This window comes from Bos mutus, chromosome 8, assembly GCF_027580195.1.
Source record: "Bos mutus isolate GX-2022 chromosome 8, NWIPB_WYAK_1.1, whole genome shotgun sequence".
NCBI lineage: Eukaryota > Metazoa > Chordata > Mammalia > Artiodactyla > Bovidae > Bos > Bos mutus.
In genome coordinates, this window is record NC_091624.1 from 23,041,058 (window position 1) to 23,185,236 (window position 144,179).

Below are 144,179 nucleotides of genomic sequence, written 5' to 3' on the forward strand. Positions count from 1 at the left end.
CTTCTTGGAGTTCCCAGGAAGGGAGCATCAGATAGGGAGGCAGATAACTTCCTTGGAGCTCCCAGGACAGGAGCAACAGTTAAGGAAAACTGGAGACTTGGAAGAAGGGAGGCATTGTGATAGCCTCTGAGTGATTGTGAGTGTGTGATTGCTGATTGAATGGAGTGAGAGAAATTTTTCTTTTGGAAACTGCAAAACCAATTCTTTTTGCATATGCAGTTAAAAACAACTAGCTTGTTAAAAGGCCTGCCTAGGGAAAAGCTTGATGTTAACCCTTTCCATGTCCTTGAAATACACAGCCCACTTTGCGTGAGACCTCAGCCTTGGGCAAATTAGAAGTTCAAGCAAGGAAAAAACAAGGGGGTCAAAGAGATATTTTAAATCTCAAACAGAAAACTATAAGATCTCTGTCTATCTGTCTGGATTTATGTATGTATGTCTCAGTGTATGTCTTTTTTTTCTGATAATATTGTTAAAGTTAAATGAGTTCTAATTTAATTGGCCTAACAATGTAAGCTGGAGAAGGCAATGGCTACCCATTCCAGTACTCTTGCCTGGAAAATCCCATGGATGGAGGAGCCTGGTGGGCTTCAGTCCATGGGGTCTCTGGAAGTCGGGCATGACGGAGCAACTTCACTTTCACTTTTCCCTTTCATGCATTGGAGAAGGAAATGGCAACCCACCCCAGTGTTCTTGCCTGGAGAATCCCATGGATGGAGGAGCCTGGTGGGCTGCCGTCTATGGGGTCGCACAGAGTCAGACACGACTGAAATGACTTAGCAGCAGCAGCAGCGGCAGCAATGTAAGCACTTACAAAGAAACAATTCTAAATACAAGAAAAGTTAACCTAAATGAATTTCAGATTTACGTGAACTGGGAAATATTCAATATTAAATATCTAGTATTAATGTTTGTTTGCTAATCTAATAAGGAAAATAGGATGTATGTTTTTAATAAAAAAGGTGTAAAAAATAAAATTACATTTTATGAAGGGAAAAGAAAGTAGGTCTGACTTACAGGTGGCTGTTACAAAAAGTGATTAGAAGGTTTGTGGAAAGTGAACCCTGAAAAAAAAGTTTTGTGTATGGTTAGGATTGACTAAGTTTAAAATATGTTTAATTAAGTTTACCTAAATGAGTTTAAAGTAAGCTGATGCAAAAACTTGAATTTGGCCTTTCTCTCTGTTAAGAGGACATATTTTCTTCAGATGCTGAACTGCTCTTAATAATAGATTTAAGTTTCTTTACCTCTTAATTGATCTGTTCTATATTTACCTTTGAAATCTTTGTTAACTTTGGCAAAGTGAATAACTCTTATTTCAAAGTAACTTATATGATCCTCCCTGCCTGAGTGTTATAAACCCTTTTGACATTTATTGACAAAACTTCCGAAATAACTTGACTTCTAGCTAACTTTGGGATGCTTCAGAGGGACCCTGAGACATTCCAAAGAGCTATTAAGCTACCTTGGTTCATTGGACATGTTAAATTACATGAGAAGTACTTTTAAAGGGGTGATAAATCTTTTCAGGTTATACTGTATGGTTGATATTACTAATATAGATATCCTAAAATTATGTAAAATTCATATAGATCTGATATGCCCTGATAGAATATGGTTAATTATAATTCTAGTTATCATATTAAAGTGTTACCTATCACAGTGACCAGGTTTCTTTGTCAATTGCAATAGAATCAGATTTTAAACATGGCTTCTATGGTTTTACTCTCATGCCTTTAGAAGAATACTGCTAAGAGAACTGCTAGAAGAACTGCTAGTCCTTCAAGATTTATGGAAAAGACTTTATAAGATTAAACAGATAAACAAATTTTGTTATTAACAGTAAGCTGGTGAGAGGGTAACAGGCAAGAAGGCCTGCTGCTGCTGCTACTGCTGCTAAGTCACTCCAGTCGTGTCCGACTCTATGCGACCCCATAGCTAGCAGCCCACCTGACTCCCCCATCCCTGGGATTCTCCAGGCAAGAACACTGGAGTGGGTTGCCATTTCCTTCTCCAATGCATGAAAGTGAAGTTGCTCAGTCGTGTCCGACTCTTAGCGACCCCATGAAGTGCAGCCTACCAGGCTCCTCTGTCCATGGGATTTTCCAGGCAAGAGTACTAGAGTGGGTTGCCATTGCCCTCTCTGGGCAGGAAGGCCAGGGGTCTCCAAATGGAGGAAATAGGCTGCAAGTGTCAGACATTTTCCCACTCCAGTACTCTTGCCTGGAAAATCCCATGGACGGAGGGGCCTGGTGGGCTGCAGTCCATGGGGTCGCTAAGAGTAGGACACAACTGAGCGACCTGACTTTCATTTTTCACTTTCATGCATTGGAGAAGGAAATGGCAACCCACTGCAGTGTTCTTGCCTGGAGAATCCCAGGGACGGGGGAGCCTGGTGGGCTGCCGTCTATGGGGTCGCACAGAGTCGGACACGACTGAAGCAACTTAGCAGCAGCAGCAGCAGTCAGACATTTTTCTCTCTCTTAAGCGGCAGGAGGAAACAAACTAGTGATTCTTCTTCCTTCTCTATACAAATTTAAAGGAGGTTTCTCTTAAAATACTGTGTTTCCATAATGACACCTGGTTTCACCTAAAGCTAACTATTCTCAAACCTTGAGTTAACCAATGCATTTTTCTTATGGAAATGTTTGTCTTAAGCTATGTTAATGTACTATGCATTTACCCCAAACTCTGTCTTTAAGTCAGTTCTGCCTAATGGCTCAGAACCTACTTGACAAACCAGTATGTTATACTCAGATATTGTTCCCTTAATCTATGTAAACGAAACTATTTGTATGGTAATCTGCCCTCCTACAAGATTCAGGTCAATCATTTTATGGCCCAGGATGAATCATCCGGTGCCAAGATTATCCCAAAACGCATCTTATGGATGAGGGGCCTGGTGCCATTCTGAGTTTTAAGACATTCCTTTCTTTCATTAACAGACTACTAGATCAGTCCTGGGTGTTCATTGGAAGGACTGATGCTAAAGCTGAAACTCCAATACTTTGGCCACCTCATGCAAAAAGTTGACTCATTGGAAAAGACCTTAATGCTGGGAGGGATTGTGGGCAGGAGGAGAAGGGGACGACGGAGGATGAGATGGCTGGATGGCATCACTGACTCGCTGGATATGAGTTTGAGTGAACTCCGGGAGTTGGTAATGGACAGGGGGGACTGGCGTGGTGCGATTCATGGGGTCGCAAAGAGTCAGACACGACTGAGTGAGTGAACTGAGCTGAACTGAGTGACTATATAACATCCAAATGAAGACTAGCAGGGGGGTACTCTTTCTGCCCCCTTCTGATGCCTATGTCAGAAGCTTTCTCTATCTCCTTTATACTTTAATAAAACTTTATTACACAAAAGCTCTGAGCAATCAAGCCTATCTCTGGCCCCAGATTGAATTCTTCTTCTCGGAGGCCAAGAATCCTGGTGTCTTTTCGTTCAGCAACAACCTTTTACTGGTACCAGACTGGAATTTGGTCTTCTCTCTGTTTAGAGACAAGAAGGCAATGGCACCCCACTCCAGTGCTCCTGTCTGGAAAATCCCATTGATGGGGGAGCCTGATGGGCTGCAGTCCATGGGGTCACTGGAAGTCGGGCACGACTGAGAGACTTCACTTTCACTTTTCCCTTTCATACATTGGAGAAGGAAATGGCAACCCACTCCAGTGTTCTTGCCTGGAGAATCCCAGGGACGGGGGAGCCTGGTGGGCTGCCGTCTATGGGGTCACACAGAGTCGGACACGACTGGAGTGATTTGGCAGCAGCTGTTTAGAGAACAAAGTCTTCTTAGAATGCAGCTTTCAATGACAGATTATGAATTTCTTTGCCGTTAAGTGATTTATATTTGTTTTTAAAATCTTTTTGTTACTTTGGTAAAGTAAATAAACATTATTTAAGATTATGGTACATGTAGATAAAGCTCATTCTGCTTCTACAAAAAATAGCCCCTCACAGTTAGACTGTTGCTATCCTGATGTCCTTTTAAAACATGGCAATAGTCTGCTTCTAAATCAGGAAATTAAAAATGGGTAAACAACAGCTAAAAATCAAAGAGCCAGGGCTATGGGAAATCCAAGACTGCTGCTTGGCTTTTCCTAGCTCCTGGACAGACCTCATTTTTATTTGATGGGTTAAAGCCTCCCCTGGCTATAGTGTTAATACCCTCACAGTGAGTTTTCCAAAAAAGAAAAAAAATATGTTTCATTGAATATTAAGTACTAGTTCTGTTCATTAAAGTCTGTGCTTACTAAGACTCACTTCTGAGATAGTTCCTTGTTATGTTATATTACTAAAAGATTTAATTAAGTTATTAAAAGGACACTCTAGGATTGTTTCTAAAGCTTATCTCAGTAACCGATCTTTGAATAAAGGTCAGATGCTCCATGATGTACAACCAGGAGATTAGCACTTGGCTATAATCATTTAACTGAGTCAGATGACCTGGGGTATACTAGGCTATATCCAATGAAAGTTCTTGACTTAAATTCTTGCTTGTGACCTTACTAATATCTGCTGCTGCTACTGCTGCTAAGTCACTTCAATCGTGTCCGATTCTATGCGACCCCATGGACGGCAGCCCACCAGGCTCCTCTGTCCCTGGGTTTCTCCAGGCAAGAACACTGGAGTGGATTGCCATTTCCTTCTCCAATGCATGAAAGTGAAAAGTGAAAGTGAAGTCGCTCAGTCGTGCCCGACTTCCAGCGACCCCATGGACTGCAGCCCACGAGGCTCCTCCGTCCACAGGACTTTCCAGGCAAGAGTATTGGTAGCTATATTCTTTTCTATGTAGGTTGCTTCAGAAGATTATTTCTTACGTTACCAAATGTGTGACAAAGCCTGTGGTAAAATGCTAATATGCAGTTCCTTATGAGATCAATAATTGTAATAATGTAACACTAGATATGAAAAGAAGGAATAAGAGGAAATATTTTCCTGGACCAACAGGCTAGTAAGACAGGTATGGTCCAGAGATGTTTGCTACTTGCAAGGCCTGGTCTAGTGACAACACATTGAGTGGCTTGTCAATGGAATCTTTGTTAGACCTGGGAAAGAGCCTTCCCAGCACCGTGGGACACAATGACCATGAAATGCCCCCAAAACATGGTCAAATATGTGGCTATGAAGGAGCCCTGCTGACTGGAATTTGGCCCTTGCCAGCTGCCTCTACAAAGATTAAGTTAAGACCACTACAAGATGCTGACTTTCAACATCCCCTTCAAAGGAGTTCAGGGTGGAGACAAAAAAGTAAGGCACTCTGTGCTCTAGGAAAAACCTGGAAAAACAGGCCTTCGGATAGTCAGAGGTTTTCAGGTAAAGATTTTTATAAGTCCAGATTCTTGCATCTTCTCATACTTAGAGAAACACTAATGTCATGAACCAATGTCTGGACCTGGTTTTCCTGGCTAGCCACACAGCAGCTTTCCTACTTCTATTAATCTTTGGGCCATATATCTTTAACTTTCTTGTTATGTTTGTTTCTCCAAGTAGCAGTACAAGAATATCCCCCAGCCAAGACCCAGACAATGCTGAAACAAACTGCCTTATCATTCTGTGGACTGTCATCTCCCTCTGTAAATGCATCCCGAGGTCCTCAGGCTATTCTCCCTTAGAGATCTTATAAGGGAGACCATTCCCAGTGATAGAAAAGCTCAAGAGAGACCACCAACATCCAGCTGACCTGGAAATGTCCCAACACCTCCAGGCCCTGGGAAAAGTCTTCTGTCATATTGCCCAATAAATCTCAGAAAGGACATCCATTCTTTTGGGAAATTGGGTTCATCCCTATCAGCCAGGAGATGTGGTATGGGTTAAAGATTAGGAGGGGAAAAAGAAAAAACTTCAGCCAGTTTGGACAGGTCCTCACACAGTTGTCCTGGTAATACCTACTACTATTAGAGTCATAGGTGTCATCTCTTGGATCCACCACTCCAGAGTCAAGAAGGCAGCAACTTCCTGTGATGAGGACACCTGGAAAACAATTTGGGACCCCCAAAACCTTCTCAAGATCCAGTTCCAAAGACAACAGCCCTCACCCACAAAGGATGCTGAGCCCTGCTCCAGTCACTCCAGAAGCTGACTAGTCAATGCATGGCAGAAGCTTGAGGATTCTTCAGCCTTACTCCAGCCACACTCTTGCAGCTGGCTGGTCAATGCACGGTGGAAGCTTGAGGATCTGGCTATCAAAATATTGATAGATTTTCATTGTCAACGCTGGCCTCTATCCTTAATTGGTATTATTGCTGTACTCTTCATTACAGGACCAGCTAGACTCCTGGCTGAGGTGGTTTTACAGAATAGGAGAGGGCTAGACCTACTGACAGCTGAAAAGGGAGGACTCTGCCTCTTCTTTAATGAAGAATGCTGCTTTTATGTAAACCAATCAGAAATAGTCAGGGACATAGCCCAACAGCTAAGGGAAAAAATCATAAAAAAGAGAGAGAAACTAGCTAATTCCTGGGGTAACTGGAACAATATCTGGAGCTGAGCATCATGGCTTCTCTCTTTAACCAGTCCTCTTTTCATGTTATTTGGGGCGCTCTTGTTTGGTCCTTGTATTCTTAATGCTATTATCCAGTTCATAACCTCTCAAATTGAATCCATAATATTACAAATGGTAACAGCTCCATATAGCCCCCTAAACAATGGGGAGCTCTGAATGTACCACCAAAACATGAGGTGATGCTTTCTACAATGAGTAATAGAAGCATCAAGATGGAGGAATGAAGAGGAAAAGTTAAAATTTTACACAACCTCCTGCTCTTTCTGCTTCTGTAACTCAGCTTTCTCCTTGCAAAGTCTGGATCATGTAGGTCACATAGTCTCAGAAAGTGGGGACTCACAATACTAGGAACTGGAGCTTATCTCCCTCACCCTTGTCCTGCTCTTTGCAATTGCCCAGCCCCTGCAAACCCACTTAAACATGACTGTTCGTGTATAAAAACTCTGCAACCCCTTTGTTCAGGGCTCAGAGCTTAGACTGTTAACTCCTCTGGGCCCACTGGCATAATAAACCTGAGTTCTCCAACTCTCCGAGTGTGGTGCTTGGTTTCTCGAGTACTGGTTTCTTCAACAGGAAAAGTGGACAACAGAGGATGAGATGGTTGGATGGCATCACCAACTCTTTGGTGATGGAAATGAGTTTTGGCAAACTCTGGGAGATGATGAAGGATAGGGAAGCCTGGCATGCTGCAGTCCATGGGGTCACAAAGAGTCAGACACAACTGAGCAGCTGAACAACAGGATGCCAATGTCCATTGTATGTGTTCCAGACTTTGCTCAGTCCTCTGAATCATCCTCACACCCAGAGGAGGTGCGGAGGGACCCAGCACTTACACCAAGGCTGAAGTTGGCAGAAGACTCAGTCCTGAAGGCAAATTGTGAAAACCACTCAGGGTCATTGTTCACAAGCATGGTGGCTTCACAGATTAAATCGCTTCCATTTTATGCTAATTTTTTTCTAATTTACAAAGCAGTGAGCTTTTATGCTCTTAAGGCAAATCTGGACAGGAGAAGAGGGGGTTGGGTTCTTTATTATAGCCTCCTAAGCAAGGACATCCTGTCCCATTACTTCATGGCAAATGGAGAAAACGTGGAAGTGGTGACAGATTTCCTATTCTTGATCTCTAAAATCACTGCGGATGGTGATGGCAACCATGAAATCAGATTTGTTTCTTGGGAGGAAAGCTGTGACAAACCTACACAGTGTGTTGAAAAGCAGAGACACTACTCTGCTGAAAAATGTCTGTATAGTCAAGGCTATGATCTTCCCAGTGGCCACGTATGGTTGTGAGAGCTGGATGGTAAAGAAGGGGAGCGCCAAAGAATTAATGCCTTCAAACTGTGGTGTTGGAGAAGACTCCTGAGAATCCCTTGCTGTCCTGAGCCAGCAAGGAGATCTAACCAGTCAGTCTTGAGGGAAATCAACTCTGAATACTCATTGGAAGGACCGATGCTGAAGCTGAAACTCCAGTATTTGGGTCATCTGATGCAAACAGTTGATCCATTGGAAAAGTCCCTGATGCTGGGAAAGATTGAGGGCGGAAGGAGAAGAGGGTGTCAGAGGATGAGAAGGCTGGATGGCATCACCAATGTAATGGACATGAACTTGGGCAAAATTTTGGGAGATGGTGAGGGCCAGAGAGGCCTGGCATGCTGCAGTCCATGGGATCTCAAAGAGTTAGACATGACTAAAGAGACTTATTGTGCATGCACACAAGCAAGGTGTACACCCTCAGAACAAGGAAAACCACATACAACACACACACAGCCAAAAGTGGACATTCATAAACACATATAGACCCAGAACAAGTGACCCCCAGGAAAGTGTCTTTGATTTCTAGAGAAGTCATCTGTGGATGATAGAATATTTAAACATGATAGAGAATGAAAGTGGAAGATTTTGACTATTTGACAAAGTCAGCCACATTAAAAACATAGAAAAATATTTAAAGACAAAATCAAATTTATCTTTTCCAGTGCTTAAAGTTATATCTATAATTTTTAGTTTTTAAAGAACAAAAAATGTTTCTGAACATGAAAGGAGAAAGAATGCACTGTTTCAGTATACGGAAGACCTTTCTAAACATGTGAAAATAAAGAAGCAATATAAGAAAAGAGTGACAAATTTGTTAACATAATTTTTTTTTTTTTGACTATGGCATGTGGGATATTTGCTCCTGGATTAGAAGTTCTAACTACTGAACTGCTAGGGAAGTCCTCTACATGACATTTTTAAACTGAAAAATTTCTTGACTGAAAAAATGTACAACCTAAAAGTTAACAATTGTATTGTATTTGGTGACTTCCTGAGGACTTATCCTGGGAAGCAGCCTCTCAGATAGGCAGTAGTGAGGATACACAGGAGTTTTTGCAACAAAAACCAGGTAGTAGAATTAAAGAAAACTAATTAAAGAAAACCAGACATCTCAAGGTAGCACTTTTCTGTGTTCGTGAAGATGCAAGAGTCTGGGCTCATTGAAAGTGTTCCTTTTATGCACACCTTAATTTCTAGTATCCTGCTTTTCTCCATCCATCCTGAATTTCTTAATGGTGAACAATCCTGGGCAGCTGCAGTGGCTGAGGACTTGATGGCTACAACATCCATTATTTGCTGGTATATTGTTCCTTCCCCTAATGAAGGGTTGTTCAGTCACTAAGTTGTGTCTGACTTTGCATCCCCATGGACTGCAGCATGCCAGGCTTCCCTGTCCTTTACTCAAAGTTTGCTCAAACGCATGTTCATTGAGTCGGTGATGCCGTCCAACCATTCCATCTTCTGTTGCCCCCTTCTCCTCTTGCCCTCAATCTTTCCCAGCATCAAGGGCTTTTCCTGTGAGTCAGCTCTTGGCATCAGGTGACCAAAGTATTGGAGTTTAGCTTCAGCATCAGTCCTTTCAATGAATCTTTAGGATTGATTCGTTTGATCTCCTTTCTGTCCAAGGGACTCTCGAGAGTCTTCTGCAGCACCACAGTTCAAAAGCATAAATTCTTCAGCGCTTTCTTTATGGTCCAACTCTCACATCCTTGCATAACTACTGGAAAAAACATATCTTTATTTATATGGACCTTTGTCAGCAAAGTGGTGTCTGCTTTTTAATTGAAGGGAAACCTCACTAAAATAGATTTGGGAGGGCAGAAAGGGGAGCTCTCATATATGTACCCCTTGAAGTCAATAAGATCCCACTGGATGAGCAGGAGGAAGACAGATTTTCTTTTTGCCTGGCCATAGCTCAGACAACGAGAGACTGTCACAATTTAGCATATGTGCTGCCTAAGCGAGCACTTTCACAATTTAGCCAATGAAAAGTTACTATACCTTGAACTCCCAGTTTCCTTTAGTGGACTTTTTATTTACAACAGCGCATCCCAACTTTTCCTTCTTCTCAACAAAAACTTTCCTTTCTTTGCTGGACTTGCATGTGTCATAGTTGTATGTCTCAAATTGCACTTGTTTTCTAGTCCCAAATAGATTTGCTTCATTGGTAAAATAACTGGCTGTTTTATTGCCTTGGGCTAACAAAGCGTTTGCAGGGGGGAAAAATACTACAAACAAAATAAAAACCCAAATTAAAAAAATTGGGTAAAATTAAAAAAAAAATTGGGTAAAATTTTTGCTACACCTATAACAAAAGAGTAGTATTCTTCAATGTGCAGAGTTCCTACAAATAAGAAGAAAAATATAACAAAAATCCAAATAGAAGAATTCACCAAGGATATAGACAATTCACAAGAAATAAATATCAAATTATCTTTTTTTTTCATTTTTGAACAGCTTTTCCTGAGATTAAATTCATTTACCAGATAATTTAACCATTTCAAGTGTAAAATTTCATGGTTTTAGTATATTCCCAAAGTTTTGATTCTATTATCATAATTACTTTTAGAACATTTTCATTACTCAAAAGAAACTCTGCACCCCTTAGTCATCATCCTCAATCTTCCTATTCCCCAGCTCCAGGCAATGACTAATCTACTTTCTGTCTTTACAGATTTGCCTCTTTGGGACATTTCATATGTAGCATTGCTGCTGGGCTGCTAATTGCTTTAGTCATGTCCAACTTTTTGTTACCGTATGTACTGTAACCCACCAGGCTCCTCTGTCAATGAGAAGCCTGCACATTCAACTAGAGAGTAGTCTCTGTTCACTGCTACTAGAAAAGGTTTGTACTGCTCACTGCTACTTACAACAATGAAGACCCAGTGCAGAGAGGAAAAAAAAAATTGAGAAGGGTGATTCCTCAAATTTTATTCTTCTTTTTCAGTATTGTTTTGGTTATTTTGGATCCCTTAAATTTGTACGCAAATTTTAGAAGCAGCTCTTCAAATTCTGCAAAACAGTCATCAGGATTTTGATAAGGGTTGCATTGAATCTGTATATCAGTTTGGAGAGTACTGCCATCTGTAAATACTCTTCCCATTTGTGAACACGAGATACTTGCAAACTTATCTAGTTCTTTATTTTGTGTGTGTGTGTGTAATAAAGTTTTATTAAAGTATAAAGGAGATAGAGAAAGCTTCTGATATAGGCATCAGAAGGGGGCAGAAAGAGTACCCACTTGCTAGTGTTAACAATGAAGTTATATAATCCAAAGAATGTCTGGAGGTTGTAAAAACCACACCAGACTTAAAATTTACATTTTAAGATAACAGAATTAGCCAGAAGATTTAATCCAGAGACTGTCCTCAGGCAGGATACATTATTGTTATATAATCCTAAGGAATGTAGAGAAGGAAAAAAAGTTTGTCCTTTCTTCCTCCTTGAGAATTCCAGACCCCTCTCTCCTTGGGGACCCCTAGACTCCTTATCAATCTGCCTAGGAAATGACTCTCTCATTCCCCCCCGCCCTTTTCTTTTAGGAGAATTATGTTGCCTAGGGAAAAGGGGCATCGTTCTCATTCCATAACTGCTTCCGAGTTGACAAGGGGCATTGTCCCTAAATTGGTGAGGCAACATATTCTCCTAATCCTCATACTGAGGATATCTGATCCAGGGGCCCCAAATAGTAGTTGGAGGAAGCTAGAGCAGTAGCAGGAGTTTGAGCAATCATTTGTAACTTAAAAGGTTTCATGCGGCTAGAAACAAATCTAGTTATACAGTTACAGATGCAGGCAACATAGTCATTAAAACAAAATCAAAATTAAAAGTCACATTATGTCGATAGTTAAAGTGCAACGAGTTGCACCAGTCCATTTTAGGGTTGGTAGATGTCATCAGATGAAGAAGAGGCATCGCATGTGATTGTTGTCGAAGGTATTCACAGCCTTGGAGAAAGTCTTTTCCTTGAAGTGGAGATGTCCACCTCCGGAAGCCTTCCACTGATGAAGAGGGGAGTGCTCCACAGACCCAGCAGTTAGACCGCCTTACTTGCTTCACACAGGGCCTGTCCATTCATTCACATAAGCACATGGTAGAGTTAGTAAAGCACAGCAGAAAACGTGTTCGCTAAGAGAACAAAGAACTAAAGCTCCAAGCATCCTTACCTTGTCCTGAAGGATCCTGGATGATCCCCCAAGATGAAAGGTTGTTGTTGAATCATGTGAAGACACTGGGATTCTTGGCCCCCGGAGGAGAAGAATTCAATCTGGGGCCAGAGACGAGGCTTGATCACTCAGAGCTTTTGTGTAATAAAGTTTTATTAAAGTATAAAGGAGATAGAGAAAGCTTCTGACATAGGCATCAGAAGGGGGCAGAAAGAGTACCCTTAGTTCTTTAATTTCTTTCATTGTTGTTTGGTAATTTTCAGAGTATAAATTTTGTACTTTTGTTAAATTCATTCCTAATTTATTCTTTTGAAATCTATAATAAAAGGAAATTGTTTTCTAAATTCCACTTTTGGTTTGCCCACTGCTACTGTATAGAAATGATTGATTTTTGTATATTGATTTTATATCCTACAACCTTGCTGAACTTGTTTATTACTTCCAATAGTTTTTAGTGGATTTCATAGGCTCAAATGACTTTTAAATATATGAAAAGCAAACAATCTCTCTTAAAATAAAATAAATGCAAACAAAAACTATCATGGGATATGGTTTTGTTCACCTACTGCACTGGTAAAGATCTAAAGTGTTCACATCATTATATGAATGTGGTACCTATTAATATTCATATTCTTCATTCAGCAATTTCTCTTCTAGGAGTATATCCAAGAGCAGCTATCTTCTGGTTCACATGCAGTTTCCCTCAGTTCAGTTCAGTCACTCAGTCGTGTCCGACTTTTTGTGACCCCATGAATCGCAGCACGCCAGGCCTCCCTGTCCATCACCAACTCCCGGAGTTCACTCAAATTCATGTCTATCGAGTTGGTGATGCCATCCAGCCATCTCACCTTCTGTTGTCCCCTTCTCCTCCTGCCCCCAATCCCTCCCAGCATCAGAATCTTTTCCAATGAGTCAACTCTTCGCATGAGGTGGCCAAAGTATTGGAGTTTCAGCTTTGGCATCATTCCTTCCAAAGAACACCCAGGGCTGATCTCCTTTAGAATGGACTGGTTGGATCTCCTGGCAGTCCAAGGGACTCTCAAGAGTCTTCTCCAACACCACAGTTCAAAAGCATCAATTCTTTGGTGCTTAGCTTTCTTCACAGTCCAACTCTCACATTTATACATGACTACTGGAAAAACCATAGCCTTGACTAGACGAACCTTTGTTGGCAAAGTAATGTCTCTGTTTTTGAATATGCTATCTAGATTGGTCATAACTTTCTTTCCAAGGAGTAAGCGTCTTTTAATTTCATGGCTGCAGTCACCATCTGCAGTGATTTTGGAGCCCCCAAAAATAAAGTCTGACACTGTTTCCCCATCTATTTCCCATGAAGTGATGGGACTGGATGCCATGATCTTCATTTTCTGAATGCTGAGCTTTAAGCTTTTTCACTCTCCACTTTCACTTTCATCAAGAGGCTTTTAGTTCCTCTTCACTTTCTGCCATAAGGGTGGTGTCATCTGCATATCTGAGATGATTGGTATTTCTCCCGGCAATCTTGATTCCAGCTTGTGCTTCTTCCAGCCCAGCATTTCTCATGATGTACTCTGCATAGAAGTTAAATAAGCAGGGTGACAACATACAGCCTTGACGTACTCCTTTTCCTATTTGGAACCAGTCTGTTGGTCCATGTCCAGTTCTAACTGTTGCTTCCTGACCTGCATATAGGTTTCTCAAGAGGCAGGTCAGGTGGTCTGGTATTCCCATCTCTTTCAGAATTCTCTACAGTTTATTGTGATCCACACAATCAAAGGGATGCATAAATAGTATTCAGGTGTCATGTGATATATAGTTATGTCACTATTTGATTCCATTTATATAAAGTTCAAAACCAGGCAAAACTAATCTGTTGAGAGAAATCAGCATGACAACATCATCATATCATTTAATTAAAACTTTTCAGGATATTTCTTTAAATCATAAGGAGTTCTTCCTTCTTAGACTAACCAAAATGCCACCATCATCCCCCTCTTCAATAATATAACTCCCCTCTATCATGGAGTTGGATGCTTGCTCTTTAAAAGTTATTATATTATCCTTTTCATAAGCACTGTATCCAGTTCAAATTCTGTCCCCCGAAATTATTACAGTAGCCTCCTACATGGTGTCCTTTATGTCATAATTCCCACTGTAAATTCTCTTCTAGATAGCACCTGATTGTTTTTAAAAACTCACCCCACAAACCTGACTGAACATCTTCAATTATTTCCCATGGGATGGAGAAACTCGCTCATGTGTGTATAGGTCTGTATAGAGTTTCTGTTGAACCTTGATATAACTCTGTGAGTAGGTAAGAGTTTAAATTCCCCAGTATCTTGGCACTTGGGGCTCTTCCTAAACCCTATGTTAACAAAGCCACATGATCCAGTATTCAGACAAGTCATCTATTCATTTATAATAAATAGTTGTTGAACCCTTGCAGTCCTCTGCAAGGTATAAAGGAAAACAGATATTGGCTCTGGCCTTTGGACTTTATAATGGGGTGGGTGGTGACTTAACAAGTCAGTTCAGTTTAGTTCAGTTGCTCAGTCGTGTTCGACTCTTTGCGACCCCATGAATCGCAGCATGCCAGGCCTCCCTGTCCATCACCAACTCCTGGAGTTAACTCAGACTCACGTCCATCGAGTCAGTGATGCCATCCAGCCATCTCATCCTCTGTCGTCCCCTTCTCCTCCTGCCCCCAATCCCTCCCAGCATCAGAGTCTTTTCCAATGAGTCAACTCTTCACATGAGGTGGCCAACAGTCACCTCATATGTAGGTAATTACAAGAGAATCAGTGCTACAAAGTAAAATAAACAAGGATGACAGTTAAAGAGAATAGAGGGCAGTCTACTTGTGCAGGTGGTCAGAAGAGGCTTTTCTGAGAAGGTATCATTTTGAAGCATATATTTGGCTGCTGTGTAGAGAATGACCTGGAGAAAGGTGTGAATGAGCCAGGGAGGAAGCTGTATAGTTGACCAGATGGCCGAACTCTCCTCCTGCTGTTTTTTCTTGGAGTCATCTATTCAGTAAATATTTTTTCAGTACCATGTGATGTTCCCTTCATGAAGTGTAAACATTCTTGTGTATGTAGACATAGTGTCCCCTCCAGAGGCAAATGCAGTGCCTGATAGGGTCCTGTTGATATACGTTGAGCCAGGTAGGGTGAAAGACTCTTCTGGTTCTCTTTTTCATCCAGCAGTGATAGTTTCAAACTGTTGGAAAGAAGCCTGGAAGGGGCATAGTACTCTAACTGATGATTTTCCTGTGGTTTCAGAAGCAAGTTAAGCCAAGAATGAGCATGGAAAGAGAGTACCTTTTGAAAAACAGGATTCTTGAGATGAAAGTGGTCCTCTTTGGTTCTTCAGGTCCCACTTCCAAAGAAAGAATATTCCAACAATCCGGCTCCCTCCCCACTAATAGGAAGACACTTTAGTGTGGGGTCTACTGAAGCTTCCTGGGAAGCAAGATGGCCAGACCTCTCTATTCAGAACGGGAAAGGAAGGGACTCACAGCCTTCTGGTTGAGGTTGTTGGGGCACCCAGTGGACTGCCTCCAAATGTGCTTCAGTGGAACATTAATTATTTTGTTGAAGTTACTTACAGGTTTCCCAGGTGGTATTAGTGGTAAAGAACACACCTGACAATGAAGGAGACATAAGAGACTGGGGTTCAATCCCTGGGTTGGGAAGATCCCTTGGAGGAGGGCACAGCAACCCACACCAGTATTCTTGGCTGGAGAATCCCATGGACAGAGGGGCCTAGTGGGCTTCAGTCCATAGGGTCGCAAAGAGTCAGACCTGACTGAAGTGACTTAGCATGCATGCACAGTTACGTAAGAAAGAGTCAATGCAAGAGGGACACTCTGACCTTCCCCTCTGTCTCCTTAAAAATAGGAAAAAATCTCCCATGTGAAAATTGCTGAAACCATGCAACTCAGATTGGGACTTGAACTCAGTTTTAACTGAGATCACACACATGGTCTCAGGACTTAATGAAACTCAGGTTCTTGATGTCTCATCACAGAAAGAATTCAGTGAGAGACAAAGTGATGGATAAGAAGTGGATCTACTTAGAAACATTCCACTGACTTGTCAATTTTTACAGGGGTGGGTAATTTCATAAGCTAATGAGTGGGAGGAGTATTTTAGTTCTTTTGGGGAAGGGGTGGGGATTTCCAGGAATTGGGAACGCCCTTTATGGTTCGCCCTTGAACTGTTACGGCGCCTGTGGGTATGTCATTTAGCTTGCTGATGTTACAGTGAGCATATATTGAAGCTCAAGGTCTAGTGGAAGTCAACTCATCTGCCATCTTGGACCTATTTGGTTGTGTCCTTGGGCTACCTCATTCTTTCAAAGGTTTCGGTACTTTTCTCAGGGTGGCTCAGCAGTAAAGAATTTGCCTCTGAAGGAAATGGCAACCCACTCCAGTATTCTTGCCTGGGACATCCCATGGACAGAGGAGTGTGGGGAGCAACAGTCCATGGAGGGTTGAAAAAGAGTCAGGCAGGACTGAGCGACTGAACAATAAATACCTTTCTTGTACCAGAAGGTACAGAGAGATCCTTATCACCAGAAACAAGGAAATCGGGCTGTAAAGCCTGTATAAACAAACCTTGTTAATTTAAAATTTACTATCCTAAGCCCAATTTCTGTTTAGATTTTTCACTAATTGTGCATCCCAACCCTATCTTGTCAACTCCTCACAAATTTATTTTTTGTCTAAAAAGTATAAAATCTGCCTGCTTTGGCCACCTCATAGATCCAATTTCTATGAGACCTATACGTGCATGCATTCAAATTTGTTTTTCTCCTGCTAATCTGTCTTGTGTCAATTTTGTCATTAGTCCACTGCATAAGAACTCAAGAGGGAAATTTCTCCCTTCCCACTACCGTCTGGGTTATAAACACTGAACATTGTGGAAAATTAATTTCCGACGCTTTCTCCTTGGTAAGTACAGTGACACACTTTTGTATATCTGTATCTAAATTGGTCCTCTAGTTGGCCTGTGAACTTGCAGTTCTTGCCAAGTGTGTCATCTGAGATGAGCACTTTGTTTCAACAGGCACGTATCACTCTTACTTGGAAGAAAAAGGTGCCAGCAAAATCCCACAGAGCAATGCTAAGCGACAATTGGGCTGCAGGTTACGGTGTAGAGAGCGCTTTCCAATAATACGACTGTCATTTGACCCGACAACATTCGGGCAGGCGGTTTATTACGAAGCTTTTCGCATTCTAGGAACCACGTCCGCCAAGTGACTCTCTGGACGCCCGGGTGGTGGTGGGGTTGGGGAAGGGACGGCACCGGGCCAGTGGGGGAGGGAACTGCTGGGCGAGAGTTGAGGGGGTATGAGGACGAGGGGAGAGGCGAGCGCCAGTCTTGGGACTGAAGCAGGTACAGCTCCAGGATGGGGTGCGGGGTAGGGGGATTCAGACTCCGGGTACAGCCTGTGGGTATTGCACTCCGAAGGAGTCAAAACTGTTCCGGACTCTTCCTTCCTCTCCCCCTCTTCCTGCAAACAACCAACCTGACACGCAAAGGGCGTCTTGGGTGAAACAGAAGGCAAACAAGTTAGCGAGTGACCGTGAGAATGCCTGGCTCCTGACTTCTGTGGAAGGCCGAGCGAGTTGGCCAGTTTGTGGAGGGGGCGGAATACGGACAAGGAGGGAGTGCGTCGTCAAGTGCTGCAAAGCTCGTCCTCCCCCGCCACGTAGGGCAGGTGAATGGGCGAGACCCGAATTTCGGCCGCGGTGGCGCAGTGCGGCGGTGGGGCCCGATTGGGAAGCCCTCAGCGCTGAGTGCTGCGTTTCCTCGGCCACCACAGCTCTGTCAGCGGATGGCCGTGTCACTGTATTCCGCTTCTTCCAAAGGGGCGGCGCGTGCAACGCAGGTCGACTTGCTGCTTAAATTCAAGGACAGGGAGGATCAGTCAGTCGGTGAAAACCCTCCCACCGCGCGAAAACGAAACTTCTAAGGATGCCAGACTTCCGGCGCAATTCGCGCCGTCCCCGGCCGCCGGGCCTTTGGGCCCTTAATGCCGCCTCTCGGAGCGCAGCTGGGACCCAGCCAGGCCCCGCCCCCAGGTGAGAGCCGCGCCTGGCCCCTCCCAGCTGCCAGGCCCCACCCCGGCGCCAGGCCCTAGTCCGCTGTGCTTGGCTACCAGGTGAGTGGTGCCAGGCCCCTCCCTGCAGCACCACCAGGCCCCGCCCCACCTCCAGGCCCTCCTTTATTCGGTCCCGCCCCGCCGCCAGGTGAGCAGCCTCCAGGCGAGTCCTGCCGCCAGGCCCCGCCCTCTGTCCTCTAGGCCCCTCCCTCCAGCTGGAGCGCCTGCGCAATACGGCCCGTCGGGCCGGGGCCGGGCGGTGCTGCCGGTGCAGTCGGCGGACGCAGTGCGCGTGCGCCGTGCGGTCGGGGGCGGGCGGCGGCGGCCGCGGAGCGGAGCGGGGGCGGGGCGGCGCCGTCTGGCTCGGTCGGGCCGGGGCGGGATCGCGGCGCGGGACGGCAGGGCCCAAGGGCTGCAGACGGCGGCCTAGGAGGCCAGCAGGTGAGGCCTGTGCAGCGCCGGGGAGCGGGCGCCGCAGCGGGGCCGCGGGCGGGGCGCGTTGAGGGGCGGTGGCGCCCAGGGAGCAGCGGGCCGCGGCGCATTGTCCGGGCGGCGGGCGGCGCCTGTACAGCGCCCCCTGCCGGCCGGGCTTCGGGCGGGGGCCTCGGGCTCGGGCCGCGCGCCTTTGTTCGCCGCCCCCGCCAACATGGCCGCCGCCCCCGGCCCGGCCGGCCAGCCCCGCGCGCTTTGTTTGGGAGGCCTCGGCACTCGAGCGGGCGGGGGGCGCGGGGTGGCTGGGCCCGGGGAGGGGGGGCAATGCGGCGGGCGCTGGCGGGGGGGCGGGGCGGGTGAGTGTTGCATAACCCGGCCTGGGCGGGGGAGGAAGGAATGAGACCCTCGGGGCCTGAGGGGGCGGTGTAGGAGTCCCCTGGGGCGGGGGTGGGGGCTGGACCCCCGGGTGGTGGGAGGGGATGTCAGGGGGGAGGGGAACGGCCCTCGGGGCGTGGGAGGGGCTGGGGCGGAGGGTGGAAGGAGGTGGGGGTGGGAAGGAGGACTGGTCTCCGTAGCTCGAGGGGCGCTGGAACCGGACCACTGAAAGGGGAGGGGGTTCTCCAAGATCGGGACCCTCCGGAGGCCTGGCGTTGCTCTCCTACCCAGGGCTGTGTACCTACGACGGCGTAACCTCCCGGGTGGTTGCCGGGGTTCTGCAGCAGTGGGCTTGGCGGAGAAGGTGGTTTTTCGGGTATCTCGGTAACCCCCCCTCAATTCCCCCGCCCCCTTGGCTGCTTGTCCACGCGCCCTGGGGAGCTCTGCGCGGGACTAGCCGACGGCGGGCGTTTCTGCACACGCACACTCAAACACACACACACACACAGTTTTCTTTTTCATCACGAGTGACCTTGAGCGCATTCCGCAAGCATTTGCTGAGATTAATCGCACGGCGCGGAAACTGCGCAGTGCCTACGGTTGGCTCTGTTCATCTTTCCTGTTGGGGATGCGTTGTCGACTTTACCGGATTGAATTTTAGTGATGGCCTCAGCCATAAATGCCTAGAAATAAGCACCCCAAATCTGTTTACGCAGTTGCTTCACGCTTATTTGCTTTTTTTATGATTTGTGGGTTGGGATTCCTGGTTTTGGAGAGGGTTTTCCATGCATGTTGAAGTAGCAAATACAGATCTGCTGTACGTCAGAAAGCAACCCTCAGTACCTTTAAGTGTTAAAGGATTGCGCTGTATAACCTGACTTCTGCCAAAGACGACATACCTCCCCAAATGCGAATTCCTATATAACTTCTGTTGGAATTTTCTGGAAGGAATTCTGCGGTCTGAAGGGATTGATGGAGAGTACAGTAATTGCTTTCTACATACCTTTGTTAGGAAATGAAAACTAAACCTGTACTTGAGGGTGTATATACCAGGACAGATTGAGTCTGTTAACGTTCTTAGAGGTTGTGAACTTTTAAGAGGCTGTGAAATTTCAGATGAGGGTCAAGTGAGATGAGGAAACTTCTGCCCTTCCCCCAATTCTTGGGTAAGAGGCAAATACCAGAAAATTGTAGCTAACAATTTATAGAACCTTTATCATCAGACTTGGTTTGTTGTTGAGCAGCTAAGTCGAGTCCGACTCTTTTTGTGACCTCCTGGACTAACCTACCAGGCCCCTGTGTTCACGGGATTTGACTTGATAATTGCATGCAAAGGTCGTTAAATGTTTGTCAGAATCGTCGATAGTAGGTGTGTGTTTCTTGTGAGAAAATAGAATTTCTTTGAGTAGCAAAATGGTTACTTCAAAATTCTGAGAAATGAGTTAAGGAAAGAGACCTTCAGTCAATCTCTATGATTAACTTAGAGTTTGTTTTTTTTTTAAGATTTTAGATGATCCCCAGAGTTTTGATAGTAGTTTCTTTATTTACTAGTTTAGAACCCAGTCATAATATTTACTTTGTTTTGAGTATATATATGAAGCAGCGTTTAAGGTGGTATTCTTTGTGACACTCATGCTAAGAAATGCTACAGGAAAATCAAAGGAGTCTTTGGTCACCTTAGTTTGGGAAACAGTGCTATGTTCTTTTCCTTTTCCCCCAGGGTAACAATTCACAGTATCCGGTTAGTGGTGCTGAGAAATAATACCAACATTGTTTTCCATATTTGACCTTATATAGTTTGTTGTTTTTAGTGTAACATGTAGTAACACTCATGAAATCTAGGTAATGGCGAAATGTTGGTCATTGGTGTCCTTACAGGTAATGGTACCACTCTCATAAATCATGGAGTGGGAGGTTGATGTGATTTTTGTTTGCTTGTGCATCCTGTGGGAAAGAGTACCTCAAATTTGACTCTTAACGGTATTGATATGATATAATTGAGCTATTAATTTGAAATCTTAACTAGAAGAAATTTAATTATGCAGTGTTCTCTCTTCCCAATGACTTATCTGGTTGTATACAGATAAACTCCATTGGCTGTACTCCTTAATTGTTAGCATTTTTTCCTCTGGTATGTTAGAAACACATAAAAATGATACTGCTGTTCTGGAAGAATTATGGTGGATTATTGCAGAGATTAAAAATAACAGTGTTGTTGGATATTTCTTTTGAATTAGCAGAATTCTAATTTGTTGAGAAAAATATATGTCATGGAAATACTCCCTTATATTTATTAGATGCTTAATTGTGTTTTTTTTTCTTTCCTTTGAACAAAAAGAAATTGGAAATGGGGAATCCATTGTGAAAAAGATGTGAACTCTGGAGTTGGATGTGGAGATTGAATGGCCTTCAACTCTGAAGAGTCTGGGTTGAAATCCAACCCCACTCCTTACTGGTCCAAAGCCACATACCTGGTTGATCACATAGCCCTTCTAAGCGCTATTCCTCAACTGTAAACTGGGATGAAGCCTATCATGTAAGGCTATTACAGTAGTTAAATGAAATGGATGTGTAGAGTTCCCAGTACAGTTCCTGAAATGCAGCAGCTGTGCCAGTCATTGTTGATTTCCTTCTTCTTCATGCTTTTGAACTTTGCTATAGTTACTAGCATTCTTTTTTCGACAATAGGTTGCTTAGTTGTGCTTGTCGTCTACTAAATTTTTAATTAAATCTTTATTGGGTGCTTATTTTTTGGCTTTAAAATTGCCATAAGTCAGATGTGGGCATGATACATGAAGATGTGCCCTTCGAGACCTTACAGCTTGGTAGGGAAGATACCCAGGCATATGGAGAGAAGGTGATGTTCCTGCAGGGTTAAGAATATAGGTTAGAGGAAAGCAGTCTAGATGAAGGAACAACAGGAGCGGAGTCATGATGAGTGTCAGACCATTACAATCAAAAGTTTTCCTGTGTTATCTGTTATTCCCATGTGAGTGATTCCTAGGGCTTCTGGATATCATAAGTTCCCTGTAGGTATTGATCATACAACTGCTGACACACTTAAGTTTGACATGATCAGTCTGTCTAGGAATGAATTTGGGGCCAGATTTTAAATAATTGAACATATCACATTAAGGTGGTTGCTGTTTTATTCAGAGGGTGGTGGTGGTGGGTGGGTGCGGGGAGCCATTGAAAGACATTAAACCTTCTGAAAGATGGATTGAAGGAATCTACCAGTGTTCCAGCTCAAGTTTACAAGAGTCTAACCTGTTGAATAAGGATAAAGTAATTTGAAGCAAAGGCAATTTGTCTGGAGACACTAAAATGTTAAATGTGTTGATTTTTTTGGGGGTGGGGAGCATCAATTCATCATAGATATTGTTTTATCCATATGTTGAGAGAGTAAATAAAGAGACTAATGAAATATTTGAATACCACTTGAAATGTTTTTAGATTGTAGTAATAAGAGGCAGGACAATTTTTTAAACTTAGATTATATTTGTTTGCTTATATTTGTTGTTCAGCTTGCTTATAGTTACATCCATATAACTTAGGTTTAATATTTGGTCCTGTCTGCAAATGATCTACATATTTATTTATAGATGGTCTATGTAATTACAGACATGTATGTCTATATGACCTCAGTTCAATTCAGTTCAGTTCAGTCGCTCAGTCCTGTCCATGAATCACAGCACGCCTCCCTGTCCATCACCAACTCCTGGAGTCCACCCAAACCCATGTCCATTGAGTCAGTGATGCCATCCAACCATCTCATCCTCTGTCGTCCCTTTCTCCTCCTGCCCCCAATCCCTCCCAACATCAGGGTCTTTTCCAATGAATCAACTCTTCGCATGAGGTAGCCAAAGTATTGGACTTTCAGCTTCAGCATCAGTCCTTCCAATGAACACCCAGGACTGATCTCCTTTAGGATGGACTGGTTGGATCTCCTGGCAGTCCAAGGGACTCTCAAGAGTCTTCTCCAACACCACAGTTCAAAAGCATCAACACCACAGTTCAAAAGCATCAATTCTTCGGCGCTCAGCTTTCTTCACAGTCCAACTCTCACATCCATACATGACCACTGGAAAAACCCTAGCCTTGACTAGACAGACCTTTGTTGGCAAAGTAATGTCTCTGCTTTTCTATATGCTATCTAGGTTGGTCATAACTTTGCTTCCAAGGAGGAAGCGTCTTTTAATTTCATGGCTGCAATCACCATCTGCAGTGATTTTGGAGCCCCCAAAATTAAAGTCTGACACTGTTTCCACTGTTTCCCCATCTATCTGCCATGAAGTCATGGAACCAGATGCCATAATCTTCATTTTCTGAATGTTGAGCTTTAAGCCAACTTTTTCACTCTCCTCTTTCACTTTCATCAAGAGGGTTTTTAGTTCCTCTTCACTTTCTGCCATAAGGGTGGTGTCATCTGCATATCTGCTGCTAATGCTAAGTTGCTTCAGTCGTGTCCGACTCTGTGCGACCCCATAGGCGGTAGCCCACCAGGCTCCCGCGTCCCTGGAATTCTCCAGGCAAGAACACTGGAGTGGGTTGCCATTGCCTTCTCCAGTGCATGAAAGTGAAAAGTGAAAGTGAAGTCGCTCAGTCGTTTCTGACTCTTTAGCGACCCCATGGACTGCAGCCCACCAGGGTCCTCTGTCCATGGGATTTTTCAGGCAAGAGTACTGGAGTGGGGTGCCATTGCCTTCTCCGGCATATCTGAGGTTATTGATATTTCTCCCGGCATTCTTGATTCCAGCTTGTACTTTTTCCAGCCCAGCGTTTCTCATGATGTACTCTGCATATAAGTTAAATAAGCAGGGTGACAGTATACAGCCTTGACGTACTCCTTTTCCTATTTGGAACCAGTCTGTTGTTCCATGTCCAGTTCTAACTGTTGCTTCCTGACCTGCATATAGGTTTCTCAAGAGGCAGGTCCGGTGGTCTGGTACTCCCATCTCTTTCAGAATTTTCCACAGTTTATTGTGATCCACACAGTCAAAGGCTTTGGCATAGTCAATAAAGCAGAAATAGGTGTTTTTCTGGAACTCTCTTGCTTTTTCAGTGATCCAGTGGATGTTGACCATTTAATCTCTGGTTCCTCTGCCTTTTCTAAAACCAGCTTAAACATCTGAAATTCCACAGTTCACGTACTGTTGAAGCCTGGCTTGGAGAATTTTGAGCATTACTTTGCTAGTGTATGAGATGAGTGCAATTGTGTGGTAGTTTGAGCATTCTTTGGCATTGCCTTTCTTATGGATTGGAATGAAAACTGACCTTTTCCAGTCCTGTGGCCGTTGCTGAGCTTTCCAAATTTGCTGGCATATTGAGTGCAGCACTTTCACAGCATCATCTTTCAGGATTTGGAATAGCTCAACTGGAATTCCATCACCTCCACTAGCCTTGTTCGTAGTGATGCTTTCTAAGGCCCACTTGACTTCCCATTCCAGCTTGTCTGGCTCTAGGTGAGTGATCATACCATCGTGATTATCTGGGTTGTGAAGCTCTTTTTTGTATAGTTCTTCTGTGTATTCTTGCCACCTTTTCTATCTTCTGCTTCTGTTAGGTCCATACCATTTCTGTCCTTTATTGAGCCCATCTTTGCATGAAATGTTCCCTTGGTATCTCTTATTTTCTTGAAGAGATCTCTTGTCTTTCCCCTTCTGTTGTTTTCCTCTATTTCTTTGCATTGATCCATGAGGAAGGCTTTCTTATCCCTTGCTATTCTTTGAAACTCTGCATTCAGATGCTTATATCTTTCCTTTTCTCCTTTGCTTTTTGCTTCTCTTTTCACAGCTATTTGTAAGCCCTCCTCAGACAGCCATTTTGCTTTTTTGCGTTTCTTTTTCATGGAGATGGTCTTGATCCTTGTCTCCTGTACAATGTCAGGAACCTCTGTCCATAGTTCATCAGGCACTCTATCAGATCTAGTCCCTTAAATCTATTTCTCACTTCACGGTATAATCATAAGGAATTTGATTTAGGTCATGCCTGAATGGCCTAGTGGTTTTCCCCACTTTCTTCAATTTAAGTCTGTATGACTTACTTATCCATATATTAACTAATCATATCTAAATTAATATTCCTAGTATGAGTTTTAGGTCTTGACACAAGGCTAAGAATGTTCTTTTCCCTGTGTACAGGGTTGATTTGTTATTGTGTATTTCCTTTTGCTTTCTCTCCTTTAGGATCACTGTGGACCTATGGAATTTTATGTATTGTGTGTCTTAATCAAGTAGTCATCATTCTTTTTCCTCACCTTATCCTAGTTTGGTCATGGCTTGGTGCTTTCAAACTAGTTTCTTGCCTTGGATGTGACCCTGTTAACCTTTGAACTGTTTCTTGCTCATGTTACACGATGTCTGAGACTGACTTTATGCTTTTTCTGCCCAATATCTATCAACCAGTTCTTTCAGCTCTTCTTAGCAGGCAGTGGAGTTTAGATACCAAAATCTAGTGCTGTGTGTCCTTATTGCCTTTGAGATGCCCTTGCTGTCATTGGCCGGACTTGGGAAATACTAGTTTTGATTTTGTGTTGCTAGTTCCAGTTCACATTTAACTTCATAGGGTTTTTACTTTGGGTTTATCCTTCTCTAATGTTAAAAATTTGCATTCTTATCAACTTTAATTACTTTCCTTTATCCTACAGTATAAGCATAATAGTTCAAAAACTTTTTAACAGTTGAATGATTGTAGGTTTTCTATTTTATTCCCTTTGTTTTAAAAATGTTTACATTCTGAATTATGGAATTATTTGAAGACATTTTCTTTCTGATTTTGTAATCAATTTGATTATTAGTTTGGTTTATTTGAATGAAATCCCTAACATTTAAGGATTGCTTTAATGTTTTTCTAAACGCATTTTTTTCAGTGTGTAAAACATTTATATAGTTCCAGAGTCAAAGCTGCATTATAAAGGTGTGTTCACATTCTGCCTTCTTTTCCTATCTCTAAACTCTTCTCCTCATGCTCTATTTTTATTTCTGGTTTATTTTTCCACTTATTTTTGCAATGTAAGGAAACATTTTTTTACCTGCTTTTCTTAAAAAAAAGTTTGTACGTGCTTTTGTTTCCAAAAAGCTTGTATACACTGTTGTTTCTTCCTTTTTACCTAATGTATTCTGGAGATCACTTCATATACACTTCTATATTCTTGGTATGTACTCTTTTGTGCTTGTAGTTCATTTTCTAAGTATATGTATAATGTTTATATTCTGCTGCTGTTAAAAAATTATTGCAATGAATAACGTTTGATATATTGTTTTGTATTTGATCAGGTATAGTCATCTCTGCCATTAGGGAGCCTGGCCCTTGTTCTTTCCCTCTTCCTGGAATGCTTTTCTGTCCAAATTTCACTTCTTCTTAGTCTCCTTTCCTTGTCTCAAGCCTCACTTTCTGATGAAAGCTGTTTTAATGAAAGTGTTTGTAAATTTTATAATAAAGGTAGAATAGAGAATCTCAATATATCCATCACTTGCTTGCAGTAACCATCAATTTTCTGAAGATTTTGAAGTTTTTTCTTGACTTTCGTCAAGTCCTTACATTAGAGACATTGCTGTCCTTCCCAAGTGCTTATCAAAATTACAGGGTTACATTTGTTCACATGATTTAATGAGTTTTTGTTTTCTCAAAAAGGCTGAGCTTCATGAGAGCAGAGATTCTTAATTGTTTTTGTCCATCAATACTTTTCTGGTCCTTAGCTCAGTTCTTGGGTTCTGAGAGCTCACGTCCCCTGGGCCCTAGCTAGCATTGTCCAAAGGCAGATTGAGGCTGTGTGGTTAAATGTGTGGTTTCCTCTCCAGGAGTCTGTCAGATAGTCTTTTTCAGAGATCTCAGTTAATACAGTGTAGGAGCTGGCGATGCAGCTTGTGTGCCTCATGCTAGACTTGTAGTCCATAGGACAAGAATTTGAGAAAGAAAGGTGGAAGTGCCTTGGGGAAGAAGACAGACTGGAAGCCACAGCAAGACAGATGGAAAGCTGTGTCAGTTGTGTTGCTTCTGACACTGGTGTGTGGGCATCCAGAAAGAGCTGGGCCTTTGTCTTGGAGCTGACCACACACATTGGCTCAGGAGACAGAGACTCAGGGAGCCTGGGGGAAGGTAGAGAAGCTGTTGCAGCCTCGCATCAGTGAGGCAGATGGGGAGTTAGTGAGTGCAGATGTCCTGCCAGATGCGCCCTCCGTCTGTGGCATGGTAGTCTCTCTGTAGCCCACCCAGTCCTGAAGCAAATACAAGGGAAAGCCTGGGAATGCAGTTTAGCCTAGCCAAGTTAAAACATTACAAAGCAAAATGATGAGCTCAGGGTTTTAAATTCCCAGTGAGGGTTCCCATAAGGAACCTGAAAGTTTCTGTGCTGCCCTAAAACTGCAAATTGAATTCCCTGTTAGTAGGTGAGAACTTGGATTGGTTAGGAGTGGAATCCTGAAAATTGGATTAGAGACATATGGTCAGTTTCTGATTTAGCTGGAGATCTTGAAGACCTAAATTCTGTTGGGTTACCTTTGCCAGTAGAAGCAGCCTTTTCATCCCCTGTCTGAACTTAATCTCTGTTTGCCTGAAAAACCTGCATTTGGCTTCACCTAGAATCCTCCCAGAAGGCCCCAAAGGATGAGGTGCAAAGTGTGATTCATGAAGAGGTAGACCTACCCTCCAAGAGTTTGCCTGGGGAATAATTGTGGGAATGGATGTTAAGGGTGTGAGATGATGCTGGAGGGAATGTAAAGTTGGGTTAGGCCAAATTTATTGATGTGGACAGGACACTGAACTGGGATCTGTAAATGCTGTGGTGACAGTTCCATCTTGGGCTGTCAGGTCTGTTAAATGGTCTTTTTTATTTAGAAAATTAATCATTGGGTTATAATAGGTAATTTTTGGTGACTCTGGTATTTTTGTATAATCTTAAAAAGTTTTTCTTTAAACGGACTCAGTTCAATTCAGTTGCTCAGTTGTGTCTGACTCTTTGTGACCTCATGGACTGCAGCACGCCAGGCCTCCCTGTCCATCACTAACTCCCGGAGTTTACTCAAACTCATGTCCATTGAGTCGGTGATGCCATCCAACCACCTCACCCTCTGTCATCCCCTTCTCCTCCCGCCTTCAACCATTCACAGCATCAGGGTCTTTTCAAACGAGTCAGTTCTTCACATCAGGTGGCCAAAGTATTGGAGTTTCAGCTTCAACATCAGTCCTTCCAATGAATATTCAGGACTGATTTCCGTTAGGATGGACTGGTTGGATCTTCTTGCAGTCCAAGGGACTCTCGAGAGTCTTCTCCAACCCCACAGTTCAAAAGCATCAATTCTTTGGTGCTCAGCTTTCTTTATAGTCCCAACTCTCACATCCATACATGACAACTGGAAAAACCATAGCTTTGACTAGATGGACCTTTGTTCGCAAAGTAATGTCTCTTCTTTTTAATATGCTATCTAGGTTGGTCATAACTTTTCTTCCAAGAAGTAAGCGTCTTTTAATTACATGGCTGCAGTCACCATCTGCAGTGATTTTGGAGCCCCCCAAAATAAAGTCTGACACTGTTGCTCTATCTGTTTGCCATCAAGTGATGGGACCGGATGCCATGATCTTAGTTTTCTGAATGTTAAGCTTTAAGCCAACTTTTTCACTCTCCTCTTTCACTTCATTAAGAGGCTCTTTAATTCTTCTTTACTTTCTGCCATAAGGGTGGTGTCATCTGCATATCTGAGGTTATTGATATTTCTCCTGGCAATCTTGATTCCAGCTTGTGCTTCCTCTAGCCCAGCATTTCTAATGATGTACCCTGCATATATGTTAAATAAGCAGGGTGACAGTATACAGCCTTGACATACTCCTTTTCCTATTTGGAATCAGTCTGTTGTTCCATGCCCATTTCTAACTGTTGCTTCCTGACCTGCATGCAGATTTTTCAAGAGGCAGGTCAGGTGCTCTGGTATTCCCATCTCTTTCAGAATTTTCTACAGTTTGTTGTGATCCACAAAGTCAAAGGCTTTGGCATAGTCAGTAAAGCAGAAATAGATGTTTATCTGGAACTCTCTTGCTTTTTCGATGATCCAGCGGATGTTGGCAATTTGATCTCTGGTTCCTCTGCCTTTTTTAAAACCAGCTTGAACATCTGAAAGTTCACGGTTCATGCGGTACTGTTGAAGTCTGGCTTGGAGAATTCTCCAAGCATTACTTCACTAGCGTGTGAGATGAGTGCAATTGTGGGGTAGTTTGAGCATTCTTTGGCCTTGCTTTTCCAAAGTATTGGAATGAAAACTGACCTTTTCCAGTCCTGTGACCACTGCTGAGTTTTCCAAATTTACTAGCATATTGAGTGCAGCACTTTCACAGCATCATCTTTTAGAATTTGAAATAGCTCAACTGGAATTCCATCACCTCCACTAGCTTTGTTCATAGTGATGATTCCTAAGGCCCACTTGACTTCACATTCCAGGATGTCTGGCTCTAGGTGAGTAATCACACCATCGTGATTATCTGGGTTGTGAAGATCTTTTTTGTACAGTTCTTCTGTGTATTCTTGTCACCTCTTCTTAGTATCTTCTGCTTCTGTTAGGTCCATGACATGTCTGTCCTTTATTGAGTCCATCTTTGCATGAAATGTTCCCTTGGTATCTAATTTTCTTGAAGAGATCTTTCGTCTTTCCCATTCTATTGTCTTCCTCTGTTTCTTTGCAGAAATCACTGAGGAAGGCTTTCTTATCTCTCCTTGCTGTTCTTTGGAACTCTGCATTCAAATGGATATATCTTTCCTTTTCTCCTTTGCTTTTTGCTTCTCTTGTTTTCACAGCTATTTGTAAGGCCTCCTCAGACAGCCAGTTTGCCTTTTTGCATTTCTTTTTCTTGGGGATGGTCTTGATCCCTGCCTCCTGTACAATGCCACAAACCTCTGTCCATAGTTCATCAGGCACTCTATCAGATCTAATCTCATGAATCTTTTAAATGGACTCAGTAAAAGATAAAAGCAATCTTATGTGCTTTCCCTTTATAAATAGTCTTCACCACAAGTTTTAGTCCATAAAGTAGTGTTCACCTAAAATGCATTAGCTTTAAATAAATAAATAATTTACATAACTGTGGGACTATAATTTGGTAGAATCTTTTTGGAAAGTGGCTTCACTGAAGAAATATAAATTGCTTATACTCTTTTTATTTTATCATTTTTTAATTGGAGTGTAGTTGCTTTACAGTGTTGTGTTTCTGCTATGCAAAAGCGTGCATCAGCTATAACTGCATACATCCGCTCTCTCTTGAGCCTCCCTCCCATCCCCTGCGTCCCACCCCTCTAGGTCATCCCAGAACTCAAAGACAAGCTTCCTGTGCTCTGCGGAAGCCTCTCAGTAGCTAGCTGTTTTACAGATGGTAGTGTGTATATGTCAGCGCCACTCTCTCAATCCACCCCCACCTCCCACTCAAAGTCCATCCTCTACATCTGCATCTTTGTTCCTGTACTGCAATTTGGTTCCTCAGTACCATTTTTCTAGATTGCATGTATATTCCATGTATACATGATATTTGTTTTTCTAACTTCCCTCTGTTGTATGACAGATTCTAGGTTCATCCACGTCACTACAAATGACCCAATTTTGTTCCTTTCTATGGCTGCTGAGTAATATTCCATTGTATATATGCACCACATCTTTATCCATTCATCTGTCAACAGACATCAAAATTGCTTCCACATCCTTGCTGTTGTAAACAGTGCTGCTGTGAACATTGGGGTACATGTGTCCTTTTGAATTATGATTTTCTCAGGGAGTATGCCCAGTAGTGGGATTGCTGAGTCATATATGGTAGTTTTGAGAGTTGTATTGATGTCTTTACTCAAATGAATACTAAGGTGAAGGTAAGAAGCGGGAGAGAGGGAGGGAGAAAAAGAGGAAGGAATTACTTTTTCCTTTGGCCCCCATCACCCTCAGCATCACCTTTGGGCTTCCCAGCTGGCTCTGCGGTAAAGAACCTGCCTACTAATGTGGGAAACTCAGGAAACACTGGTTCGATCTCTGGGTCAGGAAGATCCTCTGGAGGAGGAAATGGCAACCCACTCGGATATTCTTGCCTGGAAAATTTCATGGATAGAGGAGCCTGGTGGGCTGCAGTCCACGGGGGTGCAAGGAGTCAGGCATGACTGAGCACACACGGATGATACTTTTATTCTTAGTTATTTAAGGATCCTCCACACTGTTCTCCATAGTGGTTGTATCTGATTAATAGTAAGTAGCCAATTCCTGTTTTGGTTTAAGGACAGTTGACTTTTCAGAGTCTTGCCTTTTTTTTTTTTTTCAGTGAAATATACTGAAAGTACAGAAGTAATTACAAATCTGTGGTTTGTGACACATTACCCATGCAATTGTTACTCATTTTTGTCATTCATTTCATTCACAAGGTCATGTATAGTTGTGGTTTGTTTATGCATGTAATGATTTACTCATGTATTATCCATGGCTGTTCATTCTCCTGCTGTAAAATATTAGGTTGTTCCCACTTTGAAACTGTTCACTTCCTCCCAAGGACAAGAAAGGAAGTTCGGATTAGATTTTGCAGTATTGGGAGAAATACTTGTGAGAGAGTGAACAGCCCCTTGCAGGTCTGATGCATGTGGAGGAGGAAGAAATTGAAGAGAATGTCTGGTAACTTAGGACTTAAGTGCTGTTCTAAGAAAGTTTTAGCAAGGCCAGTGACATGTCCTCTAGCCAAAGATGGGACCAGAGAAGTCCCTTGTCCTGCTGAAATGGCCATTCTTAAGCATCCTGCCTATGGCCAGTCATTGGCTAGAACACCCTGTGGGAAGTATTGGTCTGGGGCAAGGGCCGTGATGGATTTAGAACCGAGCAGCTCCCCATATTAAGTGATCCAGGAGGCTCATTTCATGAGTGTCACGTGGTTTGTGTAAGTGGATGTGCTCTGAACATTCAGGTTTCTTGATTGCTTTTCTGTTGGGTAGACTTAGTAGAATTGTTGGGTCTTTTATGCCTATGTTCAGTATTAGATAATGACGAACATCCAGTGTGGGTATACCTATCAGTTTCTTTTCTGGTGAATGCATTCTTGTGACTCCACATCCTCACCAGTATTAAGTTTAAATCTTTTCTGAGAGCGTGTGGCAGTATTTTTGCTTTTAGTTTCTGCCTCTGAAGTTAAGTAGTCATGTGATTTGTCTTGGCCAGTGCAGTGTGAGCTGAAGAGACTTGTCACAGGCTTTAAGAGCAGTGGTGAGATTTCCCGTATTCCCTTCCTTTTGCCAGTGATCCTGTTTACAAGTGGAGCTTCTTGCAGTGCAGGTCTTTATGTGTCTAGAGCAAACTGAGAGCTGAGGATGTGGGGGGCAAGAGTGGAGAAAAGAGGAAGAAGGCAGGAAGTGGGAGTTTCTTTGGTTTTAAGCAACTAAGATTTTGAGAGTTGTTTGCAATCATAGCATACTCATTAACCTAGCCCGTCAGGTAAACTTTTTTTTTCCCTTATTTCCAAATACACTTTTATTTTTAAGGGCAGCTTTAGGTTCACAGCAATACTGAGTAGAAAGTACAGAGTTCCCTGTATCCCCTGATCCCACACAAGCACAGCCTCTCCTGTTGGCAACATCCTGTACCAGATTGTACATTTGTTAGGGTGGATGAACCTACGTTGACATCATTGTCATCCAAGGTCACATAGGGTTCACTCTTTTTAAAATATACTTGTTTGTTTATTTGGCTGTGCGAGGTTTTAGTTGTGGCATGCGGGACCTTCTGTTCTCAGCGATGCGTGCCTGGTCTTTAGTTGTGTCATGCTAACTCTCAGTTGTGGCATGTGGGATCTATTACTACTTCGCTGACTAGGAACCAAAGCTGGGCTGTGTGTGTTGGGAACATGGAGTATTAGTCACTGGACCACCAGGGTTCACTCTTGGTTTTATATAGTCTGTGAACCTTTACATTTGTAATGTGTATCCACCATTACAATTACATACAGAATAGTTTCTTTGCTCTAAGAATCTTCTGTATTCTGTGTGCTTTTTTCTGATTTCTGTTTTGATTCCTTTGTGGTCAGAATACTATGGAGAATGCAATGGCACCCCACTCCAGTACTTTTGCCTAGAAAATCCCATGGACGGAGGAGCCTGGTAGGCTGCAGTCCATGGGGTCGATAGAGTCGGACCCGACTGACTTCACTTTCACTTTTCACTTTCATGCATTGGAGAAGGAAATGGCAACCCACTCCAGTGTTCTTGCCTGGAGAATCCCAGGGACGGGGAAGCTTGGTGGGCTGCCGTCAATGGGGTCGCACAGAGTCGGACATGACTGAAGTGACTTAGCAGCAGCAGCAGCAGAATACTATATAATTAAAAGCTTATGACATTTTTTGAAGCTTGCTTTATGGCCTGACATATAATCTGATCAAGTTTTTTTTTTTTTTTAATGATTGGGCTAAGTGGCTTTATTAGAGAAAGCCAAGGTTATGGAGGACTTGAGAGTTGGCACTGGGGCCCTTCTTGCCCAAAGTGGGCACAACACTGACAAAGTGCTGGTTCTACTGCATAGGCTTCTTGGCCCAGTCTGTCTTCTTTTCGTCTTGTTTGGCACCTTCAGAGTCTGACCCTTACTTTCCCAGCAGGGGCCAGGGAACCATGGACCAACCATGAGGCTGGCTACTTCCAGAGTGCCCAGAACCTCTAACCCACACTGGCCCAGGGTAACCTCATCCTCTCCGGGCGTGCCTGCCAGGAGCAGGACTTGATCCTTTGGAGCAGTGCTCTCCAGTGAGACTACATACATGAGCCTTGATCTGGGCGACTGTCTCCTGGCTGCTCACCTGGAGAGTGTGTAGCTCCTGCGCGCTGACAGAGAGCTCCTTGTTGGCAACTAGATCATGGACGCTGCTGCTGCTACCACAGATGTGGAGTAGTGTGGGCGAGCACATTCTTTCTGCTGCTATGCGCCACACCACTCCTTTGATCAGTTTTTGTAGATGACCTGTGTGTGCTTGGAAAGAACATGCTTGAACTTTGTTGGATGCAGTGTTTTATATTTGTTAGTTCAGCTTTGCTAGTTGTGTTAAATTCTTCTTGTCCTTTTATCCCTTCGGTTTGCTGGTTGTATTGGTTATCAAGAGAAATGTATTGGTATGCTTATTTTGCATTTGTCTGTTTCTCCTTAATGATAATTTTTGCTTTATCTATTTTGTGGTTATGTTACTAGGTGCATACATGTTTAGCATTGTATATTTTCCTCACCACTGAGTCTTTTAAAATAATGTGTCCTTTAAGGCAAAAGTAGTATTAGAGGTAAAGTTCGATTAGCTTAATATTAATGTAATTGCATTATCTTTTCTCTGATTAGTTGGTATAGTGTGTGCCTTTTAATTTTTTTAACTTGTATTTGCAGTCTTTCTGCATATTTTCTATTTTTCTGTTGTCAACAATACATAGCTGGGATTTAAAAAATCTAGTCTGACAATATTTCTTGTAACTGGAGTGTTTGGTCTATTGATATTTAACAAAATGACTAACATGAAAGTGAAGTTGCTCAGTCGTGTCTGACTCTTTGCAACGCCATGGACTGTAGCCCACCAGGCTCCTCCGTCCTTGGGATTCTCCAGACAAGAATACTGGAGTGGGTTGCCATTTCCTTCTCCAGTGGGTTTAAATGTGTTCTTGTGTTCTCTGTTTATTGTATCTGTTCTATGTCTTTTCCTCAGTTTTTTGGATGTCTTTTTTTTTTTTTTAACTCTGCTAACCTCAAGGTTACTTAAAACACGGATCGTTGACTTGTCAAAATCTAACGTTTGGTTATTTCCCCCTCTTTGTGGACGCTGAAACTCCATTTATTTTATTTTCACTTATGTAGCTCAGTTGATGCTATTTTAACTGTGTATATTTTATCTTATACATTATTAATTTGTCCAGTAATCACCATTTATTTATTGTTTTTAAAAACCCCTCATTTGACAATGTCAGATCTTGGTTGCTGCATGTGGAATCTTTGCTGCCGCAGGCGGGCTCTTCGTAACTGCCTGTGGACTTTTCTCCACTTGTGGCGTGCAGCCTCACTAGTTCCAGCGAGTGGTGGGATCTTAGTTCAGTGACCAGGGGTCAATGCATGTCCCCTGCATTGGAGGGCAACGTCCTGACCCCTGGACCTCCAGGGAGTTCCCCTAGTACTGGCCATTTACCTTAACCCTTTTCATTGCTCTTCATTCCTTGCTGTAATTCCAGTCAGTCCAAGTCCAGTTTCGTTTTCCTTCTGCCTGAAGAGCAGTCTTTGTTTCTCCCCTGTTGTGTGACTCCTCATAGTGAATTCTATGAGTTTGTGTTAGTTTAAAAATATCTCAAATTGATTTTTCTTTTTGAAGGATATTTTTGATATGTATAGAGTTTTAACTTGTCAGTTTTCTTCTAAGGTGTTGAAAGAACTTACTGAATTACATTTTCAGCTTTTATTTATTTTTTTTATTAAGTAAACTGTCAGTTTAGTATTTGCTGTCATGGATAGACTCTTTTTTACTTCATGCTTTTTATTTATTTATTTGGTCTTTCGTTTTGAACAGTTTTTGTGATTTTTTTTAATTTATATTTTGTGTGTGTATATTTTGTAATTTTTGTATTTATATTTTGTATTTTATGTATTTTTTAATTTATATTTTGTGTTTACAGGTCTTACTGAATCTGTGGTAATGCTTTTTATTCTTTTGAGACGTTTGCAGTCATTGTTTTTTAATGTATTTCTGCTGCCCTGTCTCCCAACCCTCCACGCCATTAAAATACTTGTGAGATTTTCCTGATGTTTTATTTACCCTTTGCATGCTTCATTCTTGATATTTTTTCTGATCTCCCTTTGTTCACTAATTTTTAACGAAACTAGCTTACTGATAATCTGTCCATTGAGTTTACTGTGTTTTTTCACTTCTGGAAAATCTGATTCTGTAGTAGTTTTCTACCAGAGTTTTATATTTCATTTTTAATCACTTTGAATGTGATAGTTGCAGATGTTTTTTCATTTAGTTATTTATTCCTGTAGCCTTCCTCCCATAACTTACTTTAAAGGATAATTTTGTAACTGCAATAGCCGGCAGCCCAGTTCAGTTCAGTTTAGTCATGTCCAACTCTTTGTGACCCCATGAACCGCAGCACGCCAGGCCTCCCTGTCCATTACCAACTCCCGGAGTTCACTCAAACTCATGTCCATCGAGTCGGTGATGCTCTCCAACCATCTCATCTTCTGTTGTTCCCTTCTCCTCCTTCCCTCAATCTTTCCCAGCATCAGGGTCTTTTCAAATGAGTTAGCTCTTCTTATCAGGTGGCTGATGAGAAGTATTGGAATTTCAAAACTCAAAGTATTGGAGTTTCAGCTCCAACATCAGTCTCACCAATGGACACCCAGGACTGATCTCCTTTAGGATGGACTGGTTGGATCTCCTTGCAATCCAAGAGACTCTCAGGAGTCTTCTCCAACACCACAGTTCAAAAGCATCAATTCTTTGGCACTCTGCCTTCTTTATAGTCCAACTCTCACATCCGTACATGACCACTGGAAAAACCATAGCCTTGACTAGACGGACCTTTGTTGGCAAAGCTTTTTATTGTGCTGTCTAGGTTGATCATAACTTTCCTTCCAAGGAGCAAGTGTATTTTAATTTCAGGGCTGGAATCACCATTTGCACTGATTTTGGAGCCAGAAAAATAAAGTCAGCCATGTGTCCACTGTTTCCCCATCTGTTTCCCATGAAGTGATGGGACTGGATGCCATGATCTTCGTTTTCTGAATGTTGAGCTTTAAGCCAACTTTTTCATTCTATTTCACTTTCATCAAGAGGCTATTTAGACATTAGTGGGTCTTGCTTTTTTTGGTTGTTGTTGTTTGTTGTTGCAGCTTGTTTTTATTTTGTCTCTTTGTGGGTTAACTTACATGGTTGCACATGTATTAGATTATATTTTTTAAATTGTTTGAGATAATTTGGGCTCTGGGATGGTATTCCTGGAGAGGATTTATGCTTGCTGTGCCAGACATCTGAGGGATTAGGTGGTTTAGGATAATCTCAGTTAAGTTTTAAGGTAGAGATGAGTTGCAGCTAGGTTTCTTACCTACCATTCCCTCAGATCCCAAGAGCAGTTCAGGATTTCATCTTACAGAGAGATGGATATACTAGCCCCCTCCTTCCTTTGGTAGTCCCTGGGTTCTGGCCTTTGGCCCCTCACCTTGCAAAGTTGTTACCTTTAGCTGCCCAAACATTTGGCTGTTACCCTCAGGGATAAAAGTGGTTGCAAATTGGGGTTTACCTCTCAAGGCCCTACCTCTGGAAGCACTATCTTAAAATTCTTTGATACCTGCAAGCATTTGATTAGGGTATGTGTCAGTGTGTGTGTTCAAGTTTTGGCCTGTGGACATTTTCAGTCATATACAGTTGTTCCTCAGTATTTGCGGGGGATTGATTCTAGAATCCCCTGAAGAAAGCCATGGATGCTCAAGTCTCTTCCATAAAATGACATAGTTTTTGCATGTAACCTCTGCACATCCTCCCATATACTGTGTCATTTCTAAATTATTTGTAATACCAAATGCAACATAAGTACTGCATAAATGGTTGCAAATGCAACATAAAAGCTGTGTAAGTAGTTACCAGTGCCATGGGGGAACTTTCTGAAATTTTTTTCCCTTGAATATTCTTTATCTAAGGTAGGTTGAATCTGTGGATGTGCAACTTAGATACAGAGGGTGAATGATATAACAGTCAAGAAAATAATGTAAAAGAACCCCCTTTGTCTCTGTGACACCACTCCAGTGATACCTTCTTAAGTTGGATAACTTCCTGGCTTCTGGTATGCGCAAGATGTTCCAAGCTCTTCATGTATTTCCTCCCCTTTACCTGGAATTAACCATTCCTATAAGAAACCCTGGTTCCCGATAGTTTTTGTTAGTGTTGTTCTTCCAGATTTTATGTTACTATTCTAGCTCTCAGGTGAGTGGTCTAAGTCACCAGTCCGTCACAGTGACTCTAGTCCGTCACTACCAGGATTGTCTGCTCCTCACAGTGATTCCTGTGTGTCCTTGTAGAGACACACCGAAGATTCGGAGCTGTTTTTTTGCCAGTGGTTTTAGGCAGGAGTGGTTTTGTCATGGGTCTTTTGGCAGTCTGGCGAAACCTATGGATACCTTCTCAGAATGTTTCTGAATACAGTAAGTTAAATACAAGGGAGCAAAGGAGAAATAAATTTAAACATCTAAATAGTTAACTAAAATATTAAAACTTTAGTAATAGTGCTTTTTTGTTTCTGTATTATGTGGCAGATAAGACATATAGGTAAACAGTTTTTATATTTTAAGGTACGGAAATGGTAGTTCTTGATGTTCATCAGAGAGTGAATTGAGGTGGCCTTTGACCTTTCACATTTGTTGTTGGTTATTCAGTCATTCAGTTGTGTCTGACTCTGCCACCCCATGGACTGTAGCATATTGAGCCATAAATAATTGATGATAGGGAATACAGGAGAGCATTATAGATGTGTGGGTCAGTGCATATAATCCTAAGACGCTAGCTGCTCAGAGTGAGGCTACACTTTACAGGCTGAAGCATTGTCCTCCATAAAACTACCCTCACTGCAGACACCAGCAATAAACTTGGTCCACAAGCCATCCACATTTCTGACCACCTGGGTTACAAAGTCAGGGATTCCCATGACCACCTCAGATTTGAGAATTTACTAGAAGAACTCATAGAACTCAGGAAAATGCTACAGTTTCATTATAGCAGAAAAGGATCCAAATCCCCATGACCACCCAAAAGAAGAAACACACAGGACGAGGTCTGTAATAATCTGGGTGGGGATCATCCAGTTTTCTTTGGTGGAGTCAGGAGTATCACTGTCCTGCACATGGATATGTAACGGTGTGTAGGGCTGGAGTATTGCTGACCAGGGAAGATTGGCTGTCCAAAGTATTTACTGGGGCTTTGTTATGTAAGCATGGGTGATTGAATCATTGGCCATAAGGTTGAGCCCAATCTTTAGCTTCTCTCCTTGAAAATTGACTGCTGTCAGGGGATTCAAAATCCCAATTCTCTAATCCCCTAGTTGATCTTTTTGGTGAGTCATCTTGTTAGCACAAACTATCTAGGGGATCATAAATCAAAAGCACTCCTGTTACTAAGTACATTCCAAGGATTTAGAAGGTACTTCCTAGGAACTGGGACGAAGGCCAGCCAAACTCTTTGTTTTACAGCAGTCACCAATTCTGTTTTCATAGTTTGATGACTAATACCCTGATGGCTCTGGTCATGTCTGTTCTGTGGCAGGGCATGTAACTTAATTTAGAAGTAGTGGATGAGCTTTAAAGCTATTTTGAGATCTGTAACATATGCAGTGGGGGTTGGAAAGATCTGTGATTTCTATTGTTTGAGAAAGTCAGGGATACTCAAATAATATTGTGGTTTCATACACATGATGGAAGTCAAAGGAAAATGAAGATAGAATTTTTCCCTTGTCCAAGTTCATGGTACTTGTGAAGTTTGTCCATGCTTAAGAGCTCTTATATTAGAACTTGGTGTCTAGATGTCTAGTGATTTAGACTGTTTAATGGTTTTCTTTATATTGATAGTTTGGGGCTCTGAAGGCCTTCCAAATATACTCTTGGTATATACTGTAGCCAAACACTGGGTAGTTAATGATGTTGCGTTCAAATTGAGCCCTTCATTTTATTATTATTTTTTTAAAATTTTATTTTATTTTTAAACTTTACAATATTGTATTGGTTTTGCCATATATCAAAATGAATCCGCCACAGGTATACATGTGTTCCCCATCCTGAACCCTCCTCCCTCCTCCCTCCCCATACCATCCCTCTGGGTCATCATCCCAGTGCACCAGCCCCAAGCATCCAGTATCGTGCATCGAACCTGGACTGGCGACTTGTTTCATATATGATATTATACATGTTTCAATGCCATTCTCCCAAATCATCCCACCCTCTCCCTCTCCCACAGAGTCCAAAAGACTGTTCTATACATCAGTGTTTCTTTTGCTGTCTCATATACAGGGTTATTGTTACCATCTTTCTAAATTCCATAAATATGCATTAGTATACTGTATTGGTGTTTTTCTTTCTGGCTTACTTCACTCTGTATAATAGGCTCCAGTTTCATCCACCTCATTAGAACTGATTCAAATGTATTCTTTTTAATGGCTGAGTAATACTCCATTGTGTATATGTACCATAGCTTTCTTATCCATTCATCTGCTGATGGACATCTAGGTTGCTTCCATGTCCTGGCTATTTTAAACAGTGCTGCGATGAACATTGGGGTACACGTGTCCCTTTCCCTTCTGGTTTCCTCAGTGTGTATGCCCAGCAGTGGGATTGCTGGATCACAAGGCGGTTCTAGTTCCAGGTTTTTAAGGAATCTTCACACTGTTCTCCATAGTCGCTGTACTAGTTTGCACTCCCACCAACAGTGTAAGAGGGTTCCCCTTTCTCCACACCCTCTCCAGTATTTATTGCTTGTAGACTTTTGGATCACAGCCATTCTGACTGGTGTGAAATGGTACCTCATAGTGGTTTTGATTTGCATATCTCTTATAATGAGTGATGTTGAGCATCTTTTCATGTGTTTGTTAGCTATCTGTATGTCTTCTTTGGAGAAATGTCTATTTAGTTCTTTGGCCCATTTTTTGATTGGGTCATTTATTTTTCTGGAATTGAGCTGTAGGAGTTGCTTGTATATTTTTGAGATGAGTTGTTTGTCAGTTGCTTCATTTGCTATTATTTTCTCCCATTCTGAAGGCTGTCTTTTCACCTTGCTTATAGCTTTCCTTTGTTGTGCAGATTTAAGTTTAATTAGGTCCCATTTGTTTATTTTTGCTTTGATTTCCAATATTCTGGGAGGTGGGTCATAGAGGATCCTGCTGTGATGTATGTCAGAGAGTGTTTTGCCTATGTTCTCCTCTAGGAGTTTTATAGTTTCTGGTCTTATGTTTAGATCTTTAATCCATTGAGCCCTTCATTTTAACCTCAAAGTTTTAGCCAAAGGGATGTCAGCACCAGAGACCTAGAGTGCTGGTTTTACCTGCCATCCATTGAAAGATTTGTGACTGGACTTTCTAGTAAATTCTTTTAGGTACTTAGAAAGGTTCTAAGTTGTAAACCGATGCTTTTTCTTTCCAGATTTATAAAATCTGAAACTATTGACTCTTTTTCTCTCTTACCATTTATTGTGAAAATTTTCAAACATAGAAAAGTTGAAACAGGCTTTTGAACATCTGTATACTTGCCATCCAGATTCAGGAGTTGCAAATACTTTGCCACCTTTTCTTAATCTATTAAAAAACAAACCCCATCTTAGGAAGTAAGCTGCAGACTGTTGTACGTGGTAAGCCGTGCTATTGCCACTCGTTCCAAACTCTGCTGTTGTCCTCTCTCTGCTGTTCCCCGTCCCCCAGGCTTTTAAAATGAAATTTCCTCTACGTTGAAAGGTTAAAACTATAGCTTAATTATGCCTGTATGTTCTCCATTGAGATTTCATTTGCTAACGTTTTGCTCTACTAATATTTTTTGTTGAGCCATTTGAAAGTTGCAGTAAATTGCAGGCATCATAACACTTAAGATTTGGGTGTTCTTCTTTGTATCTGCAATATCTTAAGAAAATTATTTTTTATTTAATGTTTAGGTCCTATTCAGATTTTAGCCATATGTCATTTTTCATATAAATATTTGTGTTAACATAAATTCCCCCCCTACACTCTGAACCCTCTATGATGACAACTTTAAGACCCTTGCTGGCAGCCCAAACTTCAGCGTACACATGATGTGTTTGGCCTTTAATGTTCCTGTGTACTTTTGCATTGGTGTTGAGACTTCTTTGGAACATGGCACTTTTGCTTAAGCAGCTTTAGGAATTTATAAATAGCACTGTTTGGTGATAGCAGCTGGCAGCAAATATTTTGATATGTAACTTCTGCTTTGTGTTTATTACTTAATTTTACATCTGAAAATGTGAAACATTCATTTCTTAACCTTTTGGAGACAACAGCGCTGTGTCATTGATTTTTTTTTTTTTTTTGCGGTGTTCTTTTCCTTTACGGGCACCATCTATGTTTTTAATTTTTGTTTGGTTTGTGGGCCACACCGTGTGGCGTGTGGGATCGTAGTTCACCTACCAGAGATTGAACCCATGCCCCTGCAGTGAAAGTGCAGAATTTTAACCACTGGACCACCAGGGAAGTCCCTGTGTTTATTTTTAAAATAAGAAATATATCTCAGTAGTACTTCTTGCAGCCCACTTGCGAGCTGTTTTAATTTTGGTGCCGTAGGTTTTTAATTTCCAAAATGGAACAGCTATAGTGTGTGTGCGCCTCGTGGTGGCTGTGTAGAGTCTGAGTTGTTAGATGTATATCAGTGTGTGAGACATAGCATGTGCTTGGGGACAAACAACCTTTGAGATGATTATCGAAGAATTTTGAGCTCTAAAACTAAATTAATGACATTTTAAAAGTGGTCTAGCAAAATTGCATACCTGGATAGCTAGCTATATTTAATACAGATGGATTTAGCAAAGGGAAATCCAAGATCATCTTTTCTCCAAGTTTTATTACGAAAAATTTTATTTTTTTAATTTAAATTGACGTAGGAATTTGGAGAATAACATTAGTATGTTCTTTGTTTTGATTCAGAAATTAATATTTTGTCATTTTCACTTGATTGTTTGTTGTATGTATTGCTTTCTTTCCCTGAACTGTTTGAAATTCACTTGCAGACATTATGTCACCCTACCTGTAGAAATTTCAGTATGCGTTTCCTAAAAATAAGTGTATTCTTGTGCATGACTATAATGTCATCGTGCTTTTAAAGGTTAATGATAATGTCGTAATGTGTTATCTATTATATAGTCCCTATTTAAATTTCCCCATTTGTCCTCAGTGTCTTCTACAGCTTTTCCCCCTCCAAACCATTCATTTAGGATTTACTTGTCTGCTTTTAGTCCCTTAATCTAGATCAGTATGTCTACCTTTTTTTCTTATGACATTGAACTTTTATAGAATATGACCCATTTGTCTTGTAGAAGCTTCTTACCTGCTCTAGTGCATGGTGTGCTTTGCATTACATCATGTCTGGAAGACTCTGAAGTGTAGTTGGCTCATAATTAGTGGTGTTGAATGGTTTGGTCCCTCCACTGTCAACCACCGTTCATAATCAGCGGGTAATTTGGGGTGATTCTTTGGTACTATGCAACATTATTCTCTAGAAGCCTTTCGCCTCATGGGGTTAGCAGTCTGCTGGGTTTAATCCTGAATACAGGGCTATCTTTTTTATGGCCATCAAATTAAGCTTCACTTGATAACATTTTCTGTGATATTTGAAAAAAATTGTGACTCCTGCTATCTTAGAAATGAGATTTTGCTATATCATTTCTAAGATAAAATCAGGCAGTTTGGAATAGTAATTGGAACTCAAAAATGGGGAAGGACTTTTGTATTATTAAAAAAGCTCCTGTATCCTTTCCTGCTGCAACTCTTCAATCTTTCTGTTTTACTTTCTGTGAAAGTATTGTAACAAGTTTAACCTGAAAATTTTAATTCAGTGGTAAGCAATAGAAAATCATACAAAGACAAGCTTATATCTGCTAGTGAGAAGGGTGCCTTTAGATCATCAGTAGCCAAATTTTTTATGTTACAGAACCAAGTTGATTTATTAAGTTAGGGAACATTGGTACTTGTGGAGGTTAAAATATTCTTCAGTCTTTGAAGTAGCTTTGTAAAGAATGTCAGAAAAGGAACAGAGTTGTGAGATGTTTTTAAAATTGGAAAATACTACATCCTTTGTTAGGTGCTGTTGATAATATTTTAGTGGTAAGGGAAATTGATACAGAAGATGGGATTTGCAAAACATATGAAAGGGTTGAATTGAAACAGTTCGTCTCTTACTATAGTAGAAGGTACCGGTCAGCTAATAAATTTGGTAGTGGAGAAGGCAATGGCTCCCCACTCCAGTACTCTTTCCTGGAAAATCCCATGGATGGAGGAGCCTGGTAGGCTGCGGACCATGGGGTTGCGAAGAATGGGACACGACTGAGTGTCTTCACTTTCACTTTTCCCTTTCATGCATTGGAGAAGGAAATGGCAACCCACTCCAGTGTTCTTGCCTGGAGAATCCCAGGGATGGGGGAGCCTGGTGGGCTGCCGTCTATGGGGTCACACAGAGTCAGACACGACTGAAGTGACTTAGCAGCAGCAGCAGCAGCAGTAGGAAAATGAGTAGTTCTCTTTTGTTTGCTTCCATCTGACTAGCAAAAAGGACGCTTACCTGCTGAGGATGGGCATGGTATTGTCAAAAGCTCACTTGAGATATAAGATTATAAGTTTGAAGTTTTTCAGCCATGTTTAATGGCTCAAATTGTGGCTGTAGTAAATAAGAAGTTGGTTTTGGCAGAAAGTGCCAGAGGCAAGCAAGGGAGTCACTATGCAATTGACCATCTGTGGAATCTAAGCTGAGTAATGAGGGCGGTTAGTACCCAAGGAGATAAAAATCAAGCCGTAGTTTGGAGGTAGTGGTTGCATAAAGTAATTGTTGGGAGTAGGATGGCTGGTGTAAGAAAAGTGCAGTGACTAGAGGTTGTTTTGAGTGTGAGATGCTTAAAATAAAGATTCCAGAGGTCTTGGAGTGATTGGTAATGAGAAGGTTGAGGTTGTGACTGTGGAGATGGTTGGCTGGAGTTGGGTAGATTGAAGTTAGAACCAAGGGGGCATGTTGTTCAAAGGATCCTATGTTGCCAAAAATGTAATGGAAAACAAGCAAACCAGGAACCAGATTTTCAAAAATATGTGCAGATGACTAGAGGGTTAATGGGTAGATAGAGGTCTGAAACAAAAAGTTCAGTTTAGTTGCTCTGTTGCGTCCAACTCTTTGGGACCCCGTGGACTGCGGCACACCAGGCTTCCCTGTCCATCACTAACTCCCGGAACTTGTCCAAACTCATATACATCGAGTTGGTGATGCCATCCAACCATCTCATCCTCTGTCATCCCCTTTTCCTCCTGCCTTCAATCTTTACCAGCATCAGCGTCTTCTAATGAGTGGACCCTTTGCATTAGGTGGCCAAAGTATTGGAGTTTCAGCTTCAGCATCAGTCCTTCCAATGAATACTCAGGACTGATTTCCTTTATGATTGACTGGTTTGATCTCCTTGCAGTCCACAGGATTCTGAAGAGCCTTCTCCAGCACCACAGTTCAAAAGCATCAATTCTTTTGAAGAAAAAGGGAGGCCTTTTATTACTAGTGAGTGCTGTGGCACATGCCTCCACATTAGGGTGTGGGGGTAAAGATAGTGGAGAACACAAACGACCACTTTGGAGGGAGCTACTGGATGGCGGGGACTGCCTTTCAGAAGGCAGTGGAGAGGTTTGGACAATTGGAGGTTATGGGCTGTAGGGTTCCAGTAGGGAAAGCTACAGCAGCGTGGGAAGAGTTGAATGTGGAAGCTGAGATTTCTGGTGTGAAAGAGGTAGAGCTGTGCAAGGCTTGCATGGCTGTTGGGTGGACTCTTGGGAAAGGTGGATGTCTATCTTTGTTGTCATGACACCTAGACTGATTTCCTCAGCTCAATGTGGGAGAGCCCCTAGGAACAGCTTGGGAACCTTGCGTGGGGAAAAAGTCACCTTTAGAGAAGGTGCTGCTGCTTCTACAGAGACCAGCCAATTCTGACTCCATGTTGGACCTGTTTCTTCAACTTGCTTTTTGTTGCTGTTATTGTGATCTTACTTAATCAGTTCAGTTCAGTTTAGTCGTTCAGTTCAGTTCAGTCGCTCAGTCGTGTCCAACTCTCTGCGACCCAATGGACTGCAGCACGCCAGGCCTCCCTGTTCATCACCAACTCCCAGAGCCTACTCAGACTCATGTCCCATTGAGTTGGTGATGCCATCCAAACATCTCATCCTCTGTCGTCCCCTTCTCCTGCCTTCAATCTTTCCCAGCATCAGGGTCTTTTCAAATGAGTCAGTTCTTTGCATCAGGTGGCCAAAGTATTGGAGTTTTAGCTTCAGCATCAATTCTTCCAGTGAATACTCAGGATTGATCTCCTTTAGGATGGACTGGTTGGATCTCCTTGCTGTCCAAGGGACTCTCAAGACATCTTCTCCAACAGCACATTTCAAAAGCATCAGTTCTTTGGTTCTCAGCTTTCTTTATAGTCCAACTCTCACATCCATACATGACTATTGGAAAAACCATAGCTTTGACTAGACGGACCTTTGTTGGCAAAGTAATGTCTCTGCTATTTAACATGCTGTCTAGGTTGGTTATAACTTTTCTTCCAAGGAGCAAGCGTCTTTTAATTTCATCTGCATATGATGGAGTCATCATATGCAGTGATTTTGGAGCCCCCCAAAGTAAAGGCTTTCACTGTTTCTATTGTTTGCACATCTATTTGCCATGAAGTGATGGGATGGGATCTTTGTTTTCTGAATGTTGAGCTTTAAGCCAACTTTCTCACTCACCTCTTTCACTTTCATCAAGAGGCTATTTAGTTCTTCGCTTTCTGCCATAAGGGTGGTGTCATCTGCCTATCTGAGGTTATTGATATTTCTCCCAGCAATCTTGATTCCAGCTTGTGCTTCATCCAGCCCAGATGAACTCTGGATGAACTCTCTTCATGACGTACACTGCATATAAGTTAAATAAGCTGGGTGACAATATACAGCCTTGACATTCTCCTTTCCTGATTTGGAACCAGTCTGTTGTTCCATGTCCAGTTACAACTGTTGCTGCTTGGCCTGCATACAGATTTCTCAGGAGACAGGTCAGATGGTCTGGTATTCCCATCTCTTGAAGAATTTTCCACAGTTTGTTGTGATCCACACAGTCAAAATCTTTGGCATAGTCAATAAAGCAGAAATAGGTGTTTTTGGGAAACTCTCTTGCTTTTTCGATGATCCAGCGGATGTTGGCAATTTGATCCCTGGTTCCTCTGCATTTTCTAAATCCAGCTTGAACATCTGGAAGTTCATGGTTCACGCGGATGTTGGCAATTTGATTCCTGGTTCTTCTGCCTTCTAAATCCAGCTTGAACATCTGGAAGTTCATGGTTCACATACTGTTGAAGCCTGGCTTGGAGAATTTTGAGCATTACTTTGCTAGTGTGTGAGATGAGTGCAGTTGTGCGGTAGTTTGAGCATTCTTTGGCCTTGCCTTTCTTAGGGATTGGAATGAAAACTGACCTTTTCCAGTCGTGTGGCCACTGCTAAATTTTCCAAATTAGCTAGCATATTGAGTGCAGCACTTTCACAGCATCATCTTGCAGGATTTGAAATAGCTTTACTGGAATTCCATCACCTCCACTAGCTTTGTTCATAGTGATGCTTCCTAAGGCCCACTTGACTTCACATTCCAGGATGTCTGGCTCTAGGTGAGTGATCACACCATCATGATTATCTGGGTTGTGAAGATCTTTTTTGTACATTTTGTACATTCTTCTGTGTATTCTTGCCACCTCTTCTTAATATCTTCTGCTTCTGTTAGGTCCATGCCACTTCTGTCCTTTATTGAGTCCGTCTTTGCATGAAATGTTCCTTTGGTATCTCTAATATTCTTGAAGAGATCTCTAGTCTTTCCCATTCTATTGTTTTCCTTTATTTCTTTGCAGAAATCACTGAGGAAGGCTTTCTTATCTCTCCTTGCTATTCTTTGGAACTGTGCATTCAAATGGATATATCTCTCCTTTTCTCCTCTCTTCTTTTCACAGCTATTTGTAAGGCCTTCTCAGACAACCATTTTGCCTTTCAAATCTTACTTAATGGCCTGCCTCAAAGGACCCTGCCTCTCTGCCTCTTGTTCAGTCGCTAAGTACGCTAAGTACTGTTCGTGACCACATGAACTGCAGCACACTAGGCTTTCCTGTTTCTCATCATCTCCCAGAGTTTGCCCAAGTTCAGGCCCATTGAATCCTTGATGCCATCCAGCCATCTCATCCTCTGTCTCCCTCTTCTCCTTCTTCCTTCCATCTTTCCCAGCATGAGGGTCTTTGCCAATGAGTTAGCTGTTTTGCATTGTGCGTGTGTGCAAAGTCGCTTCATTTGTGTCCAACTCTGTGACCCCATGGACTGTAACCTGCCAGGCTCCTCTGTTCCATGGGTTCTCCGACAAGAATACTGGAGTGTGTTGCCATGCCCTTCTCCAAGGGCTCATCCAGCCCAGTGATTGAACCCATGTCACCTGCAGCCCTTGTACTGCAGGCAGAATCTTTACCACTGAGCCACTGGGGAAGTAGCCCAGCTCTTTGCATTAGGTGACCAAAGTATTGGAGCTTCATCTTCAGTCCTTCCAAAGAGTATTCAGGGTTGATTTCCTTTAAGACTGACTGGTTTGATCTCCTTGCTCTCCAGGGTACTCTCATGAGTCTCCTCCAGCATCACATTTCAAAAGCATCAGTTCTTCTTTGCTCTCCTTTAATGTCCAGCTCTAACATCCATACGTGACTACTGGAAAGACCATAGCCTTGATTATATAGACTTTAGTCGGCAAAATGAAGTCCTTGCTTTTTATCACACTAAGTTTGTCATAGCTTTCCTGCTTAGAAGCAGCGGTCTTCTAATTTCATGGCTGCAGTCACCATCTGTGATTTTAGAGCCCAAGAAGAGGAAATCTGTCACTGCTTATACCTTTTCCCCTTCTATTTGCCATGAAGTGATGGGACCAAATGCATGATCCTTGTTTTTTTTTGATACTGAGTTTTAAGCTGGCCTTTTCACTCTCCTACCTTCACCCTCATCAAGAAGCTCTTTAGTTTCTCTTCAGTTAGAGTGGGATTGTCTGCATATCTGAAGTTTTGATGTTTCTCCTGGACTAGCTTGTGAGTCATTCGGCCCAGCATTTCTCATCGTGTGCTTTGCATATAAGTTAAATAAACAGAGTGACAATAACAGCCTTGTATTCCTTTCTCAATCCTGAACCAGTCAGTTGTTCCATACAGGGTTCTAACTTGCTTCTTGACCTGCATACAGATTTCTCAGGAGACAGGTAATGGTCTGGTATTCCCATCTCTTTAAGAGTTTTCCACAGATTGCTGTGAACCACACAGTCAAAGGCTTTAGTGCAGTCAGTGAAACAGAGGCAGATGTTTTTCTGGAATTCCCTTGCTTTCTCTATGATCCAGCAAATGTTGGCGATTTGATCTCTGATTCCTCTTCTTTTTCCTAAACCCAGGTTGAACATCTGGAAGTTCTTGGTTCACGTAACGCTGAAGCTTAGCTTGGAGGATTTTGAACGTAACCTTGCTAGAATGGGAGATGAGTGCAATTGTCCTGTTTGACCATTCTTTAGTACTGCCCTTCTTGGGAATTGGGATGAGGATTGACCTTTTCCAGTCCTGTGGCCACTGCTGGGTTTTCCAGATTTGCTGACATATTGAGTGCAGCACTTCACTAGCATCATCTTTTAGGATTTTAAATAGCTCTGCTGGAATTCCATCACTTCCACAAACTTTATTGTTTGCCTGTTAAACTAAAATGCCTTGCTCAGCTCATGGATAATCTGACCCTGCCCATCTGTGAATGGCTGCAAAGAAAAGATTTACACATTCTTTCCAGAGGCTTGGCCATTCCCGGAGATATTTGCAAGACTGAAAACCCTTTTTACTTTACTTCCTCACTGCCTCCCTCTCTATTCTGCCTTTTGACTGTGGTTCTTCATTGCTTCTCTCTTGGGTTCTATAAAAGAACCTGGCATCCAGACCCAGACAGGATGGTTATTTTGAGACGTTAGTCTGCCGTCTCCTTGGTCAGCCAGCTTGTCTCTACACCTTGTCTCTTGGATTCACTGCCTGTTGTGCGGCGAGCAGAATGAGCATGGACTTGGTAATACTGCTTCCAGTTTTTTTTTCATTATAGGCATACCTCGTTTTATTGAAGGTTTGTGGCAACCTGGCATTGGCAGATGATGGTTAGCTTTTTTAGCAATAGAATCTTTTAAAATCAAGATATGTACGTAGTTTTCTTCAGGTATGATGCTACTGCATACTTAATAGACAACAGTATAATGTGAACATAACTTTTATATGCATTGGAAACCAAAAAATTCATGTGACTCATTTTATTGTGTCAACTTAAAAAACAACATGAGAGTTGTGAGTTAAGTTTTATTTGGGACAGAATGAGGACTGCAGCCAGGGAGACAGCATCTCATACAGCTCTGAGAGACTGCTCCAAAGAGGTAGTGAGGGAAAGTGAATATAAAGATTTTGTGAAGGGGGAGTTCAGTGCGATCAAGCTCTTAACCTAATAAGAGGTTTTCTGCTAGTCATGAGGAGCTGATGTCTTCATGAAGGGATTTAGTGCTTTTCTAGATATGAGGAGATGCAAAGATTGGAGTAATGAAATCAGTTCTTGAAAATATCCAACTGTCTAAAGACCTGTCTACCAGATTCTGTGGAGCAGAGTGCCTTATTCTCTACCCTGAACTCCCTCAGGGGGTGTTGAAGGTCAACAGCTGCAGCAGCCCAGTGTTCAGTCTCCACAGAGGCAGATGGCAAACGCCCTTGGCAAAAACCAGTTTGTAGTTGACAATTGACAATAATCGCTTTGTTGTGGTAGTCTGGAACTGAACCCGCCATATCTCTGAGGGATGCCCTATAACTTACTGCCACTTGAGATACTATCCCCTTTGCTTACTTACTTGTGTAGTGTCTCTCCCTTTCTACCTTAGCTTCAAACAGTAGTCGTTCTGAATATTCATTGAATTATATAGTCCATTTGATTTTAAATTTCCCTTGAAGTTTTCTGAAGTTTTATTTGTGTAGTTAAGAATTTTTTACCAGTTAAAATGATTCCTTTTCCCCTTGTTATTTAAACTTTTTAAATTATTTTAACTATTATGTTACGTTTTAGTCTCTAGAAAATGCATTCCCTTTAGTTCTTAAACCTGTGAACACATGGCTATAAGTTGTAGATAGGTAACTAATACATGAGAACTGAATGTAGTCAGGTGGTTCAGTTTGTGAACTGAAATTTGTGGTGGATATTTTTGTGTTTTATGAGAATATGTTTCCATAGATGTTTTACTACATGGACTGTAAACTGGACCCAAATTTGGTTTAAAGGATAAACCATTTTTATAAGATGATTTAACTTTTTGCCTGGGAATGAATGAAAATTGCTTTAAGGCTCCTCCAGAGTTACTGGATCTTTCCCTCTGGTTCTGGAATCTTGGGAGCAGAAAGGGAACTGCTAAGTCTTACTGACTGTAATCCCTTATCTTGGTTCACCGACCTTCCACCCAGCAGTGGCTCAGGCTTGAAGCGGATTCCAGTGTTGCCTCATCCTCCAGGAGTTGTTCCACTGTGTACCTGCTGCACCTGTTTCTTACTCCTGGTCTTGCTGGGTCTTTTTGTGTCCCGTCAAGAAGATGGGCTGTGCCAGTCTAAATCTTCTTTGACATACCAGTGTCTACCCTTTTCTGACTTGTGCCCGCAAAATGGATTGGGATACAGGGAAGCCCAAGGCTGTATTATGTTCAATTGACCGCCAAGAAACTACCCTTTTCTTTGTTGAAGGGTCTAGTACTTTATTTTCTCTTGCTTCTCTGTGCAGTCCTTGGCACCAAGGACTGAGAAATTAAAGTTAATTGCTTCTGGGCAAAATGCATTTTCACTGATGTTACATTTAAAATAATGTCATGTTTGATGGCTTACTTGGAGAAGTTTGCTCTTGTGTGATGCTCTAGTAATGAACTGTTATTTCACTGTTTTACAGAGTACTTAAGATTTCACGTATTTTTGCTGAACTTGTTTAAAAAAAAAAGCGCTTGGGATGATGGATTAACAAGAACATTGAAAGTCTGTGAAGTTTCAAATTGGAGCGTGTTGGATTTTCACCCTAGTCCAGCAGCTGTGCTGCTCACCTAAATACAGATGAATGAAGACCCCATTCGGAAAGACACCTGGCCAGCGGTCCAGAGCTGATGCAGGTAGGCAGTGCACTTCCACACTTGCTTTAGTGCAATAAATTTGAAGCGGTTGTAAAAATGGGGAATGCTCTCATGTAATTCCTAGTGGTTTGCTGTGCTTAAAGCTTTGTGTGATTTCTAGTATTTTATACATGTGAAAAACACAGGTTTAGGTTTGTGAAAGGTAGGAAATCATATTAATTTTTCCTGTGGTCTTTTGCAGTAAGTTATGGATGTCCAGTAAATTTAGCAAGTGAATTGTAAATACTTAAGAGGTTTCTAGTAAGTAAAGGTTTTATCATTGGTTTTTGAAAGAAGTGAAAGTGAGATGACTAGATGAGTATTAGATTTAGTGAGATTTAGAGTGTTTAATAGGAAAAAAGGTAAACTCAGCTTTTTGTGTATTTACTTGAAGGAACTGGAATGTGATGTATGGAAATGAAATGAATATTTAATAGAAATTCTTATTTTTGTGGCATACAGCTGATACTAGAAGTTTAGACTTTGCATGGTTTTTGTCTACCCTAGAAAACTAAAAGGTAAAAATCTTACAGGCTACAGAATAAAATGGGTAAGTAATAAATACATTCTTTTGTTGTTGTTGTTTTTTCACTAAGTTGTGTCTGATTCTTTTTCGACCCTATGGACTGTAGCCCTGCAGACTCCTCTGTCCAGGGGATTTCCCAGGCAAGAATACTGGAGTGGGTTGCCATTTTTTTCCTTTAGGGATCTTCCTGACCCAGGGATCCAACTTGTGTCTCCTGTGTTGGTAGGCAGATTCTTTACCACTGAGCCATCAGGGAAGCTCAGTGTTCTCTTTTGGACTTTTATTTTTCTCCATTCCAGAAATACATTTGAATATTGAAAACATCTGTCAAATATAAGTGAATCTGAGAATTCAGCTAGCAAAATTACTAGTAATCTTAAAATGGTTGCTGTGTGGTTTAGAATTTATTATATTTATTCGCTATGGAGTTTGTAATTCCTTTGTAGAGGAGCCACAGGGATTAAGATTTTAAGTTGCTTTTATCTCTTTGATTTTAGTGCCTCTCTTGTAAACATTGATTCAACTGTTACATTTGTCGATAAGATTAACTTGCAGTCATGGTGACAGACTGGAGTGTAAGTCAGCTGAGGGTTTACTATTCTCATTCCAACTCTCTCATCAGTTCTATCCTGCTCTTTTTTTATTTCTTTACTTCTTAATTTTTTAATAATTTGTTTATTTATTTTTGTTTACACTAGGTCTCTGTTACGCGTACAGGTTCTCTAGTTTCTCCTAGCAGGGGCTGCTCTTTGTGGTGCATTGCCGTGACTTCTTGGTGCAGAGCACAAGCTTAGACACATTGGCTTCAGCAGTTGCCACATGCGGGCTCTAGAGTGCAGGTTCAGTTGCCACATGTGGGCTCTAGAGCGCAGGTTCAGTTGCCACATGTGGGCTCTAGAGCTCAGGTTCAGTTGCCACATGCGGGCTCTAGAGTGCAGGTTCAGTTGCCACATGTGGGCTCTAGAGCTCAGGTTCAGTTGCCACATGCGGGCTCTAGAGTGCAGGTTCAGTTGCCGCATGTGGGCTCTAGAGCACAGGTTCAAGTTGCACACAGGCTTAAATTGCTCTGCGACATGTGGAATCTTCTCAGACCAGGGATCAAACTTGTGTCCCCGGCATTGGCAGGCAGATTCTTATCCACTGCACCACCAGGGAAGTCCTGTCCTGCTCTTTTACTAGCTGTGTAAACATTGGTGCCTTCTGTATCTTCTTAAGCCTTGTTTTTCCTTATCTAAACAGTAGTACTGTTATGTATCTACTGGGGTTATTATGAAGAAATAAATGTGTTTTTGTGTGTGAGGTGCTTAGCTATATGCCTAGCTGCTCTGCAAAAAGCATTGTTTTTGTTGATCATACTATTTTAACAAAATGTTTATTTCATCTCATTTGTTTCAAAAATTGCTGTCAACAAAAGTTTTTGTTGATTGGTGAACCCCGCATGTTTCTGTAGCTTGAAATAGTAATTGTACCCCAAGTCTTTTTAGGCACACCATTCTGAATTCATCACTCCTATTTTCTTCATTGATTTAAAGTCATATTCTTAGTTAGGAGAGAGAACTGATTAAAGTGATGTGTAGTATGGTATAAGTAATTGAAGGAGCTAAACCAGGAGATGTTACTGTTAAGGGAGAGATTATCTAATCCTAGCCAGTACTTTGATCTTATATTTTCTTATCCTTTGATAATTTCTTAGAGCATGTGGCATAGCACTAGAGACAGAGTGGGTACTCTGTAAATTCCGGTTGGCCTATTGTTTAATATTTTAATGTGTAAGATCCTGGGGTCATTTATTTTTCACTGTTATGTATTATACTCTTAGATCAATGATCCCTTTGATCAGTATTATTTATAAAATTATTTTAATCATTTTTCCTGTTAACATAAATGGAGGCTCTGTTACTTTTAAATCTTTATATCAGTAACAAATGTGCCCATTAACAAATAAAATTCACCTAGAAAGGGGGTTTCTTATTTTCATGCATCAAGAAACCTAGATAGACATTCCAGAGTTGCTATGGTGGCTCAGATGTGCCCTTAGTCTGGTGCCATCTCAAAACTGAAGCGGGGAGCCTTCAGTGTATAGGGCTCCTAGGATATTTCTCTTCCACTGTGGGCCATTGGATATCTGGACTTATTACTTAAGGCTCCCAGAGCAAGTACCTGAAGAGAAACAGGCACAGAAGCATGGTGTCTTCTATTGGGGGTCTTGAAAGTTATATGGGTTCACTTTTGTTGCATTTTGTTCATTGATGCAGTCTCAAAGGTCTGCTCAGGTTCAAGGGAGTGTGCATGTACTCTGCTCTATAGGAGAAGTGTCAGAGAATTATGGTCATGTTTTAAAACCACCACAGTGGGCAAATCCTAATACCTGACAGTGTTTGTCATTAGGGCATGTGTAATCAATAAAAATTTGAAAATTGAATATTTGCATTATCTCTGTATACATAGTTCACCATAATAGGGATTTCTGTTTTTTAAATAACTTAGATTTATTTGTATAATTACGTTGAATTTTAATTGGTTTCTAAAGTGGTAGTTTATATATATATCTAATGATGTTAAGCCGCAAGTCCTTTTACCTGATAAAATTTTTCATGTTTTCCCCCCATAGAATTAGCCTCCATTTTTACTAGTTTATCAAATATAAATTTTCTCCTTTTATGACATTTTAATCATACTGATAAGTACAGGGAATGGTAATAATAGACGGATGTGCCTGCTGCTGCTGCTGCTGCTAAGTCGCTTCAGTCATGTCCAACTCTGTGCGACCCCATAGACGGCAGCCTACCAGGCTCCCCCATCCCTGGGATTCTCCAGGGAAGAACACTGGAGTGGGTTGCCATTTCCTTCTCCAATGTATGAAAGTGAAAAGTGAAAGTGAAGTCGCTCAGTCGTGTCCGGCTCTTAGCGACCCCATGGACTGCAGCCTTCCAGGCTCCTCTGTCCATGGGATTTTCCAGGCAAGAGTACTGGAGTGGGGTGCCATTGCCTTAATACTCAGATTAACAACTGTTTTTACTATATTCAGATGTTTTTAAAACCTCGATTTTTCCATTTACCAATCAATAGAAATTCACGAGTGAAATGTCAAATAGTGCCAAAGACTTTTATCAAAAAGTAGGCATTCTGTTCATTTTGAGTTTTGCCTTCAGTATTTGTAAATAATGAATATACAAATTTTTCTTTATTAGATATTGAAACCTGTTGAGGATTCTTTTTCACATAACATCTTCTTCTCTCATTAGCCTTTTTGTTTTTTTTAAATGAAATCTATTTAATTTTTTTATTGAAATACAGCTAATTTGCGATGTTGAGTTAGTTTCAGGTACACAGCAAAGTGATTCAGTTGTATATGTGCTGCCGCTACTGCTGCTAAGTTGCTTCAGTCGTATCCAACTCTTTGCAGCTCTGTAGACTGTAGCCCACGAGGTTCCTCTGTCCCTGGGAGTTTCCAGGCAAGAATACTGCAGCGGGTTCCTGACCCAGAGATTGAACCTGCATCTCTTACATCTCCTGCATTGGCAGGCAGGTTCTTTACCACTAGCTCCACCTGCATATACATGTCTGTTTTTCAGATTCTTTTCCATGATAGGATATTACAAGATATTGAGTATTGTTCCCTCCACTATATGGTAGGTCCTTGTTTACCTGTTCTATATATGATAATGTGTTTATGTTAATCAGAAACTCCTAATTTATCCCCTCCCCCCATTATATCTCTTCTGGTAACTATAAGTTTGTCTTCTGTGTCTGTGAGTCTATTTCTGTTTTGTAAATAAGTTCATTTGTATTATTTTTTAAAATTTCGTATGTAGGTGATAGCATGTGATAGTTTTCCTTGACTGCAGTTAATATTATAATCTCTAGGTCTCTATAGTAGCTGCAGTGCCATTATTTCATCTGTTTTTATGGCTGAGTAATAGTCTATTGTATATGTATACCACATCTTTATCCATTCATCTGTTGATGGTTACTTCTAGGTCTTAGCTGTTGTAATTAGTGCTGTTATGAACATGGGGATGCATGGATTCCAGCGTCATATGGTAGCTCTGTGTTTAGTTTTTATGGAACCTCTGTACTGTTCTCCATAGTAGCTGTACCACCTTACGTTCTCCAGCCGTGTAGAAGAGTACCACACTCTGTGTAGCATTTATTGTTTATTGACTTTTTAAAGACAGCCATTCTGACTCGTGTCTGTCAGTCAGATACCTCATTGTTTGTACTTTTGATTTGCATTTCTTTAATAATTAGCAATGTTGAGCTTATTTTCATATGCCTGTTACCCATCTGTGTGTCATCTTTGGAGAAATGTCTGTTTAGATCTTCTGTCCTTTTTGATTGGGTTGTTTGTTTTTTGATACTAAGCTGTATGAAGTTTGTATATTTTGAAAATTAATCTCTGTTGGTAGCATCATTTGCAAATATTTTCTCCCAGTCTGTAGATTGACTTTTTGCTTTGTTATGGTTTTCTTTGCTGTACAAAAATTTTTAAAGTTTAATTAGATACCATTTGTAAAATTTTTGCTTTTATTTCCATTACCGTAAAAGACAGAGCCAGCTGCCCCGCCCCCACCCGCTCCCCCCACCTCCCCAAATATTGCTGTGATTTATGTCGGAGTGTTCTGTTTCCTCTAGGAGTTTTATAATACCCAGTCTTACATTTAAGTCTAATTCCTTTTGAGTTTATTTTTGTATATGGTGTTAAGAGAATGTTCTAATTTCATCCGTTTACATGTAGCTGTCCAGTTTTCCCAGCAGTACTAACTGAGAAGACTGTCTTTTCTCTATTGTATGTTCTTGCCTCCCCACAAACTCTCAATTGTATATTCTTGCCACTCAGAAACTCAAAGTGTGTGAGTTTATTTCTAGGCTTTCTATCCTGTCCATTGATCTCTATGTCTGTTTTTGTGCCAGTATCATACTGTTTGATTACTGTGACTCTGTAGTATAATCTGAAGTCAGGGAGCATGATTCCTCATTGTGTTCTTTCTCAAGATTGTTCTGGCTATTTGGATTCTTTTGTGTTTCCATACAAATAAAATTTTTTGTTCTAGTTCTATGAAAAATACCATTGATAATTTGAAAGGAATTGCATTGACAGTAGATTGCTTTGGGTAGTATGGCCATTTTAACATTATTGGTTCTTCCATTCCAAGAACACAGTATATCATCAGTTTCTTTTCATCAATGTTTTATAGTTTTTGAAGTTCTGGTATTCTGCTTCCTTAGGCTTTATTTATAGATAAATTATCTTTCTTAACGCTTTATTATTATTTTTTGATATTTATTTATTAATTTGGCTCCTGTTCATGGATCACAGCCTTCTCGTGGTGAAGAGGCTTGTGTAACTAGAGATCTCTTCAAGACAACTGGAGATATCAAGGGAATATTTCATGTAAGGAGGGGCATGATAAAGGACAGAAATGGTAAGGACCTATCAGAAGCAGAGTAAGAAGGGTGGCAAGAATACACAGAACTATACAGAAAAGGTCTTAATGACTTGAATAACCATGATTTTGTGGTCACTCACCTAGAGTCAGAAATCCTGGAGTGTGAAGTCAAGTGGGTCTTAGCATTTACTACCAACAAAGCTAGTGGAGAGGTGGTAGAATTCCAGCTGAGCTATTTACAGTCCTAGAAGATGAGGCTGTTAAAGTGCTGCACTTAATACGTCAGCAAATTTGGAAAACTCAGCAATGGTCACAGCACTGGAAAAGGTCAGTTTTCATTCCAGTTTCAAAGAAAGGCAGTGCCAAAGAGTGTTCAAATTACTGTAGAATTGTACTTATTTCACTTGCTAGCAAGGTTATGCCCAAAATCCTTCAAGCGAGGCTTCAGGAGTTTGTGAACCAAGAACTTCCGAATGTACAGACTGGTTTAAAAAAAGGCAGAGGAACTAGAGATCAGATTGCCAACATTTGTTGGATCATAGAGAAAGCCAGGGAATTCCAGAAAATCATTTACTTCTGCATCATTGACTATGCTAAAGCCTTTGACTTTGTGGATCACAACAAACTGTGGAAAATTCTTAAAGAGATAAGAATACCAGACTACCTTACTTGTCTCCTGAGAAACCTGTATGCAGGTCAAGAAGCAACAATTAGAGTGGGACATGGAACAACTGACTGGTTCCAAATTGGGAAAGGAATATGACAAGCTGTATATTGTCACCCTGTTTATTTAACTTCTATGCAGAGTACATCATGTGAAATGCTGGGCTGGATAACTCACAAGCTGGAGTCAAGATTGCCGAGAGAAATATCAACAACCTCAGGTATGTAGATGATACCACTCTAATGGCAGAAAGTGAAGAGCAACTAAAGAGCTTCTTGGTGAGAGTGAAAGAGAAGAGTAAAAAAGCCGGCTTAAAACTCGATACTCAAGAAACCAAGGTGGTATCCAGTCCCCTCACTTCATGGCAAATAGATGGGGGAAAGTGTAAGCAATGACAGACTTTATTTTTTTGGGTTCCAAAATCAACACGGACAGTGACTACAGCCACAAAATTAAAAGACACTTGCTCCTTGGAAGAAAAGCTATGACAACCCTAGACAGTATATTCAAAATCAGAGACATCGCTTTGCTGACAAAAGTCTGTCTAGTTAAGCTATGGTTTCTCCAGTAGTTATGTGTGGATCTGAGAATTGGACCATAAAGAAGGCTGAGTGACAAAGAATTGATGTTTTTTAATTATGGTGCTGGAGAAGACTCTTGAGAGTCCCTTGGACTGCAAGGAAGTGAAAGTGGTCAATCCTAAAGGAGGTCAACCCTGAATATTCATTGGAAGGCTTGATGCTGAAGCTCTAGTACTTTGCCTACCTGTTGTGAAGAGCAGACTCATTGGAAAAGACCCTGATGCTGGAAAAGATTGAGGACACGAGGAGAAGGGGGCGACAGAGGTGAGATAGTTAGATAGCATCACCAACTCAATGGATATAAATCTGAGCAAATTCCTGGAGACGGTGAACGACTGGGGGCCTGGTGTGCTGCCGTCCTTGGGGTCACAAAGAGTCAGACATGACTTAGCGACTGAACAGAAACAACAGTGAATATTTGGCTGCACCAGGTCTTAGATGTGGCCCACAGGATCTTCGATCTTCATTGCAGCATAGGAGATCTTTTAATTGTGGCATGTGAACCCTTATTTGCAGCATATGGATCTAGTTCCATGAGCAGGGATTGAATGCAGGCCCTCTGCATTGGGAGCATGGACTCTTAGCCACTGAACCCCAGTGAAGTCCTTAGAGTCTTTTTGATGCAGTGATAAATGAACTTGTTTCCTTAATCTCTCTTTCTGATACTTCATTGTTAGTATACAGAAATACAAATGATTTCTGTATATTAATTTTATATCCAGCAACTTTATCAAATTCACTGATGAGCTCTAGTAGTTTTCTGATAGCATCTTTTAGGATTTTTTATGTGAAGAAAGCTGAGCGCTGAAGAATTGATGCTTTTGAACAGTGGTGTTGGAGAAGACTCTTGAGAGTCCCTTGGACTGCAAGGAGAGCCAACCAGTCTACTCTAAAGGAGATCAGTCCTGGGTGTTCTTTGGAAGGACTGATGCTAAAGCTGAAACTCCAATACTTTGGCCACCTCATGCGAAGGGTTGACTCATTGTAAAAGACTGATGCTGGGAGGGATTCGGGGCAGGAGGAGAAGGGGACGACAGAGAATGAGATGGCTGGGTGGCATCACCAACTTGATGGGCGTGAGTTTGAGTGAATTCTGGGAGTTGGTGATGGATAGGGAGGCCTGGTGTGTTGCAATTCATGAGGTTGCAAAGAGTCGGACACGACTGAGCAACTGAACTGAACTGAACTTACGTATAGCATTATGTGATCTTGACAGTTTTACTACTTCTTGAAACTTCTAAAAAAGCTTTGGCTAAAAATGTATTTATTGTTTCTGTCATGATTACTACATAAATATTGAACATTTGAGCCAAGTAATGCAGTATGGTTACTTTTTTTTGGTACATTATGTTTTTCTTGGAGTTTTGTGATTGCTTAATTTTTTTCTATTTGTTTAAGTTTCTTTGCAAGTTGGAGTCTTCTAGAACCTCTAACAGCTTTATGAAACTCCTCTCAATGTAATTTCCTGCATGCCGAATGTAATAGATAATCCATCTGTCCTTGTTTTTCTTAAGAGAGTCTTTTTCTAGCACCTTCTGTCATTTTCTATTCTGTTGATTATTCTCTCGATCTGATACAACATTGTCATCCTTGGAGTTTCTTTTTCCTCTTTTATATGTTAGATTCTCCTTTTTCTTGGTTGCTGTGCCTTTGTTTCTTAGTGTGTACTCTTGCCTAGCTAAAGCGTGTACATCTTTAAAAGTTTCATGAATAGACAGTGGATGAGTTGATTGTTAGAAAGCTACAGGTGTAATGTATAGTGATTCATTCATATTCTTTTCGGTTCTCAGATTTACTGAAATTGTCTTTAATAACAATTTTCAAAAATGCACATAAAAAGGGCTTCCTTGGTGGCTCAATAATAAAGAATCCGCCTGTCAATGCAGGAGACACGGGAACATCCCACATGCTAAGGGGCGATCAAACCCGTGTGCCACCACTATTGAGCCTGTGCTCCACAACAAGAAAAGCTGCTGCAGTGAGAAGTCTGCACTGCAACTAGAGAAAGCCTGGGCAGCCAAAAATAAGTAAATAATACAGTAAAAGTAAATTTAAAAAAAAATGCTGTTTATTTTGGAACTTGTCTGGATGAGCTTGTTAAAACAGTTTGAGTGTATATAGTTTTTCTTGCCTGTTATTGTTTGGGACGATTCAAGTGACTGTACTGTTAGGTGAATCATAGAACAGTTTATTTTGTAAATTATGCTTGTTTTTCCTCACTTCAGTCAACAAATAGATGTAACTGTAGCTACCTAGTGAAGGGTCTTGTTCTGTTTTCCACTGGAAAATCTGTGATCCTCAGATGGGTGATATGAAGCCATTGTCAATAACAAACTAATCTTAGTGCCCAGTAAGTATATACGTACCTACCTGTTCTTCTGTTACTTGCCTTTTCCCCTGAACAGTATGTAGTTGTGACCTCTTCTTAGCAATATATAGAGAAATGGCTCATGGTTCTTTACAACTGAGTAGTATCCCATTGTGTAGAAGTATGAAGTTAGTTTGTAGAGTAGTCATTTATTTGGACGTTTGTGTTGCTTCTACTCTCCTGCTACTGGAAATAATAACTGCAGTGAATAGCCTTGCCCATTTGTCTTACCACTGTCATTGGGATAGATTTCTTGAGGTAGCACTGAATCAGATCTCAAGTATATACGTAGTTACGTAATATACCGTCACCTTCCCCTGTGTGGGCTTTGTACCGCTTCACGTTCCTAGTAGCAGGCAGTCTGTCAGTGTTTCTTACAGCCTTGCCAGTGGTGTGTGTCACCAGCAGTGTAGGGTTTTCCCATCTGATGGATGAGGAATGGTATCGCTGTAGTTTTAAAGGCCTCTCTGACCTTTTTCTGTTCTTATCTCACCCATTTTTTCTTCTCTGCTTTCTGAAAGTCTTTTAATGTCAGAGATAGTAACTTTTGTCTATGTTATGACTAATTTATCTTACGTGCTGTTGTATGGCATCAGCTTCTTGGAGAAAACCTTTTTGCGTCCCTTGTCTCTTGCTCCCATCTGTATGGGTCCCTTAGCCTGCTTCTCAGGATTGTGTTGGACTTCTGACGTGGTTTCTTGAGTCCTCCGTGTCTACAGGGCTTTTCTCTCAATTTCTGGAGTATCTTCCAATAATTTTGAGAGATTTGTTTAAGCTGTAAAATTTTGAGCCCATACGTGAATGTAAATGCCAGTTGGTAATTTATCTGATTACAGAATTCAAGCTTTGAAGTAATTTTATCTCAGTTTTGAAGGCATCACTTACCTCTTGTTAATCTAGCCCAGTGTTGATGGTCAAAGAATAAGTCTAGTACCTCTTTTTTATAAAGAATTTTTTAAAAATAGACTATTTTTGTAGAGCAATTTCAAGTCATAGCAAAATTGAGCCACAGGTACAATGGTTCCTCATATATCCCGTCTCTTCAGTGTTTCCCAGCAGCAGCAGCCCACAGCCACTTGTACTTTTGTTAAATAAATGCGTCTGTTGCAGTGACACATCATCACCCTGAGTCTATAGTTCACTGCAGTGTTCACTCTTGGTGATGTGTGCTCTGTGGGTCTTGACAAGTAATGACACGAATCCTCCCTTGGAGTATCACACAGAGTGGCTTCACGGCCCTAAAATCCCTCTTTGCTGCAGCTATTCATCCCTGCCTCCGCCTTAACCTTTTATTGTCTGACCTTTCATTGTCTCCATAGTTTTTGACTTTTCCAGAATATCATATAGTTGGAGTCATAAATATGTAAACTTACCAGGTTAGTATTATGGATTTAAGTTTCCTCCATGTCTTTTCATGGCTTGATGGCTCTTTTTTCTTTCAGTACTGAATAATCTGTTGTCTGGATATAGTACCAAGTGTTTATCCATTCACCTACTGAAGGATGTCTTGTTGATTGCTTCCAAGTTTTGGCACTTATGAATAAAAGTCCTATGAACATCCATATGTAGGCTTTTATATGGATATAAATTTTCACCTCCTTTGGGTAAGTGTCAGGGAGCATAATTTCTGGGTCATATGGTAAGAGTTTTGTTAGAAACTGCCAAATTTCCATTTCCATCAGCTTTGAATGAGAATTCCAGTTGCTTCACATCCTCTCCAGAGTTTGCTGTTGTCAGTTTCACCATTCTAATAGGTGTATTAGTGGTGTCTCATTGTTTTGAGCCTGTATTTCTCTGATGACTTATGATACAGAGCATCTTTTCATGTGTTTATTTGCCATCTCTGTCTTCTTTAATGAGGTGTATATTAAGGTTTTCGGTTCATTTTTTAAAGGATGTTTATAATTAGTTTGTTTTCTTGTTGCAGAATTTTAAAAGTTGTATATATTATAGATAACAATACTTTATCAGATGTGTCTTTCACAAATATTTTCTTAGCATCTTGACATTGTCTTTCATAGAGCAGAAGTTTTAAATTTTAATTGTCTGACTTATCAGTTATTTTTTTCATGGATTGTGCCTTTGGCATTGTATTGGGTTGGCCAAAATGTTCCTTTGGTTTTAAAGTAAAAATAAAAGACACTTTTTTCATTTTCTTCAAGAACTTTATTGGACGACATATTGTTTTTTGTTCCATTACCTTCTGTAATTTTTTTAAGGCAACTTCATAATTCCTTCTTCCCAAAGCTTTATATCTTCTTGAGCAAAGAACTGTTCCAGGTGCTTTTTACAGTCTTCCAGGGATTTGAAATTGTTTCCATTAAGAGAATTTTGTAAAGACTGAAATAAATGGAATTTTGAAGGTGCAGTGTCTGGTGAAATGGTGTATGAATCAGAAGTTCCCAGCAAAGCTGTTACAGTTTTTGCCTGATCATCAAAGAAACATGCGATCTTGTGTTATCCTGATGAAAAGATTATGTGTTTTCTGTTGACTAATTCTAGATACTTTTTGTCAGATGGTCTAATTGGGAGCAGTGCTTGTCGGAATTGTTTGATTTTCTAGAAGGAGCTCATAATAGAGGACTCCCTTCCAAATCCCACCATATATACTATATAATCTTTGGATGAAGACCAGCCTTTGGTGTGGTGGTTCCTTTTGCTTGTCCCACAATCTCTTCCAATTATTATTCAGTGTACTTTTCATCACTCATCACAGTTTGTTTTAAAAACAGAATGTTTTCATTACGTTTAAGTAGAATTGCTTGCAGAAATACCGTTTCTTCATGGGGCTTCCCTGGTGATCTAGTGATCAGGAATCCACCTGCCGTTGCAGTGGACACGGGTTTGGTCCCTGGTCTGAGAAGATCGCACATGTTGCAGGACACCTAAGCCTGTTGTGCCACAACTACTGAAGCCCACATGCCTCGAGCCTGTGCTCTGCAGGAAGAGAAGCCCCCACAATGAGAAGCCCTTGGCACTGCAACTAGAGAGTAGCCCCCATTTGCTGCAACTAGAGAAAGCTGATGGGCAACAGCAAAGACCCAGCACAGCCAAAAATATATATGTTTTTTTAATAAAATAAGGTTTTTCCCACTTATGTGAAACCCAAATACCAAAGTGATTAACATAAACCAAACTGGTGCACATGATTTTCAGCACTTGATTTGGATGTTTTGAGTATGTTGGCTGTCTCCCACGTGGTATAACATTGATCTTTCTCAGTTAATGTCTGGGTTTAATGGCTATCAACTTCAACTGGTCTCTCTGATAAGTCACAGCACCTTCTCCATACACTGCACAAATCAGTTGTGTTTTCTTGAAATAATAAAGTTTTCTTCTGTCTTCAGTATTAAAATGACTGGAAATGGCTACACAAAATTTCACCAATTTTGATAAGTTTTTTTTTTTTTTTTTTTTTAATGCACACTGAGATGACAACGGTCACAATACAGTCTAACAGAATTGTTTCAAATGAAGTTAAAGACAGCTAAGCACTACCACAGCCATCTTATAGGAAAACTGAATGAACTTTTTGGCAGACTCAGTATCTAAAATGTGTTCAACATAACCAAGGTTATCTAGATTTTCTCCTATTACTACCTTTCAGGGATTTTATATTTTATAGTTTTTAATTTTACATTCAGGTATATGATCTGTTACGAGTTCATTTTTGTGATGGATGTAAGGTCTGTGTCTAAATTCACTTTTCTGCATGTAGCAGTCCAGTTGTTCCAGCACCATTCGTTGAAAACACTGTCTTCGTGTGTATTACCTTTGTTCATTTGTCAAAGGACAGTTGACTGTATTTATGGAGGATCTCTTATGGGCTTTCTATTCTGGTTTTTTTTTTTTTTTTTGATCTGTTCATTCTTTCACCAATTCTTTTACACTGTCATAATTAATGTAGCTGTATCAAGTCCGATAATGTCCTCCAGTTTTGTTTTTCAACTTCAGTATCCTGTTGGTTGTGTCTTTTTGCCTCTAGAATTAGTTTGTTGATATCCTCAAAATAACTTGCTAGGAATTTGATTGGGATTGCGTTTAAAACCTATGGATCAAGTGGGGAAGAGCTGACATCTTGATGATATTGAGTCTTCCTGTCCATGAGCATGGAATATTTATCCATTTAAATGGTTCTTTAATTTCTTTGATCACAGTTTTGTAGTTTACCTCATATATATATTTTGTATGTGGAATCAGTACTGATGTCTTCTTTCATCTTTTGTACTAGTGATTTGTATCTTCTTAGTTAGCACAGCTAGAGATTTATCAATTTGGATCTTTTTGAAGAACCAGGTTTTGATTTTGTTGATTTTTTTTCTCTCTTGACTTGTAATTTAAGTTTTGTTGATTGCTAAGTTTTATAATATCTGCTTACTTTGCATTTAATTTGCTCTTCTTTTTCTGGTTTCCTAAATTGAAAGCGTAGATTTTTGGTTTTAAATCTTTCCTCTTTTCCAATATATGCATTTCATTTAGTCCTATAAATTTTCCTTTAGTTAGTATCAGTCACTCAGTCATGTCCAACTCTTTGCAACCTCATGGACTGTAAACTGCCAGGCTCCTCTGTCTATGGAATTCTCCAGGCAAGAATACTGTAGTGGGTTGCCATTCCCTTTTCCAGGGGATTATCCCCAACCCAGGGATCATCTCCTGCATTGCAGCCAGATATTTTACCATCTGAGCCACCTGGGAAGCCCAAATACCCCTTTAAGCACTGCTTTATCTGAATCCCACAGATTTTAGTAAATTGTACTTTTGTTTTCATTTAGTTCAAAATATTTTTGTCTTAAAATTTCATCTTCGAACCATGTATTTAGAAGTGTGTTATTTAATCTCCGAGTATTTGGGGATTTTCCAGCTGTCTTTCTATTACTGAGTGTAGATCTCATTGTGGTCTGAGGACATTTCTTTTATCCTCTTTTAAATTTGTTAAAGTGTGTTTGCTGGTTCACGATATAGGCCCTCTTAATGAATACTCCAAGGGATCTTGAGAAGAAGGTATATTCTTCAGTTGTTGGGTAAAGTGCTATATATATGTCAGTTTTATCCATGTGATTAATGGTAGTATTGGGTTCAGGTGTGTCTTTTTCCAATTTTCTTAAGGCTGAAGCTGTCCATTTCTGATAGATATAGTGAAGTGTTTTCAACTGTGATAGTGAATTCATCTATTTCTCCTTGTAGTTCCTATGGGTTTTTGCCTCAACTAGTTTGATGCTCTGTTGTTAGGTACATACACATTAAGGATTGTTATGTCTTGTTGGAGAATTGAGACCATAATTGTTACATAATGCTTTTCTCTATCCCCAGTGAAATTTTTTGCTCATAAATCTCTCTGAAATTGGCAGCTCAGTTGGTAAAGAATCCACCTGCAATGCAGGAAACCTGAGTTCGATCCCTGGGTTGGGAAGATCCCCTGGAGAAGGGAAAGGCTACCCACTCCAGTAGTCTGGCTTGGAGAATTCTGTGGACTGTGTATAGTCCATGGGATCACAAAGATTCGGATACGACTGAGTGAGTTTCACTTTTACTGGGAAGCCCAAATGCCCCTTTAAGGGCTTTCTCTTGATCCTTGTTACCTTGGTACCTCTTTCTCCATCTGTTTACTTTCACTCTGAATATATCTTTGTTTTTAAAGTGAATTTCTTACAGAAAATCTACAATATGGTATTGCTTTTTCATTCAGTATGACAATCTCTTTATTGGAGTGCTTACTTAGACCATTGGCATTTAAGGAGATTACTGGATTAATATCTGCCATACTTATTGCTATATTGCCCTTGTTCTTTGTTCATATTTTTGTCTTCTACTCTTTTTCTGCCTTTTAAGGTTTTTTTCTTGCTTATTAATTTATGGCTGCACCGTGTTGTCATTGCTGTGCACAGCCAAACTTCCAGGTTCTATGAGTGGGTGCTACTTCCCAGTTGCAGTCCTCAGGCTTCTCGTGTGGGGACTTCTCTTGCTGCAGAGCACAGGCACTCAGGCATGCAGGCTTCAGTAGCTGCTGCGGGCTTCAGTAGTTGTGGCACTTGGGCTCTGGAATGAGCAGGCTTCAGTGGTTTTGGTGAGTTGGCTCAGTAGTTGTGGCTCACAGGCTTAATTAGTTGCCCTATGGTATATGTGATCTTCCCAGACAAGGGATAGAACCCATGTCCCCTCTATTGGTAAGCAGATTCTTAACCACTAGACTATAAGGCAAGTCCCCTTTTATGGTTTTAATTGAGCATTATGCTTGATTCCCTTTACTCTCTTTTCTTACCTTGTCAATTATACTTTTTTAAAAAACTTTCAGCTCTAGAGTTTGCAATATACAACTAATTCTGGTATACTGTCAAATAATGTGGTAGAGCTTCATTGGCAGTGCAAATATCTTGTAACAGCGAAGTATTCTAATTCTTCCGCTCTAGTCCTTTGTATTGTTGTCTTTCGCTTACATATAAGCTCCATAATCATTTAGTACATTGTTGCTAATATTACTGTGAACAAAATGTTATCAGTTCAATTAAAAATCAGAAAAATAAAAAGTTTTTATATTACTTTCACTTATTCTGTTTCTAATGTTCTTTCTTTATGTAGATCTGAGTTTCAGAGCTATCTTGTTTTTCTTCTCTTTGAATAATTTCTTTTAACATTTTTTGAAGGGCAGATCTACTGGCAACAGATTCCCTCATCTGTGTTTGAGCAAGTCTATTTCTCTCACTTTTGAAGGATACCTTTGCAGAATATAAAATTTTAGGTTTTTTCTTTCTTTTCACTATAAATATTTCACTCCAGTATCTTTTTGCTTCCATGCTTTCTGAGGAGAAGTAGGATCTAATTCTTAATTTTGCTTTTTTTTAAATTGTGGCTTCTTAAGAGGTTTTTTTCTTTTTCTTTGATTTTTCTCACATTTGAATATGAAAAGCCTATTTAGGTTTTATTTTGTTTCCTTGGCACTTTTCCTGGTTGGTGTTCTCTGCGCATCCTTGTCTGTGGTTTGGTGTCTGACATTAATTTGGGGCAAATTGTCGTTACTACTTTACATATTTTTTCCTGTTTCTTTCTTATCTTTCTGATATTCTCATTATGTACATATTATACTTACGTTGTTATTTAACAGTTCTTGGATATTTTGTTTTTCCCTGCATCTTTATCTTTTTTTTCTCTTTACTTTTCAGTATTGGAAGTTTCTTTTGACATATCTTCAAGCTCAGAAGTTGTTTCCTTAGCTGAGTCTATTTGGTCTACTAATGAGTCTATCAAAGCATTCTTCATTTCTGTTTTGGGGTTTTTGATTTCTGCTGTGTCTTAAATCTCTTTGATTTTTAAAAAATATTATTTTGGTTATGCTGGATCGTCTTTAGGACTTCCCTGGTGGCTCAGACGGTAAAGTGTCTGCCTACAATGCGGGAGACCCAGGTTCGATCCTTGGGTTGGGAAGATCCTCTGGAGAAGGATGTGGCAACTCTTGCCTGGAAAATCCCATGGATGGAGGAGCGTGGTAGGCTACTGTCCATGGGGTCGCAGGCTTTTCATTGCAGTGGCTTCTCTTGTGTGGAGTCCTGGCTCTAGGCCAGTGGGCTCAGTAGTTGCTGTTCCTGGGGTCTGTCTAGAATACAAGCTCAATAGTAGTGGCAATAGGGGCTTAGTTGTTCTACAGTATGTAGGATCTTCCCAGACCAGGGATCAAACCCATATTTCCTGCATTGGCAGTGGATTCTTTACCACTGAACCATCAGGGAAGCCCATCTGCCATGTCTGTCTGTTTTTTCTTAAACATTCCATTTTTCTGCTTATATTACTCATTTGCTCTTATTTATTGTCTACTTTTCTCATTAGAGCCTCTTAGAGGGTGGAGATATTGATTAATATCCTCTGTACTAAGGAGGAACTTTGAGACCAGAAGTGAAGTGGGCATAAAGTGTGATTATGAAATTTAGTGTGGGTTGACAGGATCGGCTGGACGACCATCCATAGGCATTTGCAGCTGCACTTCATACGGCTGAAAGGGCTCTTCTAGAGATGCTTCGGATAGATTTGATCTCTGTTCAGCTGCCCACTCATCAGTGTATGTCACATGCTGGATGAAACTGAGGGGGAATGGCACTCTTAGCATTTGGGATAGTGTTTGGCACTTTTTATCTGTGAAGTAGAATGGACAGCCCTGTACAGACCAACTGACCTTTTTCGTTTATCTTTTTAGAATTGTTATGTAATTGCAGAAATTTATGTTTAAAAACTGCATGTCTTGATGTAATGCCAAGGAGAGAACTTTGCGATAACCCAGAAGCCTTCTTCCTCCACCCAGGTGGATTATGTTACTTAGTGTGAATTTTGATCAATATGGTATATATTTTGAAGCACTCTGTAAATATTGATAAGTTGTTGTTTTCTTATTCAAAATATTTGAATTTTCATTGTGACTTAGTGTTTGAAACATGAAGTTTTAAAAGATTGTTTAATTTTCAAATATTGGGGTGTTTACGAATATTTATTTCTAATTTAATTCTGATGTAGTCAGAGGACTTATTTTGTATGGTTTGACATTAAGTGTATTGAGAGTTTATATTCTGAGTAGCATATGGTGTATCTGGGTTAATGTCCCATGTGAACTTGGAAAAAAGGTTTATTTTGGCATTACTGGATTGACATTCTGTAAATGTCATCTAAGCCTAGTTGGCTGTTTGTGATGTTTAGGTCTTCTATATCCTTTTCTTATATTCTTACCCACTTGTTATATCAATTACTGAGAAGTGTTTATATTTTTAAATATGAGTATGTCCGTTTTTCTTATTCTATCAGTTTTTGCTTCATATATTTCAGTATACTATAATTAGGTTTATATACTTTTAAGATCGTTATAGCTTCCTTTTTTATTTTTGACTGTGCTACATGACTGTGGGATCTTAGTTCCCTGACCAGATATTGAACTCAGGCCCTCAGTAATGAGAACTGGGAGCCCTAACCATAGGACCACCAGCCCTGTTGTGGCTTCTTTTTTTTTTTTTTTTATTATTTTAAAAATATTTTATTAAAAATCTTTATAGAGCAACATCCAGGCTCCAGACCCAGGGGTCAAGGAAATCTGTCTTGCCTTGGTTTATCGGCTAGGGCATGGCATGCAGCTCTGGCTTCCCACTTTTCTCTTCATGGGATTGGTAGGCAGCATTTTCATCTCTGGGTTCCAGAGTGTTCCCGTGATCAAGCAAAGGCTTCTTAGGGCCAGTCTTACTGGTTGGGTCCCAAGGCAGCATGATCTTTTACCTTGATGCCCAGCACACCCTGTCTGAGCAGCACGTGGCGTGCGGAGGTGTCAACATAGTAGTTAACAGGGTCCTCACTGTGGATCATGAGGCCATCCACAAACTTCATGGATTTAGCCCTCTATCCTTGGAGTTTCCCAGACACCACGACCTCACAGCCTTTGGCCCCATGATGAACCTCAGCTCACCGTAGTAGGCCCTTGGCACAGTAAGGCCTCCTGGGAGTCTGTAATGCAGAGACTCTGCCTGGACAATGGCACACAGATTTCCTGTGGCTACCTTTTCAGCATATAGCGCTACAGTGCACTCAGGGAAGCCACATCTCTTCTGAACCACAACAGTGAATTCCTGGATCCGCCAGCCCTCCTTACCAAGAGCATTCTCTGTCCTTGTGGCCATGATGATGATTTCTGTCCTGGTTGGTGTAACTCGGACCTCAACTCCAGAGTACCCATCTTCAGCCATCTCCTGAGTGAGAAACTCGTTCAGTTCAGCTTTGAAGATGCCGTCTTCTTCAAAGACAGACTCTATCTTGGAAATCTGCACTGCCATCTTACCTCCCACACCCCGGAAAGGAAAGAGTGTTGCAGCTTCTTAATTGACTCTGTTATCATTTTGGAATATCCTTTTTGATGCCTGATACCTTTGATTTTAATAATTGTTTCTTCCTTCTTTGTATAGTCTCTTAATTGATGTATTTAAACTATATTTAGTGAAATAATATTGTTGGGGTTGGAAAGATTTTTGCTATACATAGTATTCACAGGTAGATTGTTTTCTTTATCTTGGCAGCACCTTAAAGATTTATTCCACTGTTTTTTTCTGGCCAACATTGTTTCTGACAACAAATCTGGAGCCACTATTTTGTTTGCCTAAATTTAAGATGTCTTTTATTGTTCAGCTGGTTAAAAGTATTTTCTGTGTCACTGGTTTTCAGAAATTGGTTAGAATGTGCCTTGTGGTTTTTCCCTTTGTTTTTTATCTTACTTTGGCTTCATTGACCTTGTTGGTTCTATGTTTATGTATTTATCACATCTGAAAACCTTTCTGCCATTATTTTTGTCAGACTTTTTCTTCACTCCTCTGTTCTCTTTTGTGGAGTCCGTTTTGTTTATGCTGGGCCGGTTGCTATTGTCCTAGAAGTCACTGAGGCTGTTTGTGTTCTATTTTGGATATGTTGTGTTACAATGTTTCATATTCACTGCTTTTTTTATTTGTGGGGTCTGATCTGCTACTAACCACATCCAGTGGATTTCTTTTTTTCTTCTTCATTTTGGATCATATATTTTTCATCAGTTTCATTTATTTCTTCTCCTTCCCCCATTCATCTGTTTTAAGTGTTTATGTCTTCCTCTAACTGTTTGAGCATAGTTATTAATCATTCTTTTAGCATCTTTGCTTGCTAATTACATTGTTTCGGTTGTAACCTGTTTGCTTATGGGGTTATAGTTTGCTGCTTTCCCACAGACCTAGTTCTTGGAGTTGGGGTGTTGGACATCTGAAGTATCCAACCCAGTTGTGGAGCATTGGGTTTTACTGGTGTCCTTTAACTGAATATTGGAGCTTTGTTTTGGCAAGCAAGTTCTGGGATGTGTCTGTAGCAGCTTTTCTTCTTAGGGCTGCTTCATCCTCCTGCCAAGGGATTATCTTTATGGTTTTTCCTGATTATCCTGTGTGTTCAAAGAGGTGGCTAGATGGAGTTTGAACAGCTCTCATGCCTTTGCAAGTTAGTATCTAGCCAAAGACTAAAGACCACCATACCTTTTCCAGATGTTTGGCGCTCCCTGTGAGATCTCGTTCCTTGCCAGCACTCTGACCCACGACTCCCAGCCCACCTCGCCTCTTTAGCTTCCATCTGACTCTCAGTGTAGCACAACCTCAGTGTTCTTGGTTACCCTTCATGCACCATTGTCCTCAAATGGTTCTTGGGATGCACTTGGTTGGTGTAGGGGCCCTTGGGTGGGTTTTCTGCTCCCTGGTTCCATAGTCCCGTACTGCCTCTTGTCCTGATGTCTGGGTCCAGATGTTTCATATCTCTTGTCCCATTTTCTAGTTGTTTGTGGCAGGAAGATGAGTTCTATACCTTTTAGTACTTTATGAATAGGATTGTCACTTTTCTGGCTGTAGTTTTTATCCATGTGATTTTGCTTTTTGTGTGTTCTATGGCCATTTTAGGCAGATAAACTGCTCTTACTGTCATTTTATCTTCCCAGAACCCCTTATCTTCCGTTTAAAAGATAAGTAAGCAAATGGTTTTCTTACATTTTGGCTGTTGTGGGTTTTTTTTATTGTTGTTTTTTGGCCACATCTTGTGGCTTGTGAGGTTCTACAGTGTTCCCTAACCAGGAATGGAACCTGGTACCTTTGGCATTGAAAGCAGAGTAGTACAGAGTCCTAACCCTAGGCCATCAGGGAATTCCCTTGTGGTTTAATTTCATGCTTTATATGGCAGTTTTTCGTAAGTTAACTTTTTCCTGAGTTTGAGCTATTTTTTAATCCAGTTTTCATTGACGTATACTCACTTCTCTTTTAGGCCATGCTGGTGTATCTGCAAGCATGATGAAGAAAAGGACATCCCACAAGTAAGCGGTTCTGAAACTTGCCTTTTTATTTATTTTTCATTAATTAATTTTAATTAGAGGATAAATACGTTAAACATTGTGATAGTTTTTGCCATACATTGACATGAATTGGCCACGGGTGCACATGTGTCCCCCATCCTGAATCCCACTCCCTCGTTTCTTCCCACCCCGTCTCTGGGTTGTCCTAGAGCACCGGCTTTGAGTGCCCTGCTTCATGCATTGAACTTGCACTGGTTATCTGTTTTGCAGAAACTTGCCTTTTTAGATAGCACACTGTGGCCTTTGGTTACATGGGCTGTGAGGTCATCTCTGTGAGACCCTCTCTTGAACCCTCTGCGCAGCCAGCCTCACATGGAGCCTCGCTGCACACTGAGTAACGGTGTGCCTTCTTGCCCCTGTTCATCGAGGACCTAGCTAGCACTCTGCCAGGCACACTCACTTCTTCATAAAATTTTCAAATGAATGAGGATATTGTAATGTAGAGAAAGCGTATTCATGTTGAAAGATAATTTTAAGTGACAAACGTGGTATGAATCTTAAATTCTGTAGGTACTAGAGAGTAAAGGCAACTTTTTTCCTTCCTGCAATTTTTTTGTATGTGTATAGTTATGTCCAAAAAGAAAATTTACTATCTTAAACAACAATATCTACTGGTACTGTGGTACTGTGATGGCTACTGCACCGTGAAATCCTGACAAATCAACTATGATTGTGTGAGTGTTCATCATAAGGTTGTTAAATATGGGAGACCCTCATTGTGACCCTAGCACCTCCCAAGACTGATTATACAATTAATTATTTTCAAATTATTCATATTGAAATGCTTGTGCCTCTTGGTCACCACTCTGTAGTAGCAGAAGAGTGTGAGAGTCCTCTGGGCTGTTATAGAAGGTCTGGATGAATAAAGGTGCCTTTCATTAATTGTTGGTAGTTAAACCAAAATATGTCTCTATTTAAAGGAAAACTTGGATATGTAATGTAAATATATGTGATACTCAGTTTAAGAAATGACTTGAAAAGCAAAAATATGAAGATAGGGCAAGTCCTGAGGTTTGATAAAACATTTCTCAAATTTCACTTATTTGCCCATCATCTTCACAGTTCTGTCATATATAGTGATCTAATAATTTATGTAATATATCTCCACTCATTATCTTTACCATAAGTAGTAAACTATCTCTTGGCATAAATAGAAGATAATGAAAAAAAAACTTAAATATAATGGGAGATGAAAGCAAATTACACATTAACTTTGCAAAACTAGCTTTGTTCATCTTTTTTCCCCTAAAAAGGAATAAATTCCTATGCATTTGATTTTTGAAGTTCATACATGTGCAGCTAAAGAATCTCTCATCCCATCTGTTACATGATTCAGGAAACGTGATCTAGGGCTTTAATATGAGGTGTGCTTGTCTCATTTAAAGAGTAGAAGTTTTGAACATAGCAAAAAGGAGAAGTTGAAAAGTTACCAGTCATTTTCCTATTTTTTTTCTGATGTCAGTGCAAATTTGAGGATGGGTGGGGTGGAAAAAAACTGAAACAGAAGTTTCCACATATCACAAATGAAAGCTGTTAACTGTTGTCCTTGAATGGGTAAGTGGGGATGATGGGTGGTGGAGAGGCTGGCCTTGGAGTGGGAAGCCCCACTGGCTCAGCTGTGGGCTTTACCAAATCCCTCGTATGCCTAACGCTCAGCTTAACTTGATTAAGTCATGGTGTTGGACTGGAACAGTGAGGTTTTCGGGTTTTCATTACAGATGAAGTGTTTATAGCAAACAGGTACAGGAAAGCAGAACTTGGAGCCTCACTCTCTCCTTGCCTGCCTCCACTGTGGCCCTCCAGAGAGTAAGGTGCTCAGACTCCTTGTGTGCAGCCACTGACCCGTGGTCATGCCTCCTCTCGCTTTCCGTGTTGGTACAGGGGGGCTGTGCAATAACAACTCGATGTGCACGTGCCTCTGCTTGCTTGAGAGAGTCACAGGAACACCCAGGAGACAAGGGCTGGCAGAGCCCATGTCCTGCAAATGGCATCTCCTATCTCCGTGGGTGTGAGGGGATTCTGGTAATCAGGTCCAAAGTGCTTGGAGCAGTGTCTCTGCACCCAGAAATGTTGCATAGCTGAGTCTCATTCTCATTTTTTGAGGTAAATAGAAACTTTTGTGCTTCTTGTGAGCCAGGGTTCTTGGTCTATTTTGGGGACAAGCTGGTGGACATTTCTTTTCTGGCTTCCCAGGAGGTTGTTTGGGAATTATCTCTTAACTGAAGGCACATCTTGAAGGCAGGTGTAGTTGGGGGCAAATAAGGTGGATGTAGCTGTAGTGATTCTTTGTTTTAGTTTTCAAATATGGATCTGGCTCTTTTTCTTCCTTAATTTGGATAGTCGATAGATTTACATTTCAGGGAGGTGTGACTGGGCTTTGGTATCTTTTCCACTAATGTACATTTGAAAAATGGATCAGGACCTGTTAACACACTGAATTGAGGATTTCTAGGGAATGTTTTCCTTTTTCTAAGACACCAGTACTAGTCACCGACCAAGGCTGTCACTGTGCTCCTTCCCCTCCTCCTCCTCTTGTCCCTGGGGTAGTCTCATTCATGACATCCCTTGTCAAGTAGGGACCTTGAATCCTTCTATGCGAAGAGAGTTTGAGTCTGTGGTCATCACATCTAAGAAATAGCTAGGATACAGCAACAGGACAGTATGATTCTGGAACCTATAGTAACTATTGATACCACGTCCTGTTTCCTGAACTGTATGTTTTGTTGTCTCGTATATGAAAAATATTTCTGTCACAAGCACACAGACCTAGATCACAGTTGGAGCAAGCATCTAAATGAACCATGGTATTGACAATGATAAACTGGTCAAATGTGGAATACTTTTTAATCAATTTGCCAGTAGCTCTGTTACTCACACCAGTGAAAGTGAATAGTGCTTTGGAAAACCCTTGAGGCATTTGGATGCTTGCCATGGACGTCTCTGAATACTCTCAGTGTGCACAGTGTGTAGACAAAATAATGAAAAGGCCAGAGTGATTTGGATAGAAAACTTGACTTTCTCCATCCTGTTTTTTTATTGTTGGTTTAAGCTGGGAATGCCAGTTTCAGCTGTAGAACTCTTAACAAGCAACAAGTACTAGAGAAGCAGTTTTTTTCTATTTACTGCTGTGCATCTTGCAAAAAGACAATTATTTTGACTTAGTTTCTTTTGAAATCTGCTGGAACACAGTAAGGAAGCTGCTTTTATCTCACAGTATTAAAAAAATAAAAAAATTAGGAAAGAGATCAGTTAATTCATACACCAAAGTATGCAGTATATGGCTGTCATTACTGGTTTATTATAGGAGAATTATAATAGTTAAAAATGTAAGAAGTACGGTGCCTTTAAATATTGACTATAAAAGTAAGATATTTACTGATGAGAAATGGTACTCAACTTAAGTCATTAAGGGAGTCTAGATAAAGGGTGAAAGGCCTTTCAGCACAGATTTTGTTTCTTAAATCGACATATAATTAAGTTCTACAGTGTTCTAGGTGTATGACATAGTGTTTCACAACTTTTAAAGATTATACTCCATTTACAGTTATTATAAAAATATTGGCTAGATTCCTTATACTCTACAGTATATCCTTATTTGTTTTATACACAGGAGTTTATACTTAATCTCCTATTTCTGTTTTGCCCCTCCACCTTCCCTTTCCTTACTGGTAACCACTAGTTTGTTCTCAGGAATTCTGTTCTTGATGACAGAATAATTGGAATGGTACTTTCAGTACCATTATTTAAAGTATTGAGCAAAGTACAGAAGTGTTTTCTATAGTCTTGGTTTTCCTTTTTGGGAACTTGGATGTATAGAAGTTACTGTTTATTCTGGATCAGTTCTGCTACCAAAGGTGTGGTACCTAGGTGAGCAGTGCACTTGGAAGCTTGTTAGAAAGTCTTTGGTTCTTCTTCAGGCCTGCAGAATAGAATGGAACCCAGAGTTTCTGGGACAGGCTTGGGTAACTGTTTTCAGAAACTGTAGGTGATTTGATGCATGCCTGAGTTTGAGAAGAACTGGCCTAAACCATCATCAGAACTGATATCTTAAAGCACATCAGATAACAAAGTCAAGTTGTTTGGAAATTAATATACACAATTACAGCAATGAAAGGTGATTGGATGCTGTATACTTGGTCAACATTTACTCCCATTGAAACTATAGGAAAAGCTGTTTATAGCTTATGGAGATGACAAGGAAAGTGATTATAGATGTTTAGTTCTGGTTTCTCTACTTTTATCCTTGAATTGTTTGGATCCTGACACAATACAGCCTTTTATTTGCCCTTGGAGCTATAATTCCATGTGTCCTCAATTGAATGAGATGTCTTGGTATTTGTTTATAATATTGCTGTTTGTTTATTGACTACCTGGTAAGTGATAGTTAAGAATACTTTAGACTTTTTCCCCCAAGAAAATGCCAGACAGTAAGGCTATTAAAAATAACATATCCAAGGAGAACATGCAAAGCAAAATCACCATATTCCAGAAATTCTCATTTTAAATTTTAAAAAGTTAGTTGCTTTAAATTGTTAATCTTACATCCCTTTTTGTACTGGCTTGTGGGATCTTAGTTCTCCAACCAGAGACTGAAACTCAGCCTTCAGTTGTGAAAGTTTAAAGTCCTAACCACTGGACCACCAGGGAACTCCCTGTACTGTTCTTTTTAAAAATATGTTTATTTTCTGTTCTGTTTTGTTTATTTTTGGCTGCACTGGATCTTTGTTGCTGCAACATGGACTTTCTCTAGCAGGGAGCGGGGCTACTCTCTCGTTGTGGCACACAGGCTTCTCATTGCAGTGGCTTCGCTTGTAGATCGTGGGCTCTAGAGCACGAGGGCTTCAGCAGTTGCAGCACACGGGCTCAGTAGTTACAACATGCAGGCTCTAGAGTGGCAGCTCAGTAGTTGTGATGCATGGGCGTAATTGCTCCATGGCATGTGGGATCTTCCGGACCAGGGATCAAGTCAGTGTCCCCTGAATTACAAGGCAGGCTCTTAACCACAGTGGGACCATCATGGAAGCCCTATACTGTTGTTAGATTGAACTACCTAGAGATATGACCATCTAAGTGTGTTTTTTATCTTTTTGTATCTTCTGCCAGTTATCTGACATGTTCTTATTGTTTACTTTTATATATACTATTTCAACTCATGTAAGTAAGCTTTAATTTTTATTAAAATTTTTCTTACTGATTTTTGAATCTGAATTAGTGATTAGAATTAAAAAACAAAAAAGTTTGTTTAGTATGTAATTTTTAACTTCTCTAGTATGGAAAATTTCAAATACACAGAAAAATAAAGTAGTAAATATTTTTTCACTCTTAACATTAATAATTACTAGTTTAACATATTTAAAAATATTTTAAAACAATACTTGTAAACTTTGGCTGTAAGGGTATTTGAACAGTTTGGACATTCAGGGAGCAGTAATTGGAAAGCTTGGCTTACGATTTTTAGAAGTATTGTATTATTCTAATTACCATTTTTGACTTTAGTATTCATTGAGGCATCCGTTCATTCTTTTCTTTTTTCTTTTTCTTTTTTTTGGAGCTGCACTTTGCTGTGCAGCTCCTAGTTCCTCAAACTCGTGCCCCCTGCAGTGGAAGCTCGGAGTCCCAACCACTGGACCTCCAGGAAGTCCCATCTGTTCATTCTTTCCTGCCTCTACCTTTTCAATCAAATTAAGTTGTTCATTAAATAAATTTGGCAAAAATGGTATCTATATTAGATCTTTAATTCGTTTTAGAATTTAGTGAAATGGTATTCTAAAAATGAAATTACTCTTGACTAAAAAGGCAACAGAAATAAAATTTGGAATTTATAATGCTAATATGTATAAATCTATTTTTATGTATAGTTTCTTGCAGAATTAGGAATCAACTGCATTAATTTAAGCATAATTACAAATTGTATTTTATCTGCCTATAAAAGTACAGTACTTAAGTCATAAAAAATTTTGAAAATAACAAGTGAATGCAGGGAAAGTCAGCTTAATTATTTTTGATCCACCTTCATCCAGAGACTATGCCTGTCAATAATTTAATGTATGTTTTAAAAGTTTTTTTTCCTACATATCTGTTTGAATGATTGTGTATATATTTAAAATGTGTTTATATTATTTCTGTGATTTTAATAGCTATGTAGTTATTCATCATATAGATAAGTATTACTCACTAAATCAGTGAGACCTATTGAACTTCATATTCAGTTTCCCGTGGTACAAGCACTGCTCAGAACATACTGTTTGCTGTAGTTTTGTGCTTGTCCATTGTTTTCTTTTGATCAATTCCTAGACATGAAATCACTGAGACAATGGATGCCAGATTATTTGTTCACTAGGAGGGTTGTATTTATTCTATAAGCAGATAGAAAATAGTACTTCACCGTAATTTACATTAAGTTTGCAGTTTTTGTTATTGATATAGAAAGATCATCCCACCAACAGATCAGAACACTGAGAAATCTCTGCAGGATACACAGCAGACAGGAATAGATTTATATCAATATAAAAGCTAAGCTAAGCTAAGGAACTCTCAACAACTTTGAGTTGAAAAAGAAGACCTCCAAAAAGTTGAATGTTCAAACTAGACCCTAGCGTCTATTCAGGTTAGAGACAGCACAGGCTGGCTGCAGTTCCCTTTGTCATTATGGTGAGAGAAACCAGCTGCATTAGGCAGTAGGTGTTCACCTTATCTCCCCTGGCTTGAAGTTGCCACACAGTCTCAGCTGCTCTGAAATTACCTAGGTCCTGGCTGCTTTTTCAGAACCTATACTTCATACTGAGAACTCAGAGACCCTGACTTGGCCTGAAGAAACACATCTCAGCTACGGTTACCACTTTATATCTTTCCTTGCATCTGAAAATATGAACACCAAGAATCATCAGGCACCTGAGGAACTCTGACAGCACCAAAGAAAGTCATACATAGAACAGGAGAGTTAACCTTGCTCTCCTGCAGGTGTGAAGAATGCTGCCACTCAGATGGCAGCAGATGCAACAAAGACAAGGCTCAACCCAGAAGTTCATAAGGAATCCAGAAAAGTGAAAATTATCCTCATATCAGGTGTTGCACTCATTACAAAGAAAAATCATTTAAGATAAAGATGATCAATTCATATGAATCAAAATATTAGGTAAGATATTCAGTAGATAGGCTAAAATTCAAGCCTGTTTTACCTAATTCAAGAAATTGACCAAGTCTTAGTGAGGGATACTTAGACACATGTCACGAGTCCTAGGGACATTTCAGAATCTAGTAACAAACAAAATTCTAAAAGCAGCTTGAAGAGGGAGATGGATTACCCTCAAAGGAGCAAGGATCAGATTGGCATTTGGTATCTGTGACTCTGGAAGATAAAAGACAATGAAAATACCTTTTTGCAATAAAGGTACTGAAGGCAAAGGGAATTTGAGCCTGCCTTGCATACCTAGGCAAGTCAAGGATAAGAACAAAATAACAGTATTTTGAGGCTTCCAAGAATTTGTAGTTTGCATTTGTGAACCCTGTCTGACTACCAGAGAATATATCTAGAAAAACCAAATATACATGAGAAAAAAATAAATGCTGCAAAAATTTGTTGCAAAAAGCAACAAAAATCCTCTTTGTTTGCTACTGAATAAGGGAATGTTTTTTAAAAATTATTTTTAAGATAGTAGCAACCTGTAGGCAAGTCAGGAAGCAACAGTTAGAACTGGGCATGAAACTGGTTCCAAATAGGAGGAGTACCTCAAGGCTGTATATTGTCACCCTGCTTATTTAACTTATATGTGGAGTACATTATGAGAAACGCTGGGCTGGAAGAAGCACAAGCTGGAATCAAGATTGCCAGGAGAAATATCAATAACCTCAGATGTGCTGATGACAGCACCCTTATGGCAGAAAGCAAAGAAGAACTAAAGAGCCTTTTTGATGAAAGTGAAAGAGGAGAGTGAAAAGGTTGGCTTAAAGCTCAGCATTCAGAAAGCGAAGATCATGGCATCCAGTCCCATCACTTCATGGCAAATAGATGGGGAAACTGGAAACAGTGGCTGACTTTGTTTTTTGGGGGCTCCAAAATCACTGCAGATGGTGATTGCAGCCATGAAATTAAAAGATGCTTACTCCTTGGAAGGAGTTATGACCAACCTAGACAGCATATTAAAAAGCAGAGACATTACTTTGCCAACAAAGGTCTATCTAGTCAAGGCTATGGTTTTTCCAGTGGTCATGTATGGGTGTGAGAGTTGGACTATAAAGAAAGCTGAGCGCCGAAGAATTGATGCTTTTGAACTGTGGTGTTGATGCTTTTGAACTGTGGTGTTGGAGAAGACTCTTGAGAGTCCCTTGGACTGCAAGGAGATCCAACCAGTCCATCCTAAAGGAGATCAGTCCTGGGTGTTCATTGGAAGGACTGATGTTGAAGCTGAAACTCCAATACTTTGGCCACCTGATGCAAAGAGCTGACTCATTTGAAAATACCCTGATGCTGGGAAAGATTGAGGGCAGGAGGAGAAGGGTATGACAGAGGATGAGATGGCTGTATGGCATCATCGACTAAATGGACATGCGTTTGGGTAAACTCTGGGAGTTGGTGATGAAAGGGAGGCCTGGCGTGCTGTGTGGTTCATGGGGTCACGGAGTCGGATATGACTGAACGACTGAACTGAACTGAGCAAAATTAATAACAATTTGGAACAAAAGAGTAAATTTCTGATAGTTTGGTGAAAGTGGCCAGGAAAGGGTTACTAAGGTGCTAAGATGTTTGTTTAAAAAATTTTTTTCCTTCCTTTGCTAAGAATTTTTTTTGTTGTTATTTAAATTTTTTTGGTAATTTTTCGTCTTACTTTGGTTTTAATTGTGTACTTTAGTAGAAAATTGTAAGCTTAATAAGTAGGTTATTTATTTATTTATTTGTATTTTTGACCACGCCATACGGCTTGCAGGAAGTTCCCCAAACCAGGGAGTAATCCAGGCATATTATTACCATGTATTGTGTAACAAAAGTTAATGATTAAAATTCCCTTAAAGAAAGTGAGAAAATAAAATCCATGCAAAAAAGGAAGGGTCGTGTTTCTTCAGAATTAAAGGATATAGGAACCACTCTGAATAGGGCCGCTTGCTAGCTAGATTTGAGTCCCTGGTGTTGTTCGGAAGAGGGAGGAGAGTCTCATGTACTTCCACTGGAGGTGACCGGGATGAAAATGCTTGTTCTGAAATGAGATTAAAGAGAGCATCATGCATCTCCCTCTTCAGAAGCAACTGCACGTTACAGAAGAATGCCACTAGTGAGTGTAGGAAGGATGAGTGACTGAACTGCTCTGAGTCTTCCAGTTGCCCTTTTCTGCTGTCAGTTTTGAGAATCATAGTAGTAGAAAATTTCATGCCTCTGAATCTAGGATAGAATCTTTTCTGTTTGTAGTCAGTGTTTTCCAGAGAAACAGCACCAATGTTGTGTGCACAGAGATTGGAGATCAGATCCAGGGAAGAGCTGATATTAATACCTTCAGCTGATTGGATGAGACTCACCTATGTAATGCAAGGCAATCTATCTGCTGATATACATGTTAGTTTTATGTAGAAAAATATCTTCACAGAAAACATTTAGAGTAATGTTTGACTAGGTATCTTAGTACTGTGGCCCAGCCAACTTGACACATTAAAATTAATCATCACACTGGTAAAGATGCTATATTTGCTTATAATTTTGGTAGTAATAATAGAATGTCTGTGAATTATAAAATGGTGCATATGACTGAATTCTTTCTTCAGTGAGTTTTGGGGACCAACCTCTGCCTTTGCTTTGAAGAAAACCTGATCCTGTACACAGGATGAATCACAAGGACTTTTTCCTAAAGATCAAAAGAAGATAGGTAATTGTCTATTTGAAGAAAAATATAATGCTCGAAAAGGTACCTGTATTCTAAAGAAGAAATGTAATCACCTTCGCAGCCGTATATCCCCACAGAGGGCCAGTTGGATGTAGAGGCCCATTTTCAGGGATTATGAAGAGGCCTTGAGTTCACTTTTAGGTTTGAGTATTATTAGTAGTTACAAGTTACTGACTGATAGTATGTTATTAAGGCTTTTCTCTCCACTAAGTTTTATACTGCAGTCTTTTAAAATTAACCGATCTTTATTTATTTTAGGTTATATAGATTGGTTCCTTACTATAAACAGTATTGAATTTAGCTCCCGCTTCTCTGCTTTCTCTCCATTTAATATAAGGTACTCTGTTCCAAATCATACTCTTTTGTTTAGCGAACTTCTTGTACTTTACAGGTATTCTTTTTTCCTTCCCCTTTTCAGAGTGGTGTTAACTCTGTTGTCAGAGCAGGTAATAGTTACATATTGCTGTATTTCTCTTTTTCCCTGTTTGTTCTGCAGTAAAAGATGCTCACTTTCACTTACTGTCAGCTTAAAAGATGCTTACTGTCAGCTCTGTGCTGAAAGCTTTCTAAGCATTCTTGATTATCTGAAACTATCCTATACAGTGGTCCCTTGGTATCTGGGTGGATTGATTCTAGGACCCTTGACACCATACCAAAATCCACGGATGCTCAAGTCCATTATACAAAATGGCCTAGTATTTGCACATAACCTACACACATCCTCCTGTATACGTCAAATCGTCTCTAGATTATTCATAATACCTAACACAGAGTAAATACTGTGTAAATGGTTGTAAATACAATGTAGATGATATGTAAGTTGTTGCCTGCATGTGGCAAATTCAAGCTTTGCTTTTTGGAACTTTGTTTTTCTGTCCACATTTGGTTCAATCAGGATGTGGAACCCATAGATATGAATGGCCAACTGTTAACTTCTTCAGGAAGCATCTGTAAGAACAATATTCCTCAAGTTCTTATTTGTCCACAGTTTGATCTGTGTACTTTACTTGGAGGATAATATAGAGTTCTTGGCCAACTGTGAAATCACCACCTCACATTTTCTTTCCTGAGAACTTGAAGGTTCATCACTGGCAGCGCACAGGGTCACTGTCACATTGTGATTTGCTTTTCCTTACAGGTGATGCAGTTCTTTTGCTTGGATGCCAGGAGATGTTATTTTCCTTAAAGTTTGTTTGTTTTACTGGATGTCTTAGCGTCAATAGTTCTGCGTCCGTTTTACCAGAGATGTGTTTGTACATTTGAGTCTTTCAGGATATTTTTCTTGAATTATTTTAGTATTTTTTCTGTTCTTCTGATTTTAGCTGTTGGGTGATTCTGTTATATAGAAGTTGGAATTTCATATCTGTTCCCATCTGTCTCTTTTTTTATTATCTATTTTCCTTAAATGGACATGAATTTGAGCAAACTCTGGGAGATACTGGAGGACAGAGGAGTCTAACGTGCTGCAGTCCGTGGGATTGCAGAGTTGGACACGACTTAATGACTGAAAAACAACAATTTTCCTTAAATGCTCCTTGGTGTCAATTTCTTCCATCTTCCTCTAGTCTGATCTTCATTTCTGCAAAGATTTCAAATTGCTGCTTGTTTCTTGACTGTCTGATTTTTCTTGCCTCTTCTCTCGTGTGGCTGCCTCTCATCTGGGCTCTTCTGTTTCTGACGTAAGCTCCTCTTTCATGGCCTTTGTGTCTGCATAACATTAGGTGATAGTTTCCGTCTACCTTGTGGACATATTCTGGGGTTTGCTTCCGTTGCCCATTGTTGCCACCATGGTCCTCTGCTGAGACTCTTGTACATGGGAAGGGGTGACACTATACCAGGAGAGCTGTCTGTGCTGCAGAGCTCTTCAGTATTCCCATGGCACACTTAATACACTTCTGTGTGTTCTCCTCTGTATTACCTGTTGAGATCTGCCTAGCACCTGAACCTCATCTTTCCTTTATCCCCAGGCCTAATCCTATTCAGGATGTTATTCTCAGCTTATGGCCTCGGTGCATGGTTCTGCCTTTCCTGGCAGGCCTTTTGGCTGGGTGTGTGCAAAGCCTTAAGTGCTGGGCAGACACAGCGTCTTCTGGTCTCATGGTCTCACAATCCTGTATGTAATCCCGTGAATCCTTTTACAGTCCGACTGGAGAAGTTTTCCTTCTGAGATGTTCCCCAAATGGTGTTCCCTCTCTTGCTTAGGTAAAGGATTGTGTCAACTGATTATAGGCCTTATTAATGCAGCTTTAATGGTTTGCTGTATAACCTGTTTTCTCTGTTTCACAAACCTACGAAGTTTACCAAGCTGGTCTACTTCAAATATATACAATTGTAATTTTAAATACTATATCCTATAATAAATTACTTGTATTTTTTAAGGTACATTTGTATTTATTCCATTTATTCACCACTTTTATGGTTTACCAGATGAGAGCTTTATGCCTATATGTAGCAGAAAAGCAATTCTTTTCTGCTCTCTAAATTTTTTCATTCTTGGCATATAGCAGCATCCATGTGCCAGCATGGCTTTGGCCTTCAGCTTTCATTCAAGCCAAGTCTTGTCCGTTGTCTTTGGATTGCTCCATGAAATGAAGGTTTTTTCCCCCTAACATCAAGAGCCAGGTGTATTATTTGTAAACATTGTATGTAGGTTTTTCAATTGTTTGTAACTGATGTATGTCGCTTGAATAATTTTCAATATTACATTATTTGCTACAGATTTAAGGGTTGAAGGTTATGTGCTTTCTAGAGAAGTAATGATGGTACAAATGCATGAATATAAGCCAGCTTGGACTTAGTTTAAGAAAAAGTTAAATGTCTAGTTTATTCTTATTATTTAAGCCAGTGGGAATAAAGTTATGTGGGCATAAGAATGGTTGAAATTGAATAGTTACACATTTCGTTTTGACAAGAAATGGATTTCTGTTTCATAAGACCATATGCACATGCATTTATTTCATGTAGTCAGCGCTTGTCTTTCTTTGATTAATTTGGATAACTGTAAGTTGATTGAATTGAAAGAAACTCAGAAAGCTGAAAAACTGATGCTTAATTTTAGGGCTTAGTTGCTACGGGCTAGTCCTGGTTTTTCTGCCTTCACACTTAAGATGCACAGGAAGCTCCTGTTGCTTGAAACGGGCCCCCTGTGAGCCACCGCTGCATGGCTCTGGGACTGGGAGATGCTGGCTGGAGCCACCTGAACCCTGGGTGTGGCAGTGTTAGCCTGCACAGGACCAGGGACTTCTGATGAGAGCATGCTAGCTAGCAGTAGTTGTGTTGGTAGGAGTGCATACTTTGAGAAGATACCTTATATGTGTATATGTGTGAATACAGAAAACATCGGAGCAGTGTGGGACCAAGCAAGCCTGTTTCCCAGCCCCGGCGGAACATCGTAGGCTGCAGGATTCAGCATGGGTGGAAGGAAGGGAACGGCCCTGTCACCCAGTGGAAAGGAACCGTTCTGGACCAGGTGCCTGTAAACCCTTCTTTGTATCTTATAAAATACGATGGATTTGACTGTGTTTATGGACTAGAACTTAATAAAGATGAAAGAGTTTCTGCGCTTGAAGTCCTCCCTGATAGAGTTGGTAAGTTCTCTTTACTATTTGTGCATTATATGCTTTAAAAAGGATTTCTGAAATGGATGCTTTTTGATTATTTGCAACTGGTATTTGTCTTTTTATTGGAGAATAAGCACTTCTGATACATATTTAAATCAGTCACCTAAGACCATGAAAACTGCTGAACAGATGTCCTGAAACCACAGTTCAAAGGAACTGTGAGGGATATAAAGATGTATAAAATTGTTCCCTAAGAAGCTGACAATCTAATAATTTCTAATATGATTATTTCCCACATTTTGCTCACAGTTTATCTGGACTCTGATGGGTAAGAGTATTTCTCATTAGCTCAAATATTCAGTGTACTTATTTCATCGTACAATAACTAAGAAAAATTTCATGTGTTTATTTTAGAATCTTTAGGTGAAGTGTATCTTTCATTGTGTATTATTATAAAAGTGATCATTGCACTTTCAGCAAAAATTTAAACAACCAATGCATGTGAATTTTATTATATTTTTAAGGGTTTGTTTTGCAAGGTTTGTGGGAAATGAATGGCTTTTTTTCTTTTTCTTTTAATGACAGCCTCAGTTTATTTTTTATATACACAAATGGTCATAGGAGCTATGAATGACTTTAAATGTCATATGAATCAGTTTTGCCTTGCATACCTTAGGCATAATGACTGGTTTTATTTTTAAGAATAAAGTAAAATAGATTTTATTTTTAAGATCAATAGAATACTCCCAAATGAATGTTCCTTTCTTCAGAGTATTTGCATTTTTACAGTGATGCTGCCATTGCCTGAATCTGGTTTATGTTTTTGTAATTGTCCTTTAAAAGCCTGTATTTTTACAAATATAGCTTCAGCAGTTCTGTACTTGGAAGACAGAATTTTGGAATCAGATTGTCAAGGGAAGCAGCTTACCCAGTCCCCTGTCCCTTTGCTTTTACCCTTGTGTTCCTGGGACAATGCTTCCCCATCAGGTTAAGTTTAGCAGAGCAGCAAGTTACTTTTTAATCTTCGCTTTAGATAGCAGATGTTGTCTTTACTCATCCTGTATAAATACAGTTCTGTTTTCACAGAAGTCTTTTTTAAATTTGTGTTTTTAACTACAGGTGACTAATTGTGTAATAGTAAATCGTTGGCATTTTAAACTTTATCTCTTTTAAGTGTGACTGAACACATTGTTCCTTGTGAGGCATGTCCTCTTTCCTCTTGATCTTGAGAGCAGTCCATTTCCCACATCAGAAACTAACATGGAAGAATCTTCCCTTCAGGGCTTAAAAAGTATCCTCACTTTTATATCAATTATTTGTGCTCATTAATTATCATAATTCTTTTCTGACCCCTTCAAGGGCAAGACTGCTAGCTTATTTGAGATTTTACTGCATTCTGCCACATGACCTGTGTTAGTTCTTTTGTCATCATAGAGCAGAAAAAACTTAGCTTGATTTATAAAAAAAACTGATTTTACCAAACCAAGATATCCAGAAATATATGAGTGTCTCTGGTGATGAGATTTAAGGGTTTCTTAATGTTTTTCTTTCTAGTTCTGGGCCATTTCAGTTTGCATCAATAGACATGGATTGCTTTTCTAAGGAAAAAAAAACAATTTTTAAAAGGAAATCCAAAGGCCTATTTGCAAAGCAGCAGTATGTTATATGCCTAATATAATTATCAGTTAATTATAGTATTCCCTGTGATACTTGATTCTGAAAAGTTATTTGGACTTCATTTATATTCCATGTAGAAAGAAAATGATTTTTCCTAATTTGCTTTAGGCAGTACATTCAAGTTAGTTTTGTTTTCCTTAATCTTAAGCTAAAGGTGAGAGAAAGTGACATCCCAGAGTACTGATTCCCAGAGCGTGGTCTGGGGACTGTTGTGGTACCCTGAAGCATATTCATGAGCCTTATGAGATCAAAATTCATAGTAATCTTAAGGTATAATTTGCCTTTATCACTCTCATCCATTCACAGTTATATACTGAGGTTTCCAAAGATCTGCATAGCTCAGTGAATATATTTTTGATACGAACAGAGTGCATGATGTTACCAAACCATGTATTGGTGAAAGATCCATTCAAAGACCAACAGGTTTTTTTTTTGTTGTGGTAAAAAACACAAAACATTAAATTTACTACCATAACTGTTTTTAAGTGTACACTTCAGAGGTATTAAGTATATTCACATTGTTATGAAATAGATTTCCAAATTTTTTTATTTTGCAATTCTTTCCTCATTAAACAACTCATTTTCCCCCTCCCACCAGCCCCTGTATCCACCATCCTGTTTCTGTGAATTTGATAACTTTAGGTACATCATAAGTAGAATCATGTTGTCTTGCTTTTTTGTGACTAGATTCTTTCCCTTAGCATAACGACCTCAAGATTCATTCATGTTGTAGCACGTGACAGGATTTCCTTCCTTCTTAAGGCTGAGTAATATTCCATTGTATGTGAATACCACATTTTTTCCCCATTCATCCCTGATTGTACTCTTGGTGGGTTCCTTCTATCAGGGCTATTGTGAGTAGTGCTGCTATGACATGGGTGTACAAATATGTCTAAAAGCCCTGCTTTCAGTTCTTTTGGGCATTTACCCTGAAGTGGAGTCATACAGCAATTTTGTTTTGAGGTGCCTGTATACATACTGTTTTTCCATAGTGTTCATTAACATTTTACAGTCCCACCAACAGTGCATAAGGATTTCAATTTCTCATCTTCACCAATATTTGTTATTTTCTATTGGTTTTGATTTGAATTTTTTTTGATGATTAGTGATGCTAAGCATCTTTTTATATGCTTTTTGACCATTCATATGTCATCTTTGCAGAAATACCTATTCCTTTGCCCACATTTTTGATTGGATTATTTCAGTTTGTTTTGTTTGTTGCAGAGTTATAGGAATTCTTTATGTATTCTGCAGATGAATTTTAATTTAATAGTTTGACAGAGGTTATTGATAATGATTTCAGATTCTACAGTGCAATTAACCTTTAAGGAAAGCCAAGACTTGCTGAGTTTTGATGTGATATCAGAGGAGAATATCTAGAATTATTTGAAAAGACGAATAAAATACTCTTTTTCAACAGCATATCTTTGTGATTTTAAAAGTCAACTAAAAGTACATGCAAAAAAGATTGAATATTGAAACAGATATGAGTCTAGCTAGCTGCCTGTTTCTAAAGCTAGATATATATTAAAATTTTGTTAGAAAATAGTTATTTTTCCTTAAAAATGTATTTCTGTGGGTATCTTAAAATGTCTTTAGATACATCATTTATAATTTTAAAAATAGTGATACTGATATTTATCATACATGTAAACAAATACTCAAAAATTTTAGGAGTCCTGAGATCAGAAAGTTTGATACCTTCTGGTTTGGAGAAACTGGTGGGATTTTGCTTTAGTGTTGTGCAGCAGAGAATCTGTTATGTTTGGTAATTATTGCACATGTAAACAAAACTACCATTTGTGTCTATTAGAGTGTCTTTCTGATAAAATTGAATAGCAGTATCTTTAAACAAAAATAGAAGCTCTCATGAATGAGATAGAAGTGCCTTTTTTTCCTTAAAGAATTATCTGAAATATGAAGAAGGGAAAAATCTTAACATCAATAGGCTCCTCCATAATTATCCCAGTGTTAAAAAAGAAAAGAAGCTTGTCATTTTTCACCTGTGTTCCTAACGACAATCTAGAACAACCTGCTTTTCCTCTGAAATAATTAATTCACACAGCAGTGTTGAACCCCAATGATTACAGTGGGATCATATGATGGGGTGATCATATGATGATCATATGATGGGAAGAGGCCTATGATGGGAAAGGCCTCTGCTGTCATCACTGTGCAGTCTAAAAACAAATAAACAAACATGTAAAACAAGATGATTATAGATAGTGGTGAATGTCCTTAAGAAATAAAACTCAAGTGACCGAGCCGTGGGGTGCTTTTCATAACATGGTCCTGGAGAGCCTCAGGGAGGACACCTGCTCAGGATGAGCCAGCCCCTGAGGATGTGGGGGCTGTGGTCAGCCCAAGGGCATCCCAGAAAAAGATGCCCATGCTGCTGAGGTGTAGGCAGTAGGAGGAAGGTGACAGAACAGGAGGGCAGAGGACCAGCAGGGAATGAAGGCTGAGGGGCTTTGGCTCTGGAGAAACAGATTGTTATTCAGATGATGAAAGGAAAATGCTGGAGTATTTTAAGCAAATGATCGACATAATCTGGTGTAACTGCCACAAATACCACTCTGATTACTGTAAAAAATAGACTGTAGGGGCAAGAGTAAAAACCTATGCCTTGAAGCTTAATATCTGGATTTTAATAAATGACCATTTTGTAAATGTAAGGGAAGGTGGGTAAAAGTTATATAGGGACAATACTAATTTTGGAACTTTTCTGTAAGTCTATAATTATTAATAATTTAAAATAATTATTGTAACCAAAATACTTTATACCTTGAATAAACAACTAAAATTTTTAATTAAGTACAGTACCAAGAGCAGATGAATTAGAGAAAGAAAAACAGATTCTCTTAGTAACATGACTTTGGGGCATAGTAATTCCGTGGAATCCATCCTGGGCTGGGTCAGTAATGTGAATTTGGTGGTTGTCCTTCGTACAGCCCTCCACATGATTCTGAAGCCTGATAGTGTATTTCAGAATCATTTCTTTGAATAAGTTCAGTCTTCACAGTGCATATTTTGTAAACCATTGTTTGCTTTTTTTGTCCCTAGCAACATCTCGAATCAGTGATGCGCACCTAGCCGACACGATGATTGGCAAAGCAGTGGAGCACATGTTTGAGACAGAGGATGGCTCTAAAGACGAGTGGAGGGGAATGGTCTTAGCACGCGCCCCTATCATGAACACATGGTTTTACATCACCTATGAGAAAGATCCTGTCTTATACATGTACCAGCTCTTAGATGATTATAAAGAAGGCGACCTTCGCATTATGCCCGATTCTAGTAAGTATAAATCGACAGCTTTTACTTTTGATACTTCAAAAAGAATTTGAATTTCAAAACAAGGTCTTTGATGAATTCTTATGGAGATACATTTAAAGTTTTTAATTATTAGGGATAAGTGATTGTTTTAGTTAGGTTGTAAAGAATATTTTCCTTTCCCTGTTCTGAACTTTGGGTTTTTATATGAATAGAATATATAATATGGGGTCCTTTGTAACTGGCTTCTTTCACTCAGCTTAGTGTTTTCAAGACTCATCCGTGTTGTAGTGTGTCCATACTTCATTTCTTTTAATGCCCAAATACAACTCCATTGAACAGATACACTATATTTGTGTGTTCATTCGTTTCTTAACTTGCCTTTTTGAATCTAGATATCCTGGTGGTAGTAAAATGAAACCTCATTGTGATTTTGGTTTTCATATTTTTGATGACTAAAGTTGTCAAGTATCTTTTCTTGTGTTACTGGCCTTTGGTGTGTCTTGTTTTGAGAAATCTATTCATGGCCTTGGCCTGTAGTTTCAGTTACATTGTCTTTTTGTTACTGAGTTAGAGTCAGTAGTCTAGGTTCAAGTCTCTTGTCAGATACATGACTTGCAGATACTTCCTCTTATTGTCAGAGTTGTCTTTGTACTTTCTTGATAGCCTTCTTTGAAGTACAAAAGTTTTTAATTTCATGACATCCAAGTTGTCTATTTTTCGTTCTGTTGCCCATGCTTTTGGAGTCATATCTAATAATCCCTTGCCAAGTCCAAGGTTATAAAGATTTACTCATGTCTTCTAGAAGCCTTGAATATGTTGATCTTTAACTCTTACTTGGATTTTTGATACATTTTGATTTAATTTTTGTTTATGATGTGATGTCAGGTCCAACTTCATTCTTTTAAGTTTTAAAATCAATAAGTATGAATCTTCCTCCTTTTCTTTCAAAATTGTTTTGGCTGGTCTTTGCAATTTCATATAAATTTTAGAATCAGCTTGTTGGTTTCTGCAAAGCAGTCAGCTGAGATTGTGTTAGATATTATGTTGAATCTCTTGGTCAGTTTGGCATGAGCGTATTGCCATCTTAACAATGTTAAGCTATTGATCCATGAGCGTGGGATGTTTTTTCATTCATTGAGATTTTTTTCTGTGAATAATATTTTGTAGTTTTCTAAGTTTTGCACTTTTTACATGTATTCCTGAGTATTTCATTCTTTTTGATGCTGTTGTGACTAGAATTATTTTCTTAATTTCAGTTTTAGGTGAGCCTTTTATTTTTTTTTTAACTACTCAATGGCTTTTCCTCAAACACATGAAGTCTTGGCCTTGGACAAATGTGTCTGATAGACAGTGGATATATGAGCAATGTGCTATCCTCTCCTGGTTTTTGTCTTTTTTTTTTAAGCTCTCCCTGTGAACATGCTGCTCGTAAACCCACTCATGGTCATCTGGCCCTGACTTCTGCCTTCTTAGAGTTTTTTTTTTTTTTAGTTTGTGTGTATTCGTTATGAGTGTATAGTGGAAAGTGTTTATATAGGCAAGAATTTAGTGATGAGAACATTCCTTAAAAGCTTTTCTCCAACCTATATGAAATTTTTAACATTTTTGTAGAGAAATGTCTAAAGCAGGTGCTGTTGACTTGATAATAGAAAGTATGGGGTCATTTGTATATTACCCATTGCCTGTACCGACCATGTCTTTATCCTCTCACTCCTTTCTTTTGAACTGTATGAAAGTCTATTTGCTGTTAGAATCTGTGGTGATGTTCTGATACAAAGAGCTCCATGGTGGCCTTTGTTTGAGTCTCTTGCTTCTTCATTCATGGTTGCTATAAAACGTATGGCAGTCATGTATATGGGATTTCTTCATCCACATGAGGTGCCATGAAAGTGTGGTGTGGTATGATGCTGCTACTTGATGGAAGAGCACTATTGAAGAAGAGTTCAGCTTAGATTTCCTCTTTACTCCTCCAGAACTGGTAACATGCTCGTGTGGATTATTTGTATTATGTGAGATCAGAATTGCAGGTTCCGGATTATATCATTCAGTGAGAGAATTTATTATAATCAAAGAGCAAACTGCTGTTAATGTAAATACAAGATATGGTCCAGACCAAGATACATGTGGAAATTAAAAGGCGCGCTTCTAACTAGTGTGTCAGGATGACTGGCATAAGCATGGACACCCGGGATACCTGGTTGTCCTGCTTGAAGGCTCTCTGTTGCTCCATAGTTACTCAGGAGCAGTAAGGGGTTTCTTAAAATAGAAATGTAACTGCCTGGTGCCATCCCCTTGCCAGCCCCCTCTCCCCTTTGTACATTGTTTCTTTGTTGTTGGTAGTGATAATTTGCTCTCATTTTTATGTGTTTTCCTAGAATTTACAGAGTTCTTGTTAGGTCGTAGGGTGAGCAATGTTTTCCAACACTCAGATTTTCTTAGGGACTTTTAAAAAAAGTTCAGGTGCCCCATCCGTCCTCCGAGATTCAGTTGAGTTCACCTAGCACCTATTTTTATAGCATGAGAAATCTCTTTTATTTTGAAACTGGGTTAGGAGGACCATGTGTAATGAAATGAAGTTGAGGGAGAAAAGCTTTAAGGAGTCCCAAGATAAGGCAGGAATTCTTAGGCATTTTAAGTGTGTCGTACATTCTCAGTAATCCCAGTAGGCATTGTCTGCCTTAAAATCATTTCAAAGTAAAGCAATACTTTGTTTCACTAAAAGGAATTATTAGATTTATTATGTATTTTTGGCTGCATTGGGTCTTAGTTGTGGCATGTGAGATCTTCCTTGTGAAATGTGCAGGCTTCTCTCTGGTTGTGGTGTGCAAGCTCCAGAGCCTGTGGTCTCATGTTGCAGCACCCATGGGCTTTAGTTGGCCTATGACTTGTGGGATCTTTGTTACCCGACCAGAGATCAAACCCACATTCCCTGCATTGTAAGATGGATTCTCAACCACTGAGGGAAATCACCAGTGCAGACTTATTTTTAAGAAGTTATAAAACACAACAATTGTAAATCAACCTCGTGGTTCACAGGTTAAAGTGTCTGCCTGCAATGCGGGAGACCTGGGTTCGATCCCTGGGTCGGGAAGATCCCCTGGAGAAGGAAATGGCAACCCACCCTGGTATTCTTGCCTGGAGAACCCCATGGACTGAGGAGCCTGGTGGGCTACAGTCCACAGGGTCGCAGAGAGTTGGACACGACTGAGCAACTTCACTCACTCACTTATATGTCAATAAATTTTTTTAAAAGAAAGATATTATTATAGTTGACAACTGAACAACCTGGGGGTTGAGGTGGGGAACTGATCCCTCTGAGCAGTTGAAAATTTGCATATAACTTATAGGCAGCCCTTCATTTCTGTGGTTCCTCTGTATCCATGAATTCAATCAACTACAGATCTGTTTACTGTTGGAAGAAATCCCGGTATAAGTGGACCCATACAGTTCAGACTCCTGTTGTTCAAGGGTGAACTGTATTTAGTTTTTTCTTGACCTTTTCCTTCTTTTAGTCCTTATTACTTCATTAGGTAATTATCAGATCAGATCAGATCAGTCGCTCAGTCGTGTCTGACTCTTTGCGACCCCATGAATCGCAGCATGCCAGGCCTCCCTGTCCATCGCCAACTCCCGGAGTTCACCCAGACTCAACGTCCATTGAGTCAGTGATGCCATCCAGCCATCTTATCCTCTGTCGTCCCCTTCTCCTCCTGCCCCCAATCCCTCCCAGCATCAGACTCTTTTCCAATGAGTTAACTCTTTGCATGAGGTGGCCAGAGTACTGGACTTTCAGCTTTAGCATCATTCCTTCCAAAGAAATCCCAGGGCTGATCTCCTTCAGAATGGACTGGTTGGATCTCCTTGCAGTCCAAGGGACTCTCAAGAGTCTTCTCCAACACCACAATTCAAAAGCATCAATTCTTTGGCACTCAGCCTTCTTCACTGTCCAACTATCACATCCATACATGACCACAGGAAAAACCATAGCCTTGACTAGATAAACCTTTGTTGGCAAAGTAATGTCTCTGCTTTTGAATATGCTATCTAGGTTGGTCATAACTTTCCTTCCAAGGAGTAAGCGTCTTTTAATTTCCTGGCTGCAGTCACCATCTGCAGTGATTTTGGAGCCCAGAAAAATAAAGTCTGACACTGTTTCCACTGTTTCCCCATCTATTTCCCATGAAGTGATGGGACTGGATGCCATGATCTTCATTTTCTGAATGTTGAGCTTTAAGCCAACTTTTTCACTCTCCACTTTCACTTTTAGCAAGAGGCTTTTTAGTTCCTCTTCACTTTCTGCCATAAGGGTGGTGTCATCTGCATATCTGAGGTTATTGATATTTCTCCCGGCAATCTTGATTCCAGCTTGTGCTTCTTCCAGTCCAGCGTTTCTCATGATGTACTCTGCATAGAAGTTAAATAAGCAGGGTGACAATATACAGCCTTGATGTACTCCTTTTCCTATTTGGAACCAGTCTGTTGTTCCATGTCCAGTTCTAACTGTTGCTTCCTGACCTGCATACAGATTTCTCAAGAGGCAGGTCAGGTGGTCTGGTATTCCCATCTCTTTCAGAATTTTCCACAGTTTATTGTGATCCACACAGTCAAAGGCTTTGGTAATTATAGCTATAATTAAATATGAGCCAGAGGAATTTCTGGTTATGCTTTTTGAAATTGTTTACATATCTAGATTTTTGTAAATAAAGTTTTATTGGCACACAGTCACACCATTCATTTATGTGTCATCTGTGTCATCACAGATGTATCATCACAAAGAGATACAGCTGAGTAGTTGGTACAGAGACCATATGGCTTCAAGCCTGAAATATTTATTGTTTGGCCATTGAAGAAAAAGTTTGCTGACTTTTGGTCTAGAAAATCAAGATGAGTGCAAGATATTAAAAACATTTTTAAAAATTATTAAAATATGTGAGTTGATGTGTATCTAAAAACTGACTCTAAATTCTTTTTTTTCCTTCCCCCTTTAAATATAGATGATTCACCTCCAGCAGAAAGGGAACCGGGAGAAGTTGTGGACAGCCTGGTGGGCAAACAAGTGGAATATGCCAAAGAAGATGGCTCTAAAAGGACTGGCATGGTCATTCATCAAGTAGAAGCCAAACCATCTGTCTATTTCATCAAGTTTGATGATGATTTCCATATTTATGTCTACGATTTGGTGAAAACATCCTAGATGTCATCACGAACTTTACCAAATTTGTGGAACTATTAAATGTATAATTTGTAGACATAAAGACTTGATTGCTTTCCAGTTTAATGAAAGCTTAAATGTCCCTGCGAACCCACAATCTCTGCCAGCAGAACTGGTTTTGTTCTGAATCGTACAGATTTATGTGAACACAAAGCATTTTGTGTAAGGAACTCCTTCCTCTTAAAAGAAGTCTGTCTGTCTGGAAGGGAGTTACAGGCAAGTCTGGTAAAAATTAAGCTAGTATCATAGTCATTTAAAACCGTAATAGATCTTATCCACTTTCCCCTTCACTCTTAACACTTATTCTGCTGCCACAATGCAAGCATAGTTTGGTTGCATTTTTGTTACTGCCTTTTTTTTTTTTTTAAGATATATATGTATGTATATCTCTACCTATCTATATCTGTGTGTATACATATATAATATATATATACACACACACACAGATCTGTGTACACACACACACACACACACACACACACACTTACTTCATTGGCAGTTCTTTGTGGATTGAGGTAGGAGTTAAATAATTTTCTCCAGTTTAACAGGAGTGCTTGACTTTATATCACTGCTGTTTATTTAAAAATTAAATCTGGGCACAGGAAGAACATGGGGACATTCAGCTTGTGTTGAAAGTCAGAAGTTCAGAGCACCATTTCAATCCAGAGGGTTTAAACTGTAAATTCAAACATGAATCACTTGTGGATATTTAATGACCCACATTAGAATTTATAAAACAATTAGAAATCTAGGTAAAAGGCTGCCTTTAATTCTAAGCTTTGTACATTTTTTGTTTACATTTTTTTTTAATCTTAAATACTTTTTTAAAGCGAAGCCCAGGTACTTGGTCCACATTGTGTAATACAGGTGTGTTTTGGATGATGCATTTGGTCCACTATTTGTACAAATTAGTACTAGTCTGGGTTTTAGTACATGGATTTAAAAGGCAACAGTATATCAGTGGTTTATGTGTATTTGGTAGGTTCCTGGAAGAACATAGTACTTTTATATTAGAAATGTAAGAATGGCATTGTTGTCTTTTACCAAGTTCTCTCGGATCCCTTTGTTATTATTACTGTTATTACTGGTGTATGATTATGGTCAGAAGGCTTTTCCCCCTCAAAGAATATCTAGACAATTAACAGCTTAAATTCCTGACACCTTTTTTGGTGCTGTGTGTTCTTGCTCACGGTGTGCTGATAATGTGGATTCATTCCATGTGGTGGGTCCTGCCACATCAGGGTCGGTCACCTGCACTGGCTTGTGGGTGTGACTGATAGCAGCCCTTAGCTGTTGGAACCTTCCCTGCAAGGCTATTTGAACTAAAATAGAACTGCAAAAGTGGTTCGTTTAGCAGCAAAACATCAGCCTATCACTTTGTTTTGGATGATCCCTGGCAGTTTGAAAGCTGGCTGGGAGAAAGATGGTTTGTGAAACCAGTCTTGTAGAGGTTGAAAATCTTACCTAAGATTTGGGCAGAAAGCTTAAATACATAGGCTGGCAATCAAACACCAGGTCTGTGTGACCCCTCTCATAGCTGTTCTTGATGTTAGTTTCAAGGCCATGCTGTACGTGGTTGGTATGATGCCCATTTTCACTCTCAGGAAGGCTTTGCCTTGTTGTGCTGGCGTATGGTAACCTTGTGCACCATGTAAATCCAGCACCTGGTTCTCTGCAGTGTGCCCTCACCCAGGGTGGTCAGGGGTGAGCTTCTCCATGCAGTGAGTACCTAGGTCTTAGGTGTTCCTTCTGTGGTTGAAACAAGTGTCATACTACAGAGCTGTCGTCTGTTCTGCTGGTGGCTCTTGTAAGAGTTCCTGCATGTGAATCTCAAGGCTGAGCCCAGCTCCCCGAGTCCAAGAGGACACGAATGGCCAAGAGAGTGAATTGTCCAGTGTGCACTGCAGGAACAGGACACAGTGACTATAGGCTGAAAAACAAAGTCCTCTGGTGGTATCTTGAGGGTTGGATCAGTTGAAACAATTCTTGCATTACTTAATGACTTGCATTGTGGTTTTTCTGCAAGTACCTTTAGGAACTTTTAATATACCACATGATCTGCCACTGTCGAGATAAATGTGACATGTGATTTGTTATCATTATTTTAATCATTGTTCCATTTATTGCCTTTAGGGTTGAAGGAAGGGGAAGGGGTTTTATGTTGTTATTTTCCCTTTTTTTTTTTTCATTCTTTTTCTTTTGGTGGCTTAAACCACACTTCCTGATGCCGTGACTAACTCTGCTTCCCAGCTGAGTATTTCAGGCTTCGTTTAGGCTCATGTTTCAGATCTGCATGCATTGCTTGCATTTTCCTGGTATCGGAATGTTGGTTCCTTGTTCTAGGAATACAACATTAATTTCCAAAATTATCATGGGACTTGTGACAACACAAGACATGAATCTCTGTATAAAATGTATTGGCCTTTCTCATTGACCTGCTATAGTATTATTGTGTCGTGTGTGTGCGTGTGTGATGTCTGGCTGCCACGTAAAGCTTCAAGGGAAGACCTTAAAAGCAGACCATCCTTTTTTGCATGCTCTATTCTAAGTAGAATGTTCAATGTAACTAACTAAAATTGCATGTTAAATATATTTAGGTTTTTTGTTTTCTATCTTTGTTTTTATTTGTTTTCAGTTTCTGTATATTTGCTTAACTGTGCTGTTGTAGTGGTTGTAGGATATAAATGCACTGGTGAAGCAAATGTAGTGCCAACAGAAGGTGATTTTCCTGTTGTGTATGTCTTGCAGCATTTGAAGGGACTGTGCATTCTTGAAACAATCACAGTTGCTTCTAAACCAGATTTCATTTCTGCTATTGTTTTACGTGCCAAACCCCCAAGTGCATTGGGCTTGAGTCTCTGAACGCCGTGGACCCATTAGAAGACTGTTTTGATTGTCACAAATTGTAGTGCCTGAAAACATTATTAAGCTGATTGTCTTAAAAAAAAAGAAAGTTCTCCAAAGACAAAACAGGAATAATTATTATAACAGAAAACAATTATGGTTGAAATGTCTGTGGTTCCTTGGAAATGCTGCGCTTTTTGTATTTTCCATCATTAGTGCAGTTGAACGAATGTGTATAGTTCAGAGGTCTTCGTGTTCGCATTTTAAAATTAGGTAAATGACCTCATCTTTCAAGCTTGAATTCATTTTTAATTTTAATTTTATTTTATACAATGTGTAGACAGTTCCCTGTTCTCTGCATTTAGAAGTATAAACAATATAAAGCTGTTAATTCTGTAAGTAATTTTTATAATTATGATGTAACTCTATCCTATCCTTAAAACATTTAAAATAAACCCTTTATGTGCAACTTTTGACTGCAAATTTTGTGCTTATGAGCAGACTGTGATGTGTTAAACCTGCTTCTGTGAAAAGATTTTTTTGAAGTTTTACTTGAAGATTTTAAGTAACCTTTTCCCCTCTTTTCACCAATGTAAATGTCAGGTATACATATAGGAACAAAAAGAAGTAGAATTTTTATTTGAATGGTAATTAATACTACCTAAAAAGAAAAGGGGCAATAATCAGTAGCCCCAATATATTGTATAGTCCAAAGTATTAAACTTTGTGATTAGCAATTAAGAAATTTCAATTTATCATAAAATTTTAAATTTAAAAAGAATTTTTAAATAGGATTAAATAATGTGTTTTATACTTTCATATCTTTTCTTGCTGTAATTGCATATTGCTTTTATTAATACTTAAGTACCAATTAGATTCTGTAGTGAAAAATCTTCATTTTAAGCACCAAGGCATATAAGTACTGAAACTGTATGTACTCTGTTTTATCTTCCTGGATAATTTTATCAGAGTAAAAAGTAGAATTTATGGTATTCCTACACTTAAATTAGATTTTTTTTTTTTTTTTAATGTTACCCTGTTTGGCCCAAGGATCTGTGGTTAAAGGTGACGGGACAGGTCTTCCTGCTGGCAGAGTGGCGGGGGAGGCTTGGTGTGGCAGCCACAATGGCCACTGCCAAGGCCATGGCCAGGGGGAGGCAGGGTCACCTCTCAGGCTCTGGTGGGAGGAGCCACAGACAGATACAGGAAGGAGATGGACCTGGAAGCATAGGGTTCACCCTGAGCGAGATCTTACAGTCTTCTTCCTGGAAGTAATCACTCATTGCAATAACTGAAGGTACAGCTCTGGAAATATTTTTTCCCCAAAATAACAAGGCAGGCTTAGTCTAAAGGTGGGTGATTGCTGACTGCTACTTGTAAACTGAAGAACTGCATCTAAAGCAGTCACCACTGTAGGAGAATTGCAGGGGTGGGCTTACTTTCCATTGTTTCTTCATTTGGTACTGTCAGCTCTGTGATAATAAAAGCATTTGACACTAATAAAGCATTAGCAAAAGTGCTTAATAAGTACCTCACCAAGCACTTTCCACCCATTTCATTTAATGCTTTTTGTTTTGGTTGTGTGTTTTGTTTTGCTGTTGGCTTATGTGTGTGTGTGTGTGTGTGTGTGTGTGTGTGTGTTTTGCCATGCCACACAGCGTGTGGGATCTTAGTTCCCCAACCAGAGATTGAACCTATCCCCCCTGAAGTGGAAGCACTGAATCTGAATTGCTCAACTGCCAGGGAATGCCCTTCATTTCATTTTTAATCCTGTGAAGAAGGCATGATGTTTTTTCATGTTGTGCTGATGTAAAAGAGATGAGGGTGGGGTCCCTTGTACAGGATTACAGAAGCGAATGAAACTCAGACCCCCAACACTGTGCCAAGGCTGCAAGCTGCTTCATTCTTGCATCGGAATTAAATTACTTCAGTGGAGTGATTAAGTCACTATAATGTAGAAAGCTATATCTCTTTATAGTGAGAATTATAACCCCAAATGATAGCTAATAAAAGATACAAAAATATTTATTATTTAGAGATTATATGGGAAATATTTTAAGAATTTCCAACACAAGAATGTACTATTTTATATTTTCAAGACACTTCAAACATCATTAAATTAATACTCCTATTAAACCTGGACTCCTATCTAATTAGAGTAATTAGTTTTTCATTCATATATATATATATATATATCTAGTTCTTAGGTTGCTGAATTTATATGTAGTTCTCAAGTTCTTAGGCTGCTGAATTTCAGAAGATTAAATGAGTCTGTAAACTGTTTCTCCAGACATTCTTAGATAGTCTCTGTCCTTACATTGTCCATAAAACTCATAGGTTTTGGTAACTCAGTGGCAGATGGTTTTGGGGTACTGCCTTGGCACATTATTTTGCTTAAAATGACATTGCGTTCTTTCTGCTTAATTTTTATGTGAAGGGCACTGGACCAGGTGGTGTTTTGACACCAGTCAGCTCTAGTGATAGCAACCCGGAAGTCTGGGGCCTTTCCATGCATTTCTTTTTTATGTTGGCTGTTAACAGTAGGTGAGTAGGCTGCCATGTGTACTGTTAGGCACGTTCCTGCTTCTGTTTTTATCTCCATCATCCTCCATTACTTTCAGCTTACACCTTGAAAATTCATCCTCTGGGAAAACATAAGAGCTTGAAGTACCATGTGAACTACCTGGAAATCCTTTATAGGATTGGCATATTACATAGAGCTTTTGAATTCTGTGTCTTCATGTTGGAACCAGAGCAGATCATGATGTGAAAAGTAGAGAAGGAAGACTGTTTTAAACCCTTGACATTAACATAAAGAGTTAACAACTGAACTGAAGATTGAAATCCAGCATTCTAAATTGTCTTCATATATTGATTGTGAAAGTAGCTTTAAAGCTTTTGCCTTGAATTTGTCTCCTAAAGGATCTATAAGAAATCTGGGCGTGACTGCTAGTGCACTGTGCACTCTCCCACTAGAAAAACAAGGAGAGTAGTCCCTGGTGACCCTGGCTTTTCTCACAAGAGTTAGACTTTGTGGTGGACTCTCTGTGTGTCTGATTTATGGGGGACCTATTTTGAGCAAAGTACTGCTTCATGTCCTGTAGTACCATGGCTAAGTAGTTTTAACCACTGAATTTGTCTTTATTCCAAATCTGATCTGTCACACTAGAAGGACAAGGTTGTGGTCGTTTTCAGACCAGTCCAGCAGAGAGCAGTGAAAAACGTCTCAAGGGATGGAGTCCACGGTCTGCATTGTCCTACAACCAGAATCACTGCTTCTGATCAGTTCGTAAGGGGGAGATCACACAGAGTACAGGAATCTTAACACCCATTGCTGGATGTCTCTTTAATTCACAAGCATTTGTAAAAAAAAAAAAAAAAAGCTGTTGTCACTGACCCTTTTTAAAAATTTGAAACTTGTGGTTTTTTAAAAAGGGCCATGCTCTGCTCAGATTACATGTGGTAGACCAGTGGAGGATTTTTTTCTGCTACTGCTCTGCATATTATATGTATCAGCTCAGGCTGCTGTAACAAACACCACAGACTCTGGGGCTTAATAAACAATGGTCATTTGTTCTCTCAGTTCTGGAAGCTGAAAGTCCATGGTTGAGATGTCAGCAGGCTGGTTTCTCCTGAGGCCTTAATTTTTGGCTTGCAGACATGTTCTCTCCTTCCGTCTTCACATGATGTTCCCTGTGTCCATGTCCTGATCTTTTCTTGTAAAAACATCAGTCACATTGGATTAGGGTCCGCTGTTAACCACCTCATTTAACCTTAACTGCTTATTTAAAGGGTTTCCCTGGTGGCTCAGACTGTAAAGAATCTGCCTGTAATGCAGGAGACCCAGGTTTGATCCCTGGGTCGGAAAGTTCCCCTGAAAGAGCAGTGGCAGCCCACTCCAGTATTCTTGCCTGGAAAATTCCATGGCCTATTTAAAGACCCTGTCTCCAAATACAGTCACACTTCGAGGTGCCAGGTAAATTTTGAGGGAATGCCATTCAATCCGTAGCACCATGTTGGATTTTCTTATTGTTAAACTTACAAGGGAAAAGAAATCTTATTGGGAGGGCATTATTTTTGACAGTCTACTTGTTTAAAAATTAATACTAATTCTGGTTTTATATAATAGAGATGGATAAATTTAGTGTACTAAAAAGAGCATTAAAAGAAGAACCAAATCTGAGTTCTAGTCGCTCACTTTCTACTGGTGTGAACTTAGGCAGATTACTTAGCCTTTGTACCTTCTTTTTCTCATCTAGTTAGGGAGAATCCTGCCCTACACACTGAAGATGCCTGTGAGTTTCCGATGATGCAAACCTGAGCCTGATGCAGGAAGGATGAGTCCCTTTTGTGCTGGGATTTCATTGAGTGGCAGAGCCTCACACAGGCAGTGGCTCTGTCCTTTCAGGCATTGCCATGTTTTGCTTTGATTTTATAATCTTTGAGATCCTAAGTTTAGTTTCACTTATGTAACGTCAGTTGGGAAGATTTCCGTTTTTATGTTTTTTCAGAACACTAGCATCTCCCAGCTTATGTAAAAATTGTTATAAAAAGCACTGCTGAAGGGTTAGTGGCTGTTCCGTGTTTTCCGTTTTATTGTGACTGAGAGGTAGACTATAAAGGTAATCTTGATGGGTAAAGCTTTACTTATGTTCTCACATTGTCATAGGGTTCATGAACATTGAACTGCCTCCTCAGTGCTTTTGTTAAACGTGGTGCTCGAGGTTTGCGGTGTCAGCCGGGAGCCCGGTTCAGAGTAATTTAAACAGCGTCCACTCTAAGAATGATTTGCCGCCTATGAGGGGAGATGTGTCTTTAAACCAGGATAGTTATGCCCCATGAAATGTAACTGTTACGTGCAGTAGAGTAAGGACCACTCTCCCCCCTCCCACCCCAGGCGAGGCCTTGGTTCACTGTCTTTAATCACCACCGTTGCTTTTTCTCTAATATGGTCTGAAATCGGTCCCTCTTTGGAGAGGTTTTAAAAGTTAATTATGTTTCTGCGTGGTCGCGGGGGTGGTGTGGAGATTTATGGGTATTAAAATTCACCTTAGAATTTGACATCCCATCATTAATTTCTGGTATGGATTTTTAACATTGGGTCTTACACTCTAAGTAATGCCAACAGCTTATTTAAACTGCAACAGAATTTCATTTTCTTTTCATGGGTGCTAAAAGAAATGACCCTCAAGATTGTGAGAGAATGGTAGCTGGCAGCTGGTACATAACTGTGCCATTGCCTGTGTTCTTCTGTGGGGCGCCTGGGAAGTGGTTGAGGGTGTGTTTTGTCCTTCTGAGAGAGTGAAGACAGCAGGCTGCTTTCTTCTAAAGGGTTAACATTTAGGGAACATTCTAGACCTTTGGTCTAGAAGTTATAACTGGAGGTGAGGGTTTATACAGACTTGAGAGTGAAATTTCAAATGTTGCTATGTTGTAAGTGTTTATTATAACCTGTCATAAGTCAGTTCTAAACTAATTCAGCTTTAATGCTCTTCAGATAGTAGTAGAAATATACGTTTGCCTGTAGTATATTTTGTAAATGGGGGTAATATACAAATAATTTCATAAAATACCTAAAATACTATATAGAACAAAACAGGTATACATTGTTACTTTGCCCTTGAAAATTATCCACCCTTCAGTGAATTTTTAAGTCTCCTGTGGAAAATTGCTCTTTTTTAAAAAATTATTTTTTTAATTAATTTTGATTGGAGGATAATTACTTTACAATATTGTGATGGTTTTTGCCGTACATCAGCATGCATCGGCCACAGGTGTACATGTTTCCCCCCATCCTGAACCTACTTCCTTTCCCACCCTATCCCTCTGGGTTGTCTTGTCTCTTTTCAGATGATATAAATTGATACAGTGTACTGCCACCTCAGAGAGACACTTCTCTGATATGGCTCCTAAAACTTGTGGTCACTGTTACGTGGTTAAATTCACCAGTGCATGAGTTTTATGGTGGTTATAAGTTGGGACTTTGGGGGACACTGTGGTTCAGCAGCTGGACTTTACAGGGTAAATTCACAAGGCCTAACAATTAGCATCGGGCAGATACCTGCATTCTGCTGTCTGTTCTCTGTTTGAAAATATCTCTGTGCTGTTTCTTTCTTTGCATGATTTTTTTTTTTAAACATCTCTGAACTTCTCATTTGTTTATCCAGAATAAGTTATGATTTCCTGTTCATTAGGAAAGGGTAACTTTTTTTTTTTTTTTTTTTTGCAAAAATACCTCAGAATAAGTGACCTTATTTAAACTATGACATTTAAACTAGTAGAGTAATTTGGATAGCAGTTAGCTTGTATCTGTTCTAAGTATTACTACATCTCAGGCTTCCCACTGTTCACCTGGTTCAGCAAGTTGCCTTATATCAACAATTACCTTGGCTGATGAACATGAAGTTTATGAAGGTGTTTGTTCCTAACCAGTGTCATCCCTACTAGGCTGTGCCCCATGGAGTAGCTTCCAACTGCCACATAAGCATTTTAGTTCTCTATGACACTAAAGAAGGGTGTGGTGTAACTTTTAGGATGAGAAAACAAAGTAAAATGTAAATTACAGCATGTTCTCAGTCAAAAGTCTCCCAGCGAACCACCATTGGCCAACAGACTGCTAATGCATTGGAATCCGCTAGGGCTGTTACTGCCCAGCCTCCTCCAGCCAAGGGCTTTCTGCGAGGCAGCAGGACAAACTCATGTTCCTTGTTCCAGCAGGATTTGTTTGGCTGTGGTCCGGCCTGGTTGGGTTGTCATACCTGTGCTTCTCAGGTTTTACACACCCTTTATAGTTTTATCGTGAGGTACAAAGTTAGATTTCAAGTTACTTACCATTACTATCAGAAAAATCCAAAATCTTTCCCTCAGTTTCTGTGTCTTTGTAATTTAAAATATTCTAAAATTGTTTGTCATTGGTTTCCAAAGTGCTTAAAACCATTCTGATTTCACACGGAATGAGGGTAAAAGGCATGATTTTTGTCTAGACGCCGTCTTAACTACAGTAGCTCTGTTTTCTTACCTCTATCTCCTTTGGAGAAAAGACCAACTTTACCTGCTTTATCTTTCTGATGTGGCAGAATTTACTGGATTTCAAAACATTTTAAGTATTTTGAGGAGAGAAACTATTAAAATGGGACCTTTGTGTACCTGTTTTTTAAAATATTTTCATTATACTGTAGAAAGCATCCTAGGTTTGATGTAGTAGTTTTTATGCTCCTTCAGCACTGAATTAGAAATTTTTCAAAATTTATTTGAAGCTTTTACTCTGAGGCTGATTGTTAATTTTCCCAAGAAAATTAAGTTTGTTTTGTACCTAACCATATTAACAAAACTCCTTTGCACTTTGTAGAAACCATAATTTCCATAAATTAGACGTACCTTTATTTTTTTTTTCAGGGTCATGTTAATATAATTTTGTGCTTAATTTATTTACTTTTTATGATCTTTAAAGGTGAGATTTTAAGATTCTTGTGTCATAGATTTTTTCAGATAGTAAAGTCCTATCTAGTTCCCTGGGAAGTACTACCTAGAGTATCCTTTTGAAAGAGTTCTGGTGTGAGTTATTTTGAGCAGAAAATCCCCCCAAAAGGGAAGTATATGAAAATATGTTACTGAAAAAAGGAGTAAGCTAATACAGTGCCTAGGTTACTTTTATGTGTTAGAAGAAACACTCTGAGCAGATCCATCTCAGGTTCACCCGAGAGTCCCATCTTTAAATGGCTCTCCACCTCAGGCTGCCTGCCAGCTCCCAAGTGCCTGACAAATGTGTGTGAAGCTGCGTGCTTGGGCAGAGGCCCACAGTGGAGTCAGGAGGGCCTCCATTAGGCCTCTCACTGCCCACAGGGCGTGTTCATAACACTGTGACTGGTCTCACTAAGAGTTGGTGCTGTCACCTGTCATCCCTCACGGCATCTGTAAAGTCGAGGGAGCAGCCCAGGCCTCAAGGGCCAGTGATGAGTGCAGTCTCTGGTAAAGAGATTGTGTCCTGTCTGCTGGACATTGAGATGGCACTCACATCTCAGGTCACAATATCCACCTACCCCCAACTTCTTCCTGGAAGGAGGAGTAGTGAGGTAATTGCTCTCTTTGCACAAAGATCAGTTGTGTAACCACTGTCTCAGTTACACTCCTATTGTGAATGGTCAGGAGGCTCCAGAAGAAAATGGTCATAGACAAAAAGCATCAAGTGCAAATTCCAAGTGACCATAGTGGATTTACAGCTTTGAGAGACGGTCCTCCCTGACTGTTAATGGAGAATGTGTTTGATGGTGGGTTTGCTGTGGCACCTAGGCACACCTCTCATTTTTCAATGTGGGAATTCTTTCTCTGAGTGGTGCCTGTGAAGGCCAGTGAGGATCTAATAGCTCCCTTTCACCTTAGTACCACACATTGGTGACCAGGATTGCAGAGAAAAGAGCAGCTACCCAGCCCCAGGTTGCCTGTTGGAGCTGATGGCTAAGCAGGTACACTTACTGTGATGAAATGTTGGCTGATGCAACCATTTTCTCTCACACAAATTAGTCCCAAGTCTCTTAGTGCTTTTATTTCCCTAGCCCTAGAGTGAAAACCACAATCACAGAAAACTAACCAAAATGATCACATGGATCACAGCCTTGTAAAACTCAATGAAACTATAAGCCATTCCATGTAGAGCCACTGAAGATAGATAGATGGGTCATGCTGCAGAGATCTGACAAAACGGGGTCCACTGGAGAACAGAATGGCAAACTACTTCAGCATTCTTGCCTTGAGAAGCCTGTGAACAGTATGAAGAGGTGAAAATATATGACACTGAGAGATGAATCCCCCCAGCTAGGTAGGTGTCCACTAAGCTACTGGGAAAGAGTGGAGAAGTAGCTTCAGAAGAAATGAAGAGGCTGAGCAAAAGCAGAAACGGTGCAGTTGTGGATGTGTCTGGTGGTGGAAGTAAAGTCTAATGCTGTAAAGAGTAATAATATTGCATGGAAACCTGGAATGTTAGGTCCACAAATCAAGGTAAATTGGAAATGGTCAAACAGGAGATGGGAAGAGTGAGCATCAACATTTTAGAAATCAGTGAACTAAAAAGGATGAGGATGGGTGAGTTTAATTCAAAATGACCAATATATATACAGCTGTGGGCAAGAATCCCTTGGAAGGAATGGACTAGCCCTCATAGTCCGCAAAAGAGTATGAAGTGCAGTACTTCCATGCAGTCTCAAGAATAACAAAAAGATCTTGGTTATTTCCAAGGCAAAACCAAAATGACAGTTACTCAAGTCTATGCCCAAACCACTAATGCTGAAAAAGCTAAAGTTAAACAGTTCTGTGAAGACCTACAAGACCTTCTAGAACTAACACAAAAAAAGATGTCCTTTTTATCATAGGGGACTTCACTGCAAAAGTAGAAAGTCAAGAGACCTGGAATAATACGCAAATTTGGCCTTGGAGTACAAGATGAAACTGGACAAAGGATAATAGTTTTGCCAAGAGAATGCACTGGTCATAGGAAATACTCTCTTCCAACAATAGAAGGGATGACTCTACACATGGAAATCACCAGATGGTTCATACCAAAATCAGATTGATTATATTCTTTGCGGCTGAAGATGGAGAAGCTCTATACAATAGGCAAAAACAAGACTGGGAGCTGACTGTGGTTCAGATCATGAGCTCCTTATTGCAAAATTCAGACTTCAAGTAGAGACAACCACTAGGCAATTCAAGTATGACCTTAATCGAATCCCTTACGATTACACAGTGGAGGTGATGAATAGATTCAAGGGATCAAATCTGATAGAGTGCCCGAAGAACTATGGACGGAGGTTTGTGACATTGTATAGGAAGTGTTAACCAAAACCATCCCCAAGCAAAAGAAATGCAAATGATTGTCTGAGGAGGCCTTACAAATATCTGAGAAAAGAACAGAAGTGAAAGGCAAAGGAAAAAAAGATGTACCCATCTGAATGCAGAGTTCCAAAGAATAGCAAGGAGAGATAAGAACACCTTCCTCATTAATCAATGCAAAGAAATAGAGGAAAATAATAGAATGGGACAGACTAGAGATCTCTTAGAGACACCGAGGGAACATTTCATGCAAAAATGGGCACAATAAAGGACAGAATCAATGTGGACCTAATAGAAGCAGAAGATAATAAGAAGAGGTGGCAAGAATATACAGAGGAACTATAAAAAAGTCTTAACGAACCAGATAACCACAATGGTGTGATCACTCACCTAAGAGCTCTCAGACATCCTGAAATGCGAAGTCAAGTGGGTCTTAGGGAAGCATTACTAGGAACAAAACTAGTGGAAGTGATGGAATTTCAGCTGAGCTATTTCAAATCCTAAAAGATGATGCTGTGAAAGTGCTGCACTCAATATGCCAGCAAATTTGGAAACTTAGCAGTGGCCACAGGACAAAAAAAGAGCAGTTTTCATTCCAATCCTAAAGAAGGGCAATGCCAAAGAATGTTAAAACCACACAGTTGCGCTCATTTCACGTTAGCAATGTAATGATCAAAATCGTTCAAGCTAGGTTTCAACAGTACGAGAACTGAGAACTTCTAGATGTACAAGCTAGGTTTAGAAAAGGCAGAGGAACCAGAGATCAAATTGACAACATCTGTTAGATAACAGAGAAAGCAAAGGAATTCCAGAAAAACACCTATTTCTGCTTCATTGACTATGCTAAATTCTTTGTGTGGATCACAACAAACTGTGGAAAATTCTTCAAGAGATGGGACTAGCAGACCACCTTATCTGTCTCCTGAGAAACCTATATATAGCAGGTCAAGAAGCAACAGTTAGAACTGGACATGGAACAACAGACTGGTTCCAAATTGGGAAAGGAGTACCACAAGGCTGTATATTGTCACCCTGTTTAATTTCTATGTTGAGTACATCTTGCAAAATGCCAGGCTGGATGAAGCACAAGCTGGAATCAAGATAACTGGGAGAAATATCAACAACCTCAGATATTCAAATGACACCACCCCTATGGCAGAAAGCGAAGAGGAACTAAAGATCCTCTTAATGAAGGTGAAAGAGGAGAGTGAAAAGGCTGGCTTATTACCCAACAATCAAAAAACTAAGATCATGGCATCCAGTCACATTATTTCATGGCAAATAAAAGGGAAAAAAGTGGAAACAGTGGCAGACTTATTTTCTTGGGGTCCAAAATCACTGTGGATGGTGATAGCAGCCATGAAATAAAAAGATATTCGCTCCTTGGAAGGAAAGCTATGACAAACCTAGTCAGCGTTTTAAAAAGCAGAGACAAAACTTTGCTGACAAAGGTCCATCTAATCAAAGCTATGGCTTTTCCAGTAGTCATGTTATGGATGTGAGAGTTGGACCATAATTCAAAGTCCAAGAGTTGGTGAAGGTGTTTCAGAGTCGGACATGTTAGCAACTGAACAACAACGATTTCTTCAGCTGAGTGCTAAAGAATTGATGCTTTCGAATTGTGGTGCTAGAGAAGATTCTTGAGAGTCCCTTCAAAAGCAAGGAGATCAAACCAGTCATTGCTAATGGAAATCAACCCTGAATCATTCCAGTCATTCATCATTGGAAGGACTGTTGCTGAAGCTGAATCTCCTATACTTTGGTCACCAGATGCGAAGAACTGAGTCATTGGAAAAGATCCTGATACTGGGAAAGATGAAGGGCAAGAGGAGAAGGTGGCAGCAGAGGATGAGATGGTTGGATGGCATCATCAACTCAGTGGACATGTGTTTGAGCAAGCTCTGGGAAATAGTGAAAGACAGGGGAGGCTGCTGTGGTGCAATTCATGAGGTTGCAAAGAGTTAGACATGACAGCAACTGAACAGTTTCTGCATGTGCTACTGTATGAGGTTTCTCCATATCAGTTTCCAGTTGCTGTCATTGCAAGGGAATTCCTCCACAGTCATAACTGGGAATACCTCGCTACTCCTCTTGGGCATTTTGCATGTTCTTTGCAGTCTGCCCCTGCCGTCCTGGTGTTTCCATGGCCTGGATGTTTTACTCAGTAAGTTAGTGGTCGGCTAATGCCACCCACCGCCTTGACCTCAAGGGCAGTGACTGCCAGTTCCTCATTTCTTCTCAGGTTTGGGTGTGCTTCCTCCTTCAAGATCCAGACAAGAAAGACAGCTGCATCCCGATGCAAAGGGAAGAGAGCCACCTTCCACGTTCCAGTGGGACTTCCGGTCCATTCTTTGTTGTTACTGTTACTCAGTCCCTGCGTCGTGTCTGACTCCGTGTGACCCCATGAACTGCAGCGTGCCATGTTTATGGGAGATCACCTCTAGCTTCTGCTGACTGCACTTTGCCATGAGAACTTTTAGTGTACACCATATGTTCCAAAATGTGTAGTGTTTCATGAAAACTGAAGCCCTAAAAAGAATGCCCACACTCTAGTGAAGACAAATGTTCATGCTTAGGAACTGGTTGCCATCTTTCACAGCATAGGAACATAAGAGTTTGAGTCCAAGGGAAAAGGCAGCCAGGTGATACCCACCTCTGTTCTTATGGCAGCCCTGGCCTTGGCCTGTGCTTTGTTTTATGGCCCATGTCTCAGAAGCCTCTGATGCTAGTCATTTCAAAACTGCTTTATTTCATGTCTGTGTAAATGTATTCATCTCTGAATATCAGTGATACTCTTGTCTAAATTATGTACAATAGAGTAAAACCTAATATCAGTCCTAGGTTATAATGTCTTTAAAAAATATATAATGTATTTTGGAGAGGTTGTTCACCACAACAATGAATTAATGGTTAATGAGTAACTCATTAACCTCCATCCTTCTCTCCGTCTGGGACCCACAGGAGTTGTGGATTGGACGGCCGCCTCCAGGGGTGTGTCTTGACTTCGCAATAAGTTGAAATTGTCTTTTAAAATCCACAAATCCATGTTTAATCGTTTCTAAGGAAGTCCTTAGAAATACGGTTGCCTGGTTGTTGCTACTAAGAAATGGGATTTACTGGTGCATCTTTGAATGAGAGATGAAAGTCTCTCAAGAATAAAAGGTGTTTTTTTCCAAGGGGCACACCACACAGCATGTGGGGTCTTAGTTAACCTGTGCCCTCTGTGGTTTAAGTGCAGAGTCTTAACTGCTGGACTGCTGGGGAATTCCCTAAAAGGTGGTTTGGATTTGTGGATGAAGGACCTAGAAAGAGAAGTGTGCAACCTGTGGCTTGTGGAGGATTCTGGTGGAGAGACGTTATGGACCTTTAGTTATCACTTACCCCTCATCTGCTGATGGCTACCAACACAACGGTGAGCAATAAACATTTTCCAAGGGAGTAACAAGCAACTCAGACCTCACCAGGGTAAAGCAGCTGAAATCAGGGTAAAGTCTTCTGAAATGACCTTGCATTTCAGAAGAACATCTTGGAAGAATCCAAGATGGAGAGAAATCCTGGGTAGGACAGGAATGTTGCAAGCATTTCAGAGTCAGATTTCCTCAGGCCTTTAAGGGATCAGAGTACTGCTGTTCAGTCACTCAGACGTGTCATACTCTTTGCGACCCTATGGACCGCAGCACACCAGGCTTCTCTCCCCTTCACTATCTCCCAGAGTTTGCTCAGTCATGTCCGTTGAGTCAGTAATGCCATCCAACCATCTCGTCCTCTGTCGTCTGCTTCTTCTCCCACCTTCAATCTTTCCTAGCATCAGGGTGTTTTCCTGAGTTGGCTCTCCACATCAGGTTGCCAAAGTATTGGAGTTTCAGCTTCAGCATCAGTCCTTCAAATGAATATTCGAGTTGATTTCCTTTAGGATTTACTGGTTTGATCTCCTTGCTATCCAAGGGACTCTCAAAAGTCTTCTCCAGCACCACAGTTCAAAAGCATCAATTCTTCAGCACTCAGCCTTCTTTATGGTCCAACTCTCACATATGTATGTGACTACTGGGAAAACCATAGCTTTGACTATATGGACCTTTGTCAGGAAAGTAATGTCTCTGCTTCTTAATACACTGTCTAGGTTTGTCATAGCTTTTCTTCCAAGGAGCAAGCATCTTTTAATTTCCTGGCTTTCCCACAGTGATTTTGGAACCCAAGAAAATTTAAGTCTGTCACTGTTTCTGTTGTTTCCCATCTATTTGCCATGAAGTGATGGGACCAATGCCATGACCTTAATTTTTTGAATGTTGGGTTTTAAGTCAGCTTTTTTACTCTCCTCTTTCATCAAGAGGCTCTTTAGTTCCTCTTCACTTTCTGAAACAAGGGTGGTGTCATTTGCATATATGAGGTTGTTGATATTTCTCCCAGTAGTCTTGATTCCAGCTTGTGCTTCATCTAGCCTGGCATTTCGCATGATGTACTCTGCATACTAATTAAATCAGCAGGGTGACAGTATGCAGCCTTGACGTACTTCTTTCCAAATTTGGAACCAGTCCATTGTTCCATGTCCAGTGCTAACTGTTGCTTCCTGACCAGTGTACAGGTTTCTGTGTCTCATATCAGAGACAAATAAGGACTCCAAGGACAAGCATGTGTGTCTGCACGAAGACACTTCGCAGAAACTTGAGCCCATGTGTAGGCTGTGTCTCCCCAGAATTACTGTGTTAAATCCTGATGCTCCATGTGATGGTATTAGGTGGGGCCTTTGGGAGGTGATTAGGGCATGAGGGTAGAGCCCCTGATGGGATTGGTGACCTTACAAAAGAGACCCTAGAGATCTCCCTTGCCCCTTCCTGTATGTGATGGCAGACAGCAGTAAGTCATCTGTCTATGAACCAGGAAGCCGGTCCTCCTGCTGGTGCCTAGATCTTGGACTTATAGCCTCCAGAACTGTGGGCAGTTCTTGTCTATAAGCCGCCCAGTATTTGGTTTTCTGTCACAGCAGCCCAAGTGGACCAAGACCCAGTAGCTACTCAGATGTATCAGGCGGCAAAACACCACGTGTGTACGTGCTGGGAAACTGGTTGGTTTGTGTGTATGTTTCATATATGAGATATAAAAATCTTACAGCAACTTCTTCAAGGTTAGGCACTATCATCATTTTACAGATGGGGCCACTTGAGTGTCTGAGTAGTAAGACTCATACCTGTGCTATAGAAAGCTGAGCTTGCACTGAGCAGCTTAGACAAGGCTGTCCAGTTAACCTTGGGGGATGAGGGACGTATTCTGTCTCTGCTGCCCAATGTGCTAGCTGCATGTGGTTTCTAAGCACCAAGAATAGTCCTTGGAGCTGAGGAACTGAATTTTTAATTTTATTTCATTGTAATATAAATAGCTACATGTGGCCTGTAGCTGCTGTGGCAGATAGTGCGGATAAGGCCTTAGCATAACCTAACCCAGGTGGTTATCTGTCTCATTGCTGTTCTGTAAACTGTACAGTTAAGTCTTGATACCATGTATTTGTCAGTAGATAGGGTGCATTCTCGGAGAAGGCAATGGCACCCCACTCCAGTACTCTTGCCTGGAGAACCCCATGGACAGAGGAGCCTGGTAGGCTGCAGTCCATGGGGTCACTAGGACTCGGACATGACTGAGCAACTTCACTTTCACTTTTCACTTTCATGCATTGGAGAAGGAAATGGCAACTCACTCCAGTGTTCTTGCCTGGAGAATCCCAGGGATAGGGGAGCCTGGTGGGCTGCCATCTGTGGGGTCGCACAGAGTCGGACACGACTGAAGCGACTTAGCAGCAGCAGCAGCAGCAGAGTGCATTCTTGGCCAAGAGGAGCAACCCCACATCCAAGGAGCGGTGGCTGCGTGGGCACAGGAGGGCCAAGAGGAGCTATTCCACATTCAAGGTCAGGAGGGGCGGCTGTGAGGAGATACCCCGATCCAAGGTAAGGAGCAGCAAACCACTTCAGTATTCTTGCCTTGAGAACCCCATGAACAGTATGAAAAAGCAAAATGATAGGACACTGAAAGAGGAACTACTGGGTCGGTAGGTGCCCAATATGCTACTGGAGATCAGTGGAGAATAACTCCAGAAAGAATGAAGGGATGGAGCCAAAGCAAAAACAATACCCAGTTGTGGATGTGACTGGTGATAGAAGCAAGGTCTGATGCTGTAAAGAGCAATATTGCTTAGGAACCTGGAATGTCAGGTCCATGAATCAAGGCAAATTGGAAGTGCTTAAATAGGAGATGGCAAGAGTGAACATTGACATTCTAGGAATCAGCGAACTAAAATGGACTGGAATGGGTGAATTTAACTCAGATGACCATTATATCTACTACTGCGGGCACGAATCCCTTAGGAAAAATGGAGTAGCCATCATGGTCAACAAGAGTCCAAAATGCAGTACTTGGATGCAATCTCAAAAACGACAGGATGATCTCTGTTCATTTCCAAGGCAAACCATTCAATATCACAGTGATTCAAGCCTATGCCCCAACCAGTAATGCTGAAGAAGCTGAAGTTGCACGGTTCTATGAAGACCTACAAGACCTTTTAGAACTAACACCCAAAAAAGATGTCCTTTTCATTATAGGGGACTGGAATGCAAAAGTAGGAAGTCAACAAACACCTGGCTGCTAAGTCACGGCAGTTGTGTCTGACTCTGTGTGACCCCATGGACAGCAGCCCACCAGGCCCCCCTGTCCCTGGGATTTCCCAGCCAAGAGTACTGGAGTGGGTTGCCATTGCCTTCTCTGAAGAAATACCTGGAGTAACAGGCAAATTTGGCCTTGGAGTACGGCATGAAGCAGGGCAAAGGCTAATAGAGTTTTGCCAAGAGAATGCACTGGTGATAGCAAACACCCTCTTCCAACAACACAAGAGAAGACTCTACACGTGGACATCACCAGATGGTCAACACTGAAATCAGACTGATTATATTCTTTGCAGCCAAAGATGGGGAAGCTCTATACAGTCAGCAAAAAAAAGACCAGGAGCTGACTGTGACTCAGACCATGAACTCCTTATTGCCAAATTCAGACTTAAATTGAAGAAAGTAGGGAAAGCCACTAGACCATTCAGGTATGACCTAAATCAAATCCCTTATGATTATACAGTGGAAGTGAGAAATAGATTTAAGAGACTAGATCTGATACAGTGCCTGATGAACTATGGAATGAGGTTCATGACATTGTACAGGAGACAGGGATGAAGAACATCCCCATGGAAAAGAAATGCAAAAAAGCAAAATGGCTGTTTGGGGAGGCCTTACAAATAGCTGTGAAAAGAAGAGAAGTGAAAAGCAAAGGAGAACAGGAAAGATATAAGCATCTGAATGCAGAGTTCCAAAGAATAGCAAGAAGAGATAAGAAAGCCTTCCTCAGTGATCAATGCAAAGAAATAGAGGAAAACAACAGAATGGGAAAGACTAAAGATCTCTTCAAGAAAATTAGAGATACCAAGGGAAAATTTCATGCAAAGATGGGCTTGATAAAGGACGGAAATGGAATGGACCTAACAGAAGCAGAAGATATTAAGAAGAGGTGGCAAGAATACATAGAAGAACTGTACAAAGAAGATCCTCATGACCCAGATAATCACGATGGTGTGATCACTGACCTAGAGCCAGACATCCTGGAATGTGAAGTCAAGTGGGCCTTAGAAAGCATCACTACAAACAAAGCTAGTGGAGGTGATGGAATTCCAGTTGAGCTATTTCAAATCCTGAAAGATGATGCTATGAAAGTGCTGCACTCAATATGCCAGCAAATTTGGAAAACTCAGCAGTGACCACAGGACTGGAAAAGGTCAGTTTTCATTCCAATCCCAAAGAAAGGCAATGCCAAAGAATGCTCAAACTACCACACAATTTCACTCATCTCACACACTAGTAAAGTGATGCTCAAAATTCTCCAAGCCAGGCTTCAACAGCACGTGAACCGTGAACTTCCTGATGTTCAAGCTGGTTTTAGAAAAGGCAGAGGAACCAGAGATCAAATGGCCAACATCTGCTGGATCATGGAAAAAGCAAGAGAGTTCGAGAAAAACATCTATTTCTGCTTTATTGACTATGCCAAAGCCTTTGACTCTGTGGATCACAATAAAATCTTCTGTGGAAAATAAAATCCTATATGGAAAATTCTGAAAGACATGGGAATACCAGACCACCTGACCTGCCTCTTGAGAAACCTATATGCAGGTCAGGAAGCAACAGTTAGAACTGGACACGGAACAACAGACTGGTTCCAAATAGGAAAAGGAGTACATCAAGGCTATATGTTGTCACCCTGCTTATTTATCTTATATGCAGAGTACATCATGAGAAACGCTGGGCTGGAAGAAGCACAAGCTGGAATCAAGATTGCCAGGAGAAATATCAATAACCTCAGACATGCAGATGACACCACCCTTATGGCAGAAAGTGAAGAGGAACTAAAAAGCCTCTTGATGAAAGTGAAAGAGGAGAGTGAAAAAGTTGGCTTAAAGCTCAACATTCAGAAAACAAAGATCATGGCATCTAGTCCCATCACTTCATGGGAAATAGATGGGGAAACAGTGGAAACAGTGTAAGACTTTATTTTTTGGGGCTCCAAAATCACTGCAGATGGTGATTGCAGCCATGAAATTAAAAGATGCTTACTCCTTGGAAGGAAAGTTATGACCAACTAGATAGCATATTAAAAAGCAGAGACATTACCTTGCCAACCTTGTTTGTCTAGTCAAGGCTATGGTTTTTCCAGTGGTCACGTATGGATGTGAGAGTTGGACTGTGAAGAAAGCTGAGTGCCGAAGAATTGATGCTTTTGAACTGTGGTGTTGGAGAAGACTCTTGAGAGTCCCTTGGACTGCAAGGAGATCCAACCAGTCCATCCTAAAGGAGATCAGTCCTGGGTGTTCATTGGAAGCACGGATGCTGAAGCTGAAACTCCAATACTTTGGCCACCTCATGCGAAGAGTTGACTCATTGGAAAAGACCCTGATGCTTGGAGGGATTATGGGCAGGAGGAGAAGGGGGCGACAGAGGATGAGATGGTTGGATGGCATCACTGACTCAACGGACATGAGTTTGGGTAAACTCCAGGAGTTGGTGATGGACAGGGAGGACTGGTGTGCTGTGGTTCATGGGGTCGCAAAGTCGGACACGACTGAGCAACTGAACTGAACTGACATGGTCCAGAGTTTGAAGGTGGACTTGCTGGGACAGGGCGTTTAAACAGAGGCCTGAAGCGGGAGGAGGACTAGTGAACTGAAGAGAGGCAGAAGAAACAGCATGTGCAAAGGCCCTGGGGTGAGGAAGCACATGGCTTGTTATGTTAGAGAAACTGGAGGGTGGGCAGTGAGGGTGAGAAAGGAGGAGAGATGGGCAGGATGAAGTTTGGTCTCAACAACCATCTCAGGCAATATTTTAATTGTCAATGTTAGTGTACTCAGGCCAGAGGGGGCCAGTGAGAGCTACACCTGCTTGTGTCCTGTATCCTCTAACATGCTCTCACACTTTGTATTTCTCTGTTTTAATTCTCTCACAGACTTCTTTGTAAGATCAGCTCTTATCAATAAAGATTTTCTGACTTTCTCATGGGGTCTTACCTGGTGGCTCAGTGGTAAAGAATCTGCCTGCCAGTGCAGGAGATACAGGAGACTCAAGTTCAATCCCTGGATTGGGAAGATCCCCTGGAGGAGGAAATGGCAACCCACTCCACTGTTGTTGCCTGGAAAAGTCCATGGACAGAGGAGGCTGCCAGTCTAGGGCTCATAGGGTCACAAAGAGTCAGACAGGGCTAAGCAACTGACCATGAGTATGAACTTCCTCATGCCACATATTTGTGATCTATCAGAGAGCCCTCCATGCATTTTGTTAGTTCATTCAAGGGTGTTAAGGGATTTCCATTTGTAGTTACAATTGAGGTCTATGAGACTGCCCATTGGCTTCTGAAAACAATAGTCCTCTCTGACAGAGTCGTTGCCTGTGGACCAGATCTCTGCAGCAGAGAAGGCAAGGGGGTGGTACATAGAGCCCTGTGTTTTAGGGGATCCTCTGTAAGCAAAGCAACAACATAATATATATTCTGTTCTGGCAAAACAAGTTTGGGTGCCAGGACAGTAGGTCGAGGTCCCATGTATGTGTGTGTGTGTGAGAGAGAGAGAGAGAAAGAGAGAGAGTGTGCGTGCAAGTGAGCAGTGGCAGGGGTTACAGGGAAAGGACAGTCAGAGTGCTAGCCATTCACCGTGTGCTTTTAGAGCCTTGAAGGATGCTGTACATGGGGAGTCTGGAGACAGTTGACACAGGTACCTTGAGCTAATGGTTTCCATTACTGTACATGAGGAACTCTAGATCTCTCATTGGAAACTAACCATCTCTAAGCAAGAAATCATTTCAGCTCTTTATGTCCTAACAGGCGACTCATCTCTGCCTTCATGCCTTGTCACGCAGGGTGTGGTGGTCAGGCTTCAGATCTCCACCTTTAAAATGGGCTCATTACCCCCTTTAGGAACTCTTTAAGGGGCTGTCACAAGGAGTGAGTGTGACCTCCACCAGAGTGACCCCAGGAACAGGCAAAGGCACTGCAGGTCTGACTAGACGCACCTGTCAAATCGTGATTCTGAGCTGCGTTGTCTCCCTGAGATTCCATCACATTCAGTAGGAAAAGTATGTGGCATGATACCTTATACAAGATAGAGATTTTAGACAAAGCACCACCTAGGGTATTTTCCACAACAGTGACAGAACACGTTGGCTCGGACAGGAATGGGTCACCCCATAACTGGAGGCTCTCGAAAGGCGGACAGGAATGGGTCACCCCCATAACTGGAGGCTCTCGAAGGGGCGGACAGGAATGGGTCACCCCCATAACTGGAGGCTCTCGAAGGGGCGGACAGGAATGGGTCACCCCCCATAACTGGAGGCTCGAAGGGGCGGACAGGAATGGGTCACCCCCATAACTGGAGGCTCTCGAAGGGGCGGACAGGAATGGGTCACCCCCCATAACTGGAGGCTCTCGAAGGGGCGGACAGGAATGGGTCACCCCCCATAACTGGAGGCTCTCGAAGGGGCGGACAGGAATGGGTCACCCCCCATAACTGGAGGCTCTCAGAAGGGGCGGTATGATGAGGCACAGTGCGTCAGGGTCGCCTCTGTCTTCTCCATCCTCAGTTTTACCCATAAAACTGCATCAGTCTGACAGCAAGACGGGTGCTGCTGTCCCAGGTATCATGTCTACTCCTCGTCCAGTCCCGAGGACCTAAGTCTGTTAAGGGACAGTAGGACCCGGGCAAGAGGAGCAGGACATAGGCGAGAAAGTCCACACAGACGGGTACTTTCCGGGGGATCTCCCTTGCCTGCTGGGAGGCCAGACGGAGGGGTTGGAGTGGTCAGGACCCTGCTCGCAGGATGCATGCCAGCTTACCAACAATCAGGGCAGAGAGAGATGGACTGCTACCTTGCTGCACTTCCCAGCCCGAAATGCATACCAGATGGGGCTTCTAGTACCAGCAGCACCTAGGCACTGAATCTGGGGTGGATGGGCCCTGGGAGAAGACTCAGTCTAGCTGCACAGAGATGGCCTGGGGGTCTGGGGTGTGATATGGTTTGAACCTTGGAGCCCCTCGTTAGCATGAGAATGACAAGTGTGGTCCTCCACTGGAGCCCATTGTCAGTGCATTAACAGTGGGGCACAGGTCCAGCAGAAGCAGGGGTGCTGGCGTGCATATCTGGGTGGTGCCTCAGAAACACACGTCTCACGTGGACAGCCCCTGGGGAGGAATATGCAGCAGTTCCTTTCCTGGGAGGGGTGCTCTGCTTCTGCCCACCCCTTACCACAGTTTGGAGCTGGATCTGGGATGATCAGGTCCTGGGAGAGACCTACTATAGAGGCGGCCAGGTCCCATGCAGCAGCACAACTACCCAACTACCTTCGTCCCTGTAGCCACAGTGCCCTGGCCCCCAGCACCAGCCCAGGATGAGGTGTAGGATAAACACAGTGGAGGAAAGGATGTGACCTTGGGCTGCTTCCACGTGACCGTGGACTACAGCACAGGTGGTGAGTGGGTTCACTGTGACCACAGGGACCTCAGTTGCTTCAGCACTCACCTCCTTTGGGACAGAGCATGCAGTCAAAGGCAACAGAATGTTATTTAATCCATCCATCAGGGCTTCTACTCCAACAACAGGGGAGCAGACCCTGCCCCTGACAGGGCTGTGATGGCTATGGAACAGAGAGGAGCCCCTGCCCAATAACCAGTGCTGGCTCTGGATCTCACAACATTAATTATACCCACTGTCGAGTGGATAGGGCTTCCCAGATGGCTCAGAGGAAAATAATCCATGTGCAGGGTAGGTGATGCAGGAGACACAGGTTCAGTCCTTGAGTTGGCAAAAGCCCCTGGAGGAGGAAATGGCAACCCACTCCAGTATACTTGCCTGAAAAACCCCATGGACAGGAGCCTGGTGGACTATAGTCCTTGAGGTCGCAAAAAGTCGAACATGACTGAGCAGCTGAGCACAGCACATCACGTGGGGAACAGCCAGCACACACTGACAAAAGACACCCGTATCAAAAATACTGGACTCTCACAGTCTACACAGAGGAGCTCCCACAGAAAAACACCCCTTCAAGGACCATAAGAGGTAATTTTCTCCTAAAGTTATACAGGCAGAGAAAGTGAAGTAAAATGAGGAATCACTCTCAATTAAAAGAACAAGAAAAATCCCATGAAAGAACAAATAATGAAACAGACCTCACCAGTCTATAAGACACTGAGCTCAAAAAAGAGGTAATAAAAAGGCTAAAGGAAATAAAGATTTTAAATAGAAATGCAGATCACTCTAACAAGAAACTAGAAACTGTAAAAAGGAATGAATCAAAATTAGACAACTCAATTGCTGAGATAAAAACCAATCTAGAAGCAGTTAATACCAAACTAAGTAACACAGAAGAACAAGTAAGTGATCTGGAAAATAGAATAATGGAAATCACCCAATCAGAACAGCACACAGAAAGGCAAATGAAAACAAATGAAAGCAACATACGAGATTTGTGGGATAATATAAAGCATGAAAAATAAAGGTACCAGAAGGAGAAAAGAGAGAGAAGGGGATCAAAAATGTATTTGAAGAAATGTTGGCTGAAAAATTCCCAAACTTCAAGAAGGAAATAGATATTCAGGTGCAGGAAGTACAGAGGGTCCCAAATAAGATGAATCCAAACAGACCCACACTCAGACATAAATATTAAAATAAAGAGTTGATATAATTAAAGAGAGGATTCTAAATGCAGCAGAAGCAGGGACAGAGGATGAGATAGTTGGATGGCTTCACCAACTCAGTGAACACAAGTTTGAGCAAACTCCAAGAGATAGTGAGGGGCAAGGAAACCTGATGTGCTACAGTTCATGGGGTTGCAAAGAGTTGGACACTACTTAATGACTGAACAAAGGTAGCAAGAGAACCTTCAAAAGGCTATCAGCTGATTTCTCTGCAGAAATTTTGCAGGCCAGAATGGAGTGGCATGATATATTCAAAGTCCTGAAAGAGGAAAACCCACAACCAAGGATACCTTACCCAGGAAGATAAACATTTTGAATAGAGAGAAAGAATTTCTCAGAAAAGCAAAAGCCAGAAGAATGCAACAGTACTAAACCTATTCTAAAAGAAATATTGAAAGGTGTTTTCTAAATAGAGAAGGAGCAAGAATCCATAGAAAAGGGAAAATCACAATAGGAAAGGCAAATATATGAAACTATTGAAGATCACTTTAAAAAGTCAGTTGTTTAGTCACTAAGTTGTGTTGAACTCTTTTGCAACCCCATGGACTGTAGCCCACCAGGCTCCACTATCCATGGGATTTCCCAGGCAAGAATACTAGAGTGGGTTGCCATATCCTTCTTCAGGAGATCTTCCCAACTCAGGGATCAAACCCGGTTCTCCTGCATTGGGAGATGAATTCTTTACTACTGAGCCACCAGTTGTTCAGTCACTCAGTAGTGTCTGACTCTTTGCGACCCCATGAACGGCAGCATGCCAGGCTTCCCTGTCCTTCACCGTCTTCCTGAATTTGCTCCAACTCATGTCCATTGAGTCAGTGATGCCATCCAACCATCTCATCCTCTGTCCCCTTCTCTTCCTGCCCTCAATCCTTCCCAGCATCAGGGTCTTTTCCAATGATTTGGCTCTTCACATCAGGTGGCTGAAGTATTGGAGCTTCAGCTTTAGCATCAGTTCATTCAATGAATATTCACGGTTGATTTCCTTTAGGATGGACTGGTTTGATCTCCTTGCTGTCCAAGGGACTCTCAAGAGTCTTCTCCAGTACCACAGTTCGAAAGCATCAATTCTTTGGCACTCAGCCTTCTTTATGTTCCAGCTGTTACACTGGAAAAAATCATACCTTTGGCTATCTGGAACTTTGTCAGCAAAATATGTCTCTGCTTCTTAATACACTGTCTAGGTTTGTCATAGCTTTTCTTCCAAGGAACAATGTCTTTTAACTTTATGGCTTCAGTCACTGTCCACAGTGATTTTGGAGTCTAAGAAAATAAAATCTGTCACTGTTTCCATTTTTTCTTCTATTTGCTATGAAGTGATGGGACCAGACACCATGATCTTAGTTTTTTGAATATTGAGTTTTAAGCCAGCTTTTTCACTCTCCTCTTTTACCTTCATCAAGAGGCTCTTTAGTCCCTCTTGCTTTCTGCCACTAGAATGCTATCATCTGCATATCTGAGGTTGTTGATGTTTCTCCCCACAACCTTGATTCCAGCTTTGATTTATCCAACCCAGCATTTCACATGATGTATTCTGCCTAGAAGTTAAATAAGCAGGATGACAATATACAGCCTTGTTGTACTCCTTTCCCAAAATTTGAACCAGTCCTTTGCTCCACATCCAGTTCTAACTGTTGCTTATTGTCCTGCATACAGATTTCTCAGGAGGCAGGTAAGGTGGTCTGTTATTCCCATCTCTTGAAGAATTTTCCAAAGTTTGTTGTGATCCACACAGTCAAAGGCTTTTGCATAGTCAATGAAGCAGAAATAGATGTTTTTCCAGAATTCCCTTGCTTTCTCTATGATCCAACGAATACTGGCAAATTTTATCTCTGGTTCCGCTGCCTTTTCTAAATCCACTTTGTACATCTGGAAGTTCTCTGTACATCAGGAAGTATATCGGTCTCCTGAGAAACCTGTATGCAAGTCAAGAAGCAACAGTTAGAACCCTACATGGAACAACAGACTGTTTCAAAATTGGGGAAGGTATACATCAAGGTTATATACTGTCACCCTGCTTATTTAACTTCTACACAGTACATCATGCGAAATGCCAGGCTGGATGAATCACAAGCTGGAATCAAGATTGCTGGGAAAAATATCAACAAGTCCAGATATGCAGATGAAACCACTGTAATGGCAGAAAGCAAGAGGAACTAAACATCCTCTTGATGAAGGTGAAAGAGAAGAGTAAAAAAGCTGGCCTGAAACTCAACATTAAAAAAAGTAAGATCATGGCATCTGGTTCCATCAGTTCAGTTCAGTCGCTCAGTCGTGTCCAACTCTTTGCGACCCCATGAATCGCAGCACGCCAGGCCTCCCTGTCCATTGCCAACTCCCGGAGTTCACTCAGACTCACGTCCATCGAGTCAGTGATGCCATCCAGCCATCTCATCCTCTGTCGCCCCCTTCTCCTCCTGCCCCCAATCCCTCCCAGCCTCAGAGTCTTTTCCAATGAGTCAACTCTTCGCATGAGGTGGCCAAAGTACTGGACTTTGAGCTTCAGCATCTTTCCCTCCAAAGAAATCCCAGGGCTGATCTCCTTCAGAATGGACTGGTTGGATCTCCTTGCAGTCCAAGGGACTCTCAAGGGTCTTCTCCAACACCACAGTTCAAAAGCATCAATTCTTCGGCACTCAGCCTTCTTCACAGTCCAACTCTCACATCCATACATGACCACAGGAAAAACCATAGCCTTGACTAGATGGACCTTTGTTGGCAAAGTAATGTCTCTGCTTTTGAATATGCTATCTAGGTTGGTCATAACTTTCCTTCCAAGGAGTAAGCGTCTTTTAATTTCCTGGCTGCAGTCACCATCTGCAGTGATTTTGGAGCCCCCCAAAATAAAGTCTGACACTGTTTTCATCACTTCATGGCAAATAGAACAGGGAAAATGGAAACAGTGACAGACTTTATTTTCTTGGGCTCCAAAATCACTGCAGACAGAAACCGTAGCCATTATTGCAGAAATTATTAATAAAAGATGTTTGCTTCTTGGAAGGAAAACTATGACAAACCTAGACAGTGTATTAAAAAACAGAGACATCACTTTGCTGACAAAGATCCATCTAGTCAAAGATATTGTTTTTCCAGTAGTCACATGTAGATGTGAAAGTTGGACTATAAAGAAGGCTGAGCACCGAAGCATTGATGCTTTCTAATTGTGATGTTAGAGAAGACTCTTGAGAGTCCTTTGGACTGGAAGGAGATCAAACCAGTCAATCTGAAAGGAAATTAACCTTGAATATTCATTGAATGGACTGATGCTGAAACTGAAACTCCAATACTTTGGCCACCTGTTGTGAAGAACTGACTCATTTGAAAAGACCCTGATGCTGGGAAAGATTGAGGGCAGGCAGAGAAAGCGGTGACAGAGGATGAGATGGTTGGATGGCATCACTGACTCAATGGACATGACTTTGAGCAAACTCTGGGAGATAGTGAAGGGCAGGGAAGCCTGGTGTGCTGCAGTCCATGGGGTCCTAAAGAGTCAGACATGACTAGTAGTTTGTAAAGGTGGCTCAGCTGGAGAAATATCCCCAGAGAGGCCAGTACTCCCTGCAGGGGGACGTCACATTTGTAGAGTTCACTGTTGAACCAGGGCACTGCCTTAAGCCAACACTTGTAGCAACTGCAAGGCTTACCATGCCAGCAAACTGAAAGGCAGATGCATGTCATTCTTTTTTTTTTTTTTTTTTAAGGAGAGTAGTTTACAACTGCTGAGTTTGTGCATGCATGCTTAGTCGCTTCAGTTGTGTCCTAATCTGCAATCCCATGGACTGTAGCAAGCCAGGCTGCTCTGCCGACAGGCAACCATTGTCAGAGTCTGGTTACTGCACTAGGTTAGTAATTCTCATTCCTGCACAAGTTAAAGGCAGCAAGTTGGAAACTGTATTTTTAGTTTTGTATCCATTGCCCTACCGATGCCCGGTATTCTATGGCTGGTTTGAGACTGCCTCCAAGAGCCGTCAGACTCCTTTTCCTCAGCGGACCCCGAGAACTGCCCTCTGCATGTGTCAGAATGGGGCTATTGAGTGCACTGAGCCCCCAGATCACATTTGTTCTAACAGTGGGTGGCATCCTCCCATCTCCATGTGGCCTAGGGGAAGAAGAATGAGCACGTTGGGCCCCTGGAGGGCCTGGAAAGATAGGAAGAAAGTCTCCTGCCCTTGCAAGCAGACCCTGAGCCAGCAGCACCCCAGGACACTTCTGTCCCCTTCCTGGGAAGGGAAAGAGGCCTGCAGGATATTCCTGGTCTGCAGCAAGGCTGTGTCATGGCCTACATGGGGATGTTTATCTTAAGCTGCATCTTTGTTTTATGTGATTTTACAAATCCCTTTTTTTCTTTACAGTAAAAACTTAAAGAAGTACACAGATGAGATAAGAAAAATCCATGGAGGAGCCAAAAAGAACACCAGAAGCTAAGCGTCTATGGAGAGATGCCAGATGCTGTTGCCTCTACATGTCAGAAGTTGGGATGGAAAAATTCTACATAAAGAATACTTGCCTTTGTCTTTGGCCTTTTAGTTAAGAATTGAAGACAGTTTCCCTTGGTGGGGATACCATTGGCTTCTGGATATGATTGCTTTGTGCTTGGTGTTGATAAAAATGTGAGCAGGCCTGGGAGTTGTATGGTTTTCTCATTATCCAAATGCTAGCTCCTTGAGGCCACCAAGTTTGGTCTGATGTGGAGCCTCCTCTATAGATGGATGTGAGGATGAAGTAAGATCAAATATTATAGCTGTGTTCATGCTTCCTGTTTACTCCCACCCAGCTTATCAAACTTCCTGCCAAAGTCAGGCCAACTGCTCTCCCAATGTGGCTGAAAGAACCCTCAGGACAGATGTGAGAGACTGGAGAGATGGGGATTCTTAGAATGCTAAACGTGAGAGCTGGAAACACCTCCTTCCATCTCTGCCCAAACTGGACAGCTCCTTATTAACTCATTATTAACTGGGGGATTTTTGCAGAAAGTAATGCCTGTGGCCAGCGATTTTTATTTTGCCTGGCGAAAATTAATTCTGTTACTTCACTAACACTCTGCGGGGTCTTGCATTCAGTTGTTACACCTGATACACCAGTAAAGTCTTCTCCAGCACCAGGAGTTTCATTTTCACTTTCCATGTAAGAATCAATCACTGAAGCTTTTTGTCTTTTTGTTGGTCTAATATTCCCATCATCTGAATCAGAACTAAGTTCTGAAGAAGTATTATCTTCTGAGACACTGGTATATATGTCTCTCAGACAATCAGAGAAAGTATCTGGATAAAATTCACTGAAACATTCTTCTTCACTCAAAATTTTGCAATGCATCATGTTTGAAAATTTTATGGTAATTAACTTATGTTTATAATATGCACAAAGTTGGAACAAAACCCAACAGAGCAAAACGTGAATGATAATGACAATCATAAGTTGTATAATAATCAATGTTAAGCTCCAACAGCTTCACACAGTGATGTTAATTGTATCATTCTGTCAAAACATATTGTCATGTCTCAGGTCAGTAATGTGTTAAGTCACCAGCAGTCTCACAGCCCAGTCATCTTCCTCCCTCCTTGCTCCAGAAGGAAATTAAATCAACCAATAGAAATAGACAAGTTAAAAAAAGACAACATGAAACTGGAAAGAGAAAATGAGGGTGGGGAAGCCTGGCTGGGCACATTGGCTGATCTGAGCCTGAGTCCCCAGGGAAAGGGCCCTGACTTTTGGGGGTCCCCAAGGCTGGATCCCCATCTGTGCTGTCAGTCAGTGTAGGGCCCCTGAGTTCTGCTTGGCCATTGAGGCGCCCATGCTCCTGGGGAGTTGCAGCTTTTCTTTCTGTTTTTCCCTGTGCATTGAACTATCTCCAAATCCTATTTAGATTAGTTATCTTGAAATAAAAAGACCAACAATCACCAAACACACTGGAAGTGAGGAAAGTGCCCTCAATGGGCAGCATGGCCTGGACTGGATGTGAAGGCCCGCCCAGGAGCAGAGGAGAGCAAGAGGAGCTGCTGGCAGGTGGATGCTGAGGTCAGGCTCATGGGGCCTGGGAATGGGGTGGGAAGCCCAGCAAGTCCAGCTCCATTGTAAATTTAATGTGACGTGATAAGAAGTGGTTTTAAAGCAATCAACGTCATCTACCGTAGGCGTATTTTGTAACTTCACATAATTCTGTAAAATCCGGTTCACTTTTCCTAGACAATCACACAGACATTAAAGGTTTATGAACAGGGGGGAGCAGCAGAGACAGATGGATCTCTTTGCAGTGAAAGGAGAGGCATCACAGCAGCAAAATGTGTCTGTGGAAAAGAGAGTGCAGTTAAACTCACTCTGTTTCTTCGGTTTGATTAGTGGATTGGCTTGCTTCATCATGATTAGCCCTGGATCATCAATAGTCTCTATTCTTTAGCTCCTCTGATCAGCACAAGAGAAGGGATTTCCAGCATTACTTACAAAAATGAATTCTTCTGTAGCATGAAACAGACACTAGCACTGACCTTGAAGACCCCAGACTTCTCAGACTTCTGTTCTCAGGATCCTTTGTAGTCTCATGAATGATTGAGGAGCCAAAGACCTTTTATTCATGTATGGTGAATGTATTACTATTTACTGTATTAGAACTTAAAAATAATAAAATTTTTATGTGCGTGCTGCATGCTAAGTTGCTTCAGTCATGTCCGACTCCTTGCGACCCTGTGGACTGTAGCCCGCCAGGCTCTTCTGTCTTTTGAAATCTCCAGACAAGAATATTGGAGTGGGTTGCCATGCCCTCCTCCTGGGGAGATTCCTGACCCAGGGATCGAACCTGAGTCTCCTGCATTGGCAGGTGGGTTCTTTAGCACTAGCACCGTCTAAAATAACACTAATAAACCCATTAAATGTTAATTCACATATTTTTAAAAAAATGATGTTTTACCAGTAATTATTTTGTTTGAAGAAGAGTGTCACTGTGTGCCTTTTTGCAAATCTCTTTAATGGCTGGCTTAATAAAAGATAGCTGGATTATAATATCTACTTCTGCATCCAATCTTCTGTGATGGGTTTTATTTTTCATTTTATTTATTTTTGGCTGCATTGAGTCTTCATTGCTGCACGCAGGCTTTCTCTAGTTGCTCTCTGCAGGCTTCTCATTGCTGCAGTTTCTCTTGTTGTGGAGCATGGGCTCTAGGCGTGCAGGCATGTGGTTCAGCAGTTGGTGCTTGAGGGTTCTAGGGCACAGGCTCAGTAGTTGTGGCCCATGGACTTAATTGCTTTGCTGCATACTATGGCATATGGGATCTTCCCAGATTAGGGATCGAACCCAGGTCTCCTGCATTGGCAGGCAGATTCTTTACCACTGAGCCACAAGGGAAGCCTGATAGGTTGTTTTGATTGAAGTATATGAAGAAAATCCAACCTCACTTAGATCTGTAGTTTTAAAAGAGAAGAGAATTTGAAAAGCCTTTCAGATAGTTGTGAATCCTTCTTTGATATGACATCAACACTTGACTAGTGGTAGCTTCTTAAAGGTTAGCTGCAATATGCAATCTGAAATCATATCAATGGACTTTTTGTCCTCCATTAAAATAAAATCAGTTAGAGTATCTTGCACTTTGAACAGATTTTTCAATCTGTGCATGGTTTTGTACAAAAATGCATTGGCCATTTGGAAAATATTGGTTCACTAAGGTACATGGAACTTCCAAATGTTGATCTAATTATTACAGAACATGAAACAAATCACAATTGTTAATATCACTACCCACCTCTCAAGTATTTTAATGATTGAAAGGCTCTTGAGCTCATGGTTCTTGGTATAAGCTTTTCAAAATTTCAATTTTTGCTTGAAAGATTGAATGGTATCACAGGCAACAAAAAATGTCAATCGTTTTTCTTGAATCGACAGGCTCCATTTATTCATTTCTGAGAAAACATCTGCCAAATACCCAAGTCTAAATATTCAGTTTGTCTGCTAATTGTTCTTTCAGGAAGAAATGATGTTCCATGAAAAAAAGTGGCTAGTTTGGCTTGCTATTCAAACAATTGCACAAGTGTTTTTCCTCAAGAAAACCATAGTGTTTTGGGATGCAACAAAAGTCCTTTTTGTGAACTTTCCATTTTGTCATACAGAATACAAAACACTTGTACTCAGAGATTGAGAGTTAATAAATTAATAACTCATAGCATCATCATGAGCGAAACTGGCCTTTGTTTTTTAAGTGTGTGAATGCATGTGAGGGAGGAATATGATCTACAGTACAGTCTGGTGCTGCTGGCTTGATTCAGGTTGTGCCAGCAGTTTTACCCATTGTTTCTTTTATACCATTTGGGCAAATGTCAGTGCAATGAACGTGAATACCATTTTAGTGTTATTATGAAAACAGTTTCTACCCTGTAAGCCATCTGAAAGGCTCTTGGGTCACACAGTATTCTGAAGAACATACTTTGAAAACCCCTGAGATAGGTTTTTTCTTTTTTCTTTCTTTCATTTTACTTTTTCTCTTTTTGATTTTTATTTCTTCTTCCAGTTTTATTGAGATATGTTACAGCACTGTATAAATTTAAGGTGTACAGTGTAATGATTGGAATGATCATCACAATAAGTTTAGTGAGCATGCTTCATCTCATATAGATACAAAATTAAAGAAAGAAAAATTTTTCATTGTTATGAGAACTCTTAGAATTTACTCTCCTAATGACTTTCATATATAACATGTTAATTGCTCAGTTGTGTCTGACTCTTTGTGACCCCATGGACTGTAGCCTGCCAGACTCCTCTGTCTGTGGAATTCTCCAGGCAAGAATACTGGAGTGGGTAGCCATTCCCTTTTCCAGGGGATCTCCCCAATCCAGGGACTGAACCCATGTTTCTTGCCTTGCAGGCAGATTATTTTGGTCTGAGCCACCAGGGAAGTCCCATCATATATAACATACAACAATATTAATTAGTGGTTTATTTTTCTTATAAGCCATCTTGCCAGCCTTCTGGAGATAGGTAAGCTCCAGACAGGGGGTTCTGCTTATTCCTTTTGTACCACTGAAAGAAGATTCCAGGAAAAGCCTTACTTCCCACTGGTCAGGCCTGCAGGAGGATCAGAAAGGAAGCATTTGGGTTTTCATACTTCTTGGGTGGGTGGGGGGAATGGCAGCAGAGAGAATGGAGGATGGGGTTAGTGAGGGGAAGCCTCAGTGCCTGAACAAGGAAAGTATTTCTGGGCTTCACCATTTCTCATTTTAATAAAACAAAAGTCCACATTTCTGATTTTACAGTTTCTTTTTTAAAGAGAGGAGCTACATATATTGCTTTGTTTCTGCGATACCTTATGAGACTTTTTGGAGGACTGAATAAGATAACACGAAATAGGGGATGCACATAACACAGTGCCTGGCACATATCATGGATTAAATGCCATCATCATCACATATACCAGGCATCCAGGGCCCTGCCTGAGCTGGCACAATCAGCCTTCCACCATCCTCTCCATCCACCCTCCTGACAAATGTCCACCCAAGCCAAATCGAGATGCTTGCCATTTCCTCTCCCCAGTCTGCTTGAGTTCAACTCCCACCACCTCTTTCTTGGGCTCCTGTCTCTACAAAGTCTCCCAATCCTCCTCCTTGAAATAATTGTCCTTCCTCTAGACTCATGTTATGTCCTGAATCATATCCCGCAAGGAATATATATCGATGTCCTGATCCCCAGAACTTCAGAATGTGACCTTATTTGGAAATTGGGGCATTGCAGATGTGATTAAAGTTAAAATGATGGTCTACTGCAGGAGACTGGGCCCATGATCCAGTGTGACCAGTGTCACAAAAAGGCCCTGTGAAGGTGGAGGGCTGGAGAGATGAATCTGCAAGCCAAGGGACACCAGCAATTGCTGCAAACTCCTGGAAGCCAGAAAGAGGCAAGCACGGATTCCACTACTGACTTCAGAGGGCAAGGGTTCCTCTTGGATCCCAGCTCTACTCTCTTTGCATTTTGATCTCTCTGACTTTATTTTACATACCTGTATTTTGTTTGTCGAAGCTTCTTGATAAGTCCCCCTTCTATCTGAAGGGGAGAAATCTGTGCTTCTCTGTGTTTTAGGCAGCAATGGCACCCGACTCCAGTACTCTTGCCTGGAAAATCCCATGGACGGAGGAGCCTGGTGGGCTCCAGTCCATGGGGTCGCTAAGAGTCGGACACGACTGAGCGACTTCACTTTCACTTTTCACTTTCATGCATTGGAGAAGGAAATGGCAACCCACTCCAGTGTTCTTGCCTGGAGAATCCCAGGGACGGCGGAGCCTGATGGGCTGCCATCATGGGGTCGCACAGAGTTGGACACAACTGAAGTGACTTAGCAGTAGCAGCAGCAGGATTACTGGGACTTCCCTGGTGGCTCAGTGGTAAAGAATCCACCTGCCAATGCAGTAGGATTCAATCCCTGGGTCGGGAAGATCCCCTCCCTGGGGGAGGGCATGGCAACCTACTCCATTATTTTTGCCTGGAGAATCCCATGGACAGAGGGGCCTGGCGTGCTACAGTCCAGGGGGTTGCAAAAGAGTCAGACATGACTTAATGACTTAACAGCAACAGGATTACTCTCCTCAGAGATTGTTTTAGGGAATTCAAAGGCAAAGATGGGTTCTACCTGGTCTAAAACTCTTTCTTCACTGTCCTCCAGAATACCTGTTTCTGGAGACTTCCCTGTCAGTCCAGTGGTTAAGACTCTGTGCTTTCAAAGCAGGGCATTTGGATTTGATCCCTGGTTGGAGAACCAAGATCCTACAGGCTGAGTGGTATGGCCAAAAGAAAAAGCAATCCTGTTTCCCATGTGTATACCCATTATGGACCAGGAACTTGGCCTTTCTGGGTAATGGGTGAACTTTTGGATAATTTGGAACTGTTAATGGCCACTTTGGGGAAACCTCAATTTAGACAAGTCAACCTGAAGGGGCATCCTTGAAAAAAGGACCTCACATCTTTCAGAGACAGTGGAAAGCAGTCTTTGATTGGTATGCAGAAACAAAGACAAAATGATTCCAAAAATATCTTTTCTAAAAGAATCCTTACAGCATTAAAAAACAAAAACAAAAAAAACTTTAGCAAAAAACTGGTCACCTGAGCAGGTAAACTTAGTCCAGCAGCCAGAAACACAGTTAGTATCCAGCTATTCTTTTGGGTTTTGTATTATTGTACCTGAGACATGGCTAAAATTTTTAAGTGAAAGCTATAAGGTCTCTGTTTGTGTCGGTCTATATTATTATGTGTATCTCTTCAAGTATTTATATTATGTATGCATTATTTTTTAAAGTGTTCTATTTAATTGGCTAAAAGAAGAATAAGTGATTATAAAAAGTATTTGCAAAATACAGAAATATAGAATCTAACACAAATATTTTTTAAGTTCACATGATCTGGGGTAATCTTGGGTAAATAAAATGTAGTTTAAGTGTGTTGGTTTAATAAAACAGGAATGTCTTCAGAATTGCCAGCATTAAATGTAACACAAACATGCAATTTTTCCTACCTAGGTTTACTATTCAAATTAGGTCATCCTATCTCTACATTGGCAAAGTAATGTCTCTGCTTTTGAATATGCTATCTAGGTTGGTCATAACTTTCCTTCCAAGGAGTAAGCGTCTTTTAATTTCATGGCTGCGGTCACCATCTGCAGTGATTTTGGAGCCCCAAAATATAAAGTCTGACACTGTTTCCACTGTTACCCCGTCTATTTCCCATGAAGTGATGGGACCAGATGCCATGATCTTTGTTTTCTGAATGTTGAGCTTTAAGCCAACTTTTTCACTCTCCACTTTCACTTTCATCAAGAAGCTTTTTAGTTCCTCTTCACTTTCTGCCATAAGGGTGGTGTCATCTGCGAGAGTTGGACTGTGAAGAAGGCTGAGTGCCGAAGAATTGAATCCTTTGAACTGTGGTGTTGGAGAAGACTCTTGAGAGTCCCTTGGACTGCAAGGAGATCCAACCAGTCCATTCTGAAGGAGATCAGCCCTAGGATTTCTTTGGAAGGAATGATGCTAAAGCTGAAACTCCAGTACTTTGGCCACCTCATGTGAAGAGTTGACTCATTGGAAAAGACTCTGATGCTGGGAGGGATTGGGGGGCAGGAGGGGAAGGGGACGACAGAGGATGAGATGGGTGGATGGCATCACTGACTCGATGGACGTGAGTCTGGGTGAACTCCGGGAGTTGGCGATGGACAGGGAGGCCTGGCGTGCTGCGATTCATGGGGTCGCAAAGAGTCGGACACGACTGAGCAACTGAACTGACTGATCTCTACATTACAAAATTGTCAATAAGAAAAATAACTTAAGATAATGGTTAGCTGTTTGATGTCTAACCTAGGCATAATTGTTAAGAGTAATTTAAATAAGATAAAATTTACACTAAGTTTAACTATATAATGGATATATTTTGAATATTTAGGTCATATCGGATAAAGTAGTATACTGAGATTTTGATCACTAAACAGCAGTTTGTCTACTTTTAGCTTTTAATTTTTATGGAGAGACAGTGGATATCTGGGTCTGTAATCAATATATCATTTGACACATTAACAAAAGGATGCTATGAAAAAATGTCTCTACCAAGTATAGATTTTTATAATTATGTACAGTTGGCCCTGTGCATCCTTGGGTTCTGCAAGCATGGATTCAACTAACTGTGGATCGAAAATATTCAGAAAAAAATTTCAGAAAGTATGCCACATGTTGGCAACTATATACATAGCATTTATACTGCATTAAGTATCATAGGTAGTTTAGAGACGATTTAAAGTGTATAGGAGAATGTGTGTAGATTTTGCAAATATACATCATTTTGGAGAGGGAAATGGCAACCCACTCCAGTATTCTTGCCTGGAAAAATCACATGGATGGAGCAGCCTGGTGGGCTATAGTCCATGGGGTCTTTGAGTTGGACACGACTTAGCGACTATACAGCAACAACAATGATATACATCATTTTATGTAAAGGACTTGAGCATCTGCAATTTTAGTATCCATTGGGGTCTGGAGTCAATCCCTAGAAGGTACAGAGGAGCCATTGTATTTATACATTTGCTAATCTACTGCTGCTGCTGCTGCTAAGTCACTTCTGTCGTGTCCGACTCTGTGCGACACCATAGACGGCAGCCCACCAGGCTCCCCCATCCCTGGGATTCTCCAGGCAAGAACACTGGAGTGGGTTGCCATTTCCTCCTCCAATGCATGAAAGTGAAAAGTGAAAGTGAAGTCGCTCAGTCGTGTCCGACTCTAGCAACCCCATGGACTCCTCCATCCATGGGATTTTCCAGGCAAGAGTACTGGAGTGGGGTGCCATTGCCTTCTCCTGCTAATCTACTACATGATGTTAATAGGTGATCGTTCACTAGGGCCTGCTTCCTAGTTTTCACTGGGAAGTAAAGATTGTAATAGTTAAAATTTATAATCAATATGTAAAAATAGAACTACTGGTAACAATAAGAACAAAGGAAAACAACTTTGTATATAACATATGTGAAGAAAATGGGATATATTTTTATATGAAGAGTATGCAAGTAATATAGAATGTGTTTTTGTTAAAAGAGAGGGATGTTGTCTAAAATAAAATGACTGGTTGTTCAAGAATAAGAAGAGAAAAAATAAGACAAAACCTAAATGGATATAGAAAACTGCAGGAGGTTTATGGAAAATATATTTTATGTTGTGAGGTCACAGCTGGCCAAAAATGAATAGATACAAGGGTTTTTAAAAAATGAGCTTTAATAAATAGGGTACTTATGTAAAACTAAAACAATGCTCTTTCATCTGCTAAAAGGACAAAGTTTGGTTAGACTCTTAGTCTGCTCTTGCTGATTTTGAAAGGTTTTTCTTTACTTTTTAAGTAGTCTGCCTAGAAAACAAAGATTCTGTTGTTTATGAAAATAATTTCCTGTGCTTCATGTTGTCTCTATTGAGTCTGATTACTTAAGAAAACTGAGTCTTCTCTATTAAAAGAGCTAGGGTTTTTTACAACTACAGCTGACCTTTGAACAACATGGGTTTGAACTGCACAGGTTCACTTATACTCATATTTTTTAATAAATAGGTATTATGATACTACAATATCCAAGGTTGGTTGGATCCAAGGATACCGAATCTCAGATTTGGAGGGCCAACTATAGAGCTACATGTGGATTTTTGACTGCACAGAGGGTTGTGCTCCTGCCTTCATGTTGTTCAAGGGTCAGCTGTATATAACTTTTTGTATTTGCCTTTGAAATCTTTTCATTGTCACTTTGGTTGAATGAATAATGAAGTGTTGTTTTACAGTGAACTGTGATCTTATTTGATCAAGTGTCTTAAACATTTTGACATTTTTGACACAGTTCCCAAAATCAATTATGAAAGTCTTTTTGATCTCAGAGTAACTTTGGGATTTTTCCAGAGGGTCCCTGGAAGATCTCAAGAGAATTGCTCTCCCTCCCTATAATTTATTAGGCTTAATTTATTAGGTTTTTAGGCTTATTTTAAATGTTAAGTTACAGGGGAAACATAATCAAAATAAAAACTGTTTAACTTTCTTAGATTTTATTTACATGGTTATATATTAACATAAGTAATTCAGAAATTATGTGAAATTCCTAAAAATCCAATATGTCCTGCTGTAATGTTATCAGTCATAACTTCAGTTATTATGTTATAGTATTGAAAGTGAAAGTTGCTCAGTTATGGACTACACAGTCCATGGAGTTCTCCAGGTCAGAATACCGGAGTGGGTAGCCTATCCCTTCTCCAGGGGATCTTCCCAACCCAGGAATCAAACCGGGGTCTCCTGCATTGCAGGCAGATTCTTTACCAGCTGAGCTACCAGGGAAGCCCAACATCACAAAATAAACGTTTGCTTCTCAATTGCATTATGATTATTATTATTTTGGTCTATTTTAACCATGGCTATTTTTAAGCCTTTTGTCACCCTCAGACAGGTATTTTTCATTCTCTATTCTTCTCTGAATGCACTTACAATCAACTACAGATGAAAATGCTTCATCTTCAAAGAGATTCATGAAAGGACCCTGACAACATGACAAGTACTCTAACTGGTTTGTTGGTTCAAGTCGCGATCTGAGTTACAGGGTTTCAGTCCCATTTCTAAAAGCAACCATTTAATAGTGTCTTTAGAGTGGAAAGGCAATTGAGAGAGGGGATTATTAGAATAAGTATTCAAATAAAGGAGTATTAAAAGGAGTAGGAGTTAAAGTTTTTGTCCCTTTTATATCATTAACCTTTAGTTAACCATCTGCAAATCTTTCCATTAGGCTATTTTGGAATTCTGAAGCCTTTTGGGGCTTCTGTATACCAATTAAAATAGATACAGTGGTTTGAAATAAGAGCTCTCTAAAACGTTAACAATTTGAAGACTTTTGAATTCTGAGGATCCAAGGAGCTAGCTCTTGCCTACAAATATTTCCCTCTGCTAATCTAATTTTAGAAAAGAGAAAAACTTACTGCTGTTATTTCCAGTAGACCCTGCAGACAGAGATCCAGAAGTCTGCAACCCACTCCAGTATTTTTGCCTGGAGATATTCCATGGACAGAGGAGCCTGGAGAGCTACAGTCCATGGGGTGGCAAAGAGTCAGACACAACTTGGCAACTAAACAAGAACTAAACAAGAATTTTATGTGAAAAATTTCTGGAGAGCCAGAAGAACCCAATTTTTGCCATTTCAGGGTCTGATTTCCTTCAATTTCTAATCAAGTACTTGTAAGCATATATAAACCCAGCTGGTATTCCCATAGGTGACTGTCTGCATGGGACCTGTTTGGCTTTTGAGTACAATTTCCCATTACTAATTTGGTAGGCTAATTCAGATATGAAATATGATCTGAACAACTTTCTGAGGCCAGTGTGGTAGATCAAATGTGTGCTGCTTCTGAGTCTAGATCCCCAAGGGGTTACCCTTGGGTCAATTCAACTCTGATACTTCTCAGTTTCTCCCTGTTGCAGTCTAAAACTGCCATCGGCGCTAGGTTATCAGCCTCTGTCTCAGCCCTTGAACCTCCTCACCTCACCATGAGCAGTATTTACTTGATGGTGGTAGAGGTCAGTCTCTCTTGTTCTTTGGAGCTGAATAATTCAGTCTCATTTCATCAGCAGAAGTTTTACTCAGGCCATATATCAACTAGTTTAAAACAAACTTAACAAAACCCCAGCCATCCATGTTTCCCTGGATGTCTTGCCCAGATGCCTTTAGGCCCCTGCCTAGGAAATGCACTGGTGCCCATTACAACTTCAAGAAAACAGCTGGAATAAAATTTTCAGGACCATCACTCAAATAACGGGATGCAATATCAGGAGAACTCATCAGAATACCTGAGCAGTGATAAAAAGGTAGTGGGGTTCAATGGGTCCTATGCTGGTTTCAGGTAGGTTCCAGGTGTCCCCTGTTGGATATCTCTGATATTCTGCTGACCACACCATACATATCATGAAAAATTGATCAGTTGATCTAAGAAAAATTTTGAGTCAAATTGAGAGTTATAACATGGGAACAACCATCCAGAAAGCTCCAAGAACTGTTCTGCCTGTTAGAGGTCAGAGTGAAGTTATTTAAGCTTTTGAGACAGAGGTTGTTGTTGTTTAGTTGCTAAGTTGTGTCCAACTCTTTGCAACCCCATGGACTGTAGCCCTCCAGACTCCTCTGTCCATGGAATATTTCCATGCAAAAATACTGGAGTGGGTTGCTATTTCCTTCTCCAGTGGATCTTTCGAACCCCGAGTCTCCTTCTGCATTAGCTTTTACTGCTGAGTCACTAGGAAAGCTTGAGATTAAGGGCTATACGTTAAATGAAGTATTATTGATAGTTCATGTAACCACATCCATGTGTAATGGGTCATCATGGTCCCTTACAAGGTTAAGAAGGGAGGTTATCTCCTAACGAGGTCAGGTTAATGTGAATGCACACTACACACTAAAAGGGAGGGAGGAGCCCAAAAGAGGAAAGAAGAATTTTATGTTTATTTTTTTTCTCATCTTGTCACGGAATATGAATTTTATTTCATCACCACTTACAGACCTCAGAGCACTCACTACAACAGATCATATGTGGACAACCTCCATTTCTGTTGCTGTATGGTACACGTGAGGACATGATTAAAGACCGTCAAACTGCAAACAAGGAAAATCCATCAGATTGAAACTGCCAGCCTCATTCCATCATCTAAAGATGCCTCAAACTCAAATCTAGAAATTTTCTCAACTAGCTGTTCTCCAAGCTTGGAAACTGAATTTATAATTTGCTTGAACTCTTAACCTTTGTTTTTCTTCTGTTTTCATACCTATTTGCCCACATAATATAGAGGTCAAATTTAGGTGGATGCTCACCTAACATCACCTCTTGAAAGAAAACATTTCCATGTTCATCCATTCCTAAATAATAATGATGTGTGTTTGCTAATACATCATGCTATATCTATGTAAATAAAGATAATATAGATTGACTTAGACAAGTAAAACCTGTATTTGATTAGAACCTAAGTTATTTTATTGGTGAAATTTTGGCTTAAAAACAAATCTTGGCTTCTCGGAATCTCTGCTAAGGGAGTTTTACAATCCTTGGCTATTTTCCTCCTCATCCTCATCATATTAACCTGTCTAGTTTGTTGTATTCTCTCAAGGTTTTCAATACCTTTTGGTAGCCACTCACACTTCAAATGACATCTGTCAGGATTGGACAACCTAACGAACTTAATGATTGACATCCAATGTGTATGATGCTGATGCAACTGTTGGTAACAGTGACTACAATGACCCTCTGTCCTGATGATTCAATTAGCTGAAACATCCAATATCTGATTCTTCACCCTGGTGGCAACAACAGTGGGAACTGAGAGTAATACCATATAGTTGGTCACACTCCCAACTTGCTGAGAGAATGATTAAACTTTTGGCTGTTGGTGATTGATCCAACCTCCATTCCCTTTTTCTTCCCCAAGGGACAGGATGGTTGGGATTGAAAGCTCAAACCTTCTAAGCACCTGGTTAACTCCTTTGGTAACCAGGCCCGGTCCTCTGGAGCATTTCAAAAACCTCATTAACATAAAAAAGATACCTTTATTCCTCTCATCACTTAGGAAATCCCAAGGGTTTTAGGAGCTCTGCACCAGGATTGGGGAACAAAGACCACATAAAGATTTTTTTTTGTTATTAATAACAATATCACAAGAAGTCACTGGATTAAGGAGCCTTAATCCAATAGACTATGGCTTTATAAGGGGAGGAAGATATCTCTTCCTCCTCTCTCCTCACTCACCTCTCTCTCTCTGCCATATGTGGACATAGTGAAAAGATGGCTGAAAAGCCAAGAAGGAAGCTCTCACCAGAACCTTGAACTTGGACATCCAACTCCAAAACTGTAAGAAAGTAACCTTCTGTTGTTTGATCTGCCCAGGCGTGTCCTTTGTTATGGTAGCCCAAGCTAAGTGAGACACACTGCCATCTTCTGCACCTGTTCTGCATTTTCTGTTCTAAGCCATCTGGTGGAGCAATCCAACTGCTTCTAGAATTATCTAAAAGCATCACTGGGAAGAACTAATGGGACCAAGGAGCACTTCCTTGTCCATCACGAGGCCTGTGTGAAGTGCTAAACATTATCATCTCTGAGAAGCTGGTATCCATTGAGGATGACTTGCCCCCGGCCCCACAGCTCATCATTGATAAACCCAGGCTTCTGTTTGTCACTTCAACGTCCTTTCCCTGCAATGGGCCAACCACTGTTTTGAAAAATGAGTCACAAAAACCTCATGATACCAATCCTTAGGAACAAATATTTAAATACAGGAAAATAAGTAAGCATGAATATTTAAAACCGGGAAATTCAGAATGTAATATTTGCACACTAGGATATCTAATTTGTTTGCTATGCTGATCAGAGCAGAACAAAGTTCTCATGGTTCTATTTATATATTCGTAAGGAGTAGTACACAGAAATGAACCATCATTTGTACATTTTGGCAATGAAAAGAAAAAGTCAACTTTATGTCAAGCAGCTGAGGGTACCATATTCTTCACACGTTCCTCTTGTGTCACGCAGAAGAAATTCAGTGTGTCAACAAAAGAGGACAGAGCAGAAGTGCACTGATGGGAACTTCAAACATTCCTGCTTAGAAAAGGAATTTCACTAGTGAGAAATAGCCTCATTCAGAAGTGGAGAGAGTGTGCATGCTGAACACAGAAATGCAGAGCCATAATTTTACTGGAGCGTTTCTCCTTGGAGAGCCTTTGAAGACCCCACATACGCAGCCAGCCAGTAGTTAGCTCTGGAAACATTCTGCCTGTCAGTCTATGTCATGGTTATAAGCAAACTGAGGTGTCACAGTCTTTGATGACTGTTCAGAAGAAATAGAGCCAGACCCTAGTTAAAGGCAGATAAGATTTTATTCATACTACTGCAATAAGGGGAAAGAGTTGAGCTCAATTCCTAAGGCAGGAAAAAGTGGGAATTTATGGCTAAGAAAGGGGAGTCAGTCAGTCAGTCCAGTTGCTCTGTTGTGTCCAACTCTTTGCAACTCCATGAACCGCAGCACGCCAGGCCTTCCTGTCCATCACCAAGAGTTATCAAATGGAAGACTACTGAGAGGGACATCAAGGGTGAGCTACTCTTACTAAATCTACCTAGGATTCTTGCTGAAGGCAGGCCAGAGTGGTCAGTTCAGGGGTGAGGGATGACAGCAGGATTCTTGGCGAGGACTGGCTGAGGCAGGCCAATGATGGGCCCTGAATGAAACCACAGAACACATCTCAGAGCTCAGTGGCTCTCATGTTCTTTCTGTTTCAGTGTGGAAAGAATTCAGGGAGAGGCAAAGTGATAGATAAGAAGTGATTTATTTGAGGGGATATATGTATACCTATTGAGAAGGCAATGGCACCCCACTGCAGTACTCTTGCCTGGAAAATCCCATGGACGGAGGAGCCTGGTGGGCTGCAGCCCATGGGGTCGCTAAGAGTCGGGTATGACTGAGCGACTTCACTTTCACTTTTCACTTTCATGCATTGGAGAAGGAAATGGCAACCCACTCCAGTGTTCTTGCCTGGAGAATCCCAGGGATGGGGGAGCCTGGTGGGCTGCCGTCTATGGGGTCGCACAGAGTCGGACACGACTGAAGCGACTTAGCAGCAGCAGCAGCAGCATGTATACCTATGGCTGATTCATGTTGAGATTTGACAGAAAACAACAAAATTCTGTAAAGCAATTATCCTTCAATTAAAAATATTATAAATAAATTTTTTAAAAAGAAGTGATTTATTTGTATAAGATGCTTGTGAAGGATACACGTGGGCAGGTAAAAGGGCTCTGCTCTGAGAACTTAGTAGGCTACATTTTTACAATCAAAGGAAAAGTGGGATGGGGGAGAAGACCATCTCTTCTTCATTCTTTTTAAAAATCAATCAGTTAATTAATTTTTGACTATGGTGGGTCTTTGCTGCTGTGAGGGCTTTTCTCTAGTTGTGGCAAGCAGGGGCTACTCTCTAGTTGCGGTGCGTGGTCTTCTCATTACAGTGGCTTCTCTTGTTGCAGAACACGGGCTCTAGGGTGTGTGGGCTTCAGTATTTGTGACACATGGGCTAAACAGGATGGATCCCAGGCTCTAGAACACTGGCTTAGAAGTTGTGATGCAGGGTTAAATTGCTCCAGGGCAGGTGGGATCTTCCTACACCAGGGATTGAACCCATGTCTCCTGCACCGGCAGGTGGATTCTTTACCACTGAGCCACGAGGAAAGCCCTCTCATTCTTTTTAAAAAGTATTCATCTATTTATTTGGCTGCCACAGGTCTTGATTGCAGTGTTTGCATCATGTTGCATCATGCAGGATCTTTTGTTGAGGCACGTGGGCTCTCTCCAGTTGTGGTGCATGGGCTTAGTTGCCTGTGGCATGTGGCATTTCAGTTCCCCAACCAAGGATTGAACCTGTGCCCCGGCATTGCAAGGCAGATTCTTAATCACTGGACCACCAGGGAAGTCTCCTCTTCCTCATTCTAGACTAGACATCAAGCTTCCTTCATCAGCTACTCCTCCACCCTGGGTGGTACAGTTTTTTGATTGCTACGTAATCAGACTGGGATTGTCAAGGTGCTATTCAAATCAGCAGAAGGGTGGTAACATATGCTAAAATATGGTTAATCATCTCAAGCTTCTGTATAATGAGGGTCTTCTACTTTGGAATGTTGCCTTTCCTATATATATATATTTATATTTATATACACACACATAAATAATTTTATTTATTTAATTATTGGCTGTTCTGGGTCTTCATTGTTGCAAGAGGGCTTTCTCTAGTTGAGGAGAGCAGGGGTTACTCTCTCTTGTTGTGGAGCACAGGCTCTAGGGCACTTGAATTTCTATAGTTGAGGTGCATGGGCTTAATAGTTGTGGCTCTTGGGTGTTAGAGCATGGGCTCAGTAGTTGTTGTACACAGGCATAGCTGCCCTGAGGCATGTGGGATCTTCCCAACCCTGGGATCGAACCTGTGTCCTCTGCATTGGCAGGCAG

General features: G+C 40.9%; 1 protein-coding gene and 2 pseudogenes across 3 annotated transcripts; 1 reads left to right on the forward strand and 2 right to left on the reverse strand.

The window, feature by feature from the left end:
• Positions 1-18,036: 18,036 nt before the first annotated feature.
• Positions 18,037-100,090, forward strand: SPIN1 (spindlin 1). 3 transcript variants are annotated; one of them, XM_070375206.1, is made up of 7 exons: positions 18,037-18,055; positions 51,578-51,791; positions 58,513-58,591; positions 73,096-73,144; positions 86,386-86,639; positions 91,353-91,586; positions 96,560-100,090. In XM_070375206.1, exons 2-7 carry the CDS (start codon positions 51,786-51,788, stop codon positions 96,757-96,759), a joined length of 822 nt encoding a protein of 273 aa, XP_070231307.1. In that variant the 5' UTR covers positions 18,037-18,055; positions 51,578-51,785; the 3' UTR covers positions 96,760-100,090. The 3 variants fall into 3 exon arrangements, with proteins under 3 accessions (XP_070231307.1, XP_070231306.1, XP_070231308.1); XM_070375205.1 differs by lacking the exon at positions 18,037-18,055 and adding an exon at positions 18,378-18,516; XM_070375207.1 differs by lacking the exons at positions 18,037-18,055; positions 58,513-58,591 and adding an exon at positions 18,381-18,516.
• LOC102267688 (ubiquitin-like FUBI-ribosomal protein eS30 fusion protein) lies at positions 33,295-33,774 on the reverse strand (annotated as a pseudogene).
• Positions 70,380-71,114, reverse strand: LOC138988955 (small ribosomal subunit protein uS3 pseudogene; annotated as a pseudogene).
• Positions 100,091-144,179: the final 44,089 nt, after the last annotated feature.

Bases quoted from the DNA above. Each gene is read 5' to 3' on its own strand.
- SPIN1 (XM_070375206.1), top strand. The intron at 73,145-86,385 runs GTAAGCGGTTCT...GTGTGAATACAG, and splicing joins AAGAAAAGGACATCCCACAA to AAAACATCGGAGCAGTGTGG. The intron at 91,587-96,559 runs GTAAGTATAAAT...CTTTAAATATAG, and splicing joins TCGCATTATGCCCGATTCTA to ATGATTCACCTCCAGCAGAA.